Raw genomic sequence first — 107954 nt, forward strand, 5'->3', positions numbered from 1 at the left:
TGGACACTGTGTATGTCCAAAGAACAGAAAATTGTAGAAGTGATTTACAGAAATGCTCACGTGTAACCAGTTCAACCAGACTTTGTAAGCTGTCCAACCAACAAAACCAGTCAGAGGTTATTAGTTCAAAGGGTATTCTGCCTGAGGTTTGTGGGAAGTTCTTAGATGTGATTCTGCAACTTCTCTTGCAGGTTGACATGAGTAATGCCATACATTTTTCTCAGGAAGTTAAGTTTCTCATTTGTGCCTCTATAATGCATTTACAATTCTAAAAGAGACGACAGGCAAAATTCCAAACCTAACGCCTTAATCCATTGCCGTTTGAATTAGTAATCCCAATAAATTCTGCCAACGTCTGGCTGTGGGTTAGAACACTCTTCTTGAACATGTTATTGGCTTGGTAGATGTAAATAAAGTTTAATAAAGATCCATGCCGAAGTAAGAGCATGGGACTCAGGCTCCACATCCCACATGTGAAAAGAGGAAACAAAAGGTGGGGAATGAGAAGGCGACGCCATAACGGAGAAAACCTCCTCAAAACTGGAGCTACGTTATGTTTCCGTCTCCCAGTCAATGACTGCTGCAGACAGGAACGTGCATGGACAAGCAGGGATTGTCAAGGGATGGATGCATCAATGCTATACATTATTATTACATCCTTCTCATTGGGTCTCCTGACAAAATCCTTCACTTCGAAACAAAAATCAACAAAATGTCACCCGGACACATATGAAACGTTCAGGCATTGTTTAGAGTTATTTTCGTCTTAAAAGTATACCAGGAAGCATAATCTGACAGACATCATGCTGTGGTGAAGCAGGGACACAAGCACATCAGAGTTGGTATTAAGATGGGCAAAGCTAAATTACAGGATTATGTTTCTCAGTTTCAACTAATTTTAATCTGCAGTGTAAAGTAGTTGCACTGTCGTCTCTGTGGATACACAGGTTTCTTAAGCAAGAGACTATGTGCATATAAATGAATAGGTAAATAAATACAAGAGTTTTTGCACAAGCAGGTCGAACAACATAGAGATATATTGCTTTAATTAGTTTACTGCTGGTAGTAGAACTTCTTAGCAAAATAAATACAGCTAGCTTTACGTCTTCTATCTGAAAGTCATTATGTTATGCTATCTAACTAGCAGTTTTACTGTTGCTGTTTGCCATATATTTTCTTGATTTCATGTGCCTTCATATGTTGGAACTGCCATTTGTGTTCAGTTTTGTAAAATCAATTGTCAGCAGAACTTTTATTGTGTGAACGGATTTTAGAAGTTTATGAATCATTCCTGCCAGAGTTGATTTGATCACTGAAGTTTAATCACTGATTTAATTACAGCAGTAATTACCTTTGAGACTACAGGGAGTGGAGCAGTATTATCGCATTCACATGTCAACAGCCGACTTTTTGTACTGGCTCAAGTTAAGTTCTCACATTAAGCCTGGGAAATCTGACTTTTTGGTATAAACATCCAGTGTCAATAAGCCTAATGAGAGTAGGTTTCTCCAACTCCAGGCCTCAAGGGTTTATGTTTCGCAACTTTTAAATCTGTCCCTGATCCCTACAAATAAAGAAAGGATTTTTATTGAGGGTTAGGTTGCCTTTTGAAACAACTGACTGGTAAACTGTGAAGGAATAAACTGTCGATGAGGTCCTGATTGGTCACTTGATTGACCGTTTGCACTCAGCTTACATGGTGTTGATGCAGCAGCAGCATTAACATCAGCACCACCTCAATCGGTTGATCAACAAGACATCAGCTACATTACAAGCTCCTGACCATCACATGCAAGGAAATCAGAGATACGACAGTCAATCTCCAAAGGCTCGACACCAGGCCAGATGTACTGTAGCTCTTAAGGGGAAAAGGTCCTAGCTGGGCCAGAATGTATGGGGCAGTATGGCAAGCCGCTTGAGTAAATATTCAGTTCCTCTATCTTTATTTCTGTGTATTAGTCTGTATAGCTACACCAAGACATTTAGTCAAACTAGTTCAATATTTTTCCATGCCAGTTCAAAAACTCTTAATTGTCCTTAGCAAAGGTTTGCACTTTTGTCCAGACTTTCTATGAGTTAAAATGTGAAACTAGTAAACTTCTAGATGCCTCATCCTCTTGCTATGTAATATGAGTCAAACTTGTTTAATTTTTGTAGCAGGAGTAGCAAACTGGTGAGACCAAAACTGGTTCAACTATTACAGTTTTACTCAGTTGAAAGTAGAAGCACAAATGACATAATAATAGTCATGACAGATACTTCTGTGAGTTAGTTCTCTTTTTTTATAGCCTTAACTTTGCATTTTTTTAAAGTTGTTTGTGGCAAATGTAAGTCAGTTGGAAGCAATTTAGCAGTGGAGGAAAACGTCTATTGTAACACGTTGGATCTTGTCTGTTTAGCCTGTACGCAGATGCGTGTTGTGGATTTACAGAGAGGTTGGTGTGAGAACGTTTCTGGCTAAACAAGCGGCTCCTCCCAATAAACACAACTCTGGAGCCACGCATGATTTCTGTAATGATTACACAGGAACTGTTGCTGCTTTTCAATCAGAGGTTTGTCTCTAAAGCTCCCAGGCTGAACTGAAGCACGGAGAGCAAGAAAAACACTAAGACAGAAATGTGTTTATGGTAACTTTAATACTTAAATTATCAGAAGAAAAGACCCATTTGACAGATGTATCCAGATTATTTTTAACAAAACATTCCTAAATGTACTTTTTTAGGTTCTTTTGGTTGGTTTTAGACTTGGACATACGTTACACCTAAATCAGAAGACATTTGATTTTCCCTTTAAAAATATCAAATTTTACTTGTCTTACACTCAATCTCAAGCTTTTTATTCATATTTTGATGGATTATAAAACTAATACATTACGAGACCAACATGTAATCCACCATTTTGCTGTTATGTATTATGCGATTAGCATTATAGGTCAGGTTAGCATTCAGGCTAGCCTGACTGTTGCCCACAGTTCCTCTCCCTTCACTAATCCATTTGGGATTGTTTCTTCACTGTTTTGGAATTATAGTCTTCTTATTGTTGTAGTTTCAGCAACTGTTTAAAACATTATTTTTTTTTTTTTGCTGGTAATGTGTCATAGCACTACACAGGAGTTGGGTTATTAACAGCACACACAATTTCCTGTTAGTTTCATAGCGTAGCTTCCTTCACCACTGTCACAGCCAAACATTAGCAAAATCAGCTCCTGTCGTCGAAAACTTCAGCGGAATCCACGCCTTCAGCAGCAATCCAGTCATTTCTCTGTTTTGCACAAAAGAATAGAACAAGGTGCTGGTTTTTACCAGGCTACAGTCGGGCTGACAACAGTGTTTTCACTAAAGAGGTATTTTTCATGAATATGCAACTCTGGACCTTCCTCTGGAACACATTTAAAAGAAAGAAAAGAAACAAACAAAAAAAACTTACACTGCCCCGAAATGCTGTTATGACGCGGTTGCGACAAACAAAGAATTAAAAGTCATGCAAAAAATACAGCTGTCAATACAATTTTGATCTCATCTCATGCAGAAAAAGTTGTAAGACACAGACCCGTCGCTCTGACGGTATGCCTGCTTTCTTGTAAAATCATTCGCTTAATGATCAGCCGGTAATGTTTACTGACTATGTATGATTTATTTTAAGAAAACATATTAATCAAAATCAATCCAAATAAAGTCTATGGAGATTCTTACACCAATTTCATTGTTTAATTTCATTCCCTAAATGAAGTTTTATTGGTGCTGTCAGCCCCAGGACAGCACCAGGTCAAGGACAAACAACCAAACGTCTGCTCACGGGCGAGGCTGACAGATGGGTTTCAGCAGAGAGAAGAAGCTCCTGCCTCTGGAGAGGAATACTGCAGAAGAAGAGACAAAAGACAAGCAGGGGACGAAGACGGGAGGCCGGAGTTTTGTTGGGGGTTAGTGAAAGGGAGATGGAGTAGGAGGAGGTTAATGTTAATAGAGTGAAATGAGGAATCTTAAAAAGGGTCGTGGGTGTGTTTTATAAAAGACGCAGTGAAGAAACAAGGGAAAATGAGCATTTTATCACTTTTCAATGAAGATGACGTTGTTTTCTTCAATAAATGCGCGGCAAAATTTTAACAGGGAATGAACACAATCTTCCAGTTTCTGGGTCTTTCTTGTACAAAACAATAAAACAGATCAAAATGCGACACAATTTTTAAGCAATGCAGTTGTGCATTATTTTCGTTGCCATCTCTGTTGTTGAAAGAGGTCACAGTTTCAAACACGTGAACACAATCTAATCTCCTCTGAAGGGTAAACAAACAGAAACCGCTTTCAGTCTCACGGGGCAGTAAGTTTACAACCGTGGGGCAGGGCCTGGTGCGTTTGTGCTAATGTGTTGATTGGTGATTGAAGCTGAAAGCCCACTCAGTGGTTTAAAAGCCTTACATAAGCATTTCTTTATCTATGCAGAATGCAGGTGACTCAGGCTCTGAGTCTCCAGCTCTCTTATTTCTGAGAGCCACCGTGGCAGACTTTCTAGATGTTTGTGTCTTTTTCTACTAAATATGAAGAACAAAACGGTTGCAGTCAAAAGTTAAAACGCATTTTCATTGCACAGAATGTTTATTTTGGACTTTTAGTGACGTGTTTTTTTTGTTTGTTTCTCAGCAGATTTATGAAACAAGAATTTGGGTCCTGAAGAATTCATTTTAGATCTTCTCTAATCAGAACAATTCAATTCAAAAACACTTTATTGAAGGGAAATTGCATGTTGTTGTAACTTATATTAGTTCAAAATTCTTCAGAGTTATTATTAGTATTTGAACAGGTTCAAAATTGTGAGTTGTACAGTCAGTGGTCTAAATTATTAGCCCCCCCTGATGAAATCACACAAAACTCTGAATATTTCCATGGATCAAATCATAATGAAAACTGTTTTTACTTGTACTGTTTCCAAAAGTACAAAGATAAAAATCTCCACAAAGTTGTTTTGGTAGATTTTTATTGACGTTCTTAATTGTAACTAGAAAACTGAAGAATGACAAGGCCAAAACTATCACACTGCTTCATATTTAATGGTCAATAGTGTCACTAATGGTTATTTATTTCAGAATTTACAATGCAAGTCACATAGTATGCCAGAATTAGTTATACATGTAATTTTCATCTGTAGTCCCTCAAAGTACAGTATAAATACGATATGTTACAAAGCAATACAGACAAATTAACAATAATAATGATACATTTTTATTGACAAGAAAATATCAAGTCAAAAATTTAAAAAGAATAAAGGTTGCCACAATACAAACAATAAAAAAAACAAAAAAAACAAACAAAAAAAACAAACAGAACTACAACTAACCATAGTCTCTCCGTAGTTTTTCACTAGGTTGGCAGATGTCTCTGGAGGAACACAAGCAAATCTAAATTGTTCCATTTCATCTAGATCAGTGTTTCTCAACCTTTTTGGGGCCAGCATCCTCTTCTGAAGAAAGGAATCTGTTTGATCGATTGAATAACGTTTTGAATTGTATTTCTGAATGAACAGGGCTTGTTACTTTGTGTTTAATAGTTTCTACTTGTTACACATAATAGAAGTATTTATAGTTTTATTTTGTGTGTTTTTCTTTGGAACAGTTTATCAAGTCTTTAAGTCAGTACAATATTCATCTATTTGTACTTTGTATGTGTAAAAGTGCACTTTTGCACACGATATACACTTTTCAGTACAGAACCACACTCTTCATGTATGCACACAGCTTACCATGGGATTTTTTTACTACCTAATGTGGATTTGAGACCAACTGAATATATATTTACTACTTTTAGAATATTTTCTGATGAAGAGCAGCTGGATCCAAGAGAGAGAACTAGAAGAGGCAGAGTTTCAGTGGATGCTGGAGGTCCTGCCAAGACCGCAGTAACATTTTCTTCCTAATTTCTAGTAAAAAAAATAGTAAAACAGACGGAATCTTTTGAGGCGTAGCTGTTTAAACACAGCTTTTTCAGATTGTTATTGTTATTGTCCAGATAGTTCTCTCTTTTTTTTCACCACAGTCAAAAGTCATGACTGTTTGGTTAATTTCATCAAGTTTAAAGTCCTACGTAAGAGAAATTACTATTTCTTTTTCCAACACTGCCCCCACGTGGACGAAATATTACACACAGTAATGTATTGTAAAACACACCAGGGCAAACACAATTATTATTATTATTATATTAAACCACCGATTAAATGAATTTATTTCCAGTCATGAATTAAGACTGAATTATGTTTATGTTCTTACACATTTCTATTTTTTGTTTTGATTCGTGGGCTTTTATAAATTTAAGTTTGTTGCCATTTCAAAAAAAAATTTTCATTGCAAGAAAATGCGTAGTAAAGTCGGACTACCAGCAGGTGGCAGCATGTTGCAACTCAATGCATTCCATTGCAACTCGCCATTTTTAGCTCGAGCTCCGATTCAAAGGTAGGAAATACACAGTTTATTTGTTTTTTTCTTAATTTTCTGAACCTAATTTTTAATAACTAAATATCTCCAGATGCAGAATGCCAGACGGATCTAACCGTGGTCGACCTCACAAAGCTGTGAAAGGCTACAGCAACCTTAAGGAGAAAGTCTTGATTTAATGTGTCAACAGCCACTGTGTCTCGAATTTGTCTTAGGATGATTCATGTTCTTCATGAAAGACTAAAATTCTTAGTAGAGTGGCCCGAGCGAAAAGTAATTCAATCAACTATGCCCATGTCATTCAGAAAGGCCTCTGTTTCACCGGGGCTGATCATCTGGCAGAATTCATATCATTTTCACTCCATACTACAAAATCGCAATATTGCACATCCACAATGTGAATGAGAGAGAAATGCCTAGAGTGAAGCCAGAAAACAAGAGACTAGGCCAAGACAACTTGGCTTTGAAGAAATACATTTCTCTGATTAATAAGTTGGCAGAAATTGGCAGATACCTTCAACAAGAAGTCCAGAAACTGAAACAGACTAAGGATGCAAGAAAGAAGCTGAAGCAGGACGCGTCTTCAAGGAGAAAGGAACTTTCTAAAATCCTGAGTGAGGTTGACATGCTCCTTAAATCAGAGGAGGAGAACCTGACAAAGGTAGAGGAGACAAAAACTGGGGAGATCCCTGTCAACAAAGAGAGCCTGGAACAAACTAGTCACAGAGTTGGACACATTTTTATAGCAATGTAGAAGAGACTAACGCGGGAGCGGGGGGCGAGTAACGTAAGAGAGGGTATATACTACCATAAGATCGGGGAGGGAGAGAGACTAACGGGAGGTGGGGGTGGCAGCGCAAGTAACATGGAGGCGGTAGGGGGCACAATATGGGATATTTCCAGGAAATTATTAATACGGGAGCACGGCGGGAGAGGGGGGTAAAAGAAAAACGTTAGCTTCCCGGCCAAAATGGGAAACTTGACAGGTATTGAAATATATGAACTTCATACAGCCAACTAGTGATAAACTTGCACTTAGCCTTGATAGAAAAAAAAAAAAAGCTAGCTAGCAAAATAATATTAGCAGCTAGCTTGCAATAGCCTCAACCGCCTCAATTCACAGAATAAAGATTTCTGCATTCGACTCAAACTTGCCTGAAGCGCCACAAAATAAATAAATAAATAATCAATAATTGAACATACGAGAACAAATAGTCCAGTTTTGGCCTACTGTTCATATTCAGCCACACAGAAAGTTGTTGAGCATGATCTGCCTATTGAAGGTCACAGCATCTCTTGAATACATTAATTCATCTCTATTCCACACAGGCACACTCATAAAGTTTCTAGAAATCCCCTTTTCTGGTCAAAACTTTAATTTTGGTCCAAACACATTAGAAATTCTCAAAACCTCATATTGAAACCAAGTTTGTTAAAACACACAGAACAAGTAAGAGGTACAAGAAAAAAAAACAGGAGTGAATATATGTTAAAAAAATGACAACTGTAAATTATGTTAAAGTTCATGAGCAGATGGTTGCTTCAAAGTTATTTTTATATATTATATATGTTAGAATAAAAGTTGAAAACAAAGCAAAACAAAAAAAATGAAATGTGAGATCATTATATCGCATTAGCTACCTGTTTCATTAGCTGAAACAAAAATGTAGAGTCCATTTTGATGTTGTTCAGGTTGAGATCTCGACGCCTAATTTATGCACCGTATGAAAAACACATCACATTTTTTAAATTTTTTGGCACTCAAGACCATTCAACACTTTTAGAAATACTGGTAAGCCCTCACATTCTAAGCAATATGACAAGAAGATCTACTGAAACCCTATAAACAATGTGACTGGTTCACTTTCGCTCTCCTTGTTCTTTTCTCTATTCTTCAACTGCAGGTCAGTCCCTTCCACCATGACAGCTGTATCATATCAGTCCAAAATAAAAAAAATATAAACCCTGAAAATAATCTACAGGACATGAGTTAAAGTAAAAAGTGATATATAAGATAAGACTGACACCTTCCCACTGTAGGCATGTCATAACAGAGAAAGCACTGGTGTGATTTATAAGCTTATAACCAAAAGAGAGGTTGAAGCTCTCGCTTTCACCCAGAAACCATCCGTTGTGGGCATTAGGAATGCAGTTGTTGATAAAATTATGTGTAACATTAATATTAATACGGTTTAAAGCCTCGTCAAATCAAATCAATTTTTATTTATATAGCACATTTCAGCAGCAAGGCATTTCAAAGTCATGTAACATAGAATCAACAATCAAAACATTGCATTAAGTCAAGTGCCATCACTAAATTCGTAATTGATTACGTTTCAAATACAACTCTACTGTGTCGGGGATGAACTGTTTAAACTGTGCGGCACCCACAGCTTCATACTTTGACTTCAGCGTTTCATTACACTGGAGTTCAATCAGCTCCATTTGGAGGCTGGTTGGTGCGTTTTCCACGTCAAAGTCGGCAAATCGCCGGCTAAACTCAGCGCAGAGTACATTGAGTTTTTCAGCAAACTGTGCAGGAGAACACAGCGTTAGAGAGCCGCGTTTTTATGGCTTGGCAGCAGGGAATATGGCCAAGGTTTCCGTGTTGCATCTGATTTTCCCACAGGTGCAGTTTAGTTTTAAAAACTCTCACTGCAGAGTACGTGTCTCTGTGATGATGCGTCTCCGCCCCCGAAGCTGCATGTTCAGCAGATTGAGATGGCTTGAGATGTCACACAGAAAGACCAGCTCACACGAAAACTTCTGCTCCCGGAGCTCTGCTGTGGTCTTCATTTTGTTTTCCAGAAACTAACATATTTCCTCCCGCAGCTCGACAAACCTGTCCAGAACTTTTCCTCGGCTTAACCATCTCACCTCGGTGTGATCCGACATGTCTGCGTGTTCCAACCCACACTCCTCCAGAAAAGACTTAAACTGGCAGTGACTCAGACCTTTGGCTCTTATAAAGTTCACTACTTGTGTCACTGTGTCCCCTGCTTAGTTTGCTTATGCCTTGGGCCAGCCCTGTTGGAACAATTTCCATAGATACAGTTGTAATGAGCTAAGAAATACTGAGGCATCCGTTAAAATTTTTATCACTTAAAGGGACAGTAGTATTTGTTTTCCAGACACATGGGGTCATTTTAGAGCATAATCAAGTAACTATGTTAACTTTGGATTCTATTTAAAAATGCTATAAATATCAAATATGACTAAAGAAATTTGACTTCCCACTGTAACGCCTTGAAATTGAGTGTCTGTCTCTTTAAAAACTCCCAATATTTCTGAAACTCCACCTTCAGGAAGTCATCATAACAGCAATCCTCTAATAACCCCTATATGTTTTTTTTTATCAGCCTAGCATTTTGGAGGTGGAGCTAGGTCATACCAGGCGTTTGGCACAGCTGAATGGTTGCCATGAGAGATTAAAGGGTTTCTCAGACAAGCTCGAAAGAATCAAGACAACACTCCGGGTATGTTTTTGATGAGGAAATAACATTATAACATAAAGTAAATCTCAACAAAGTCAATTTTACATAATACTGCCCCTTTAAATTGCTCCACCAGATGGCAGCGGTCAGTCATTCACCTGGTCTGGGGTCTCCCTACCAGCCTGTGTGTGGTCTTGTTTGAAGCGTCAGCCGAGCTCTCGTAAACACACTAAATTAACCATTGTGTCCCTCTCTCTTTGCATAGCTTAAAAGACAGGAAAGTGAGGTGTAATGTGCCTTTAGATGGGCTGCCCACGCTAATTATTGCACTCAGTCCATCATAGTCCACAAAGTCAGCATATGTGTCTTTGTTTGGCATTTCTCCAGGGAGACGGCCGCTTTGATCTGCCCTCATTGTCGTCCGTGTCAGATTCACGCAGGCAGATGCAAATCGCCACAGCCGCGCCGGGCCACTGTAAACCAGCGGTCCTGGAGCGCTGTCGTTACATGGCTGAATGGAGGCCGGAACACAGACTTCAAAGCTGCGTGAACATGAACATACAATGTGGACAATTAAGAAACAAATTTTAAGTCAATAAATTAAAAAAGAACTTGCTGGTGTATTTCCATGAGACAGAAAACACAGGAGTGAAATACGTAAAAGAAATAAACATTTGATTCAACGCTGGTTTTGTATGTTTTCCCAGTTGCAAACAATAACAACGATTTTTAGATTTGAAAGTGGAGACAGAGAGAGAGAGAAAGGATCTCACCCGAAAGTCCAGAAACAAAACGTATTGTAAAATTTAAATTGTGTAATCCATCAACATTTAAAAAAGTATCTGGCTCCCTAGCCATACGCACAATAGCGGACTTTCATTGACAAATATTTCTTGTAAATGTTGCAAAAATGTTTGTGACTTCTTTGCTGCAGGTTGGCAAAATACAAAGCCAAAGAGTTTGGTTTTTAGTCCAACATCTTCACTAAATCATTTAAGTGTGCTCTTCTTTTCTTTTCTCTTCTTTTCATTTTCAAAACAAAGCAAAAAAATAACATAAACTGTTGGGACTTTCTTAACAAGCGTCTTTCTGATGGTCTTGGGTTGACTGGGTGTCTATTGGGTACAATCGATCGTTCCTCCCGTTTATTCTTGCTGTGGGTCCAGTTCTTTCTGTCGAACCTCTGGCAGTGTAGGCCTGGTCTTTCCTACGTTACATTCAGGGGTAGAAGGGTCAAATAGGCTCCAAGACCTTTAGCAGGAAACTTTGTGGGAAGGAAACAGCATCAGCCTTCTGCTCAATACCACTCGATTCTCATCTCCCTTCAATATTCCGTCAGTTTCGGAGAAAAGTCTTACTTTCATTAGCCAAAACACTAAAGATAGGTTGAGGAAATGTCTTCCTACCCAAGGCAATCAAGAAGACACTCACGTTGAATCCCATTGAGGTCATGGTATGGCCTAGCCTGTCTTCAGATTTTAATCCCACAAAATCCTACAAAAAGTCTGTAGGCAAGCGCGAGGATTTAGTTCCCAAGAGGCAACCAAGACACCAGAAGGATCTAGAGTTTCTATACAGAAGACCGGTCCAGATTTCATTATTAAAATACCAAACCCCATAACTAACATCAAGAAAGGTCAGACTTAGCAATAAAAGTTTCTATCCCAAGTATTATTCCTTTGTTCTTATGACATATAAATCACTTTTACATGTTATGGCCGAATCTAAGTTGTTGTATTTTTGGCTGACATCTCGTCCTTCCAAATTGAAGTCAAAATACCATAAAATGAATAGGAATGTCTAACCTTACGAGCAATACCTTTCTATGAACTTTTTCTCTCTTTCTCTCACTGTGAAAATTCAACTCAAAAGTCATCATACATTCTGTGCATATGAGTTTACGGAGACCACAGGCCGCTTGAAGAGAACTTTCTCGGCTCATGTCCAAACATGACTGGTTGTTATAATGATCAGAAGTACACAGTATATGTATATATGTCCATACTAGGGAAGAGACGACCTTTTGTAGCCTGCAAGTCCAAGCATGCAACCCTGTCACCTAAGAATCACATTCCTGCCTGAGCCTGTGTCCTCTGAAGCAGCTCATTATGCCTCCATGCAGCTTCTTTATTATGCTGTGAGAAAGACACTGCAGACGGCTGCAGCTGCACAACTCCATCGCAGAGATGCAATAAAAATATAAAACCACTGCTATTTATTTAACCAGGGATTTCCAACTGAGACAAAATATATATTTAACTACTGAGTACCTGCCATAAGAAGCATCAACAAGTACACAGGGTGGAAAAAGCTACAGAAAAATTCAATAATCACTAGTACTGCCTCTTGTAGCCGTGACTTTTTACAAACAGGAAATGATTTCCAGATTAGGATGACAACATTTTACCTGAATACTGTTCTACCTAGAACACAGATAATTTTCTTAATCAAAATAAAAATCTTTTCAACAGGATTATTTCAAATTGATGTGTGGTTTCTTAGCAACCAAGAAAAGGCTACTGCTAAGCACATTAGCTACCAAAATCCACTCCTCTGTAAACCATCGGTCTAAAACTGGTAAGTTCTTGTCTGCATTTTGTAATTTTTTTTTGTGGATTAACTATAGTAAATTTCCACAAAATCGAAACTAAAAGAACCAGTAATATATTTTTTTTCTGTTTTTTTGTTGTTGGAAAACTTCCATTTTCAGAAAAAGAAATCAGCTTCATAGGACAACATTGTGTGTCCAGACAAAGGTTTTGACTTTGATTTCCAGGGCTCACACAGTACAGACAAAAACATAAATAAACTTGAATTAAAATAAAATATAAAAATTTTTTAATAGCATTTCTCACAAATATCAACATAACATAGAAGAAAACCTACTTATCTATTCATTTTATTTTAAAAAATGTTTTGAATTTTAACATTTTAAAATCTGAAAGCAGAGATTAAATGACTGGTTCCTTACACATAATACATTTTCTTCAGCAGATATTTATCAAAAAATATTTTTTTTTCAAAAGATTATGTAAAGTTTGCAGCTCTAAACAATTTTTATTTAACTGGACTGAGGGAGAAAATGGCTCTTTGAATTATAAACGTGGCAGCTGCCTTGACGTTACAAATGTTTAAATGTGAGATTGGGGAAAAAAAAAAAAGTTCAAAATAAGTTTCTGAAATCAGATTCTCAGTTCCTTTATTTGTGAAAACAAGTGCTTATAAGATCCATTAAAGCCCAGTTAAAACCAGACAGAACCTCTGGTCTGCTCCAGTAAAAGGCCTGGGGGGTCGAGGAAGTGTGGCCGCAATATAAGCAAACAGTGAATGTGAAGAGAGGAAATGGCCTCTTCCAGTAACCAGAGGCCAGGAGCGGCGGTGCATTCAGCGCTCAGCGCTGGGTTGCTGCGCCACTCTCTGTCTCCTTTCAACACGGCCGAGCCTCACGAGCGGCGCTTTATGGACAAAAAGCTCCGACACCCACAGGAAGTGTAAACAGAGGTCAAGTGTTAAAGTCCAACCCGCCAATTCTCACCTCCATTAAACAGAGGAAAACGGGGTGGAGGGGGGTCTCCACAGAGGCCTCAAAGCACCTGGGAAGGGGCCCTCCTGTAGGGGCCCGCTTTACAGGACTGCAACCTCAAAATCTTCTACGTTTTTTCAAAACAAAAAGATTTTTTTGTTTGGTTCCTTTTCTCGAGGATCCATAAAATCTTTCAGGGTTCAAAATTCTCAGCGCAGCAGGAGTGCAAAAATATTCAAACTCCTTGAATTTGTCTTTGTTTATCATGTTTAAAGCTCATTTTATGTGTGTGCAACACACAGAGTACATGGACGCAAAACGATCTGTTGTTTGCCAAACGTTTTTACAGTAAATATCTGAAAAGTGTGGCCGGTGTCTGTATCAGCACTAACTTAAGTTTTGAGAACGGTTCTTGTCCCTATAGCAGGTTCAGGCATCTGGACACTGAAGCATGAATTCAAACATGCACACTGAAAAAAAACAGACTAAAGCACTTAAAAAATGGAACTAATTTGTTACTTGTAATGGAATTAACTTTGTCAAACTTAATTTTACTATATTTTTTTAACATGATCACTTCATAAACTTGACATATTCACTTGGATAAACGTAATTTGATTAATAAATTAACTAACTTTCTTTAAAAGGTTGGATCACCTGTTATTTTTTTGTCAGTGCATTTTTCATTGCATTGAATGAGTCTAAATTTATTCAGCCTCTCCATTGCATACTTTAATCTGAACCATCATTGGACGTAGTTCTGCTTTTATGCCTCGTTGTCTGTTTTTATGCATCTCTAAAAATTCCCCGTCATCATCAACCACTGAAACATTGCATAAAGACCAAGTAAACACTGCAAAAACAAAATCTAGCCAAATATTGTTTTGCCTAATTTCTAATGCAAACGTCTTAATAGACTTAAAATAAGGCAAAACTAACTTATAAGTAACTCTTCATCAAGATATATTAGCTTGTTTTTAGTCAATAATTTCTTAATATCGATGTAAAAAAAAAAGTACCAGTTTCATTGGTAGATTATTTCACTTATAATGTTGGAAAAATATGTGTTTGCTAATTGTTGCTGGCTAGTCTGAAGGAGCCGATTGGGGGCGTCGTGGCGGAGAGCTGCTCTGTGAGGAGGAAGCTTAGAGGATTGGAAACTGCAGCTCGGAGGAGGAGCTTCGTCCTCAAAGGCGGAGCTAGGTCCACCCAGGCACTTTGCAAAGCTGCATGGTTGCCATGGGAGATTAAAAACTTTCTCAAACATCCATGAAAGAATCAAGGCGACACTCCAGGTATGTTTTTGACAAATTAATTACATGATAGCATGACATAAAGCTCAAAGAAGTCGATTTTATATAATACCGCCCCTTTAAAAAATGTGTTACGCAATTTCAGACTCCCATTTTCCACTCTTTATTTATTTTTCCGCTATGGAATAGTTGATAAAATTGTTCCACTTTTATTGTTTGTGACTAAGCTTTTTCTTCTGCACAGTGCTTTTTCTTCGGCTGAAGTGTCAGACAACTTGAATACGCTCCAGCAGCGTTCCCAGGACAGACCCACCTCCCGCTCACTGAGAAAGCTAATCCCTCATTAAGTTGGTATCGTTGTGGTCAGTTGTCAATGCAAACAGTCGGAGGACGCAGTGGTCACCCAGCTCACACAGTAGCCTAAAGGGTCAGGTACAGTGCTGGGAGGGGGCGGAGCTTTACATTAAAATGAAAATAGCACTCAATCTGCTCAGTGATATGCAAAACAGGCTAGTTTCAGTCAAGAAATTAGTTGATTTATTTATCTCTTCAATCCACGTATCTGAAACCTGGAATCTTGTTATTCCAGATCACAACAGCTAAGCAATCAATATCTGTCCGCTTTTATAAACAACTCTTTCCTCAGATCTCTAGAACTAAGGAAAGAGCCTTAGCCTTTCTACTATTCAGTAAGAAAGGAGCCCTGAAAAGAAAGCCAGCATTCGAATGCGACTTTTTTCCAATCCTACAATTAAGCCTCACAATCAGTAGATGAAAAGACATCACAGTGATTAAATCACAACAGCAAGCGTTAAAATATCTGATAGATCTTCACTGGCATGCTGATTGCCTATAAAGACTTGTTTTCACTTAGACTTGGCTTCTCCGGACATGTTTTAACAAATCCTGAGGAGTTCCTTTTGTTGTAAAGCTCAGATGTTTCTAACAAAACTTTCAAGAAAAAAAGATGCAATGGTGGTATTTAATGATTTGACAGTTTGAATTCATAGAAACAGTGTCAAGTGCAAAACATGAGGAACAAAAACATAAAAAATGTGCTTTGTTATGAAAAATTGCAAAGCTTTACTTTGAAGGGCAGTTGCACTCAGTCACGTTTTCAGTTTGTGTTAGCATCTGCTGGACAACTGGACGATTCAATAACTAAAAAGTAGAGTTTATTTTTTAAAGAAATTTTACATACATCTAAAACAGTTAAAAACAAAACAAGCAGACACTGGAAAATGATAAATTACATAAAATGAGAAAAACGTGAGTAAGAACTAACATAAGTAAAAAGTGGGTTTGTTTCCATCTCCCGTTTAGCTCATTAACTCTTTTTTAGAAAAGGCAAAAATTAACTCAAGTGAGCGTGAAAAACGTTTTTGCGAAATTAAGGCAAGTTGTTTTGAATTTCACCATTTCCGTCAACCTTTTCTTATTCAGAAATTCGAAATGCACATAAGAAATTTGATTTACACGGTTTCTTAAGATCTGGTGACCTACAATGTGCATAGCTTCATAGTTTGTATCTAAAATAAATCTGACTTAACAGAAGCTGTGTTTCCTTTGACCATGTAATTGTGCAAATTGGAAATATGAAAGTAAATTAATTCAATGGAAACACGGCAATTTGAAAATAACTCATGTTTTTGAATAAAAAGTTGTTGCGCTACAATGAGGTGGTTTTTCAGCCCTATCGAAATTAGTGCATTTCACAAAACTGCAATGAAAACACTTTTTCGCATCACATGATTAACAACAGGATGTTGCTACTGGAGGAAATATTGAAGAAGACGATGACAGGAAGTGGTAGCAGGATCACGCCACGGTATATTTTTTAATGACTTATTGCGTGAGCAAACTTTCTCACGTGTGATTTTCATTATTTTAACAGAAACACCGCAATGGTAAAATTGTGTTATTTCAGCATTAGCTGAATATTGACGAAGTTTTGCGCACATTTGTAACAGAAGCCCAGCTACATATACGAGGCACAACAAACAAAGACTCATATGCATAACAGTAGGGAAAGTTGTAAACAACACAAGCTAAAATATCAAAAACTTAAATAAGAAAATGAGGTGAATTAAAGATTAGATTTAACTTTTGATGAAGTTTCAAAATGTGGGAAAAGTTTATTTACTTATGTTTTGTTTTATGTTTACTTACTTTATGTTTTGAGGAAACAAATTCAGACGCAGGCAGACGAGGAATGCTTCACACGCTGTATCTTTCGGACTTGTTTTAAAAAAAGTCAGATTTGCTTAGACGTCAAATATATTTTGCTTTAAGACGTTCTGATTCCAACTTGAGGACAAAGCGGGAACCACACGAGCATTACGCCAGCTGAGGTATCTGGATGCGTACTGCAGCCAGACGGAGGATATGTGGCTTTCTGCCGGACTCCCATTCAGAGCGGATGTGGAGGCCGAGGCCCAGCAGGAACCTGAAGCGACCCACTCAGGCCCAGAGGCCAGGTCGCTCTGGATTCATGTAAATGAGCTTAAAAAAAAGAAAAACCCTCATTAGTGATGGATGTGTGGGGACAGGAAAAGCTCAGCACTGTGATAGCTGAATGTGTCGGCCGGGTGAGAAAAGGGCCAGCGATAATAATGATGACGGCGTTTCTTTATGCCTTTGTTCCAATCAATCACCTGTGAACTGCGACCGAGTTTCTCCTCACTGCAGCTGTCACTCCTCTGTCATCCCACAGGGAGAACGTTCTCAAATCCTCCACTGTTATCATGTGTGTTAAATGATACATCGTAGAAATGTTGCGTGAAAATCCACAAATATCTATTCTTATTTTCAGATACGCAAGAGAGTTTAAAGAAAGAAACTCGCAAGGCCTCAGGGTTTTTATGTTTGTTTGTTTGTTTTTTTTTAACAACTTGTCTTTCATTTTATTGGGATGATGTTATGAGGATTTGCTTTCAACACCATTTGCACAACCTTTTGTGGAAGTTTTTTTTTTTTTGAGTCAGCCATTGCCTTGTACGTCCTTGTGAAATATCTCAAGCTCAGACTGGATTCCAGTTGTGCCACAAACTTTAACTTGGATGTATGTCTGACTTTGACTACGTCATTTTAGCTTACAAATATATATAGTTTATATCATCGACTGTCTTTATTTATTTGTGCTGAGATTTAAAGAACTGACTGCGGCAGGGGACTGTTTACAGTGAAACACCAGGAAGTGGAGAAATCCACAGTTAATCCAAAAGCACAACGCACTTTCCAGATTTCCATGAGTAAAAATCAGAACGAAAACTATTTATCAAGCATGAATTTATTTTTGAACATTTTTAAAGCTGGAAATTCTACATTAGTTGATTTTGAAAAAACGTGATCGGTGATTTTTTTTTAATGTTTAAAACAAACACAGTTAGGAGGCAGAATGTGTCTCAGCTTAGCATGTAGGAACCTGAATGGATGCTGATGATTTTTCAGGCCCAAGGTGAGAGCCTTGTTAGGAAAAAGGACAGCCCATCGAGCCATTAGTGAGCGTCCTGTGGCTCCATTTCTCCTCTCAGCCATGACTATGAAAGGAAGGCCTTCTGGGGCAATGCGCGTATTCCTTGTCTGGCTCCAATACACAACAGCAGCTAAATGAAAGCTCTCTCATTGCAGGACACAAAACTGCAACTTTGACTGAATAAAAGAAAAAAAAATGATCAAAGATCAAATTCTAATAGATTGGCTTACTTCCCGTCTGAATTCTTACATGTTTAAGATGATTTCAGATTATGATTTTTTTTACATAGTTTTTCTACTAGAAAATAAACTACAAAATAACAAATATTGCCTGGTGTAACAAAAGTCAATATAGAACTGAATACTTGGAACCTCACTCATTTATTTGTGTAAGATATTTTTTTTTTATTACAAAAGTACCATAAGAAAAAAATTTGAATTTAACTGGCTTTTATTGAGTAAAGCATTTGAAAAATGGGCTAGAATTTAAAGAAATGCATTGGAGTATCCATTAAGGGTTAAACTTAATAATTTCTTATGAAAAACGGATTACAAATGACCCCAAAAATGTTTGCACCTTATAACGGTTTTATTTGTTAAATTTCAACAACTTGCTTCATCATTGTAGCCCAAAGTAACAGAGAATACTTGAAGCATAATGGATTTTTTGAGTAATTTAGAGGGTTTTTTTTTATATGTACGTATGTATGTACCCAGCTTGCTGAGGGAGCAAATTTTTTAAATTCTGCATTAAACTTTATAGGTTCTGTTCAGAACTATTGATCTAAACAGATTATTAAGAGGGTTTCATTAACTTAGTTTTAACAGTGCAAGGCAACAGAAAACAAAATCTTTGGAATATAATTATCTGTACATATGAATAGTAGAAGGAGAAAAAGACCTTAAAAATCTTTCTAATTTTGTTGCATTTACTCACAGGAGTTGCACTAATTTATGGAAGGGCCTTTCAGCTGTTAAACTTACAGATTTCTACTCTTAAATCAGCATTTAAGAACAGTGGATGTAAACTGTAGTACCAATCTTATTGGTTAAGAGCAATTTTTGTGAAATAAATAAATATAATAAAAATATAATATACAACGTTTATACTATTTTTTTTTATTTTGTTTGACGATTTCGCTTTGTTGTTTGTGCAAACAAATTTTGTTCTTTAATTAAATACTCTTTAGAAATAAATCCACCCATTAAAGGTGATTTGACCTACAAACTAGCAGCTCTGTTTCAAGATTCATTGTGAATTAAAGGGGACGTTTTGGAGGCTGAGGGCAGCTCAGCTCAGCTCGGCTCGGTAAACAGCAGTGCTGGGGGTGGGTGGTCCGGGACTTGGGGCATCAGAAGACGCACGGTCATTGTTGAGCTACCGGTGGAGAGCGTCTGTGTTTGCCCTCTTCATTAGACATTCTAGTGTCATGTCGGCAGAATAAATAAGAAGGAGCGGAGGTCAAAGGGAACGAGCGGTGTTTAAATGTGTTTTAACAGTCACTTAAAGCTGCGGACGCTCTCTGTCGCTTTCCAAATGATGGAAATGAGCCTGGAAAGTTTGCAGAGCTGGAAGTAATCCCGAGTTAAAAGAGGGGGAGACTCTCCGGATAGTGTAAGTAAGCAACCATAGGCCAGATTTTACTACTTAATCCAAGATACCATCTTAATTCACCGATATATTCTGTTTTTTAAGACATTTTAGACTAGCTTAGCTTTATTTGTCACGTGCACGTTATGCACAGTACAGTGAAATGCCAAAGAGAAAGGAGAGAAAAAAAGAGAGAAACACTACAGCAACAACTAAAACAAGAGTAATAAGAAATAAGAAAAAAGATAAGAAGTATTCATATTAAAAAGATAAGAATTTAAGGCTCAAAATTGAACAAACGAATGGCTTGTGGCTTGTTGCCGAGCAACGACCAAGGTGGACGCATTGTGAGGATGAGATGTATCAACCTGTGGATTAATGTAGTGAAGTGGGATTAGTGGAGCCGCTCCGTGAGCCCACCACACCCCCGCTGAAACTGACGCCTCGGTTACAGCAGGCAGCAGGTCTCAAACGCCACACTGCTGCTGCTGCTGCTGCTAAAAAGCACACTTTGCTAACAGAACACGGTCATGTTAGGACTGAATGAAAGGTTAACAAGACAATAATCCACAAACCAACCAAGAATCTGTGATTTGGACGGCCCACGGTGAGTTGTTATGCTGCTTAAAGCATCTGTTGGCCAGGCGGGACATAAAAGGCCACCAAATAAGATGATTTAGGAACATCAAGGCTTTCCCCAGCGGTAATGATTACATTTGGACTTAAGATCCATGCAAGAATTTGTTGCGCAGTAAATCTCCTTGAGTCGCCCCCCCCCCCTCCCCCCGGCTCCCAGCCCCCAGCTCCCAGCCCCCAGCGCTCTTCAAAAGCCTTGTTATTCAAAGGGTTAGGATGTTTGACAATCCCAGCTTGTACAACTCCACCAATTAATTGGATACGTTGTAGTAGGGATGTTGGGTCTCTCTCATCTGTTGCTTAGAAAGACAAAGGCTTAGCGGGGGGGTTGTTCGCACCTCCCCGTGCTGCCGGGGTATAAATCGGGGCTCTTCAGGTCGGTCCGGCATTCATTCTAAAAGTGGACCTCGGAGCAGCAACTTTGTTTTATTTATTTTTTTAAATTTTATTTCCCCCTCAGAGAGCAAATTTGAAACATGCAGATACCGAACAGACCAATGGAAACTGGCGGATACTCCGTGCGTAATTACGCACAGGCCTCACTATGCGCTCAGAGCGACGGGAGCCGCTGCGCTCCGGCCGCGAAGGCTCCAAGCGGGAAGTCTTTCACCATCGAGGCTCTGCTCGCCAAGCCAGAGGAGGCGGCACCGAGACACAGGAGCGGACTAACCCAGTGCGAGGTAAAATACCCGCAAAACGCGCCTCCTCCGCACCTGGCAGGGTTAACGTTTCCACCGGCACAATACCTCTATTCACCTAACGCGTTGCACCCCAGCATTCACCCGCAGCCTGGATATTCCGTCTACTGCTACCCGCCGTTCACCTACGCACCATCCTGCCGGGGAGCGTTTTACGCACAAGGTAAAAAAATAAAAAATAAAAATGGAGCGACGTCGGACACGTGGAAGATCACGACTTCACGTTACAGTGTCGGTAAACATTTCCTTTCTCTTCTTTCGCAGCTCCCATGTCCAAAGCGAACGCAGCGATGCACCAGTTCAAGACGAAAGGCGGAAAGTCGAAACGCATGCGCACCAGCTTCACCAGCGAGCAGCTGTCCCGGCTGGAGAAGGAGTTCGCCCGGCAGCAGTACATGGTGGGATCCGAGAGGTTCCTCCTGGCCTCCGCTCTGCAGCTCACAGAGGCTCAGGTGAGAACTTGCACGAGGAAATTAGAACCAGTTTTATAAACAAAACAATAATAATATAAAAAACCCTAACTATTGTTTCTAAAAAGAAATAATTAAATGTTAAAAGACTTAAAGAAAACGTGCAGATTTTCAAGATTTTTTATTTCTATGTTAACATCTAATTTATTCCTCAAATCAATTAAATCAGTTCTAAAAGCTGTTTAATGTCGACTTAATGCTTTAGAAACATTAAGCAGCATTTATGTTATTAATCAATTTGGCAAAGCATTTTCACAAGCATAAGCTCATGAAAAAAAGGATCAAGTGTTTAAAAATTCTCAATTCAGAGTTATCTCTCAGAATATATAATTATGCAAAACTGACGTATATCAATTGACAAATATCAAACACGCAAAACATTAATGTTACATAAATAGTAAGGCAATAATTGAATCGAAAGCGGCAAACTTTGTAAACCCTGCCTCATGGTTTTAAGAAACTCAGTCTTACTAGTTAGCGCTACAACCATGAGCAAATCTTACTGGTTTTTTGGATGTCCAGCTAGATAATGCTCCATTTACTGGATTTCCTACTTCTGAGACAACTGCATGAAGTATCAACACCTCCCCTTGCTAGCAGGTTTTTAGCATTAGAATCACTAAGCTAACCAAAACTTTATACAAAGTTACAGTCTTGCTCTAAATCACAAATTCTATGATAGTTTTGTAGCTTTTACAAAAACTGATATATTCATTCAAAATATAACTTTCATAAACATATTAGTATTCCTGTTCTCTGCACAACACACAACCGGTGAGGCTAACGGCTAGCTACCTTTAGTCTATTCAAAATGTTCACTAAGACAAATCTGCTAATTTAAATAGCATTTCGAATGTTGAAATCCTTATAAATATTCTTCTCTCCGTCTCTCTCCAGGTCAAAGTCTGGTTCCAGAACAGACGCATCAAGTGGCGCAAACAGAGTCTGGAGCAGCAGCAGGCCAAGCTGGCCAAACTGGGACTGGCCGCTCCGCCGAAGAGTCCTGGATCTCAGGGCCATGGAGACGAAGGTGACGAAGACGAGGACTTCTCCGACTCGGATGTGGATATCGATGTATCCGATGACTCCGTGGACCACTGCTGACCGTTTCGGAACAAAGACTTCCCTGTACATAGCGCTGAGAAAGGAGACGGCTGCCTCCGACTATGACTATTTAATAGATTTATACTTTTATATTTAATTTTCTACGTTTATTCCTCGGAAATGAGAACGTATCCTGTATCGCTTTATATCCGACATATTTTAAAATATATTTTAGGACTTTAATGCCAATTCAGTTGTGTTTCTTTCTTTCTCCTCTGCCTTTCACATCAGAAGCTTTCAAAGGAAAACATAAAAGACATCATTTAAAAGTTCAAATAACACATTTTGTGAAAGTCACATACAGCATCTTGAGATTCTGCCTCTCCTCAGTAAAGATACACTCATCAGGGGTCTGAATATCATGCTAACTTGAGAATTTAAATAATTTATTTGAACTCTTCGATTTTGGGAGTGGATTAATTTTACAACGCAGCTTGAGTCATTTTTGCAAGCTAATATTGTATGGATACATGTGAATATACTGTGGGTTTTCTCTAATCTACAGCTCTGGGAAAAATTAAGAGACCACTTAAAATGATCAGTTTCTCTGATTTTACGTTTTATAGGTATCTGAGTAAAATGAATGTTGTTCTTTAATTCTATGAACTTCTGACAATATGTCTCCGAAATTCCAAGTGAAAATGTAGTATTTATTTGAAGAAAATGAGTAATTTGATCAAAATCAGACCTCAAATAATACAAAGAAAACAAGTTCATATTCATTTAGAAACAACAATAACAATGTTTTAGCTGAGGAAGAGTTCAGAGATCAATATTCGGTAGAATAACCACAAGGTTTTCAGTGGGCTCTTCATTTTCCCAGAGCTGTACAAGGAATAAAACTTTATTTACAACCTTAAGTTTACACATAAAATATATCCAAGAATAAACATTTGCTAAGAAACCACATGCTTTTTGTATCCGTCAACAATTTTCTGGCATAATTCTTGAGTTATATGAGCAAACGCTTTGACTTTGATCGTTTTGACATTAATTAGTTGGTTTCTTTGCGTGGAAGTTTTGAGATTGTCTATTTCAGAATCAAGATCCCAAACACAACAAAACTCAGCTATGAATGACAAAAGTAGGCCAACTTTGAGATCTTGAATTCAGCCCTGAGGAGGATTGTCAGGATAAACTTGAAAGTCGGGTCTGTGATCACCAAATGAAATGATCTCTGAGAAGAGAGGTGGTCAAATATCCAGAGTAAATTATTTCCAAAGCTTGTTAAAGATTTTACAAAAGACGTTTAAAGTTGAGTTGTATAAATTCAAATGCAAATTTATAAATTACTAGTTTTGCGAACCTTGAATTTGTTTCTGAAGTTCATTGTGCCATTTAATAGCACAATCAAATAAGTATGTTACTTTCAGTTGTTATAAAAATGCATTATCTAACTTCAAAAAATTAAACAATTGGGCCTCTGTCTCTTTAAAAACTCCTTTTCCTTCTGAAACGCCACGCTCAGGAAGTCATCACAACATGGCTCCTCTATTAACCCTTTAACAATGTTTCTACCAGCGTTTTACTGAGAAGTAGCTCCAGTATTGAGCTCAGCAGAGCCACAGTTCCACCAGCTGTTACCTAATTGCTGCTGGCTAGTCTGAAGGAGCCAGCAGCTCCTTCAGGGGAGGAGTGTTTGGAAACTGCATCTCCTTCCTAGAAGGTGCAGCTAGGTCGACCCACGTGTTTTGCTCACCTGAATGATTGCCATAAGAGATTCAAAGGTTCTCAAACATGCATGAAAGAATCAAGGCAACACTCTAGATATATTTATGATGAGGGAATGACATTGTAACATAATGTAAAGCTCAAAAGCGTCCATTTTACATAACACCGCTTTGTAAAATACAGTAAACGGACAGTGATGACTGCAGGTAAACTTTTGACCAAAACCTTCCAGACGCTGAACGTTTGTGCTGCTAAATGCGATAAATTACACTTCCTCATTACCTCGGCTTCTTTTATAATCGAACCCCTCTTCGGTCCGACGATCACGCTGGCCTCCAACATTTGCTGGTAGATCATCTCACCTCCCTCTGCACATGTCCTCCCGGGGCTGCTCTCAGATAAAGTTGGGGACAGACTCAGGTTCCCCTCCGATCTGTGCAAAGCAAATAAATACCCAGCTGAGGGGATTAGCTAGGATATCTGTAACCCCCAGGGTGGCAGGGGTCACTCTGTCTCAGCGCCACAGAGCCAAGCTCTCGCTGCTTAATCTGTTTAAACCGCCAGCATGGCTGTTCTCACTGCCAGTCGGTGGACACGGTTCCCACAGGCCTGTCCAACCACAGGCAGGTGTCCGCTCTCTGCTCCACTAGATGGAGCGTTTCCTCCCAGGTGGAAGAGTGTCTGCCTGGCAGACAGAAGGACGTCGAAGTTGGAGTCTTGTCAGAGTGGCTTATGGCAAACGCTGGACACAGCGTCATTATTTTGTGTTAACAGATATATATTCTAACATATTTTCAGGTTTCATGGAAATGTGTTTGCACAGGAAAGCTGCAGCTGAGGAGTAAAGAATGAAGGAATTGTAGCTTCCTATGCAGGTTAGACGTCAAGTAACGCTCCACTTCTGATTGGTGGAAATGGAAGCATGATAAGAAACAACTGTTTGTCTTTTCTTACTATTATTTTCCCTGTCATTTAAAAATGTATACAAGCACTTAATTTTGACACTATGAGGTGTTTTTTTATAATCCTTTGTAATATATATCTTTTGCTTTTATGATTTGGCCAGATTCAGATATTATCAATGTAATACATTGTCCAGGATTTACAGAAATGCTAATTGGAATTTTGTGACGGCATGCAAAGAGATGAAGTCAGACATTTTCTATAGACTTTAGAATAAAGTCATAAAATTATTATTTTCTTAATACTATATTCTTATATTATTTCAACTTTATTCTTGTACTTTTATTATATCTTCTTAGCGTGGCCTTTTTGTTTTCAGTCCAGCCAAATAAAATTTCCTTATAGCCAGAAGAGCAACGCGGCTCCTCAAAACAAAATAGCTTGTTTTATAACATATGCAGTAGGAAATTTGGTTAGATTTCTAATTTACAAAAGAAAAAAACTACATTTTGCTTTGAAATATTATTGATTTATTTTATTCCCCTTTGGGATTAATAAAGTAGTTTTGAATTTGAATTGAAATATAATAAATTTCCTTCAATGGGACATGGATTTTTTTCTATAAATTTATATAAAACGAAAGCAGATAGTTTGCATCACAATGAACACAAGTTGCAGACCAACTTAACTACATGTCTTCCCACCTTGTCTCTCTATCGTCCATTTTCTGTCTAATCTACGGCAAATAAAGACCACCAGTGCCAGAAAACCCTTTAAAAATGTGTAAATCTTCAAGGGAAAGGAAAAATGAGCTAAATCAACTAAAAACTGCAGTGGAAAGTGGTGAAAAATAAGACGTGTACTGGAAAGTAAAACAAATTATAGGTAAATCTTAATAAACAGCAGACATGATCTCCTCTGTCTCCCCACCTGGTTCTCATGATCACTTTGATTAACGGTGAAGTGGATCTGAAGACGGATAGAATTTGTGTAAAAACCCATGGCCAGCTTTGTCTGACGCGATCAGCCTGGAACAGGAAACCAAACGGCTCCCCTCCCTCCTCTCAGTGGCCTGGCGTAATCCCACGAAAGAAGCACACTGAAGCAGACTGAATCCTTGGGAAAAAAAACACTAAGAGCGTCCAGAGGTGGGGAATCAGGGGGGGTCATCGCCTCAATTAGCACGAGGCACCTTAACGGCTGGAAACACGCTGGGACTGGCTCTGTTCCTTAAGATTCTCTGCAGGGTCTGAGGGAAAAGCTCCTTATGAGAGTCAACTGGTCCATCTTCATCTGTTTCTATAGCTGCTGCTCTCATCGGAGGAGTCAGGTTAGCACCCTGCAGAGTCAGAGAGGATGTGGCTCTTTAGTCCGTGTACTTATACTGACGGAGGGTCTGTTTGTAAAATGTTGGCAGCTTTTTTAGGAGGAAAATCATCTTTTATAAGTCTGCCTCCATAATGGGAACGTACATGGGTTACACTGGAACAGGGATTACTATGAAGCATTTTTTAGGGTGTTTTCACACCTGCTGGTCCCATAGACTCGGTTCAATTAGGGACCAAAGTTGCGACATTTGTTACATTTTAGGTTGGTGTGGAAAAACCTGTTCCTCTCCTCGCCTGTGGTGTCGCTGCTCCAAGAACCACTGAAGAAAACGACATAAACATCTCTGAAGAAGACATGAACGCAACTTCATCCTTCAAGAAACGTAAACAAACATAGAGTCGTGTCGGATTTTTGAGGTTGTAGGATTTCTCCTTCGTGTTTGGCAAAAGACCAGAAGCCATTTCTCCCGCTAGATCCAGACACAAGCGTTTGTTTTGACTGTATTTACCCAGAATGCCCTGCACTACAGTCCGCTTTCTGCTTTCATGGATTTATAAAATAAAAGACGTTTATTATTTCATATAATGTGGCTCAATCAAAAACAAATAAAACAAATTATATATTGTATAATAATATGATGAAACGTAACAGCAGCACTCAGCACTCAACACATTTTCTGTTGTGGAAATGTGAAATTATGATGATGGAGCGGACATCATGATATCTTGCTCTGTTATTACACAAACAGCTGTTAAACACAGAAAATGGCGACTAGAAATAATTTTTCTGTCATTACTTTGGCGCCCCCTCTGGCAGCGCCCCTTGTACGAACAACAACAATGATAATATTCACACTAACAATGCTACAACAGAACATATCAAGATAATTTATTATAATTAGTATAGTCCATGTCCCTTATACGGTAGTTTGAATTGTTTAATCTTCAGAAGCTAGAAGCAGTGAAGCACTGTCTCCCGTGGTTGCGTCAGTCAGAGGTAACCACAAGACGCAGTACCAGTTCCAGTATTTGACCGTCAGATTGTAATGCAGCTGTGAGAAGGTGTGAAAGTTCTCTGGAGAGCAACAACCCGCTGCTCCAGCAGGGAGACACAGGACTGTGACAAAGGAGGCGATTGTTCCAAATAGAACCCCCCCCCCCTTTTTTCTCTCTCTCTCTTTTTTTTTTTTTTTTTTGCATTTTATTTGCAGAGGTGAAGAACCACTTTACTCCATCTAATAGTCATTAGCTTTCATTACCAGCGTTTGAAGTGGAAGCAGCTCTTTGTTAGGTCGTGAAAAGGGAACAAAAAAAAAAGACAAGAGGGGCTCCTCCGCAATATCACCGCCGCAGGCTCCTGGAAAGCAGCGGGAGTCAGTGAGTCAGAAAACAGGAAGTGGATACGGTTCGATGAATTCAAAATGCAACATTATTGAAATAATAATTTTAAAAATAAAAACATATCCGGAGAGGGTATACTTCTCTTTTTTGCCGACATTTTCAGACACCGACCCCTCAGACCTTCCTTCGCCGGTGTTCTCGTTAGTAGTCGGGTGTTTGTTTATTCGGAGGAGCCGGGGGCCGCAGGTGGCTCCTGGAGGACCCCACTTCTCACGCAGGTGGCACAAACGCAGCGACGTGCTACTTTTCCCATCTCGTTATAACGGGGTGAAATTTTCCAAGTATTTAATTGGAACAGATTAGCTGAGCACACATCGCTAATGCGGGACAAAACGGCAAATTAGCTTATTAATGAAGAGGGCAGAGCGAAGGCCTTTAAATGCAACAACGGACCGGGAAGGATGACCCAGATATCACAAGCATAAATAATAAGTTCGTCTAAATATACATAACAACCGATGTTGCTAATTGTTTAGAATTTAAATCGGTTTGTAGCTTGATTTTAATTACAGTAACTGTGAAATAAGCATGTTTATAGATGTATCTGTCGCTTTACTCTCGGAGTTGAGTATGTAATTAGAATCTCTGAAGTCACGGCTGTGAATTTTGTGCTAAATTCACCACTAGATGGCAGCATCTCCACGAGAGTCCATACTTTTCAGCCGACTCTTGGGTTTCAGATTCTTCTGCTGCATCTCAAGTCATATACATGGTTTCATATTAATGTTAAATTATACATTTTTTCGGAAGAAATTTTGAACTAACAAGACACGCCTAAGTTTGCTTTGTGTTTGATAGCTGTCGCCTCGAAAACAATAATTATATAATGCAACGCGAGTGACCGCTTAGAGAATTTATACTGTATTGTAAGAAAACTACACATTACATCATTATGATGATGGCCTAAGAAAATAGGAAATGTTATATTGGTCTGAGAAAACTTTATATAAATATTACATATAGCCAGCCGTATTTTTATGTCACTATCTCCAAAACATTTTGAATCCGAGTCACAGCAGCTGAGCCATTTCAAATCGTTATTTATTGTAGTGGAAATGTTTGGGTCTAGTTCCACTAGAGGGCAGCACTTACATTATGTTGAGGTTCCATATGTTTCTTACTATATTTGGACCCTCGAAACAACTTTGTATTTAATTGTTCATATGTTTTTCTACGTCTCATCAGTAAACATGGCGCAAATATTTAGGTCAAATTAGTGCACAGTTTGAGACACATTGAAAGATGGTGAAACTTGGTAATACACTGTGAAGAGTTGCTATTTTTTGTACTTCAGTTGTTTACATTTTTATTAGAACTGCAAACAGAGATGGTCCAAGACTTTATAGAGCCCTGAGCAGAATTTAATATGAGGCCCCATCACTAATTCAGCCAGGCGCCTACCAGTTACTACAGTTTTATAACATCTGGATTAAGTTGTCTAAGATTGACCCAGACATTTTTTTTACTCCACATTATTTGTGAAATAAATAGCAGTTAATAAATGTTAAATATTTAATATTAATTTTTTTCCTGACAGGAAAAGGAAACACGTTTTTCCTTCCGTATTTATTTACTCTTTACACATAAAGACAAACTGCAGTTTTCAACAATCTGTGCTGAGGAGAGAAAGAAAAAACCCAGAGCACCCTAAACACATCATGGTAAAACATGGTGGTGGCAGCATAATGAAGTGGGATTGGGATTGCTCATCTTCAGCAGGAAGAAGGATTCTGGGGATAGAACTATTACATGGCAAACCTGGAGGAAAACTTGCTTGAGTCTGCAAAGACTCAATGCTGGGGCAGAAGTTCAAAAGTCCTAAACATACAGTCTAAGCCATACAGTGGTTTAGATGCAAGTGTTAAATTGCTCCAGTTAAAGTCCACAGCTAAATCCGCTCAAGATCTTTCAGTACTTGAAAATGTACAAAGTCAGTTTCCAGAACAGTGCAGGTGGTAGAGAAAAAAGAAAAACAACAACAAGCAAACAAAAATGCAGCTAATCGTAGCAAGAAATATTGATTCAGGGCAAGTTGCAATCAAATGTATGCCACACTTTTCAGATTTTAATTAGTAACAATTTCGACCTAATTTTACTTCTACTTCCACTTCAGACAGGCCCGACTCAATGTTGGTCTGTCAAGGAAAACCGGTTTGTGGTTTCACAGTAAGAAAAGAGTAGTAAGAAAAGAGTAAAGGTTTAAGAGCATAAATCATTTACTTTATTAAAGTTTCAGTAACTTTTATAAAGAATCTGTTTTTACATATTTGTTAAAACTGCCACTGTGTTGTGAGACAGACAATCTGTGAAAAGATCGATCTACGCCTCCTTCCTGAGCTCCTATTGCCCTCTAAAGAAATGTACAGCTCCCGACAAAAACAACCAATCAGAGCCAGGAGGAGGGTCTTAGCACTGTCAATCAATCTTATGTACTCGCTGCTAAATGTGTTAATGTTGGGGAAACCACTTACGGAAAACCGTTCATCCACTGTTATTAGTTGCTATACTAACTAGCCTTAGCATTCACAACAAGCTATGCTAGCTGCTGTGGAGCACAGAGCAAGGAGGGGAGAGGAACGGAGGACCATCACCACCACATGGCGAGTGATTGACAGCATTAAGACCCGCCTCTTGACTCTGATTGGTTGTTTTTAATTAGTACTGGGAGAAGGCAGAGGTGTTTGATTTTTTTCACATATTGTCTATCTCATCCTGCCTCGACATAATGACAGTTTCAAGACATAGGTGAAAAACTTTTTTTTTTTAAATAAAAGTTACATGCTGCAGGTTTAATACTGTGTGTAACTGAATATTTAAAATAAAAAAAAGTTGGACTTTTTCCTCTTAAATTAACGCCCTTTGTTTTCCTGGGACATCAAACGAGGTCGCATTATGCCTGACTTTTAACAAGAAATATTTAGTAAGGAAAGCAGCATTAAATCTACCTCCCCCTGAAGGGACTGAACTATAAACGCGTCCAGATATTTCCACAGAGGAGCCGCCGAGCTCAGTGAAACCCCCTGTGGTCAGACCGACCGACTCTCCCGGAGCCTCGGGCTGGGAAATCAACAACGGGAGGAGGGGACGGAGGGCCACTGCATGCTCCGCTTAGTTGTTTTTTTTCCCCTCTAAAAGCCTCCGCGATCCGATCATGTATTAACCAGCAGCAGCAGGAGCGACGGGGGTCAGTGCGCACAGGCCCGCCGGGGGTTCATCATTAAACTCGGTCAAGCCACAAGTTCCTGCTGCTGGAAGGTGAAGCAAGGAGACGGTTGATGCATGATACCAGAAATGAGAGCGATCTCTGGAGATCCGATAGCAAAATTTGGGATGTTTTGTGTATTTATTAAGGCAGAGGGTGGGGGGGGAGGCAGATGTGCGAGGCGCGTTTGATTTAAACGTCAGAACAGCTGAATGCAAATATTTCCATGAACTTCATTCTCTCCAGTTGTAGTTTTCAAACTAATAGTCTACTTTTCATAAAAACGATCTGGTTATTAGCAGTTTCCCTCGAGTAAAGAGAAAAATAACCTTTATTTTCTACTTCTTGTTTTCTACGCAGTCAGATCGTTATCTTTAAACAGAATCGCTTAACATTTAAAAGAAATGAAAGCGCGGTCCCTTTCACAGAACCTACTGCCTTCTTTAGTAGCCTTTAGCTCTAAACGCCTAATCAACAACTTGTTTTACCTCATAATTTCCATCGGTAATGATTTTCTAATGCAACCTGCACGCAAACGAGCGCATTAAAGCGGATAATAATTAACTGGTGTGGCGCACAAAAGGGAAGCAGGGCGGCGTTTTCCCGCAGGTCCGTTCCCATTCACAGAGGACAGAAACTGCGGCGACGTCCAGACGCTGTCAGGGCAAATTTAAATGACTTTTTTTGGTTAAAAATCCAGAAATGAAGTTTGCGTGCAAACAAATCAGCGCTGGTTTGATTTGAGCCAAAGCTAAATCAATGTCAGGATGGAAAAACGAGCCTTATCTTTACTGCAGTTCGCTGCAGATGAAAGCTGGGAGACTTGCTACTTTATAAATGACCTTTGGGAACAACGTACTCCCGCTGAGTTATATCCACACTGATGAAATCAAACTGTAAAAAATAGAAATTGTTTTTGTTTGATTTCAGTAGATTCAACTATTTATTTATTTTTTTTTTTACAAATGGACTCAATAAACTAAATTCTAATTAAAATAACTTTTACTCACCTGGTTTATCCTCACACGTTAAAAAGAAATAAAACAACTTGTAAATAAATGTTACTGAAATAGTTCTAATTTTAATTCCAACAAATCTATTTTTTGAGAACCACAGCTAAGAGCTCTTCATTAGCAACGTTTTCTGCTAATGTGTAAAGACGTTTGTTAGCACTGTTGCTAAGCTATCTAAACTGGACTTAAACTTAACTTCTTGCGCCAAAAAATAAACATTATCAATCATGACAGACCCTCAAACATAAAAGACATGAATATTTACTAAGTTGACACACTGAGTGATAATTCAACACATTATATCGGCCTTAATGTTTTCAACGTACATAAAGAACGAGAATAATGCTAGCCGGAATTCAAACCAAAATCTGCAGACAGGATTCATCAGCAAAACAAATCGATGCATACAAATGTTTATATTTTAAATAATATTTATTACAATCTAAAGTACTTTTTTGCAAAGGTTTGGTTCAAGCTCCAAAATTAAATACATTTTCAAAGTAATAAATAAAAAAGCTCATGAAGCAAATGGAAAAACGTACAATCCCATCTATAACCCATAGTACTTTGGTCAAACATATCTAGCTCTAGTTTTCGCTAACTTTTTGAGGTTAAAGGTTAAAGTTGTCTTCTTGTAGTCTCTTTAACCCAACAAATACAACACAATGTTTTAGTTTAAACTAACTTAACTCTTACACAGTTTTATCAACTCAGCATTTGGGTTAAAAAATGTACAGTTGAAGTACTTTTCTGTAAATTAAAGCTAAGATACACAGGTGTTACTGCTACTTTGCTTTTTAAATTTGCTTTAGGTTCAATAAAAATCTGACCTCATGGAACTTCTTCCACAGGATGGAAAGCAAAAATGGTTAGACATAAGCTCAAACTAGAGAATGACTATATTAATTTAACAATAGCCTTTTATCCGCTAAGCAGCTAATAGAAGCTTACCAATGATTAGCATCCACACATTGACCAATAGGAAGATTCTCAGAAGCTATGTTTGTTTCTAGTTTATGGTTTCATAATTATGGTTCAATATTAACAGTGTTAGCGGCATACATTCAATAATTAGTTCAGTTTTGGAGTTTTAAACAAAGATGCACTGTAAAAACTTAATTTTGATGGTAATAACTAGCCATTGAATAATGCAAATCTCAATCAATGGATTTTTTTGTGACACAAATCATGTAAAGCTATTTTTTTAAATTATTTTGTTCATCAATGAATGAATATCAAGAACTTAGTAAGAGTTCAGAACTGATCTGAGCAAAGAATCCTGCTATGGCCAGTTCTGGATAAATCAAACCTCTAACAGATTTTGTGAGAATAAACAGTCTTGATATATATTTTTTAGATTTAAAAAACTTATATAAGTACATTTAAAACATTGCTGAAATGTAGCTAATTTACTGAAGTCATCAAACAGTTAATTACTGTATTTGTTCTTTGAAATATGTATTGAAATCTAAAATGCAGAGTTTCATAATTTGGTTCAGTTTTAGCTGTTATTTTTATTACAGTGCACAGAGAATAAAATACATTTCTTATGAATCAAGTAGTAATAGTGTTATCCAAATGTAGCAGCATTTTCATATAACCTAAAAACACGACTTGCTTAGAAATCAAGGTTATGTTCTTTTTTTTTTACTTTTTCATTTCCATCCACTCTTTATCAGTCTCATTATAGTCATTTGCCTTTGAAAACTTATTCTAGTATGAGTCAAACCTATAATCCGCCTACGTCCTGGATTACTTCATATTGATGGATATGCACAATAAAACAACTGGGGTTGCTTTAACCTACACAGTAAAAACTGCTGGGTTAAAAATAACCCAATACGTAACCCAGCGCTGGGTCAAATATGGACCGACCCAACGCTGGGTTGTTTTAACCCAACTGGGTTGGGTTGAGGGTTTGACCCAGCACATTGGGTCATGGCAACTAACCAAACGTTGGGTTAAATTGACTTGTTTAAATTGGTTAAACTGACCCAAAATTGGGTTGAAATTCATAACCCAACACAAGGGTTATTATACCACTATAGTTGGATTAAAAAAAAATTATTTGAAATTTCACTATATAAAAAAAGGATTAAAAGGCATATGAATTTAAAGCTTCTTTTATTTTCACATGATACATATATAGAGCCAGCAATTTCATTTACAAAAGTTATAAAACATAAGTAGTTAAATCACTTCAATTCATTTGGCTACAACTCCAGAAGTATCTGTTACTCCATATTAGAAAACATTTAATGAAAAAAAGTCTGTTTTAAAGCAAACTACAAGTAAACCTTTCAGCCATTAAACAAGGAGCATTTTTAACGACACTTTAGCATTTTGCCAGTCTCCCTGCATGAGGACATACAGGTTGTCACATTTTGTAGATGCACCACCAGGTTTGTCCCAACCTGATGGAGAGAGAAGACAGAAAAAACAGGCCATTAGTGATGAACTTATATAAACAGCAAACAATTTTAGCATAATTCAGAGATGAATGTTGACTTACAGGCTGGATATCAATGAAACCTTCTGAACTTCCAGGTTGATGGGTCTGAAACTCTACTCCCAAATGTGTAAGTAGGGAGGAGTACTGGCAGCAGCGTCAGGGCTACATCATCTTGTCTGTCTGGCAAACATAAGCTTGTGTTAAAATGTTAAATGTTAACAGTTTATAAACATCTCTTCAGCTTTCAATACCTTAAGGGAGAAAATTCATGTTGTTGAGAAGACGGCCGCTCCTTTCTCTTCTTGGCCATACAAAAGATCTTTGTTGAGAACAAGAGAGAGAAGACACAAAAACAGGCCATTAGTGAATTTAAAGGTAAAGGGATACATTCTCAAAAACTAATTTCTGACTGATTCTAGTTTAACACAAAACCTCACTATTGAATGTAATGCAATTATTTAAACGATCTGAGCATGATTCAGAGATTAAGGTTGACTTACAGGCTGGATATCAATGAAAACATCTGAATTTCCAGGTTGATGGATCTGAAACTTCTCCCAAATTAGTAAGGTGGAGCAGGAAGGGGTACTGGCAGCAGCTGCAGGACTACATCATCTTCTGTATCAAACATAAGTTAGTGTTAAAATGTTGCAGTAACTAGAAAGCATGAAAACATTTTAGAGAACATTTCTTCTGAGCTTCAATACCTTGAGGGAGCAGACTCATGTTCTTGGTCATGCAGAATGTCTTCCTTGAGAACGAGGAGTTTCGCTTAATTCTCCTGAAGATCCTGGATGTAAAATTACAAAATCTATCAGAAAAGAAAATCACAAATCAAACTTTAAGAATGACTGAATTAAATCTTATAGCTGTCTCCACTGCAAATAACTTGTAATTAGCCAGCAATTTCAAATGTTCAGAGTAATTTTATGTTCCTAAAAATAAATATAGCTCTTAATAAAATAAAATGACACATATAATTTAATTTAGAAGTAAAACTTAACACAAACTTAGTGCTGAATAACTTTCAGCACCAACTTTAAATAAATGTATTTGTAATTAATAGTAACAATAATAATAAAATGAGCAAACATTAACATTAGATATTGTCTTAGTTTTGCTTTTAATTCGTTGCCGAAAACCAGCGGGAGTTTGAAAGCAATGTGCCGGGAGACGGTCGTTCTCTTTCGGCTTAACGAGCCGCTCCGCCCGGTCAACTGACTGAGCGGGAGAGACGAGCAGGCGGCTGGAGGGAAGCGATAAGTCCGAACACGTCCGAGCATGTTTGTAATTAAGCTATATGTTAATAAACCGAGCGCATAATTCAGGTTTACACAACTAATTTATCGCCTAATAACTTTGCAAAAGTTATTTTATTTTCAACAAGCATAATATACCCACATTATTAAAGCTCTGCTCGCTCTCCTCCGCCATTACTGCTGGTGTTCGAACACGTAGCCTCAGCCCGCTGACGATGCGCGCGCATATTGCAAAAATCAGGGGACAAACCGTCAACTACCTTTTCTTTTAAAACTAAATCGATTTTTAAAAATTTGACTATGTTAAGTTATGAACAAATATGATTGAGGTTATATTAAAAACTGAATTTAATTTACTTGACAAATTGTGCCCTTCCCCTTCATCTATTTTTCCCCCCAACATCCGTGTTGTAGCAACACCGAAGCTCTTTGTCAGAGCAACCTGCCATAATAAACATTTCAAATAACCATAAAAATAAATATCAAACATGTTTGAAATAAATTCAATTTATGTATAAAATTCTATTAACGTTGAAACTTTATCTTCTTTTTACTTACCATGTCTTATTTCAACGTAGAGAAGTCCGATATGCAACGTTCACAGTCATGTTGAAAATGGAGGCTTGTGAAGAGGGGCGTGGCTTCTTCCAAGTTTCATCTTTAACCCAACCGTTTGGGTAAATCTACCCACCCAACTCCTGGCCCAACAGAAGTGTGCAAGATGTAGACTTCCGATAAATTTCTGACCCAACTCATGAGTTATGAATTTTGACCCAATATTTGGTCAAACTAACCCAACCTATGACCCAACAGCTTTAACCCAGAAATTGGGTTATGAAAATAACCCAGCATTTTTTACTGTGTAGCAGTTTCACAGTGTAATGAAGCCACACACTCTAAATTTGCAAAAGTAAAATGAAAGCAGAGGAGTAGGCAAAACATTTACTGAAAGCCAAATAAAAAAGAAATACATTCATTTTGTCCTGGGGTAAAAATAGAGAGAGAGAAAAAAAATATTTGAATGTCACTTTAAAGAAAAATGACTCTGATTTAATGTTTAAGCTGCTCTACTGAGTCACCTTTCATTTCTCCTCAGTCAACCTTCTAAATAGTGGCTCCTAACTTCCACCGAAACAGCTTTCACACGGCAGACTGCCTCCACGAACAGAAAAAAAAACACACGATATATTAAGCCTGAATGTGCGCCCCAATGAGCGCCTAATTGACTGGACACATGTGCTGCCTGTAACTAAGCTGGTCCCGGGCTCCTGTGATCTGTGGAGCAGGTACTCCGGGAGACCAATTGGCAGGAGCTCCGGTCCAATCAGCTCCCTTCCTGCGCAGCGTAAAGCCACTTGGGGGGTAGCGTGGAGGGCCGCTTGCTCTCGGTGCGCATTTGTGAACAGACGCCCTCTGGGAGCGCACAGACTTGCGGCACTGTTGAGTTTTCTAGCAGCATCTTCAGAGGGTTAGACTGTGCAGGCAGCCCTCCTCCTCCTCCTCCTCCTCCCCGCCCCACCTCTTCCTCTACCCGCGGACACCCCACCATCCTTCGGTCAAGATGCAACTTTAAGGAGCGAGAGGAAGTTAAGAACGACGATCCAGCTTTGTTCTTCCTGCCTAGAGATGATGTTCTCTTCCGCCGGGAAGCGCTGCTTCACGATAGAGTCTCTGGTCGCCAAAGAGAGCCCCCTGCCAGCCGAGGACCCCATTCGGCCGACGGCGTTGAGTTACTCCAACCCGACCACAGATGCCTTAATGAACGGCTACCAGGCTCCGGCGGCCAGGCCTCTCTACCAGAGCCCGGAGCTGGTGTTCCCGGAGACGGTGAACCACCCGTCCCTCACCGTGGCCCCGCACCAGCTCGGAGGCTCCCACCTACAGCATCCGCACTTCTTCGGCACGCAACACCGGGACCCGCTCAACTTCTACCCCTGGGTGTTACGGAACAGATTTTTTGGACACAGATTTCAAGGTACGGAAAAGAAGAGGAGATGGAGAGAGATCGCGCTGAGGTGAAAGATGTACGATCAGCAGTAGTCTGCCGGAAGTTTGTTGCGTAAATGTATTGACTTGAGAGTGAATATTTTCTTTAGATAGCTTCTTAAGACTTTTTTTTGTTTCAAAGGTAAGAGATTCTTGTTTGCAAAGTGAAACAGCAGAGACTGGGAACAGATGAGCATTGGTAATATCCGGAAGCCGCTGTCAATTTTTTCCCTCTTTTTCTTAAAAATCACAACAGAAGAAGAGAAAAACAAACTGGTTGTCGTATAACGCTTTTCCTGTCGTAGACATTTTTATAATAATAATAATAATAATAATAATAATAATAATAAATATGTACCACTCAAGTATAGGCGAAACATTAATAGTAATATAAATAATTCTGCGTCTGTGCATAATTATCTATTGCATCTGTTATAATTAATGTGAAAAAAATAACATTCTACGCATGTGACAAATTTCTTGAAGAATTTCATAATGATAATTTTCTATTTTGCAATTTCTTGAAATGTTATCAGAAACAAAACAAAAAAAGAGAAAGAAATCCCGATCAAATTTAAAACACTGCTTCCAAATTGTGGAAACTTTCAGTCATCCAAAGGCGTCCTGATTTCACATTAAAGTTCACATTTCACATTAAAAATAGGTTTTTACTGTGTTTTACTATTCTTAATAGGTTAAAGCAAAAGAAAAACTATAAATATTAAAAAGTTCTGATAAAAGCATGTATGCAAAAAAATAAAATAAACGGAAGTGTGCAGTGTTTAGTGGATTTAAATGAAAATCCTGAAAAAAATAAAGGAAAAAAGTAAAATAAAGATAAAAGAGAAATGTAGCATTTCGAAATGCGGTTTTTCTATTAAATTATATTCTTATTACATCAAATGTTTTAGATAACTTTTTTGTCCTCTAAAACGACAAAATAACTATTACAATTTACTTGCGTCATACTTGGAATGTGACAATTAACTGCTATAGTTGACTTTATGTTCCGCTAACTGCGTAGTTTATTCCGAAATTAGAATCTAAATGCTGGTGTTAAATAGGGCTGAAAAGGAAAGGAAAACATTGAGCGTTTGAAGAGTAAGTAAAGAGTAAAATGTGATGTAAAAAGTAAAATTCGCCAACACTTCAAAACAAACTAGTTGCTCCAAGTACAAAAAGATCATTGCGTTTTTACGCCGCTGTCAAGTGGCTATTTAGGGTTGGATAATGATGGTCCGGTTAATTGTGGAAAAATAGAACTTTCATAGGCAAGTACGTTGAGTTCACAGACTTCAGCTTTAACAAAGTCGCTGAACGTAAGACCTGGTTTGCTCAACTGGATCACATTCTGAATAAATATCTTATTTGGACGTTTTCTCAGTTACAGTTCAGACTCTAGACATGTTCCTCTTTTCTCTGTTTACCCAACGACACTTTGCTCGAACTGGGAGAGTAAAATACCAAATTGTAACAATGCTTACTTTTTAAAACCAGACCACTAGTGACGGGTGCCATGAGAAACATACGAATTCACATAGCTGATGGTCCGCTAACAAGCCAGAAAAGGTGGTTTAGAAACCAAATATTACTCCCGTTTGCAAAAAGAAAAGTGGTGGATAAATGGTCCAGAATGTCACAATATTTTTGATAAAATATTATATGTAAAACAAAACGTTTACACAGAAGTAATAGAATTTGTGCGAGGTAGTCATAGGAGTTAAATTTTTATTTAATTATATATTTTTTTGATCAGGCTTATTCTGATGCCACAAAAAATGCGTCAACGTGAACAGAAGTCTCTCAATAGTGTCTAAATAATAATAATAAAAAGGCTTACTAACCGAGAGACAACACAAGGGATATTTAGCTCAAGTGTTTTGACTTTACCTCCAGGTAACGAGGTGTCCCAGGACAGCCTGCTCCTGCACGGCCCCTTCGCCCGGAAGCCCAAGCGCATCCGGACGGCCTTCTCTCCGTCGCAGCTGCTTCGCCTGGAGAGAGCCTTCGAGAAGAACCACTACGTGGTCGGAGCCGAGAGGAAGCAGCTGGCCAACAGCCTGAGTCTGAGCGAAACCCAAGTAAGTTGAGTTCACACTTAGCTCTCGCCTGTCCTGCTTTTGTTTTTGTTTTTGTTGTTGTTTGTTTATTTTAAATTAAACTTAATTTTGAGTCTCAATTTTTTTTTACGTCTTACAATTCAACACTTATTTAGTTTATGAAAGAGCCATAATTAAAGAAATTCATGTTTTTAAGAGTTCATTTTACTGCTGAAATGAGTGCTATAAAAATTAATAATAATAAAAAACAATTTAAGAAATTAGTGTTAAATGCTTATCGACAAGACGGTTAACCTCTACTTCTTTACTGAGAGCGCAAAGGACTTAAATAACAAAGTGAAGGCTATTTCTGTAAAAAAAAAATGTAGAGGAGATGCTCACACACAATAAACATTTTTTTACTACATATGTCACACCTGTCAACTAAGAAATATATATAAATATTTTAGTCATCCTGGGCAACACAGCTATCTTGCGTGATATAAAAGTGAAATTGTACCGTTTAGCATTTTAATATGAAGCTGTTAAGCTAAAAGCTGGAATGTTGTGCATTTAGTCAGCATGAAAAGCATAGATGTAATCTGAACAAGAGGTGAATCTTGGTGAAAACCAATTAAATCAGTGCAGACCACACACATTCATTACAAGCAGATTTGACTCAAGTTTTGAAATACATTTCTCATCTTGGTTGGAAAATAAATGGCAGGTAAAATGTTACGAGTTTTAGCAGCAGGTCAAATTTTGGATTTGACCTGCTGAAACTAAACATGTCATAAATGGTGTCTGAGTATCAAATTCTGTAAATACAGCTCCTCCAACAGCCATATAGGTATTTAGGAAGATATTTTAAAAACCTGTAGAAAAACACAATATTCAAACAAAATATTGATATTTTAAAAACCTGTAGAAAAATACAATATTCAAACAAAAAACCCAGGAGCAAATGACAGCTAATATCTTAAATACAAGTATTTCAAAACAAAAATAAGAATAGTAAATGGCACAGAAAAATCCTGCAAAAACAAAATAGCATTTATTTTTCAAACCTAAGGTTTTGGATGGACGGATGGATGGATGGATAAACCTAAAATACAATAAAAAATGTTTAATACACCCACATACTTTGCTGGTGTTAATTAGAACTTGATGTATTTAGTTAGTGATTATAGGTTTAGTCTGAGTTTTCCAGAATATTTATTTAGTTAAAGAAGAGAAAAACTATCAGTGACAATGGTGCATTTGAAAAGACAACTCTCAAAAATCAAAATATGAAAACAAATGACAATAATAAATGACAATATTGACAATAAAAACAAAGACAACACAGATAAAAAAAGAAATGAAAAGATGATTAAAAAAGATCAAACTGAAAACAAAACACTCAAATATAAAATCAATAACAAACAAGAAAAACAAGAGGAGCAAAAATAGAAACAAAAACATTAAAGATAAAAAAGAGAATTTCTCAAATCCAAATGTAAAATCAGCTAAAGCATAAAAAACAAGGTGAAAATAATGATATAAATTAAAATCAAAAGCAAAGTAAAAAATACTGAGAAACCAAAATTAAACATAATAAAAATGAAAATAATCAAATTTACACTTAAAAGAAAACACAGTAAAAGTATGACAGAGTCAAATCACTGACAAAAATTAGTTTGATCATAAAAATAATCAAATCAACATTAAACCAATTAAACCTCAGATTCCTGTGCAGAACTGATTCTGTATGCCATCATAGTCCTGAACCCTAGATACATGCATATGTGTGAAAACATTAATACGATCTTAAGGAGGAAAACTGAGCTAAGCAGTAAAAAAAAAAAAGTCTGCAGCAATTACCTGAAAGAGAAAAGTTCATATAGAAAATAAAACTGATTTAAAAATCAAGATGTGTATCCAGTTTGGTGAATTTGCTAAACAGAAATAAAATTGTTTGCTGCTTTTTATGTATTTTCTTTCCCCCACGAAAAGTCAGAATCAGAGTTTCTCTGAAGCTTACCGTAACAATCCAATTCCTGTTTTTCCTCGTTAGGTGAAGGTTTGGTTCCAGAACAGACGGACGAAGTACAAGCGCCAGAAGCTGGAGGAGGAGGGTCCGGACAGCCAGCAGAAGAAGAAGGGGAACCACCACATCAACAGGTGGCGCATCGCCACCAAGCAGGCCAGCTCCGAGGACATCGACGTGACCTCAGAGGACTGAACCCGCACACGGGCCTGAGCGTCAGAGGACCAACACTATTTATTATGTAAGATTATTAAAAGCGTTGTTAGACTCATTAGAGGAAGACTCAAGGATTCCATGTGCGATCACTCCACGTCTTCATCGAGGAGTTTGGACGTCGAGCGCCACCGCCACGACAGCGGAGCATCATTTCATGATGGCTGAAGAGAAAAGTCGTACCCTACAGTACCATGGTGCTCGCTTTTTCTTTTTCTCTTTTCCTTTTTTGTACATAGGCCAGTAGTGAAGGTTAACAAAAAGCTAATTGTTTGATCACTTTCACCTTACTTCACTCGCTTTCACCTGTGCACCACATTAAGTCGAACTCATCCTCGAAAGGAAGCTGTGGTCAGTCAGTGAACATGTTGGTGAAACGGAACGAAACGGAAAACTTCTCAGACTCCTCACCACTTTTATTTTTAGAGACGGTCTTCATTGTCCTGCTAATGAAGGTTTCCCACCAGCAGGAGGCGACCTGTGACCCCGGGAAGCAAGTTGAGTCGCAATCACGAAATTGTCGTCTTTCGCCACCGTGGAACCATCGCCATAGGCGATGCACAAGACAACACGTCCCCGTTTGTTGCAGATTTTACGAAGCGCCGCGTGTAGAGCGAGACGTGTGGGGAAGCGTGTTTTTCGAGCGCGAAATGTATTTACAGACAGACGGCTTTGGAAATAAAAACTTTGAGACGTGCTCCTGTTGCATGGGAGATTGCTGCGTGTTGTTTTAATTGAGGCAGCAGTTTGTTCCCAGCAGCTACAGCAGCTGCAGATTTCACTCATTAGGTTGATGCTCTCCATCTGAGCTAGTGGATGTGCAGACTGCTGTGAAACGCGCTGCTGCAGGGGCTGATAAGACAAACCCCCAAACATTTAAGGCTCAGTGGTGACTGGGATACAGCGACAAAATCATTCATTTTGTCACATTGCAAACACAAATCCCTGTGTATTTTATGCAACTGACTTATACAAATTAGCGTATGGTTGTAAAATGGAGGGAAATGAATCCATGGATTTCAAATATTGTTTCAAATAAACAGAAAAGAGTGATGAGCGTTTGTATTCACACCCCTTTACTCTGATAGCACTAGATGAAATCTCTCATCTCATCATACAGTCACCTAATTAGTAAACTGGCTATAATATAATTGTTCCATTTGGAGAAAGAAGTGAAGGACGATTATAAGCTGAAGTATTGGGCTGACAGAATGGGAATTAGCTAAAGCTACAGTTCCAGATTCTGATCAGACTGAAAGAATGTCTCCTAAATGTATAAAATTCACTAAATGTATTTTTATTTCAAAGCAGTATATCATCCGTCTCTGTTTTAATAGTAAAACCAGCACTGTTTGGTAATAAATTCAAACTTCTGGCTAAATAAACTGTTAAAAGTCAATAACTAACATTTATCTAACCACTTAACAGGCATGCAGAGCTTTCCAAACATTGCAACTGAATTATTTTGATCTTCACACACGATCCTGGTGTCCTTTGACAGACATTTCAAACTGGTCAGATTTGTGCTGCATTGAAAAGAACAAGGAATCCACAAAGTTTGATTGGTAAATTTTACTGACTTTTATTGAATTGTAACAAGAAAATTGAGAAAAATAACAAGGCCCAAAGCTATTAGAGTTCCAGATTTTATTTTATTAGGTTGCCACGTCTGATGAGGCACAAACCAACTCTTCCAGGGCAAATCGAGAGGAGAGGATGGATGGGTGTAAACACCTACAACTGGGCGATATGGACTTATGTTTTATCACAATACTTTGTGGTACTATTGTGATAATAAAAGTGAAGATAACTATTTATTACATACTTTTTACGTCACCATGTGACTGTGTCACAGCAACAAATAACGCTCTTGAAAAACATTTCCATAATACAATTCTTTATGAAACCAATCAAAGAAATGTGATTTACATCATTAAACTGCACTTTCAATGTATTGGTATCTATCAATGCTTTTCTTGAACAGACAGTGGAGAAAATACTCAAACCTTTCAAAGTTTTAAACAAAATGAATTGGAATTTATCGGGACTACGATGAATCAAAATTCTTATAAATCTAAAAAATGTATCAATAAATGATAAACGATATGATAAACGCACTCCTTGATCAGGAAGTGTAAGAAGTGTCAGGTGTGTTACCTGTTGGTCAGTACGGATGTGCGAAAAACCTTGTTAATATTCTGTTAATGTTGAAAAAACGCAATTTCACAATTTAAAAATCACATGTGAATAAGTCCATAGAAAAACATAGCGCGACATCATCCTCCAACTACTTCCTGTCGGCTTCTTCTTTGTCGTTTTTGCCAGTAGCAACATCGTGTTATTGATCATGTGACCAATGTGATGGGAAAAAAAGTGTCTCCATTGCAGTTTTAGGAAAAATAAAACAATTTTGATGCGACCGGCAATACTTTTCAATCATAGAAATTAGTTGTTTTTTTTATAAATTTCCGTGTTCCCATTAAGCAATTTTATTCTCGAATTGTCAAACAGCACAAATAGTCAATGGAAACACAGCTAATGTTTCTGAAATTTCAGCGAAACAGACATTTATTGAGCTGCAATAGCTCTCAAAGAGGCGGGACCTGGTTTGGATATTGCTGGAATCTTTTTTAGCAGCAGCTCAAAGCTGCCTGGAAGAAACCACTGCCTAGTGACCCCACGACCTCAGAGGAGAGCTGATGTCTGACCCAGGTGTCTTATTTTGTCAGCGAGAAAGAGGAGGGACAAAAGAGGCAGTAGGTAGAGGTAAAACACACTGCGAAACGCACCCAAAGGGGGTCACACACGGCTTGTTTTGAGTTTTCTCAAGATATCCTATACTCACTGCAGGTGCAGAAACGTGCTGAAAGGAGGCGCAGGGTTATCTAAACAAACATGTTCTGTCGCTCGCCCTGACAGCCGTGACTCTACTACCTCCTCTTGTCAGGAAGGTTTTCTGGAACAGGTTGCGTTCTGGTTTGGTAAAAGATTAGCGCAATTAAAGGGCCTCTTTGTTGTGTGGCCAAGGTAAGAATTAGGTGGAACATCACCTTGGCCTCCCTAAACGCCGCGTCTCCTGTCAGCCAAGTCAGCAGGAAGGGGACCGAGCGGTGTTCCAGGGTGAGAAACGAGAAACTCTCCAGAGGAACAGAGAGGTGCAAAAACAAAAAAAAAAGGAGATAGGGTGGAGGAGGGGCCTGCTGTTGTTGCAGAAACAGCAATTAGCTTAAGCAAACAATTCTTTCGAATTTCTTACGATCTACAAATGAGCCTAAAAATCTCCCTTTTAGGCTGATGGGTTTGAAAACGCATCAGTTGGCATCCCGACACGACTCGGTGTTAATCTCTGATGCGTTACCAGATGCATTTCTTTGACACTGACTGATTCAAAGGCGTTTCTGTTGATCTGGGCGTCGCCGTCAATGCAACTGCGTCTTGTCGGCGGCAACCCGCTGTGCACTGTTCCCAAGGCAACCGCTCAAACATGCCGATTACACAGATCACAACAAAAGATGGAGCGTTTATATAAGCCAAGGGATTAAATAAACACGACGATACGGATCTATAAACTGGCTGAAAAAGTTACTCCAGCACTAATGGCAGCGACTTAGACACATGAGATAAGATGCTGACAAGTCTGTGGAAGTGTTTGCTGAAATGTGTTGATCATGATCTCGTTTGACCTGATTTTGTGGTTAATAGACACGGCTTTGCATATAAACTCAACCAGACTTATGACTTGATTAACTGCATCTTTATAAAAAAAATAATAATAAAAACATCTTTCAAGTTTGTTTTCTCATAAGGTGTTTTTGATTTCTTGTTGCCCTCGCTGACGTTTCATCAAATAAATGTTAATATAAGACAAAGATCACCAGATTAAACAGAGCGGTTTTAAAAATGAGCAGAAAAAATAGCAATGTAAATCAAACTATTAGGGGGGAGAATTTATCGTATCGTTTATCACGATAAATTTCTTACAATTCTAAGAATTTTGATTTATTGTTGTCACGATATATTCCAATTAATGACATTTAAAACTGTCTTTATTGTTGCGTTTCATGGTTTTACTGAAACCCATAATGTTTTATTTAATGCTTTCAGTTCAAGCATCAATAAATGCCAATACATTTGAAAATGCCGTTACTCATTTAATCATGAAATAAGTATGACGTCAGTCTTAAAAAAGGCTACAAAACCCATTTCTAAAACTTTGGGATTCCACTTTTGTACCCTGAGGAATTACAGATGAAAACTAACCTATATGACTAACTCCGGCATGTTATATGATGCGTATTGTCCCTTTTGAAATATATAAACAACAAAACAGTGAGTTAATTACAGCTGGAGAAAACATGGACCAATGATGAACCTTCTGAGGAGTGGCCAGTCTACCACGATTACTCCAAGAGCACAGCAGCAGTAACGTTCTAAATCACAGCATGTCAAGTTTGGACGTTGCCTTCCTACAAAATACCGCTCAATTCTCATTTCCCTTCACAACTGCTTCGGGATTTCTCCCATTGAGTTCAGTTCCTCGAGTAGTATTTCAACAAATTGGCCAATCAACCAACAGAAGGAGAAGTTGTGAGTGATGACGTTGGTTTTCTGCACTGTTTTAAAATCGTAGCCTGTCTGTAGTTATAGCAATGGAAGCAGATAAGAAGTGAGCCATTCAGTCTGTGTTGGCCACACCTCCAAATACTGAATTTACATTACCAGTCATCTGGTTTGGCTCGGCACTTCTCTTTTTTGCAGTGGAGGATGGTTGTTTAGGAACAGGATTACAGCGTAGGATTTCCTGATTACATAAATCATGGCCAAACGGCAGCGTTTGGGTCAAACTTTAAACTTCAACAGAGTCCACGCCTCCAGGAAACAATCATTTCTCGATAGCAGAGGGGCCAAACCCTCAGTATGAAATGAAGTGTAGAACAAGGGACAGGGTTTTACCAGGCTACAGTCCACCCTACCAACCTCAGAACAATGCTGATTAATCAACAATAAGAAAAAGACTGGGTAAAACACAACATCTACAGGTGTTCAAGTCCAAACCTCTGGGAACCGAAAATGACACAAATCCCCACTTTCTTATTTGCAAAAACAAGCAACAACAACAACAACAAAAAATCATTGTGATGATACCGAAGATTTTTGGGAAAAAATTCTGTGGATGGACAAGACAAGGTGGTAGTTTGATGATCTGCGTTGCTTTGTTTTTACATCAGAGCTACTCAAACTGTGGTCCCCAGACTCCCCCAGTGGTCCGCAAGGTACTGCATGTAAAAAACCTTTCACTTGCCGAGACATGAGCTCAAAGTGCAACACGTTCAGCTAGCTTACTATGAGACCATGTTTAAAAATATTAATATATAAGTGGTGCTAGGCTGGTTCACTCAAAAGAAAAGTTGAAGACACCGGTGGAAAGAAAACAATGCAAAGACGAATCATATGATCGGAAGAATTTATGTCTGCAGGAATAGTTTTCAGATTCTCAGGGTGAATTGCAAAACTTGTTTGGATTATAGCAGCATGCCATGCAGATCTCCCCGTCATTCTCGCTCGACTTTCTCCTTCCACCGACTCGGCGTTGGAATACAAAGACGGGTCGTTCTGAAGAACACTTTCTATCGTATCGTCAACCCAGCTGTTTGTGCTTTCAGAGTAAAGCAAGTTCCAAAACAAAGATATCATCGTCTGAACGCAAATCAGGCCCGAATTACCAACGTGCATTAAAAAGAAACATGTTTTCAACTCGACAGTCTTAAGGTTGTACCGGGTCTAATTAATTATTGTTCATTTCAAAACCTTACTGAACACTAAACTAACATGAAAAGATAATTCACTTTAAAAAGCGTTACTTAACTTGCTTTTAAATAAGTATAACTTCGTAGTCAATAATCTTGGATCCAGAAACAGCGATGCTTAACGTTACACACTAAGTTTCAGTGAACAGAGGTAAAGGGGCAGACAATGAGGTATGCTCTTTATTGTGAGTATGTGGAATTGAAAAGTTACAAAGTCAGACATTTTCCACCAACCATTGGTTGGCTGTAGCTATAATCTCAGTGTTCTTGTGCTCAGATTGAAAGGCAAAGAGAAAAAGAGAAAACCCAAACATAAACATGTTTTTTCAAGTTTATTTTTCGTCCCTTCAGAAAATCCCTGAAACTTTCATTCTGAAAGTGACAACACAACTTTTTTGGTGGAGCAGCAGAGGAAAACGGAATAAAGTTTACTGCTGAGCTGTTAAGGCTTTTCTACATTCACTTTGTTCAAAAAGTTGTTTTTTTTTTTGTTTGTTTTTTTTTGTAAAAACCTGTAAAAATTTCAAACTATTCTAAAAGTCGACTTATTATCAGCATGGAGTTTTCTGCAAATGTTTTGAGTTGCTATTTATTTATTTTTTTAAAGCTGTTAACTTTCCTGTTTTGAACAGGTTGCGCAGCAGCCAGAATTAGCCTTTAAGGCTCGAGTGGTGCACCGCTTTTGGCATCAACTCTTAGGTAAGTCTTCGTGTTGTCGCGTCGCTAATACTTCGAAGGCGTTGTGATGTACATTTAGCTGTCGCTGTTGACCGTTATCTGCGCGTTGTCGTGCATTGTCGGGATCAGCTGCTGTTTTGTGAAAATGCGAGCTACCTCCTCCATGTTGGCAGCGTCGGACGGCGAGGGTCGACCCGCCGGTCGGGAGGGAACGCTCACAGCCCTTTGTTGTACGTCAAAATCTGACAATCTGTCGCCGCCGCGATCTCTGGCTCGAGCTGATTGGCGCTGATCTGTGGGAGTCAAAGAACAGAAAAAAAGAAAGAAAAAGGTCAGTCGCACGGGTGGAAATATTTCGCATGAGCAATTAGATGATGAGTTTACGTCATCTACATCCGATACATACTCGGATCTATACTTTGTAAGCGTAGCTTGTGAGCTTTGCAACTGTTTTTATTCCTTCTTTTTTTTTTTTATCGCAAGCAAATATTCTTTAAAGCTTTTAAATGTTCTCCATTTGCCGCTAATGTGCAAAAAGAGCCAATTTGGCAGATTAAAGTCTAATTTGAGGTTTACGTCTCCTAATATTTGAACCAGAGACAGATGGCTGTCGGAGTTGGAGGCAGAATCCTTAATCAGACATCTTGCTAGGTGTGAAGTGGGGAAGTGGGACAAATTGAGTAGGCGGGGGGTCCCGGGGAGCAGGGCATTCTTGTTGCTTATTGGGGAGATTTTCCTCCTTCTTTTTCATCTGCTATTCCTGCGAAAGTGCAAAAAAAAGGGAGAGAAAAACAGGCTTTTCACAGGACCGTTGGCGGCACATATGTCTGAAGTTTTCTCCTTTTTTTTCTGCCATATGGCTGTCTGAGCTATTTCCAGTGGGTAATTAAATCCTAAACATTTTAAAGCCAGAGCTGGCTGGCTCATGTCAGCAAGTCACTTGGCAAGAGAGACAACACAAAGACGGAGCAAAATCGGGCGAAAAACAAAATTTTTATTTATTTTTTGCGCCGTTGCCGATTAATGAGCAGGATGGCGGCGTTCTGAGCCAACGGGGGCTAAAGTTAGATCTCAGCCCGCTTGGCCTGGATGGCACTGGTGGCAGTGAACAACGGGACAACACGAGTCGAGTCTCAGAGGGCTACGCCTCATTACAGAAACACTGAGGAAGTCGAGAAAAAGGCTTCAGTCGGAAACTGAAACCCAGTCAGGAGCACATAGTCGATACAGGTACAATTTAAAAAACATATTAGAATAATAATAATAAAAGAAATCACTCTCAGTCACCAGGTCACTGAGAAAATGTCCTCTTGGTTTTGATCATTTGTTTTAATGCCACTGGTTTCCACAGAACACCACTCGGTTGGGAAACTCCTGAACATTTGATACGTCTGTTATGCGGGTGCGACCTTTACCCCGCCTGCGAACATGCTCACATTTGCTCTTTGGTGTCTGAGAGCTCTCCCAACGACGGGAACAAACAACTATTCAGCAGGTTCAGCTAAACACGCTGGAAACAACATGTTACATTTAGGAAGCGCAGTCAGGAGTAGTTCAGGAAAAGTTCAACTTAAAAGTTACAAATGAAAAATTCACAAGTTGTTGCTTATGTCCCATCGTTTCTGTTACACAAGTAACGAATTTATGTAGTTGTATTTTGATTATTGATGTTTTATGAGTCCTCAATGCAAAAACACAAAATCGCCACAAGTATTTTTAGTGTAATTTCTCGTGCAAATGTCTTGGTGCTCTTGAAATAAGGCAAAGTTAACTGATGAGTAAATTTTCCTTGTTTTAACTCAATAATTTCTTAACACTCATGTAAACGTTCTAGTTCCACTGACAAATTTTTTCACTTATAACATGGAAAGAAGTCTTGTTATACGTGAAATAATCTCAGTGGAACTAGTAGTTTTATGTCAATATTAATTATTTACTTAAAACAAGCTCCTACATGTTGCTGAAAAGTTTCTTGGAAGTCAGTTTTGTCTTACCTCAAGCGTACTAAGATATTTGCGCGAGAAACTAGACATAAAAAAACTGAACGACTTTGTGTTTTTGCAGTGCAGGAATGGGACCCTGTAATAAGAGGCTCTGCTGAAGAAAAAATTTTAACTATGAGGGGCCATTTTATAGGCTATGGTAGGGCTAAAAAAATGAATAAAAGTTGTTGTAGAGTGTAGCAGCGTAGCTGTGAGGTACCTGAGACATCTGTGGGAAGAGGCTGATGGCGAGCGGCAGAGCGAGGCCGAAGGCAGCCAGACACACCAGGCTGTGGACGGGCAGGACGAGCCGCCGCCGCCGCTGCAGCAGAGCGAGCCTGGAGAAGAGGACACAGTCAGGATCCGTCTGTTTTTATCGAATTTGCATTTGGATACGGCTCCTCAAAGACATACATTTAGAAAATAAGACCCTTAAGGCAGGTGTTAGACATACGTTTCATTAAGGTCATAGATCAGCATGAAAACTGTTTTTTGTTTGTCTAAAGTAATATTTTCATGTCAGGTATGGTGTTTTCATTAACTGTAAGTGGAAATTTGACCTAATTATAAAATGACAAACCAAAAATGAACTGACACCGAAATTTATGACGATGACCTTCTACCCATGTTGGCATTTACAGTGTTTTAAGAAAAATGAAAGGAAAAGTCGATTTTGTCTTAGTTTTGGCCGTGTGTAGCTAAGCTATTCACGGCCTTTTACGACTTAGCATTACGTGTGCCGTCTGTAGTCGCATGACTCCACCCCATTTCAGTCTGTAACAGGAAGTGAAAGAGACAGTGAGGTTGAGGAAACGGAGGAAATTTCAAATGTTGAAGCGGTGGCGGTAGAGCTGGTCAAGGAGGAAGAGGAGCAGCGCGTTGCCCCCTCTCGAAAAAAGAAGTGATGTAAATCATTTGGCAACATTTTGGGTTCAGCAAAGACGTTAGAAGTTATTTTATACTTCTAAACTTGTTCCATTGAGCAATAAGTCTGAAATGGGCTGTATTGTTTCCCAGACACATGGTGCCCTTTTACAGCACAATCAAATAACCATGTTGCCCTCAGTTGTAAAAATCCTTTTTATATCAAATATGACTTAAAAATATTGACTCTGTAATTTAACGCCTTGAAATTGGGCCTCTGTCTCTTTAAGAAGCTCCTGCTCTTTCAGAAACTCCGCCTTCAGACAGTCATCACAACATGGCTCCTCTATTAACCCTTTAAAAACGTTTTTACCAACATTACATTGAGAAGTAGCTCCTATAATGAGCTCAGCAGATGCTCTGCTCCACCACCTGTTTGCTAATTGCTGCTGGCTAGTCTGAAGGAGCTGAGTGGGGGAGACACAGAAGTCGTGTGTAAACAGCAGCTCCAAAGAGGAGCTGTGTCCTGAACGCTGAGCTAGGTCCACCCAGGTGTTTTGCTCAGATGAATGGTTGCCACGGAGATTAAAGGATTTCTCAAAATTTCATGAAAGTATCAAAGCAAGAATCCAGGTTTGTTTTTGATGACGGAAAAATGTTATAGCAGCTCAAAAAAGGTGGTTTAATGTAATACTGCCCCTTTAACAACTAAACACATATTTTTTTCATGTATTTGCAGACACTGTAGCTTAAAAGTTAATTAAAGAAATAAGTAAAATGGAAAAATATAATTGCGGTCCTGGGGAATATAAATATTCGTGAAGTATTTATGCTGACATTCTTAATTTTTGGGTGGATTAGTGTTATTCAATTTATCGTTAGAGAGATTAATTGCTCAATATATCATGATATTGATTTCAGAACACATTGTCCAGCCCTAATCATCATCAATAAAGACTTAAAGACATCCACTTGTATGTAATTAATATACATGATATTTCACTTTGTCATTTTACAAATGAGGAACCGGTTATTGAATTATTATACAGACATTGAATTACTACACTTTATAAATAGTGCCTGGAAGAACGCATTATTTTCTGCATTCGTCTTGTGAAGCACAGTTTCTGCTCTGCTCCCCCTGCCTGCCTGCCACAGGATAATCTCCTGTTCAGTGTGTGGGACAGCGAACTCAGCAGGAGCTTGAGAAGGAGCCGCTCCTCTCTCCTCCACCAGCGACGCTCCCCTCCCCTCATAGCGAGGAAAGCTACTGCCTAATGAGGGAGCTCATTAACACATATGGCTGCCATGGTTTAATTAGGCTGCATACACACACCAGCATAGATGCACATCTTGCAGAAGTGCATTAGGAAGAGAAAAGTTGCTGCACGTTATTAAACGCAAGTGGTAAAGGTAAAGTAGGCTGTCCTTAATAAAGGGGAAGAGATAAGATGTCATAAAGACATTATTGACAAATGAATGTGATTCTGGCTGTATTTAAATGCTCTTATGCAACCCACGCACTGGGCATGCTCAGGTTGACTTTGGACAACAGGAGATGCAGGGACTCGCTGGCCGCCCGTGAGGCCATGTTAACTTTAACGTGTTCTAATGGCTGCGTGCGTCATCCAACCAGATTTTCCGTCACGTTGAAGCCAAATCGGATCCAGTAGATCTCAGCCTTAAACGAAAAAAACTGTGGGATGCTAGATTGTAATTGATCCTTGTGGCTGTTGGTTATTCAAAGATTACAAATTATGCATTCCCTGAGCTCTAGACTTGGAAACCTGGAACCTTATTTTGAATTTACCCACTAGCTTCTCAACTATCTTCCCAGTTCAGACCTAACAACACTGCTGTAGTCCCAGTGTCTTCTTGACCTAAACTGCTAACCTGGTCATTGTTTCATCACATCTCTAAAGCCACGAAGTCTCTTAACCCCAACATCAGTAAGGCTTTGTTACCGGGGTGATGGTGGTAGGTGTCCCATAGTCGGAGGGTTGCCTGTTCAAATCCCTGTTCACTCTGTATCTGACACTTCACTCAACTGCACACTTTACTCGACCTTCTGACTGCTGTTTTTGATGGTGGTCAGAAGGTCCAATGGCGCTGGTGTATGACAGTCTCACCTCGATCAGACTGCCCCAGAGCAGTTGTGGCTACTATCCAGTAGCTTTCCACCTTCAGCGTGTGAATGTGTTCTTGAACACTGAGTGGCACTTTGAGGTCCTCTGGACTTGATAGAGTGCTGTACAAGCACAGGTCATTCACCATTTGTAGGGCTTTGATGATTACGTTTGGTGGCTCACAGATGAAAAAGCGGTGGGCCAACTACACTCACTTGCATATTGTGATTATACCTTTTACATAAGCTATAAACACATCATCCACTAGCCAACTCCCTCTGTCTAATTCTGGTCTCTTGCTACAGAGTGTTCCCAATCTGAGGCACAGATAACCATTCAACCAAGTCATCATTACCACTATTCAGTTTTCTCAGTAAACCTTTTCTTAAACCTGTACTCGTGCGTGCAAGTCACAGTAACAAACCATCAAAGATCACAGATAAAAAAACACATTGAGATTGAGATGGAGATTATGATTGGATGCTTTGTGCCATTCCTATAAGATATTAAATTATTTTAATATAACTGCTAATGCATGTTTCTTAAAAATAAAGGGTCAGGGTGTTTCTTTCACTTGTGACAGTAACTCATATTTTCACGCTGCTGTTAATATTTAATAGCATTTGTTATGGAGGGTTTTTTTTTTAAGGTAATGCGTCCAACCATTGAAAAGTATGAAGCCCTCGAATAGCAACGAAAACAGTGACGCTGTAATATTGCTGCATTACAACATCACCTTGTTCCTGAATCATAAAACGTCACTTTTGCCTAAATTTGGGAACTTTCTTCTGAATGAACGTTGCCTAATACACTCATGGTTGTGCATGAGAACAGATCCTGCTGTCAGTCCAGTGAACATGTTCTCAGCAGAGCAATCCATCACTGAGGGGCCGCCTGGGGGACCTGTCTCTGTCCCCTTGTTCTCGCCCCATTGAGAGCCAGTGAAGGCAAGCTGACATAAAGGAGAGTTGAGAACTACACACAAGGAAGGCTCAGTCGATCTCACAGCTCCCCACCGACACGTTTACGCACCAACACCCCCCACATGCACACTCCTTCTGTCTTTCTCTACCTCCCCGTTCAGTTACTCAGGTGCCAGGAATCCCAAACACACCTGGAGAGCAGGCCGCGCCGTCTGAGCCCGCCCACTCAGAGCGGTCGGGACAAGTGCTGTCAGGGATTCCCAGAGATCTCTGCATTCCTCTCCTACACGCCGCTGATCCGAGGACGACCAACTAAACGCGTCACGTCATAAACACGTCATCACCATAGTCCTTAACAATGCCGTGTCTCACTGCAGAGGAAGAGTCTGATGGAAGAGGTTTATGAAACCATATATTTTGTTGAGAGGTATCCATGTTTTTACTAGTGCATCATTCATTGTATGTGATGGAGAAAAAAAGTTATTGCTCTTATAACCGCACTTAGAGTAAAACTAATTTCTGCTCAATTCAGTGATTAGCGACATTTTTTGTAACTTTTTTGAACCACAGACCTGGACTGACCTGATGCAGCTTATTTTACAGTTCTGTCATTTCATAACTCTGTAGTTTTGTCATGACTTTGCCAATTTGTAGCTACCAAGAGGATGTACCATACCTCCTCTGACAACTTTAATGTTTTATTCAACTATTTATTCCTATTATAAACAAACAGGAAGAACCTAAATGCATCTAAAGGTTTGATGGATTTGAACAAAGAAAAACCAAAAAAGATAATGATTCTTTTCAATCCAGTCATGGGGGATTTTTTTCAATTCAATCCCAATATCATCCAAACTAAGATTTTATAACAAATTTATTTATTTTTTTTTTTTTAAACAAGCTCAAATTAATTTCAGATTATTTGATGCATGCGACGGCAACATTATCCAAATTTAAATCCAGTATTCAGTTTCCAGATAGATTAGAAATTTTCAACAGAGTCGAAATTAGTGGAAGAGATTTTCTTACTTTTCCAGAACGGCCATGACCATGGGAGGAAGCACCATGATGGGCATGGGCATGACGACTCTGGTCAGGGCCGTCTCTAAAAGTGCCTGTCACAAAAAGAGCATACTCTTAAAATGTATACAACAATACAGTGACATTTTTGTTTTACTCAATAACAGGTAAGAAAATATGTGAAGGAAAGTATAAAACCAGACAGCTGTTGCAGAAATGGGGCAGCAAGGTGCTGCCAATGAAGCCTTTAATTGATGAAACACAATTAAAGCAGAAGCTTAGGCAGCTGGACTTTGTAAATATTCAGGTGTGTGTATGTGTGTGTGTGTGTGTGTGTGTGTGTGTGTGTGTGTGATCACAATGTCAGAGTGAAAACATATCAGCTATAATTTAACAGAAAGATTACTGGGCCTGTTGGGAATGAGTTATATATATAAAAAAAACACACAAAAATACTAATAGTGATAAATATTGACATTCGTTTAGCATTTTTAGCCTTTTAGGTCATATTTTTCTCAAATTATAACCTAAAATGCCAAACATTAGAACTGGAACAGAGCATTTATTTATTTTGTTTTCTTTTTCACAACTGCATGTAGAGTCCTAATAAATAATAATAGAAATAAACAGAATAAGATCTTTGGGACTTACATGCCTCGCGGCTATCTTAGACGTTCCCACCACCTTCCCGCTGTCGTCAAGCACATCGATGCCGTCAGACAGCTCGGTGTGCCTCATCAGCACCACGTTGCAGATGTTTGCACTCGCTGCGAAAAGAAATTACATAAGTAAAAGAAAGTCTTTGTTGTTTGAAGTGGCCTACTAAGATGTTCATGTTTCCCCTTTTTCAAACAACCATGCAGGCTCAAAGGTTGACTCAATCATTCAGATTCCCGTCAGGTTGTTGTTGTTGTTGTTTTTTTTTTACGTTTCTCTAAATTCCTGACAACAAATGTGAAAGTCTATCTTTGATAAAGTTGAACAAAATGTCTATTATGGCTAATTTCATTTTTATTTTGAAATCCAGAATTTATTGTCACTTTCTCCAACTTCAGCTGTGAGAAAAGCTCTTTTTTCCAGTCTCTCATCTGTTTATTATTCTGTGTAAAGTTGGGCATAAAATATTATTTAAAAGAGCGACAACAGGGTTTCTGCAGGTTTCACAACTCAAATTCATTATGAATGAAATTTCAGACTTGTACTGCGACAGAAACATTTTAGATCTACTTAAAATGTTCAACTTAAATGTTTCTGCGCTACACAAAAGATAAACTGACATTAATAAGTTGTGTTGACTTTTTATTAATTTTGCTTTAACGCCAATAATTGAGTAATTGATGGTTTTTTTAAAGTTAGGATTTTTAAAAAAAGCAGAAGAGGAGACTACTTCCCAGGGTGCTTAGCAGCAAGGTTTTTGCATCTTGTGTTGCTCCGTGAGTCAGATGGAAATGTATAATATTGGTTGCAAAAGTCGAAGACAATGTCTAATTATTAACATTATTTATCTTTTCTAGATAAATGTTTCTGAGCAGAATTCAGTGTGATGTTTAATAATGTGCATCATCAGATCAGATATTTTATTCAGGCTGTTCATGTTAAAGTTATTCTAGATGAAAACAAGTCATTGTTTCAACCTGAACATAACACAGAAACATGTGCTTGTTCAACCAGCTCAGGACTGTTATCTTGAAAAATGTTAAAGATTTGGTTTAAATTACAGGATTAATTTATATAAAAAAGTCACAATTCAATATTAATAAGCTTTTAAAAAAATGTGTAACACTGTGTTTCTTGTTAAATCCACTTGATGAATTTTAATTTCCGAGTTAAACGTTTTCTAGTTGACTTTACCTGCATGAGCCTTCGTTTTCAAGTTAAACCATCTTTAAATGTTTATTAATAAGCCAAATAATGTACAAATACTGAACCCGACTGAGACTTTGAAACAAACAAAAGAGTCAAATCAGCAACACAACACAAAACACAGGCGAGCCGACAAACAGCGGCCTTATTTATTCACGCTTGCCAAAATGAACACAAATGTATGTTAATGTAGATAGACCTTTCTTCTTGACTCTAATAGGAATGAGGAAAACTCATTTTAGAGAGTTTAGTGCTCTCGCCCCGAGCCTTTTTAATTTAAGACAACGGCGTCCGGAGTTATCTCTGCTGCGCCCCGGAGGGACAGCAGGTTGCCTTGTGAGGGGAATTTAATTAACTGAGACCATTTAATCCAGGATAATTATATATATATATATATATATATATATATATATATATATATATATATATATATATATATATATATATGTGTGTGTGTGTACATAAAAGACAGATATAATGATTTTGGCAAGGAATGACAAAAAAAACAAAAGAAAAACAAAGCCGAAAGATCAAATTCTCAAAAACATGTTTTGTAATTACCTTCATAAAAGCAATAAAGTAATTGGGGGAAATCGTACTGATAATTACGAATCCTGGACGGCTCAGTGCTGACATTCCCCGTTGTAATTATTTTAAATAATTACATTTATGTGCATTCTAAACATATCTGGTAGCTAGTGGGAAATGCAACCAATTGTGACCTAAACAACACAAATACTTTCTAAAGAAAACAAATTATTTGCCAAATTTATTTTTATTTTTTTTAAGCCAGCATGAATTTAGCTCCAGGTATAGTCCAATTTATTTGAATGACAGGCAATTCCTTGATGAGCTTATTACAGGATAAATCTGGCCTTAAGTAACCAAACACAATCAAATGGGTGAAAATTCAAACAGCACTTTGGTTTCCCGGGCTCCAATTAGTCCGTTTAATTACCTTTTTATACGGGCCTGCAAACACAACAACTGCAACAACAATGCCCAGACCGAAATCAGGTAAATGGGGCCTTGACATAGACGCCACTTTAGGGGTAATTATCCAATTTGTTTGCAGCAGTAGAGTTCCAGCGAGCAGCCAATTACCAGGCAAAGGCTGCACTGCAGAAACCTGTTGATTTAATTAGAAGAGCTGCCACGGCATGGAGGGGCGGGGTGGGGGGTGGGGGGACGGGCGGCAGGCAAACAATTTAATTACGCGCCAGCAGCCCCGGGGCATTGTGGGACACGGGTCTATACCCCTGGGTGTGATTGTAACGCGGGGAGGTGGCATCAAAATCAGCTTTGTGGCTCGGCGCGCATCTGACAAAAGCGAGCTCTCAGCACGTCTCTAACCCCACGGAGACGAAAACGGACAAATAAAAAACACACACAAAAAAAACAAAAGGAAAAAAAAAAATCACTCGTTTTTGGGCTTTCACACAGAGAAGTGATGGGATCTAAGAAAAGAAACAGAACTATACGAGCTCCAAGGGTAAAACAGAGCGTGGTTTTTAGAGGAAAGAAGAAAAAAAACAGTCTGCATGTCGTTTAATTAATGCTGCAGTGGTCGCTGTTGGTAATTATGGACTCAAACCTGAAGCAAAGGAAATTCAAATAAAGTGCAACTCTTTCTGGACTCACCCACTGCAGGGAAAGGGACGAACCTCTGCACCAAGAGCTTGGTGGTTGGACTTAATCGGTCTGCTTTCTGGATTAAAACATTCAGGCCAACCTGAAGATAAAACACGTGGCAAATCACACGGTTAAGTGTGCAACAAGCAAAAGAACTTAGGAACTTTTAAATAAATATTTCAAAGTCCCAAAGCGTTCTAATGAAAAACTAGAACGCCGGCGCAAAAAATAAGTTAAAAAAATAAAAAAAACTTCAGTCTCCAGCCCAGCATGGGGCTGTCACAAGAACGGACGTATAATTGGAGGGCTCTTGCCCCCCTCCCAGCGTGTCGTTCCTCCCTTCAGACTCCCTGGGATTTTTTTTTTTTTTACCGTGGTTGTCAGGCCTGAGGCCATCAGCCGGAATATGCCCAGCAGGACCAGTAATTGGCTCAGTTTGAGGTCTTTGTCCCCGATGGAGGCCGTCTCATCCAGGCACACAGGAAGACATTATACTTCTACACGATTAAAGCGGTGACATGGAGGTAGGACAAATGAAAACGGTATTTTGAGAGCTGAGTGCGAGGCTTACGCTGATATTTAAGTTTCTTTAAATGACAAACGAGTCAACGAGATTAATGTGTCGCAGAGAAGGAAGCTTGTAAGTAATGTCTCAGGAAAATCTTCCTTCTAATAAGTGGATATTAAAGATTTACTAGTAAAGAAATAAAGTAGACTCTTGTCAAATCTTGGTTTTTCACATAATATCTGATGTCTAGTTAAATCTAAATAGAGATGGAGCAAGACGCTGTCCAATAACTGGAATGGTTTTCCAGTTATTTTCTGATTTTCACCATGACTGGACCTAATCAGCGACTGGTTGTTTGGAAACTTAAAACAATCCAATCGATTTTTAGTCAGTGAATGCACCATGCCAAGCTTTACAGCAAAACTCTCCAGCAAAGTTAAAAAATAGAATTTTATGAATATGAGTTAATGTAGCTAGGTAGGGTTAGGGTTACTACACACTCATAGGTGTCAGAATGCACCTTGAAGTTCCTTGCCAGCCACCATATAGAGAAGAAGAAGAAATTCTCCAGAGTGGAAAAAATATTCAAAGTTAGCTTTAACTCTAAGACATGCTGCGTCATGCGTTACCTTTTCTAACCTCATTATATGCAGGCTTGGGACATTTGGAGCTCTTAAGGAAAAGGTTTTCTCCAGGTGGCCTAAGTAATGCTGGCAGCGCTAACAGCTAATATAAGAAGCTAAAGCCGGATGAGAATGTCAACTAAAGAATTCAAATGAAATGAAATTTGAAATGAAATGAAATGAAATTCAAATGAAAAAATATTTCAAACTATTTACCTTCACCTCTGCTCCAAATAGAAAAAAATAGGAATTCTCAAAGTGGGAAGGGAAGGAAAAAGTTTTTTGAACACTGTTAGCTATGTTTCTGAACTGGGTAAAAATCATTTCGACAAAGTAAAACCAAAGCAGATTGGAACTAAACAATTTGTGATTTTTATGCAATTTGAAATAAATTAAATAACAAAAATTGAGAAACATTTTTTTAAAATAAATGTACTACTAAATACGGTTGTTATTTCTTAAAATAAACTTAAAATCTACAGGACCAATTAAAAGAACTACCCCAATTATTGATGCAATATGGTCTGTAAGTTACATTTTCTTAAATAATAACAGTTTGATATGAAATCCTTATAGTCGCTTAACCTTTTTAGATGATTATTAACTTCATTATTTAAAATATTATTATCTATACCACTACAACTACTAACAAAAACAACAACAAGAACGCAATAAAGTCAAACACCTTGAACAAGTTGAAATGGATTCATATTTCATTGCATTAGCCTAATCTCACACTCAACACTTTAGTTTTGGTAAAAGGAGAAAAGCATTTGGAGAAAGCCACCAGCTCCATAACTGATGGCAATGGTGTGGAAATACTTTGTACAAACTGCTTAAATTAAAAAAAAAAAAAAAAAAAAAGAACAGGATATATCTTGATATTATTTCACAAGATACGCTGGTGCTAATAATTGTGCCACCAGTGATGTTTTTTTTTAAATTCCCGACATCATCTTCCCCCCCCAACACAGATTAAATGCATCTAAAAATAAAGGCTGGATTTTTAAAATTAAACCATTCAGAGTGCAAATAAATATGTCTGGGACTGTAAATAGGTATGTGCTATAATTGATCAACAACAACAGAAGTAAAACATGAACTCACAGCGATGGAGACCGCACTGGTCACCGCCCCCAAATAGCCCTGGAAGAATTTGGAGAATGGAGCGGGCTGACGAAAGAGCAGAAGACAAGTTGGAAAAACAACAGCAAAATAATAATAAAAAAAAAGGTTCAGTTCTTATCTCCGGTCAAGTACCTTTGTTGCGTTACGGTTGCTGTAGTTGACACAGGCGTTATGGCTCTGGTTTAACCACTGGAAAGGTGAACAGGTGAAATGAAGGAGAAGCTGATGGTAGACGCAATGCTGACTTCTCAGGGTTCAACACATCTTCTGATTTCTGGCACATTTATGTTTTATTACATATTTGCCTAGTTAAAGTAAAATGTATTGTTTTTAAACTGAGGAAACCATGCTTGATGTGCATCTGAATATAAGTGATAAAATGATGTTCGTTTTGAGAAAAGTACCTGCCAGAAGATGGTTGTCGCCATTGTTTGATTAGGGAGAAGGAGGCCAATAACCTGCAAAAAACATATTTAATTTGTTAAATAAAAAAATACCCAAGCACAACTTCTTTATTTAAGCAAAAAAGTTTATTTAAATTTGTTTATTTAAACAAAACATAAAAAAGGTTACTTTTTGATGACTAAAAAACATGTAAACCAAGACTTACCACTGGAGTGCCAAATGGGACAAAACCTATGAAAGACAATCAGTATTATGGCTCTAAAAACTGCATTTATCAAACTTACTGAAACTAATTTCTTCTCACCAATTAGTAAAACATTTAAAAATATTTAATGTCTTATTGATTAGAAATGCAAGTCACATTTTCTAGAATTTCAGGCGCCATTGGGAACATCTGGTTGTTGATCATGTGACTTGTGTGACGTAAAAAAAAATTGTTTCATTAAAGTTTATCAAGGTAAACCGATTCTGATACGACTGAAACAACCACCTCATCCTAGCATTAAAACTTTTTATTGAAAAACGAGAGTTCTTTCGAAAGTGACGTGTTTCCATTAAGCGAATTTATTTTCAATATGGTCAATGGAAACTCAGATTAAATGAAGAAAACTATAAAAATGGAGTCAGAGAACTCAACACTAAAATGTTAAGTTTCTGCTAACTGTGTTGTTATCATGCAGAGCACTGGCCTGTTTTACAGCTGATTACTTTATCTTCTTCAACCACCCAGCTCTCCATCTCTCACTTACACCCACCTTCGGACTTACAGCAGTCGCCGCACAAAAAATAGATGGGCTTATTTTCACAACCAAAATACTCCTTTTCACTTCTTGAAAAATCCGGAGACACTCTCCGCCACCGCAGGAGAGAGGTTTTAATCAGCCCCCAGCTGAGTGTGACCTTTCCAGGGCCCGAGACAACCCGAAGAGCCCCATTGAGCCCTGACAGGTCCCAGGGGGAACGACGCCTCCATGTTGGACCACATAACAAGCCCCCCAGATCCCACGTCCCCCACGTCGACTTCATGCCGAGGCGTTCTACCTGACATCCGAAAGGGCATGAGGATCTTCTCCCCCGTGTCGGGGTGGATGATGGCCTGTAATGAAAGCACAATCAGACGATAATGAGGACAAAATGATTCAGACCACTGTAATTCACAAGAATTACTTCCCAGAAGGGGGAATAATACCACCTTTATTACAGTAGAAACGGTGCCTCCCATGTGCTACAGAGACGCTGCTTGTCATTATCTGCTAACCTGAGATGAACCATTTAGAAAACGTTCTGACCAAATCACCTCACAATCGTAACGTGGGTACAGACGTATCTTTATGACTTTTATTTGATCCGGTTCAGTAGTTAGGATGTGTTCACGCCTGATAGTTCAGTAGACTTGTTTGGATTGGGGAACAAAGTTGAACATTTTGCTATATTTTCTGCGGCTGTCGTTCGCTTTCACACTACACTCAGTCAAACCATTTGAAAAAGCTGTTCACCTCCTCGCCTGTGGTGGTGCTGCACCAATAATTGTTGAAGGAAACGACACATAACTTCTGAACACAACTTCCTTTTTCCACATAATGTAAACAAAAATGGACTAGCATCAGATTTTAGCTGTTGTGGGATTTTTCTTTTGTCTTCGGCAAAATGGCCTGTTTCTTTAGCCAGCGCCAGGCTCACGCTTTGTTTTGGTTGTATTTACCCAGAATGCCCATTTCCTGCTTTTGCAGTGGTCTCATTCATTTGAACAGCAACAGAGTTCACTTCAACTGAACTGAACTGAGGTTTTTAGGTGCACCAGTTAGCTGTTTTGGTCCACATCAGAGTACAATCATGCATTCACACCTCCCCAAACAAACCAGAATAGAAGCAATCAAACTAGAGTTCAATTAAAGCCAAAATTGACTAAATAGGGCTTGTGTGGCTTTGCTGTCACTTCTTTGTATACTTCTGAATAATATTAGCAAATGGCAACTTCAACCAAAATCTCCAGAATTATTTGCTATCTTTCAAAACCTGCTCGTTCTGCCCTGACCAAACGGCACATCAATCTGAATAAAATGTTTTCGTTAACGATTAACCAATCTGAGGCTTTGTGGCAGATTTCCAGTCACCGATTTGGAAAAGCCTCCTTTTCAACTCCCCTTTGATGTGGGGTCGTAGGTCAGGTGTTATTTGAACTTTAAAGGTGCTAATCGTTAGCGTTTAGACACGTCGTTCTTGCCCAATGGAGAAAAAGAGGAGATTTTAGATTCAAACGGGCAAATCGCTCATCCAGCCCAGTCGAGTGTAAAATCATCAAGTCTTGATCACCAGTCAGTTTTCTGACTTATTACTCTGAGCCTAATATGATGGGATCATGTAACAAATAAAACTTTGTTCCAGTGTTGTTCCTCTGATATCTGTACAGCACTTCAGAATGCCATGTATACAACACAGTGTAAAAGTGAGCCAAAAATAAAAAATCAATTCTTACCTGCTTTATTTTCTGGGCTTCCCATAGCTGTTGAAATCAGAGATGAAAATTAAAATTGTCCTCTGGTGTAAACTTTCAAAAGCTGGTTTATGGCTGTCGCTAAAGCTAATAGTTACGGTTCATCATCCACCAAAAGTAAAACTTGAGTTTGTTTTTACACAAATTTTCACACATTATGTTTTCATTTATAGCCATATAGAAATATTTGATAAAAAGACAAGATCTGTGTTTACCTCGGCGTCTGTGACTCCTGGAGGCAGAGTTCCTTGTCTGAAGCTATCGAGCAGCTTAATGCACTCCTGCAGCCGCTTCTGGTGTGACAGAAGGGAGATAAAACGGAAAGCTACACTTACTCAACAAGTTTCATCAAAATCTTTGAGCAGATTTTCAGATTATAAATATTTTCTATTGAATGGTAATTAGCTTTTTTTGTTGTTGTGTTACAATCTAATGATATGCAAACACAAACCTAGAAGTTGCTACCATCAACCTTGGTATATGTTAGCATACAGCATCTGGCAAAACTAATTCATACACCTTCAACTTTCAAACATTTTTGACACTTTAAAAGCAAAAATGTCTGGGCTTTGAGTGGAACAGTGTGAGATGTGGATACAGGACAATAAATACAAATGAGTATCGATTACATTAAGATTATTTTTGACAACCCTAGTGCTGATAAAGCTGTCTGTGGCAGATGAGCTGACGTTCATGTGAATCACAGCCGTCACTCATCACAGCAGCCGGGCTGAGGCTGCCTCCTGCAGGGCTCCAGAGTGAAAGCTCACACTTTTTTATGTACTTTTAGGAGCATTTTTACTAGAATGTACTTTTGACTTTTACTTGAGTATTTTTATTATGAAGTATCCGAGTAATATTTCTGGATTTTCTACCCACTGAATGAAAAACAAACATATTTTAACCAAAAATTCACCAGACACAGACACACACCTGTTAAACTTCCACAAGTTTAATATTGAGAGAAACATATATGGAAAATATATTTTGCTTGATTTAGTTATTTCTTATTACTTCTATGAATTATTGTCAATGTTGTCCTTTTCCACTTACCCTGAATATTTTGATCCACCTGATGATGTCATTTTTAAATATTAAATGATAATTTCATCAGTTCCTAGGTACTTGAGTAAACTTTCTACCAAATACTTTTTTACTCTCACTTGAGTAATTTCTTGGACAGCTACTTTTTACTTTTACTTGAGCAAAAACATACTGACGTAGTGCTACTTTTATGTGAGTATAAGTAAGTGAGTGGGGACTGTGAGTTTTCATGGGCGGCAAATGATAAATGAATAAAACGACGACAAAAAAAGATTTCATTTCACAATATTTCATTGTGGAAGTTAAAAGAGCAACACCTCAATTTTTAATTCATTGTTAATGTAAAATTGTGAATGTAAAAAATGAAATATGTCTAAAGGACAACTGGCTATGGTTTCTGGGCCAGTGGATGTAGAGACCAGTGAAACTAGTGAAGACTTATTATACAGGTTCATAAAAAAAAAAAACAACAAAAAAAAAACAATTGGAATATGCAGACTTTTTATCACTCAGAAAGCAGAGCTCATATTTCACATTTATTCATTGCTGAGTGAAATATTTCAAGCCTTTAGTTAAATAATAAAAACCCAAAATGAAGTGTCTTAAAAAAAGTAATATTGTGAAAAAAGGATTGGAAACAAACGATTGATTGTTCAGAGGTTGATTTTTGTAAATTGGATCGGCATAGGTCGATACTTACGAAGCCCCCCAGGGGACATGGGGAATTTTTTTTCACTGAGGCTCTATAAGAGCAATATGAATGAAATAAGTAATTATTGATATGACAGGAGCAGCGGCTTTGACACCTGGTGGTGGGCGTGTCGATGTGGGAGTGACGTCATCAAATATGAATGGGAAGGTGACGCTGCTGGCTGTGTGTGTATGTGTGTATGAGGAAGTGGGTGAGCTGGGTGGTCAGTCCTCGCAAAGTTTGGAGCATGATAATAAAAATTCAAAAAAATCAATAATTGTGACAGAACAAAGAAGAGGTTAGGAGTTGATTGATACACGGACAGATGAGATTCCCCGAGTTAATCCAGTGCGGCCCTCTACCACCATTAGTTTGCTGTGTTTTATAATAATAAAACGTGTTTATTATTATTAACGCTTTGGTGCAAAAAATTGATTGAAAATCGATTTATTTACTGCATGTTTATGTCTGTTAAGGCTCAGATGGAACGGCACAGAAAGCAGCCCTTTAAACCATTCAGACTACGAACACAATGGAGACCCAATCAGACGACTTATTACCCCGCGATAATAACTCAATAGTCCATGGAAAAACCTTATAAGCTTGTATTAAAGCAGAAAGTACGGCGGCCACCGTAAAAAAGGCTTACCTATAGTATTAATTATGCCGCATGAACTGATCAGTAGATTATTGCGAGGGAACGCAAAAGTTTTGCGAGGGAACGCAAAAGAAAAAAAATTCCCCATGTCCCCTGGGGGGCTCCGTAGAAACTAAACCTCAGGTATTGGAAGAGAAAAAGTGGATCGGTGCCGACAGTGCCCACACCTGTACACAAAGTCAGGCTTCAGTTTAGCACCAGACCGAGAGACGTTTGGACTTTTACAAATGTGGACAGACTCTCATAAAGTTAATTTTTACAGGTCAGAATTTATAATCAACTTCCCCCTGAAAACACCGAGTCCTATGAAGCCGAGTACCTCTGACACGAAGAGTGTGCTGGGGTCGATCACATCCAGGAAGTGACGGAATCTCCCACGAAACGTGTCCTAAGAGAAAGAAAAATCATAAATTGTTTTCATAGCATTTTTTATAGCTTAAATAGAATTTAAATTGTTTCCTAAAAGATGTGTAATTCAACATGAATTACACAAAACCTATTCTTTCACAAGTTAGCAAGAGAACAAAAAAATCTAGAACTTTCCAAAGACTTTACATATTTTTCGCTGAAACGCAGGCAGCCGAACAGATTCCGGATTGTTTCTCTCGACAAAACAGCCAGAGATTTTCCAGCTGTCTCTTCCCTCCGGTAAACAGCGACATTACGGCTCGCCAGCTGTTTGAACGCTCCAGGTGGAGCCTCCTCATTACAGCCGCTGGCAAACTGTTTCCCATCTTCGTCTTTTAGAGGCCCAAATCCGCATCGCGCCGAACGCAATTAAGCCCTTTAATGACGGTGCCAGGAATACCTTTCAATCATTAATTCATAGGCGAGCAGAAGGAATCACTCCTTCCCCCCATCCCTCCGCCTCCTTCACTTGGGTTTAATTACACTAACTGTTAATTTGGACAGAAATCTGCTATTTGACTCATCGCTACGTCTCGTCACTTAATGAACATATGGATGGTTGTCAAAAACATGGCACGAGGGGGGGACGACTTTTTCAAATCTGTTCAATTAGATTATTCACCGATTATTTAAATGGCTCAGTTTGAGCCGACTCTCAGAGTTAGTTTTAAAAAAAAAGAAGACTTTTTTTTTCTTTATTCCAAAGGTGTTGCGCTGTCATGTTGAATCCCACCAATCACCTAATACTTCCTGCGCTTCAAAGTGCTGAAGCTAATGCTAATTTATGCACATTAGCCAAAACAGTACAACATGTTGGTCATTTTTATCTATTTATTTTAATATGTAGCGTGCCTATGTATGAACATTTTTAAGAAATGTTAACATTTTTGCGTTAAATCTTTTACAAGTCAGTACAATAGAGTTTAAAAAGGTTTTTTTGTTGCCCTTATGTAATATTCTAATATTAAATATCTGCTGTGAGAAGAAAAACATAAATAAAACTTGAACACAGTTACTGCTTTTGAAATAAATAACAATAATAATAAACGTTTTAAATGTCAGTCTTTATTGCATATGATTATACAATGGTTAAGATGATCAAATTTTGGAAACAATTCAGCCATTTAATCTCTCTTTTTTTATTTTGCAAGCTCGTGCTTGTAAGCTGCCCATCCGGTTTGTACAGCAAGATATCAAATAGCACCCCGAGGGATGCCTCGCGCTGAAATAAAATCAGCAATTAATTATTTAGATGACGTCACGTCCTCTCGCGCTCTATTTAAAGCCGTTTTCTTCTTTAACCATATACACCTTACTTTTAAAAAGAGACATTTGTCTTTCAACACATTTAGACTCCCTGTTCCTGTTTTGGACTGGGTTTTCTTCAGCCTTGCCAACGCGGTAAGCAGGAGCTAAACTGTTCCGCGCAGCAACACGCTCCAAATATTAATCATGGCCATTTAAAAGCAGCTTCTTTAAATAAATAAATAAATAAATAAATACAAGCGTCTGCACCCGAATCGAGTTGAGACCTTAATGTGTGCGTCTACAGAGTCCTGAGCTCAGCATGAAAGTTTGTGCTGCGTTTAGAATCACGGCTAAAATAAATAAATGTACCTGGTTGAAACGAGACTTTCCGTACTGGAACGGTGGGTAGTCAGACATGCTGCCGGACTACACAACTCTCCTCCTTATTGCTCAAGTTTAGCAACTTCTTCTTTTTTGTTTTTTTTTTTCTCTCCCCGACCACTTTTGCCGTCTTGCGCTGCACTGCAAAAACACTCAGCTGTCTTCCCACGTTGCATTGTGGGCAATGTAGTAATGCCAAGCTGGCGTACGCATGTAGGCCGTGAAATGCTTTCTATATGTGACTACATTTCCCAGGAAGCTGTGCTTTGTTTTATAGTTTTACAAAAAAAAAAGTTTATAGCAAGACAGTGACCTTGAACATTGTGAAAGATGGTCTTTACTATCAGTAATTCAAACATTTTATCACGTAAAGTACTTTGAACTGCTTTATGTGCTAAATATGTCAAATAAACTTGACATATTTAAGAGGCAACAAAATATTTGCCCATTGTTCAGAATTTAAATTGAATCTAAAATAGGGCTAAAACAATCAATCATTTTAATTGTGATGAAAAGATTTTTGAAAAAAAAAGTCTACTAATTTAGTAACAATTAATCGTTAACTACAGTATACAGATTCAAAAAGGGATATTTTCTGAAAATAAAACACATTCAGAGCAGTAATTAAGCCAAAACTGTACAAAATAAATATACACTTTGGACTTAAGATTAAAAAAAAACTCCTCAAGTAGCACAGTTTTATCTTCACCCAGAACAAAGGAATGACATGTTATTGCATTTTAGGCAATAAAATGTTTATTTTTCTTGTTTCAAAATGGAGTTGAATTGTTTATCTGCATCTTTTAGTGTATTTTCAATATTGTATAAAAATGTCTTAAATGGTTAAATGAGGAATCTGTATCATTTTACTCGATTAAGTGATTAATCGTCAGATATGTTTTATCACTGTGTTGCTGAAACAAATGACTTTACCCACTGGGAAATGATTGCAAAAGTCCAATCCATCTACCAACAAAAGATAAAATACTAGTTACCTCTTTAACATCTCTGTCACTTTGATTAAAAAACAAACTTTTGATGAACTGGAATGACAGGCAGGACTCTGGTCTGATTTTAAAGAGGAAATGTAGCCCTCTAGTGGAGATTTAGCATGTTTTGAGCTCATGAGAAAATATAATGGCATCTGTCTTCAATGTGGCCTTTTAATGTGACATGAAAAAATCCTTCTTGGGTTGATTATAACTGTAACCTGGACTCATAAATGTGCACAGCCTTTAATTCTTTCTGAATGCATCTTCTGATTCAAAACCATAAATCCATCTTCTCTGGGAAATTATCAAATATTCAATCAATACTTTGAAAATAAACTCCTAATCTGAGAACATATTTCATCTGTATCTCGTAGTCGCAAGTCTTCAATTGTTCTCTAATAGCTTTAAAAACAAAAACCCAGAAAATGTTTATATTCTGGCTTATTTTAAAGTTTGATTACAAATGCAAGTCTCAGAATTTTTTTCCAAGGAGCAATTACACTGAGTAATATTCTTCGAGATCATTTTTATTTTATTTACATTGGGAAATGTGTGTTTCTTGTTTTTTTGTTTTTTATCATTTTTCAAAGGGGAAAAAATATCCAAGTCTTTTTGGGCAAAAGGTTTATGTTTTCCTTCAATTTAAAATCCAAAAACTGAAGTAAAGTAATGTGATGCTATATATATATATATATATATATATATATATATATATATATATATATATATATATATATATATATATATATATATATATATATCATGTATTAGACAGTAGGTATCAGCTAAAGGACATAAATCAGCAAATGTCAGGAACTAATTAAACTGAATCGAAACATTATATAAACTTATGCAATATAGTTAATGCTCCATTATTTACGTCATCGATTTTCCATGTAACATAAGGGTGTCCACAATGTGGCCCAGGGCTCATTTGAGGCCGACTGAGTCACAGTGGACACTTTTTTAAAAAGAAAAAGGTTTTTCTCTTTTATTGACCATGATTTTGGTTACATTTTAACTTCGCAGTAAATAGACTCATCCGCCCTCTACATTCATTAAACTTGGCCAAATACAGCAAGAGGAGAGCCACATCCTGTTCTTCAGTCTAAAGAATGTTTCTAGTCCAAACATGAAAACAACCGACCTGGGAATTGTTTGCCTTTCTTTTGATAAGATAATCACAAGACACTTTTGTATGTTTTGGATCAACAACAATTTACAGGTTTTCTTTCTACTACGATTGACGTAGATTTAAAGTCTTTCATTTCTAGTATATGATCAAACAGATACATGTGACAAGAAACACGTTTTTCCATTTTTATTTCCTGAAAACAAGGTTGCAATTAGTGGCCAGCCGATAAACTGGCCTCGTTTTCATCATGTCAGCGTTTTTTAAAGATCGGTGATCGGCCCCAAAACGGCAATTGGTGCAGCCGAGTTTTACATTTTTCTAAATTTGACCACTTTGGCTCTCGTGGCAAAAAAAATGGATACCTAATACATCTGAATAATACACGTCACATTCAGAGTGACATTGACACCAGTGGTTCCAAACTGGTGAGGAGTGGAGCAGGAACGATCCCGACTCCATCGACACCAAAAGGAAATGACCACAAAAGACACGGTGGGCAGGAAACACAAAATACTCTTTATTAAATATACAAAATTTGTGAAACAGAATTGCATCACGGATTGTAAACGTTCCAGTCTTACACTGAGCACATTCTGCCAGCTTCACACCCGAGGACAAAACACAGTCGATTCAAAAGGTAAATAAAAACCTCGCCAAATGGAAGACATGAAAGAGAATGCTTATTCCCGCTCTCTGCGAGCGCCGAATCACCTCTTCTATGTTTCTATAGTCATCTGCACTCTTCATATTGCGACCGCCCAGCTGAACGGATGTGACGATATACGTGTAATTTTTTTTTCTTTTTTTAAATGTTTGATGCTTTGAGCTCGATGGCGAATCATCGTCAAGGTGTGGATGGAAGGTCTAGTGCTTAACCACAGAGCGATTAGAAAAGTGCAATACGGCGTGAAGTCGATCTAACTATACCGATATCACAAAGACGGGTACAGCAGAGTTATTCTTCTGAAGATTAAGTAGTGCAAGAACATCCACGAATGCTGTTTGAGGTGGCATCATATCAGAATACTTTATGGTGCATCAATCAGCTCTATATGTTAAGTTTCAAGGCTGTGTGTTAATGATTTTGTTTCCTTATGTTTTTTTGTTGTTTTTGGCATGTCACAGTAAATCGCTGCTAATACTCATTTTCTATTTGTATGCATACAGTTGATTCTTGTGCTAAATGATATCACAAAGCGCAATAATTAGAGATTCGATAACTTTCTTTCAGCAAACGGATGGCTTTGAGTCCGCCCGAACGCAAAATAAAATTAAGTGCTAGCCTAATGAACATCGAAGGAAAACAAACTCAAAAAACAAAAGTAAGGCAGCGTTTGGCAATTTAATACGCATACACGCTGAAAAATGCGGTCCCTTTGTGGCAACTCGTGTCAGCAACACACGCATGTGAGGAAGCAAGACGGAAGATACCGATACTGTCGCCACCTGAATCGGTTAGCTTATAACGCTGAGCGTCGGAGGGGAAGGGAGCTAGCTAGCTAAAAACAAACAGCACTTATCCTGTGTTCGAAACATGAAACCTATATTCATACACCTGTTGGTTTTATTAAGAACACTTGAACATTCAGGTCCGTTCTCAATGATGTGAAAGAGTCAAATGCTAACCCCGTCTCATTTGGTTTGCACGTTTTAAAGAAGAAAAAAAAACAACGAGTATTAGCATTTGCTGCTAACAGGCAACATTTCGCAGCATCTGGGAAAAAAAATGAGGGAGTCAAACGAAAGAAGCAATTTTTCTTACACTGATGAACTTATTTAGCATGAATTCTGAAAATACACTCAGACATACAGAACTTTATCATATTTTTGTCAAATTTCAATACCAAACTTCGCTGCATTTCTCTGGGATTTAACAGACAGGAAGGCATCCTCGACGAGGAGTGGAAAAGAAAATGATGCATGGTTTTTAAAATTGTATCCCAATTTTTAAAAATAATCTACAATGTGTGGCACACATTTACTTCAGCCCCTCAGAACTCGGTTACCTGTAAATAAAATCCAGTGCTATCGACATTAAGCTAACTGAACCAAAAACAAGAAAGCTGATCAAGGTCATGCTAAATAAACTACAATCCTTGTATACAAATGCATGCCACACTTTTTATGCATATTAAAACATAAACCATGTTTCATTTTCCTCTCCCCTCACAGTTGTGGACTATTTTGCATTGTTCTCTCATACAATACAACGAAGTTTGCATTTGCAACGTGACAAACAGAAAAAGTTCAAGGCTTATGAATGTATCTGTAAAGCTCTGTATTTGGCTGATTTCTCTTCCCTTCCTTCCATTCTTGCCTGTAGTTGACATATTTGTCGGTCAAGCCTTGACTTGCAGGGTGACTGTGACTTTCCCGCCGTGCTGCGTTATCCCTCAGTTACAATTTGCTGCTGTGCGAGTGCAGTGAAGGCGGGAGGATTCTCTTCAAGTGCATTCCAACCATCTTATAGAAAGGTTGGATAAACAGTCGATTTATGAAAATAAAACCCAAAACCTGCTGATGCCTCATGTCAGAAATGTCAGAAATCCTCTCTCCTGTTCTCTTCCGCATGACAAACACAACACCTTCCAGTTTTAAGCGTTAAAACGTTGTAAGAAATGTGCAAGCACTTTCTAGGCACACGAGGAAACAGACATCTTCCGCCCTTAAGATGAGGAGATCAGTCTGAAAGCCATGAAAATGCCCCCGCGCTGATCTGACAGTTTGTAACTGGACAAAAGGAAAAAAAAATTAATAAATAAACACTTTAAATTCCCACTTTAGGAACATTTTGTGACAACAGAGGCGCTAAGCGCGGTGAAGAAAGAGGATTCGGATCAGGATGCCAGACTGGCAGCGCCTGGGTTTGGAACCCTCCACCAGGCTCTGGGAGCCTGACGACAACCTGAGGACGCGCTACATTCAGAACCACTGGAGACAAACCCGCCACCGCCACTGCCGAGGAAACAGAACGGAGAGGGGGCCGAGGGGGAAGCATGCCAGCTAGAAAACATCACCTCGACACCTCTGGGTGCCTAAATATCTGTATCAAAAAGGACAGCATAGCAGTGACTAAAACAGAGAGCTGTTGTGGAGGTTTTCGAGTGAACACGTGAACTAGAAGGTCAGTCATTTGTTGATTTTTTTTTTTTTTTGTCTGTTTTCATTTGAACTTGGGGCGCACTTGTAGCAGCGTTGGCTTCTGCTCCATGATTCGCACCAGGAGAGTGTCGATGTAGTCCTCCAGGTCTCGGACCTGAGGCTTCAGCTTCTTCAGCTCCACCTCCCGCTTGGCCAGCAACAGTTTCTGACGCTCGAACTCGGCCCTCTGCCCCTCCAGCTCGGCCTCGCGCTGCACCAGCAGGGCCACCAGCTCGCTGTGGGTCAGGTGGTAGTACGAGCCCGCTCCTTCCGTCAGAGACTGAGGACAGACAGACACAGAGCGAGGCCGCTTTTTAAACTGACCTAAAAATGAATAACTGAGGCAAAAAAAAAAAGGAGCTCAGGTTCAGATGAGTAGTTCAGTATTAAATTGGAAAAGAAAAGAGAACCAAGTACTATTTTTATTCCATTTTATGTACATGAGCTACTTTGCGTTGGGCTATCATATAAAATAAATTAAAGTCTGCAGTTTAAACGGACAAATTGTGAAGGGATGTGGACAACAGAGATGCACCGATAACTTGGCAGACCAAGAAGTTGACCTGATTTTGGAAGTTTGGCTGATATGAGAAAATAAAATGTTTGCGTTTAAATGTGACAAAAGGTGAAGGGTTATGAACAGTAGGGCTGAGCCGATAAATTGGACAGCCAAGAAATCAACCCGATTTCCTTAGTTTTGGGAGACTGGCTGATCAGTTACATGAGAAACTGATCTGATCCACCCATTTTACCTACCTCCACTAAGTTCATTAAAATTAGCCACTTTTGCTCTGACAGAGGACTGACTGACAGATCCGCCCACCAGGTATGGTCAGGACAATAGTCACCCCACTGTTGCCAACTTAGCGACTTTGTCCCAATATTTAGCAACATTTCACACAAAAAGAAAAATCTGTATCGACCAAAATCGGAACTGGTAGGCCAGGCATTTGAAGAACTACAATTGGTGCATCTCTAGTAAATACTTTGTCAAGGTTTGTATTGATTGTTGCAGCAGCAGCAGAAGTGCAAAGAAATCCAAATTTGCAAGGCCATCAACCACATTGGATAATGGCCTCTTATCCATTCATTTTTTCCTACCTTCTTCCTCTGTCTGCCTCCTGCTCGATCTGGCTGCTCCTCCCCGGATGGATGGTGGACTTCAGCTTCTCCAGGCCGGTGGCCAGCACTGACCGCTTCTCCTCAGCCAGCATGGCAGTGGTCAGGGGCTTCACTGGGTGGGGGCTTCAACAACAACAACAAAAAAAAACAAACACATAGTGAGCCATTCACATTGTTCCAACACCGACCTGACTCCCAACCTGGAGCCTGATGAGCTGCCCAGCTACAACTCTGGTGGTCATAGTGGAGGTCTTATATTTATAACAACAGGTGAAAGAAAAGAAATTTTAATCTTAGCTTTTATTGTGAAATGTACATAACTTCCTTTGGAACAATATCTTCCTCTGGAAACAATGGCCGTGTTTGGAAACTGTGGCTTCCTTTCTGAGCACAAACAAACACATACCGGCTCTCCAATATCGTAGTATGAAGAAACATATGAGACAATGTCTTCATAAAAGCACAGGAAGACAGTTTCCTGTGTCAATGACCTACATGCAGCAAACCATCACTATTTGACGGCCTTTAGTGCAATCGATGCAAGATTAATCCTTATTAAAGCCCAGTTAAATTCTTTTTTTTTTGCCCTCCAATATGACACCAGACATTAAGGAATCCAAACCAACATTATACTTCATTCTGATTAAGATCAATGTAGGGTAAACAGGTGTAAAAGTGGTGAAAATTAATCCTGAAATGAATGATGTAATTGTATGCATAGATGTAATCATGAAGAAGAATTGTGTTAAGAGTGTTATTACCCCAAGCTGAAAAGGAAATGACAAAACAACACCTTTTCCTCATGTAAAAAGCTTGATTTCTGGTTGATGTATTGGCTGTGTGAGAACACTGGTTGTCCCCGAGGAGAGGGAGGTGTTCTGCATGTGTGTGTGTGTGTGTGTGTGTGTGTGTGTGTGTGTGTGTGTGTGTGTGTATTGGGACGGAGAATAAGCGTGGTAGGCCTGAAGGTAAAATAATAACTGCTAATTGGCCCGAGGCTTTAGTTTCTCCCTCTCCTGTTACCACAGGACACGCAGATTAAATCTGCAGAAGAGTCCTGTTAACACCAGTGGAAGTCTACGCGTTTCAACAAAAGCGACAAAACGCGGAGGATCACACCACAAAGAAGAAGAAGACCCCCCCCCCCCCCAGAGTCAGCACAGGAAAGAAGCAAGGCAGAAGCAGAGGAGGAAGTACGAGAAGACAAGGAAGAAATCCCTTTTCCACCTTTTCACCCAGCACTGAGCACGTGCGACCTCACCTGCTCGTCTGATCGGCCACTTGCTGCCGCTCGGTCGCGTTCGGCTCTGGCGTGGTGCCGGGCTCTGAGCCGGGTGGCTCTGTCGCCGAAATGGTTGCGAGGGAAGAGAGGGCAGAGAACGCTACATGGAAGCTACTGCTTTCAGGAATTAGAGAAGGAGCAAATGTGTTAGGGAAAGGGAAGACAGGGTCTAGCTGAGCGAAGGAGGATTCCTGTAGTGCGCAGGGATCGCTCCCGAAAGAGGACGGGAGAAGTTGGTCAAAGGCAGGTGCTAGCGTGCCCTCGGAAAGAGAGCGCTGCAACGCAGCATGCTGCCCCTGTGGAGACTGTAAGAAGATGTCATCCTGATTTCCCTCCCCTATATCACTGTGGATCTTTGGAGTAGAGCTGTTGTCTGGAGGAGGAGCAGGCAGAACCTGTAATCCATCGCCCCCTGTGAGGCCTGTCTCCAGGTTCACCAAGTTGCCTTGATCCCCCTGGAGGAAGTCTCCAAATATTTCATTGTGGTTGACCTCAAAGTTTGATGACTGGGATAGATTTGTATGACCCATTGTCAAAAGATCATCAGGGACGGCCTGAATGTCGCTCATCTCACCACGGAGAGTTGAGTTAGCCGAGAATAGCGTTTCATTCAGCTCTGACCCGTTGGAGAATGAGTGAGAATCACAGGTTAGGTAGTCCTGCGAGTCAGCGCTGAAATAATGGCTCTGGCGTGAAGTGCTGCTACTCTGTTCAGGCGTCTGTATGTTCAACCAAGTGCTGTCAAAGTCCTGACCAGGACTGCTTGCAAGGTGACTGACATTGAGGTATTCATCAAAAATCCCAAATTCCACATGAGAATAAGGGCGAACTTTCTGCTCCTCTGAACCAGTGTTCTCATTGGTCACATCCAACAAATCCTGCTTGACCTCGGGGGAAGAGGTTATGACAGGTACCGGTGGTAGTGTGGAAGAGAATTCATCGTCTGAAGAAGCAGGCATCAATTCTTCTGTGGCACTGTTCTTAGAACGAGCATTAAAATCCTCCGAAGGATCGACAGCGCAATTTTTGCTTTCTTCTTCACCATCATTGCTTGATTGCTGAGACACAACAGGCGTCGGCTGTAGTGTCGGCAACAGATCAGGGTTCAGATCAGGAGTTTTAGGTGTTTGACTACCTCCAGGATCACTTTCTGTTTCCTTTTCCGATGTCGTTAGAGAAAGAGGCTGAAACGAATCCTCAAAAAAGTTCCAACCAACCATTTCGACATGACTATCCTCTCGTTGATCGACAGTTTTATGTGAATCATCAATCAAAAACTGATCAACGGACTTGTCAGCGATGCCGTTTCCAGACTCTGAGGTCTTTACGGTTTTTCCAGCAGTCGAGTCGGAGGAATTCTTGAAGCGAAGGACGGTGCTTTCCACTTCCTCAGAGGACGACACAGAGAATTTCTCAGATTGAGATGAAAAACAGGAGAGCCCGTCTTCTTCTGTCGAACTACCGAGGCCCGACGAGCTGGGGTCTGGAGAGCTGCTGCTGTTGTTGTTGTTGAGTTGTGCAGATGAGGTGTGAAAAGGAGCAGTATTGATATTAGTGTGCGTAAAATCATTAGTAGTGTTGCTGTCCCGTTCGGTCACAATGAAGTCAGTTGGTTCAGGGGAGTTAGTAGGAGTGTTTAACGTCGAGTCATCGCTGTCAAAGCTTCTGTGTTCTGGGATTGTTTCAAGGAATTGTGGAAAGGCGTCGAAGTGAAGTGCGTTGTTGTTCCTCATCTGAATAGGAACTGAAAGTTCACTGGATAAAAATCTGCCCCCAGGCTGATCATAGAGAACGTCATTAACATTCGTTTGCTCGTTTGCATCTGGGACTCTTTGTAATTCACCTTTACTGCGGTCGTGTTCCAGTGGATGGTCATCGACTGTGTTTTGTTGTGTTCTGCTTTCCATGGCGAGCTCCTCGGGAGACTGCAGTCTGCCAGCTGCAAACGCCTCAAATGACTCGTCCCACTCCAAGTCCAGGTTACGCTCCTCACCAGACAGAAAGGGGTTTGACGACTTCTTGGTTAAATGTTCTTTATTTTCTAAGGGAACTGGAAGGAGAGGTCTCTCAACAGGTTGGTCTTTGGCATCAGCCGTCTCCTCTACTGTCGGGTCGTCTTGCATCAAGTCAGAATTACTTGACTGTGGAAAGAGGTCAGTTATTGGGGGCCGGGAGCTGGAAAGATAAGGCAAAGGAGGCAGCGGTGACTTCAGTGTCTGGTTAGTTAACATATCTGTAAAGAAGGGGTTGTGCTGTAAGCGGGAGTAGAAAGGGTTGCACTGGGATATGGGAGGCGGTGCGGTCTGTGAACGGGAAAAGGGGTTAGTGTGGTGCAGTGCGGAAACCAAAGAGGTAGGATCAACGGGGAAACCCGGGGGGTGGTGACTAAGTGGAAGAGGTGGTGGGTGGGGGTCAGTGCTTGGCTCTAACTTAGTGGAGACCACCAGGCTGTGAAAAGAAGGACACACAGTCCTCTCAATTAGTCAGGCTTGTTCACATTGCTCAACGTAAGCTTACAAAAAGCATTTGGCTCAAGTCACATTTTAAAGGCATACTATGCAGAGTCTGACCCATTGGCAAAAACCAGATTGTTTATTAGAGGATAAAAGATGTTATTTCAGTGGTTTACCTTAGATCTGATGGTTTGTTCTGAAATCGATTTCATTAAATAAATAAAAAAACAAAGCAAGCTGCCATAGTGCCACATTCAAAGACAATAGAAACTCAGTGGATGATGTAAAATGTTTCTCTAAAAAAGAAAACTACAAAAGTGGACACATTATAGAGCTCCTCAAAAGCTACTCTTAACCTTTGAACTATTTCATGCCCCAACCAGAAACTCTAACACTTTTCATTGGGATTATATCAGACAGGCTAATGTAATCTAGTTATAGATGAAGTGGGATGAAAATGACAGTTTTCACACAAAAAATGATAAAAATCTAAAATGAACTTGTAAATACAGTAAAAATAGTCCACCTTTGTGCCATTTAGTCTTAGTATACAACACATCCAGTTGTTCTGTGAAGGCCTTAGTGGTTTATTAAAGTGTACAAACTGCATCAAGAAGAAAAAAAGTAAGAATGCAGTTGTGAATAAACAGGATTATGTCATGAAATCAATCGACATGGTCATCCATCTGAAGCGTGAGGAGACGGGAACCTCTCAAAATAATTAAAAAATTTCTATTCGTATTTTATTAAAATCAATAAATAAATGTGCCCTTCTTAGTAATAAGTGGAATTAATAAAAAACAAATGGAGCAAACCTTTTCCTAACACCACATTTCTCCACCCTGTTTGGAGAACCAAGACTCCAAACATAACACCACAGTTTCAATGACATGATTGAGATCAAGGTATTTTTATGCGCTAAAATGGTCCAGTCAAAGTTCAGACTCAAATTGAATTGATGATTTGTGGCAGTAGTTGGTAATTGAGTTTACTGAATGCAACTGAGTTCAAATTGTCTCTAAAACAGAGACATATTCAAAAAGACTTGAAGGCATTATTTTAGTAAAAGGTGGTTTTAAAAAGTATTACTACAATGAGGCCAAAATATAAATGCAGGCCACACTAGTCAGATTTTAAATTGTTAAAATTTTTAAAAACAACATCTCTTATGGGTTTTTTTCCCCTACATTGTATTAGATTATGTCATATGAAATCCCAATAGATTTCACAAAAGTTTCTAGTTGTAAGAAAATAAAATGTAAATTTAATCAAGGGTGTGAATACTTTTCCCAAACACTTAAAATATTACAGCTAACAAAATAGGCTGTAAATATAAAATAATTTCTGCACCACGGACAGTGAACTTCATGACCTCTGAGCCACATCAATATTCTTATTTACAGTGTAAATGAAACCAGAGAAAAACGATCTGTTTCATGCCAACACCGTTAACCTCTGAAATTCCTAGAATGGCTCAGAGATAAAAGCCGCTTTTTTTTTTTTTTAAATGTCATTTATCCCCATTTTAAGAAATTCTTCAGTTTTTGGTTCATTGAATGCAGCATTAGGTGGCAGCAAAGCAGAGAAAAAGCCATGTGTAAAATCATAGTTGATATTCTGCATGGTATGCCTTTACACATTCGTTTTTGTTTTTTACAGAGTTGTTTGCAACATATATTGCTTATAGAAAGAAAAATAAAATCACATTTGATCAAATAATGATTAATAAAAACCATCTAAAATCTTGATAATTTCTTTTTATAAATATAAAACCACCAACTAATACCTCGTTAGAGTAAAACATTACTAAACTTTGTCATATATGAAAAGATTTTAGCTCTTTCACCAACGAACGCTACATGATGTTTTTTTTTTTTGGCTAGCTGTTATTAGCCATCTGTCACTTGTTGCTCAGCAGTCATGCATAAAGCTGATTTATCAGGTATATTTTTCAACAGAAATAAATGGCAGCTGCCATTAAACACAGAGGAAAATTTTTAATTTTTTTTTTTTTTTTTTACAAATGTAACAAGAAAATAATCTCTTCTTTACATTTTAGCGGCAGCAGAAGCACAAAAGCAAACAGGACGGCGCAGTCGATTAGCAGCAGACACAAGAGGCTTATGGAATAAGATCAGCTTGTAAGCTAAATGGTTTTTTTCCTTCATCCTAAACCTCACAAAGTAATTGCAAAAATGTATTCAGCTACAAAACAGTTTGCATCGCTGTTAAATTCACAGTGAGTAAAAAACACATCAAAAAGGCGTAAATATGTTGGACTCCAGCTCATGTTCAACTTTTCAATCTGTTCCTTTCATTAAAGCTTGAGGTTGTAGCATGACAAAACAGACAAAAAGTGAGCGGGTATAAAAAGTTTTTCTAGGGTTAGATGAGAGTTATCTGAATAAAAGACCAACAGAACGAATGAAAAGCTTCAGTGCTGATGCATTTCATCACATTACAGTGGTACAAAACACCACAAATGATAAAATGACCCACTTAACAGTGTGACCGGTGGAAAGGTCCACATCTCGGCCCTTTCTGGCTGCTCACACAAGAGTGACCGACCTGCACACACACGCGCCGGGATAAAAACGAGAGCAACGATATTATCTCCAGATCACGTTTCCAAAGAAACGGACCGTTTATTCCGTTGCAGCGTTATGCTCTGCACACGGTTAGCATTATAAAAGCAGCTCCACTCCTCCATCTGCATTGCAGACTTCTCCTGTAACCAGAGACTTGGAGCAGCAGGGACGTGTTCAGAGCCGGAGGCTCATCTGTAATGCTGGAACGGAGCGCTGTGCTCATTTTGTTTTCACATCAGGTGTTTGTCCCACTTCTATCTGGGGAAACCATTTACGCAGCGATGTATGTCACTGGGATTTAATGTGAGAGAGCAACACAAAGCACCAGGAGATTGGCGAATGGCTCATTAACTCTGCTGTAAATAAGAAATCTGAAAAGTGTGGTGTGCTTCCCCCCCTCCCCAGGATTAAGTTGAGTTTAGATCACAAAGTGATTCAAAAATTTAAAACATTTAAAACAATAAAAAAAATTATTTAGTTTCTTTAAAGACAGATGAAAGAAGCTGCTTGTGTTCAGCTTTATATAGGTTTGTCAGAGTAAATGTGATGAGATACAGTTGCACTCCACACATTTCAGATGCTAGTTTGTCAAATACTTCAAACTCCATTTTCAACTTCGTTTTCCTTCCACTTCACAGTTATGCTCTTCTTTCCATCAATCCGTCACGAAAAATCCCACATAGATACTTAAAACGGGAAGAAAAAGTGGTGTTCACACTTTCCCTCGCACTAAATATAGCACAACCACAAAGCAGAGTGGCGCTGAAAGGCAACTCCAGCTGGTTGGAGAACAGGTTCAGCATTCTTCCACAGGGTTAGGAATGTAGGTGTCTGCATTCAGCAGATCAGGTAATTAGTCCAACACAAAGAAAACAGGTCTGACAAGTCCTGCTCTGTCAAAAGGCCACTGAACACACCGATGGACTTGTTTAGTATGAAAGCAAACAAACTAAAGTTTATGTGGGTTTTCTTGCAGGTTTGGAAGAACCGAGTCACATTAAAGTAGAGGTAAAGTTACAGGTTAGAGGAATAAATCAGTTTATTAAAAATAAAAAGATATTAAGTCAAGTATGCAGCTTCAATATAAGTGTTCTACCTTCTAATTTTTCTGTTTTAATACTTGAGTTGTTTTAATTTCAGCCGCCACAAAATGAAACAATCATCTCTCACATTAGTAACTGTTTTTTTTTTTGTTGTTGTAATATGTAAGAGAATGAATCAATTTTTTTTATGTTAAAGCAAAAAGTTGTTGACCTAAATTTAAAAACTCATTACATCCAAAAACCAGAATTCCACAAGTTTATTTTTTGAAGCTGAAGATGTTCTGACATGTGGTGTGTCGGCTGCGTGTCTCACCTGGGTTTGTTGTGCGAGTCCTTGGATCCGAACCACGCTCTGTGTTTCTCCTCGGTGGCGGCGGCGCTTTGCTCAGACTCGCCCTTGGACTGGCTCTGACCCTTCCCTGCAGACTCACTCCGCCCATGCGAGAACAAGTTCCTCCTCTGCTTTTTCACCTGACTCTCCAGCTCCGCCTGGGAGGCATCTGGCAGTGGTGCTGGTGCCGGCCGCTCCTCCTCTCCAGCTCCGCTTTGCCCCAGGGCCGCCGCGATGGCCGCCCTCTCCTCCTCGCCGGCCCTGTCGAAGGACCAGCGCCGGCCGTCCCCCGCGGGGCCCTTGGGCAGGTCGGCGGTGGGCCGCGTGCTGAGGTTCTGCAGGGAAACGGAGTGGGCCACGGACCGCTGCAGCAGCAGTCCTGGCCCTAAAGAACCTGACGGTTTTCCTGAGCCTCGATCCTGGGCCTGGACTTTGGACACATGGCTTCCGTTTACACAAACGATCGGGGGAGGCACTGCGATGGTGATTTCGCCGGCCTCGTCGCCGAACTCGCATCTGAGAGAGGACGACTTGGGCGAAGTGTTTGCTGTGTGTTCTGTGATGAGAGAAGGCAGAAATGAAGAGGACTGAAGAGAGAAATGCAGGAAAATGGTACAGAGAGTCGGTCATCTTTCTTTTTTGCTGAAACAATCAGCAGCTTTATAGTAATAAATACAAAATGCTTCTCAAGAGGACACTGAGCATTTCTTTAGCTGGCTAACTCAAGCCAAGCCTCCAATAATAACATAACTACAGATGTACACAGCAGTGGTGACCCCAAGAGGGGGTCATGGGAGGCCATGGGCCCCTCTTGAAAAATGTTGGATAAAGAATCATGTTTAGATCAGACAAAGAGCAGTCATCTTCTTCAATCAAGACATAAATATAAAACACAAACAATAAATAAATAAATTTATAGGATATATATATACTGCTCAAAAAAATAAAGGGAACATTTCACTTTAATTTTGTGTGTGGCTCCAAATCCAGGCCTCCATTGGTTAATAAATTTGATTTCCATTGATGATTTTTGTGTGATTTTGTTGTCAGCACATTCAACTTTGTACAGAACAAAGTATTCAATGAGAATATTTCATTCATTCAGATCTAGGATGTGTTATTTGAGTGTTCCCTTTATTTTTTGAGCAGTGTGTATATATATATATATATATATATATATATATATATATATATATATATATATATATATATATAGCATACTACATTTTAGAAAATCTACCAAAATTGCTGAAGTAAAATGCATCAATGTCAGGCTAGTAGGTTTGATTCAGAGTTTATCCTTTACTTGTGAAGGATAACCATGTGAAAATGGTTAGACACTTGTCACTAAGTAATAACGATAAATCGTCTCCCTGCCGGACTCACCTGGACTGTTGTCTGCGGTGAAGTTGCTGCTGTTGCTGGGGGAGTTGGACAGGTCAGACACCACCACGCTGATGCCAGCTGTCGGACTCAGGCTGCCGCCGCGCGACGAAGACTCACTGCTCTCGGAACCCAGGGAGGTGCTGGAGCGAGTGTCAGACGACTTCCGCAGCTTCCCCCGCAGAAAGAAGGTCCTCATCTTGCTCCGCCGGACCTCCCCGCCCTCGTCGTCCTCATAGTCTTCCTCCCCTCCTCCGTCACTCGGCAGTCTCTGTCGCATGCGCTGCAGGGAGCTATACCCGCCCGGCACCACGGCGGAGGACGACTCCTCATCACTGGACCTCCTCTTGCCCTTCATGCGCTCCTTGAGTTTGCTGAAGGTGGAGGCGCCCTTGTCCTTCATGACCAGGTCGTACATGCTGGCTGTCAGGTTGTTTCGGGTGAACAAGATGGTGACCTGAATGTCCCCCCTCTCCTTCTCCTTCTTCCCCGTCTTGGAGTTGAGTCTATACCACCTGCAACAAAAGTTGAATCACATGAGATCCGACGACATGCTGTTTTCATGAATTACAAAGATAGATCAAGAGTCTCACAGGAAGGTTTTTTAAAAAAAAGATTCTAAGATGTTGTAATGATAGAGGCTCGTCCAAGATGGATGAATACCAGAGCAGAACTCTACCATTAAAAACCCCCAAAACAAACGTGGATGTCAAAAACATTTTACGGGAAACCATTAAACCACCACATTTGCATTTACCAGTTGTTCACAGAGAAGTTGAAGATTATTTACACAGGAAATGAACATTGGAGGTGGTGCGTTGCCAATGATCTTCCTGTGTGAAACACACAGTAAATTAAAGTAAAACTAAATATTTTAAGTGTCAGAGCAACTACCTCAAAAAGTAAGGCAGCGTAAAAATTAAATTAGCGTTAAATTAAACTGCCACAATATTTTTTGCTTTTTAAATATTTTTATTTCTCAATTTCACACAGGAACATTATTGGTGTTCTGACTACATAATAGCTAAACTTGATAGTCTAACCATTAGCTTAGGCCTTTTGAAATAACTATTATTGATTTTTACCAAGTTAAGATGCCAAGAGACGTATCTATGGTAACCGTTATAATCTTCCTATATACATAAGCCAATTGAGCATATTTTCCAAACCTAACTCAGAACTTTAACCAAAAGTTTGTTGATGGGTGTAACTTCAGTCTAAATGTAGAATTATGAAACCTCTTTAAATCTTAAAGGGAAACATCAATCTGCAGCGCTAGACATCCATCAAAAATTTTATTTCTATGAAACATTGGAACCATTTGGGTTGGTGGCCGACTTGGCAATCCTTTTTGAACCTGTTCTACCCAGCAGCTTTGGTGCTCATCCACAGAAAATCCTAGTAATCTCCTCTGTTTTGACACATGTCAGTAGGACATGTTCAATGCGTGCTAAACACTGGACTAGCTCTGTTGACCAGCACTGGCTTTGGGAGGCAATCTGCTAAGCTACCATAAATGTGTTCCTGTTCAGAAAGTAGAGAAACATGAAGTAAGTGTGACAATTATTAACCCCCCACATTAAACTGGCCTGATATCATCATCTTCAAGTTGCTTCAAGACTGATTTGTGCAGCATGAAAAGAAGCCAAAACTTTATCATTAGCTTCCTGCTAGCATACTTTCAGGCTAACTTATCGAGGAATCAGATTTGGACTTATGAACCTGCAACATTTTTGTTTGCCATACAAACAATCTCAATATGTCACTTGCTGTCACTCAGGACTTTAGTAATCTATAAAACGTTTTCAAACGCAGACACTGAGGACAGTTCCCCCCACCCCCAATTCATTTGTTGGAAAAATTCAGATTCTTTTGCAGCTCAGCTAAGATTCAACCTTTTTATATCCTTTTCTTTTGCGCTAAATACCAAATCTTATTGCATCTTCTGTTTTAACAACATGTAAAATAAATGTCTATTTACCAAAATTAGTAAACCTGGACAGTCAAAACTTTGGTTCTTGATGTCAGAGTTAACACCACTTTCCCAAACATCCACTGTGTTTCAAACAATGTAGATTTTCTAATAGGACTACCACATGGATTGAAATGCCTGTTTTTAATTTGTCCATATCCTTGTTCTTTTATATGAAATACCAAACAGAACAATCCACATTTTATCCGCATCGCTCAACACTGTCTTACATAACTTGTTTTCAATGCAAAGCTGTCCCAGTCTGTTTTTCTGTGCTCTAGTAAAACACAGCCACGCCCCTGCTTTCCCTATGAACAAGTTTTCAGGCATCCTTCCTCATTTGCCAGTTTAACAATTGTGTTTACTGCAGTCCTTCAACTGGATGACACAGCACCGAATCCGAGGAATGTTTGGGAAAAGCACGGCTAAGTTCATGCTGGCAGTCGTCCTAACATCCTGCAACACTGCAAGCAAGATAAATCAGGATTTAAGAGCTGATAATGGTTGATAAGAAGTTTGAAAATGATTAATGCTGTACGTTAAAATGTACAAATACTAAGACAGGACTGCACTGGTCTGAATTTTTGAGATTCTGTGTATTTAGGCACCTTGAAGGATGCAGGGTCACAGTGTGTGTACTCCTCTAAAGCAGTTCATCCCTGCTGAGTGTGACCAAGCATGCAACAATACCTCAGTGAGGCTTCATTCATTCATTCATTCTGTCTGTCCCTATAAGCATGAACAATGAAGTGAAACAATCCTTTCTTCTAATTTAATAAACGAGCGTCCTATATAAAGGCGTTTAGCTGACTGTAAACTCTGTAAAGGGTGGGCAGAGAGGTGCACTTCTTGAAACGCCAACAAAGTAACCACACCATGACTCACGGGAAAGTTGCATCTATTCTGCTGTTCAAAAAAACAACAACAGCAGCAGCAAAGAAAAGATGAGATGACTGAACAAAACTTCCCCCGGCTAACGCCTGCCTCTGCTAACCAACAGAAAGCTACCGGTGCTACCAGGAAGACGCAAACCAAAATCTGCTTTTAGATTTTTCATTTCCTGTGCTGCTGGGCTATTTTCATGCCACACGTCAGCTGTGTGGGTCCTCTAGCATTCAGAGCAGTTTCAGACACAGATCTTACCTAGACCTCGAGATCACAGTTGCACCCATTTCCTAAGTCAGTGGAGCTCAAAGTCGGTCCTGGAGGGCCGGCATCCTGCATGTTTTAGTTCTGTCCCTGGTGGTAGTAACGACCTTTTCAGCATTTCAGTGTTCTCCTTAGCCCTCTAATGAGCCATCATTTGATCCCGGTTCGCTAAACCAGGGAGAAACACTAAAACAAGCAGGATGCCGGCCCTCCAGGACCGACTCTGGACAATACTGTGCCAAGTACAAGCTAATATCTCAATAACTGGTTAAAGATGTCTTCACACTTAAAATGAAAAGGATTGTATGGCTGAAATATGAATATACAACTTCAGAAATACCATACACTTAAAGTACCTTGTGAAAGTATTCACATTTCTGGTGCCTTCAAAAGCGAACGGAGTCGATCTGTTTGTTTAATCTTCAGAGGTTCCTTTAGGGCCTAAAAGGTTTGTTTGAGAACATTAGGCAACAAAAACTGTAATAAAGACCAAAAAATAGAAGTAATATGTATATTCATGTTTTTAAATGGTTCAGTCAAAACCCAGGCCAGAACTCAATTTGAGAATTAGTTGGACTATCCAGTCGGACTCAGCTTGAGAAATCGAATTGGCTAAAATGTCAGCATCTGGTTGTGTAAAGCTGATAGAGACACACCCAGAAAAACGTCCAAATTTAATGCAACAACAGTATTAACTTCTTTCTGTTCTGCTTTATAATTATGTAATGGGCAACTTTTTGCTGGTCTATCACCAGATAACGCACACAGAAGTTTGCATAACCTTCAATGGGTGTGAAAGCTTTTGCAAGTCACTGTGTCTCAACCAAACATGATTCATTGTGGAGGAAGACTTCTGTCATTTCTAAATAAGTCGTTGCAGCGGTAACTTTATGAAAACAGGATGCTCAGCCTTTCAAAACCTACTGCAACAGCTGAGCTTTTCTGTTGAGACATAAAGGAAATCTAAATGTCACCCTACAGAATGAAACCACATTTCTACATCAAGGATGAAGCCTTAAAAAACCCCGGCGACATGAAAGAAAATCAGAGACTACCGTAAATTTTCTTATCTACAGAGTGTGATGTGAGAAAGGAACCTCACACCTCCGCTATCCGAGACGCCCAATATCTCTTTCACTGGGTCTCTTCCTCTTTTACTCTCTTTTCCTTTTATGATTCTACAGTAAGATTATGCAAAACAGCAAGAGACTATAAAAGTTTTCAGGTTATGACACTCTCCAGACAACAACTAACTGGTAGTAGAGCTTAATAGTATAATAAGCAGTGAAAATGCCTCAGTGTTGCTGTATTTACATAGGGACAACTTACAATGGATCAGTATTCACGGGTTCACTACTTTGCTGTAAGCCCATTAGTGGAAATAAGGAAAATTGTCGATAGTAGCTCCTGTGACAAAGCTAAGACACTTTGCATTGAGCGTACTAAAGTATATTAATGTATATTTGATGTTTGAAGTATTAAAATAGGCAGTTATAAGTGTTCTTAGACAAGGTTTGAAGTCGGGATACACCGATATGAAAATTTGGGCCGATATAGGCATCTTATGTCAACACTGCTGTTACAGTCAATTACCGACATTTACAGATATTTTAAATTTTTTTCAACATTGTTTCCACACCTTTGGAGAAAAATGAAAAGACAATAGACAGCAACAAGACGAAAATAAATATTGGTTGTTCATATCAGCCCATATTTATTTATCAGACTGATACCAATATGTTAAAAATGATAAAAATCGGCCAATATCAATGTTAGTACTGTAGCTTGAAGTTTATAAACAGAAAAGTAACGTAACTTTAGCTTAAATCAACAGAAATAGCGATTTGTTCCATTTCGCTGCTCTCTAGCACAATGGAAAAATTAGGAGAAGTACGACAGACATTTTTATGGTTCTAAAAACTTTCAAAACCACAGGATTCCTTCAGAACATTAACCGGCCCATAATCTGATACATTCACTTTGGAAAATTTGCCACTCACTGATCTCTTGAGTTTTACCGAAAGGTAAAAATTCTGCATTGGAAAACTTTTCTTCTGTTGTTAAAACTTATTTTTTATAGCAGATTTTTAATGAAACAAGTACATTTCTCAAACGAGTTTATACCTCATCTTCACCTTATCATAACCATTCATTACTCTATAAATATTACTTTGTAATATTTTTATACATGTATAAGTGCATGAAAACAAATGTTTTCTTCATTATAAGCAAGTTCAATAACCCTATTGAACTCTGCGTGGAGAAGAGATAAAAAGAAGAAAACATATTTTTTCCCCTAATGTTCTAGAATTTAAGTCTAATTTGATGGTGGCTACAGACCAACACGAGTCGTTGGCTAAATAACATAAATCAGCCACACAGGCCATCTTATTTACAGGCCCTGTTCTGTTTTAATGTGATTACAGGCAGAGTTCCTGCTACAGCAAAAACACCGGCCCCCAATCGAAAGGCTGCAGGGAAGAGAGGGAAAAAAGAAGGTCACATCATTGACTGCATAGACTGTTATGCAATTATCATCATCCTGCCACTGACCTCAAGCTCGGCCCTAAAAAACACGGCAACACCCACGAAGCGCGCCAGAGAAAACACGCAGAGAACAATCCCACCCCGCAATCAGACGGTGAGGATCACGGTGGAGCCGAGTGTGGAGCGTCGGATTTTTACAGCTTGCACAGCGACAACAAGGCCACAAACACATCCAGACCATTAAATGCTTTAAGAAGTGACACTCCCAAAAAGCAAGTACACAGAGTCCTAAATCAACCTGGCCCAGAGTGAGTTTCACAAATCCAGATAAAGAGTATTTATTATGTAGCGTTTCATTCAAATAAGTCATTGGACTATAAAGCTACATTATCTCCGGGTTTGAATTTTTCAGTTTTGTTTTGTTTTGTTTTGTTTTTTACATTTGGAGGCATTCGAGCCAGATTTCTGTGCAGGCGCTCAAAGAAACTCAAAGATCCGCTTCTGAGAAAGGACTCGAGTTTCACATCAGCGTTCCAACAATAGCATCAGCCCTCCTGACACACCAGCCGGCTCCCTGCAGCCGAGGTGGGGCAGACGCTCCAAATTCAGCCTGGAGGAGCTGTGGACGGGAATTCCCTCGTATGCGACTAAATACACAAAAATCCACTCACTGGCACTGTAATTACACCGCTGTCTAATTTGGAAAAACGATTTGTCAAGAATGCTCATCTCTACTTTCTGGTGTTACATAAAAGAAGAGCTTAAATTTTGTTTTTTTTGTTTAAAAAAAGTATTCCCGTCAAGAGTTGTTTCAGTCCACTGTCGCCATGTGTTTGTTGAGGATGGGAACCATGTTAAAGTGAAGCTAAATGCTATAATGTTTGAGTTTTCTTTCTGGGTCTGGATCATTATGAATGAACTTGAATTTTAACCACAGTTAAAACTAGCGGTGGGACTCAATTAACATTTTTTAATTGTGTTAATTACAGGGTCTGTAATTGATTAATTGTAAATAATGGCATTTTAATCAAAAACTATCAACAAACAAAGCAACATTTTCCATTCAAAAACCCTTTTTGCTGCTAAGCTATTTAATAAATGGACATATGAGATCATCAAAGATTTTATGTAGAGCTTCGGTGATAGGCCAACTCCTTTTAGCACAACTTGAACACAATAATAGTATTTTCCAGTTTTCCATTAAATTGTTCTTAGAAGAAAAAATGAACCCCAACTGCGCTAAGGGAAGCAGCTTCTTCGTTCATTGCCGTTGTTTGGGCGTCAGATTTGTGTACATACCAGAAATGCATATGAAGGTTCCCACTGGAGCCTTTCTATGTAAAAAAATAAAAAATTAAAATATGATGAATTGCTTTAAAAATACTGTGACTGACAAGGCATTAAAAGTTGACATATGCTTCAAGGCTTCCAATCTGCACTAAATGGCAACTGTACAACATATAATTTAGTGATGTGCCGATATGACAACTGGTCGATATCTGATTTCATTATCGCTCTCAAAACTGATGCATCGTCATCACTCTTACATTTTCAAACACCACATTGTCACCTGGCTATATTGGCCCAGTTTTACTTATCAGACCGATACCGATACATTACAAAAATCGGTCAATTCCAATGTTAGTGCCGATATATTGTGTACTCCTTACTATCAATCGTTAATAAAACTCAACCGAACTGAAGTTTGCAGCATAAATGTGAAAAAAGAAAAATGACACTGACTTGAAACCGTGGCCTAAAAATGTTCTAGTGACTAACTATGTTCTCCTTTCTGAGAGGATGCACTCAAGTTAAAGGTCTATTTACAGCTGTACATCTGTGGGTCAGGTGACGCCTGAGTGAGTCTGAGAAAAACAGAATGTGAACATAAGATAACAGACGAGCCTGAATAAAGCTTCTTCTTTAACAGGGACCAAAGCAGCAGCCCACATACAGAGCAGCCTGTTTCCAAAAAGGAGCCATAAAGCAGCATCCCACACAGAAACTGTAGCCCTACAACTCAACACTGAACAGGCGCACAGTATTAAAGGTTGTAAACACAAGATTTAATGCTTGGATATATGTGTGCTGACTTTTTTTTTTTTTTGGAACTTGTGGAAGTCGGTTTGAACGGGCGCATTTAGTAATTAGCAATCCCATTCCAGAGAGTAGCACACCGTGACGCCATTATCTCCTCATCTTTAAAAAAAACAAAAAACAAAAAAAAACAGGAAGTCACAAAACTCCACCCAAATCCAGCATGTCACCCCCACCCCATCTTCTCTTCTCCATGATCCACAGAGGAGATATTTGGACGACAGTATAACAGAAAGCCAGACTGATATCATATCTGGCCAGTTTCTGATGTAGAGATTTGAGCTGGTCTTTAGGACTAAAAATACCTTTAGAATGGGTTTTACTTTCTGAAAAAGACCAATATTAGGACACCAACTCTTTTACATTTTTACAAACATCATGGTGAAGAACTGTTCCAAATCACATGATGTTAGCTTCGCCCCCGCCCCCCATAAGGTCTGTTCAAAACAAATGAAAGCTTTGTCCAACTTAATTTTTCAGAGCACAAAGAACTGATTTAATATCAGATGTTTTAAAATCTTAACCCATTTGTTGATTTATTCTAACTGTTCAGGTGCTATTTTATGGTGAAATGAAACTCTTACTGTACAAAATTTTGTTCTTTATCCTGTTTTTCACGACCAGAGGTGATGTCACACTGAGTGAGAGAGAGAGCAGCTAAACAGGATTTCAATATTATGTTTGACAAACAAAACAATATGATGACAGACGTTTATCCTGTCTTTGCCATCTTATACGAGTAATAAACTAAATCGGCATCAATGTGTCCAAAAGCCGAATTACTTTTGATATGAATAAATACAGCTTGTGCTGAAAATCCTGGTTTATTAAGAAATATTAATGAGAATGAGATGTTAAGAAGTCTGTGTGAAATATACAAGTTGTAGAAGGATAAGTTATTTTACCAATTAGAACTGTCACGATGACAAATTTTGTCAAACGATAAAGTGTTCCCAGAAATTATTGCGATAAACAATATTTTGAGTTAATTTTCATATCATATATATTGATAACGGCATAATGATCCAATGAACTTTAATTTTGTACAAAGTCACTTCACACTGGAGCTGGAAGATATTCTAAACATCTAAAATAAAACATGACAACCGAAAACAATAAATAAAAAGGAAAATTGTAAATAAAACCAATCATGTAGTGTCTGTAAACAAAATTGGCCTTCCAAAAATATTAATAATCAGAATGGAACTTATTGAGCTCATTTTAATTTAATGTGTGATTAATTAATTGCTTATCACATTTACAGACAGGTTATGGAAAATGTACCTAATACACCAATTCAACAAAATGCAACAAAAACAGCAGCCAAACCTCTTAGCAGAAGGCTGTTACCCAGATGTGAGAAGAATATCTTGCTCCTTAAAAAAGAACCAAGGTAATTAAATCAGCCTACTTTATTAGTGTTACCAGCTGCATACTTTCAATTACATTTTTTAGGCCAACCGGCCCACAAGGAGGACTGTGGGTCGGACTCGGAACGTGGGTTTGGACCGTCCGCCCTGAGCAGAAACGACAGACAGACACATTCCACATCTGGATGTGATGAGCTCTGACCTCAGCTCCAACTTTCCTCCTACAATCTCACACGCACCAACACAATCAGCGTTATTTAAAGGGCTCACAGTGAGACCAGCGTTCAGGATCACAGCGCTGTTCCTTTAAATGGTTATCTTTTCTGGAACTAGCGTCGATATGGACAGAAAATCAGCTACAGAAAGGTCAAGAATTTTCTTCCACACTGATTTCTGCTCAAGATAGTCTGTCTTTTTAATGCTCAAATACTCATTTTGTATATTTTTAAATTACCCTAAGGCACATTCCCTTAGACTAGAGTATACCATTATTAATGACTACATTGTTTTATGTAAGGTACTCTTACTGTACAGAATTTTGTTCTTTATTCTGTTTTCATAAACTGCATATTCCTATCTTCATGTAAATCGACTTGCTTTTCCTGTCACTTTGCTGCTGTTGCACAGAAACTTTCCCACCGTGGGACAATTTCTATTCTACTAATATTGTATTTCTCTTAACAACAGATACTTTGTTCCAAACAGGATAGCTGCAGGACAGCCTTAAGGTTAAATAGGTTAAGGAAGCCAACTCTTAATCCATTCAATCCATCCATTTTCTATCAACATCTGACAACATGACATTCAAAGCTTGTTTATAAAGTTATCTGACTCCACATATATCTACAGCTGCACTCTTCAAAACTCTCTGCACCAGAACCGGAAAATATTTTAAAATGTCCAAAAAGAAAAAAAAAACACCATCAAAAACAACAAATACAAATTAAATACAAACAAAAACCATAAGTAAAGTGGATTATGAAGTCATATTGAACATATTGATCACCAGAATGAAACTTATAGAGCTCGTTTTAATTTATCATATGATTAATTGGTTACTGGGACAGCTAAAGAAATCTTGCTAAGATATTGATTGTTTATTCATTTTTAACAAAGCCAACAGTTAAAAATAAGATAATACTTAACGGCAAAAATCTGAATAAAGTAAAACTACTGTATGTGCATACAGAGGTCGCAATAAATAAACCGCTATCAGCTGAAAGGATCTACTTGGAATCATACGAGATCCCGTCTTCTGGAAAACTTTGCAAACATCAAGTTCACACGAATTATCAGTAAAGTATCACATTTGTTCAGCCTACTGAAATAAACCGTAACAAAGTAGACGCAAAATGATACAAAAGCAGCAACAAGGTTCAGGAGTGAAATGAATTTTTGGAGTTTAGTTCAAAATGCATGAACACCTGTGGCAATTTGTTGCTAATGACAACATATGTAAAAGTGTTTAACAAATATAGTTTGTAAATGAGGTATCAGATTCAATAGCATGCAGAAATTTCTTTGTGGATTCGTTGTTCAAGACTGATTAGTTTTGTTAAAAATAAACAAATAAAAAACTAAAAAGATTTATGTGACGATAACCAGAGAAGCACAACAGGGTTATTCCTTTCAAGCATTATTTACGGGATTATCAGGAGGCTATTAAAGAGGTTCGACTGAAGAAAGATTATTCTTCTATTTTTCTGCTGGGCAGTGCACAGAAACCTGGAAAATGTGAGTATTAGTCACATAAATAAAAGAAAGTAGTAAAAATGTACACACCCCATATTACATTAATTTACAAGTAGGCCATTTTATTTAGTGTGTCTGCAAGAAGAGGTGCTAATGTTTTTCATATGTTAAAATGTGCTACAGGACTCCATGCTGCTACTGACAAGTTACTGCTGCGCTCCTGTCTCTTTAAGACCAACGTGGCCCAAACGTTATGAATCATTCCTAAAAAATACTTTAGAAAATTCTGATTATGGTTGGGAATTCTTCTCAAACAATAATAGCCAATTTGTTATTTTTAACTTTTAAAAAAATAAAACTATCAAAATAGTACAAATGAAAATAGTAAAAAATAAATAAATAAATAAAAAAATAAAAAAGCTTACTGCTGGCTGGAAGGAGAACAAAACGACACAAACTGTTTGATGGGGTTTCCAAAGTGATATCTGCACAAACGTTAAGAAGGTTAAACTGATCTAGTCTCTCTAAAGTCAGAGGTTTTTATGTTCATGTGGATTCTAGAGGTGAAATGGCTCAAAATGACCTAGGCTAGGGTAGTTTGGTTCAGTTAAAACTTTGACACTTTTCTTCAAGGTAAAGTCTCTTCTGAGAAGCCTCATCCAGTAGCATTAGCATAACATTCAGTGTCTTACCAAAGGGACACAGTTAAGTTTTTCTCTCTTTATCAGACAAAAAATCTGTTACACAAATTCTAATATTTCATTCAAAAATGCTGTAATGATTATGCTGACCAGCAGGAGGCAATAACCTTAACATTGCTATCCTTCAAAAGAAGAAGATGCTGAGCACGGCTAAAACAGTGTCAGGCAATTTCTTCTGTATTGTCAAATTTGATTTCACTATTGGACTAAAATGAATGAATGAATGAATGAATAAGACTCCCCACCAAAATTGGAATTCCACCTGAAAAAGTCAGAAATTTCCGGGCAGCCCAATTCAGTATCCATCATGGCTGACACTTTATTCGTATAAATGCACCACTTTCCAAATGAAACAATGCTGCTGCTGTTATGTCTTCACTCTGAAACAAGAGATTTGATTGTTTTTTCCTTTTTTCTGAACTATTACACTCATAATGAAAATTACTTAAGAGTTAATAACTTGGCCTACTTAATCAATGCTCTCAAAACTGAAAGTATTGATTAAATATTTTAGGCTCTAGATTATTTTCCAATTTCTTATTTAATCCAAAGGAGCTGGAAAAAAAAAAAAGATTTGTGATCCAAAACATCCACTTTTGGTTTCAGGAATACAACTTAGCGGGACTGAGAGGAACGCTGAGATGCTTTCTATCTAATGACTGCTAGAGTTAATCTTATACTTATAAAGGTTTTATAAATTCAGACTAGGCTTGTCACGATAAACGATAAATCAATTAATCGCACGATAAATTAAACCTATGGACCTCATTTTAATTATCGGCTTTATCATCTTTTCCTGCCTTTTATTCTTTCTGTTGCTGAGACTGAATGAAAAACGGCTCAAAAAAGCTCTTGACTTACCCTCCCTTCCTCATTTCCTTAGTGTAATGTCCAGCTCACACTACACGAGTTGTCGTCCGACTGTCGGCCCATTTTCAAAACCTGAGCGACCACACATTAGCCGACAGAAATCCTAGGTATAACGGTTCGATCGGGTTCGTCGTGCCGTGTGGTGTCCAGCTACAAGTCCAGTTAACTAATTTTAAAATCAGGCATTAATCAATGCTTTACTAGAATTTACCTGCAATGAATGTGGCTAGAGTCAGCGTAAATGAAAATCATTGTAACCTATTTATGTAACGTTAACGAAGAACAACTGAAAACTTACCGGGTTTATCAATTGCGGTAGCAATTTGGCTCCAACTCCTCCCCTTTTAATCTCTATATTCTTTGCACGAAAAGTTGAATAAATATTAATGTTGTTTCCACATATCATTTCCGATGTCCGCTGGACTTCGTGTTGCGCCGTGTCAGCTGTTTGGGATTCCCTCCGTAATTTCCCCTCAGAAAGCTCAGAGGAGAATCCACGCTTTCTGATTGGCTGCCTGTCACGTTCAACAGGCTGCGTTAAGCTCCCAGTCGGGGAAAACCCCTGATTTAGATAGGAGCGGCCACGACGATCCACCGTAACACACCATACACTGCAGGATTATCGGTTACGAAATCACCAGCGAGAATCTTAGATCGGCCAATGATCTAAGATTGTCATAAGGGGAAAATGGGGGCAAAAAAATCGTGTAGTGTGAACTATTGCATTAGGTAGTCGGATATGCCCATCTTCTCTATTTAAATCTAGTGATTACTGAAGGGCATTATAGTATACAGACTTCATAATCTGCACTCTTTTGGTTGAATGCAGTATTTATTTCTACTTTGGCTTTATGTTGTTTAGTTTTTATTCAAGTACGTTTTTTGTTAATGGAGACTGAGAATCCATTTTATTTTTGTTTTGGTTGTTTATCAGTTCCAGTGTTATGTGTTCTTTTGAAAATAAAGTGTATATATCTATGGCAGGAAATCGCATGCATTATTACGTCATTTCCATTAAATCAGTGTCAAAAGGTCTTGAAACAATATTATCGTTTATCGTAATAATTTTTTAGATAATTAATCGCTCAGCAAAATTTGTTATCGTGACAGGCCTAATTCAGACATACATTTGATGTTTTAGGTCACATGCTTATATAACCTATATTGTCTATTAGGATGTATTCCCCACCCACCCCCTCAAGGTCAGAGGTACTGAAAGGCTCTCAGTCGTTGGCAGGGGATTTATCTGGATGCACATAACACACAGACACACGTTCTGCATTGCTCAGCAAACAGATGTTCACTTCTAAGGCCTTACGCAACATCACGGGTGTGCTTACTACGACAGAGCAGGGCAACTGGGACAGAGATCCAATGGGAACAAAGCTTCAGTCATGGCTACATCTAAATCCCACAGAGCTGGACGATGTGGCTGAAAAACGGACCACGATGTACAAGTCGATATCGATAATTATTGCTTTTGTTTGTTTGTTTTAAATATCTAAAATACTGCCAAACTGATGAAGAGACCTTTACAGTTTTCACTCCATGCCTTTTCATTTTTAAGCAGTTATGAGGCAAGGTGGGAAAACATGAAACTACTGCTGCTCAAGATATGCAACAAGTTGTTGCTAGGTAACCAAAGAGAGAGTGAGTAGCTGATGCCACCCACCTTGCTTAGCTAGCCATGAGAGGTTGAGCGGCTAATGCCTTTCTTCTGCCTCCCAGAATGCTGTGCGGTTCTGAACCGGAGGTCAGTCAATATTCTATAAATAGAAAATTCTATCAAACGCATAATTTATCGATACTGATCAGATGTCTATCGCGATATATATTATTAAGGATTTATTGTCCAGCCCAGTCAGACTATTTCATAATGTGACAACCACAAACAGGTGGAAGAATCAGTTGTTAGGAAAACACTGACTCATGTACTCTGTACTGGAAGACTGTGAGAAGAAAAAAACCTTTTTTAACTGAAAGTCAAAAAAAGCAAAGGACACAACAGAAACATGGTGACTTTTTGAGCCTACTTCCTAAACTAACCTCACCAATTTTCCCTGAACACATCATCCCTTCAGTCAAACATGGTGATGGCAGCATCATGTCTGTGAGAAGAATTTCTTCAGCACTGACAGGGAAGATAGTTAAAGTTGATGATAGGAAGATGGATGGAGCTAAATATCGGGCAATCCTCAAAGGAAAATCTGCTAGAAAGCCTGGAACAGCTGCTTCCCTTCTGGTGGTTTTGTATTTGCACCGTCTTTCTTTCTTTTCACAATTATTACACACTTCTTTGTGGTGATGCGAAATTTGTTGTTGTGTCGCAATATGTGAGAATATTCTGTAGCATTGTGTGGTACATATACTTTCTATGGTTCACTTTTTACCAGAATTAATAACTTTAGTTCCTAATGTGACACACATAAAGATGATATGTGAAATTCTATTTTTGGAAATAAGGATAAGGAAAAGTAGCTGGACTTATTTTCAATCTGGTTGAGTCTTGGTAACTTCCTCTTAGTGCACCCTGCAGGGGAATTCACCCAACGCCCACCTTTCCAGTAATCTGTTCTACATCAGTAAGCTCAACCCAAACATATTTCTTGTCACAGCCACCCATCTGTTGTTCTGTTTATAATTATTTACTTCAATTGGGGGGGAATTATGCAGTTTTTTTGGCTTTTGTTTTCACACAGAAAGCTGCAGGCTGATTTGCATGAAAACTCTATCAGAGATAAGCCTAGTGAACCATCTGTACAAGGCATGGAAAAAAAGAATATTTTGAATAATATGCCTTTAAAATCTATATTTACCCTTATGTTATCTTATTAAAAAGTCTTTTTTGGTCTCAAATTATAATTTTTTGCCCCTTGTTTATTGAGAAACAATGTTTATTGAGAAATGTTTTTCCATCGTTTCTGTTTATCATTATAATATTTTTAAAGTTTATTATGGACACCTATAAAACTTTATCCAAATTCTATAATAGGTTTTACCAAAATAACTCAAAAGAGAGAAGCACAAAAACACCAAAAAGATCAGAAGTTTGATGATATATCAAAATCAAATAATAATAAGAGGAATCGGTGTTGGTATCAGCGATGCTGGCCCTCTATTTACTTGGTGTTGGATCAATATCAAAATATGCGGCATCACACATCTCTAATAGATAAGTCTAAACCCAAATCTAATTGTTAAAGATAAGCAAGTTATCCTCAACAATATTCCTGATACATTTTATAAAGAGTTTCAAGCTGTCCTGATACTGATATTGGATATTGCTATGATGTCTGCCAGAAACCTGGAAAATGTGAGTATTAGTCAGATTATATCAGCTTGCATCTTAAAATCTCAGATATAAGCACTGCACTCCAAGATTTAGAGACCAAAGCATTTTCTACTATTCCACGCTACAAAATAAGTGGCATAAGTATGTATCATTTGTGCTGATATCACACTGGATCCATATTGGTATCGGCTAATACTCAAAGTTCCAATATCTGTATCGTATCAGAAGTGAAAACGTTTTATTGGGACACCCCTAAAAGAACCAATCACAGCTCCTGGATCAGCTTCTGTTCAATGTTTTTTCACCAACCCTGATTTTTTTTTTTTGTTTGGTCTTAGTTGTAGTTAACATGGATAAACTGGCTGTGAGGAGTGTTGCTAATGATCGGCTCATTCATTGAGATACTGACTGTACCAAGACAGCAAACCTGCTGACACACCATCGTCGCCGACTGTGTCTATCTGACCTTGAAGCGACCGGTGACCACTGGGTCACCAGGAGGAGAGCGGTTGGTTCCCCTTTCGTCTCAAATTTGTGGCTGTAATTGAGGGAAAGGGTGAAAGCAGGGTGTTGGTTGGTATAAAAAAGATTTGTATTCACCTTTACCACTATAAATTTCAGTGTATTTTACAGACTTCTCTGTCAATGGTGAGGAAATGCATCGCCACAGCATGACGGTGCCACTGCCATGTTTCACCATAGGGATGGTGAAATGTGGTGATGGGTTTTCATCATTCAAGCTCAGTTTGTTAACCAAACCAGGGTTTTCAACTCTTCCAGTTTCATCCCTGACCTTGGTGTTCATGAATGTTCTCCAACAAACCTTTGAGACCTTTGCAGAACCAACTACGAATTCACTCACAAGTTTTCCGCAAATCTGACCAATCACCTTAAAGTTAATCTGTATTTCCTTCTTTTCTGACCAATCACTGCAACTCGGCTGAATTTTCAGTCGATTCCCAGCAGCCACCTTCTAATTTAACTTCCAGTTTCACGCCGTTCCTTTTTTTAGATCTTCTGTAGGATTTACTGTGTTTACAGTTCATGTTAGCTCGACTGACCAAGATGAAATTCTTCTTTTGCACTTTGACAACTCCTCAGGACATGATTTTATTTGTATGATTTTAAGAAGGTACTTGAAAATGTTACTTAACACATAAAATGTTAAAATACTCTTTTTTTTGGAAGTAATTCCAACTTTTTTGTAAGACAATGTTATGGCAAAAACTAAACCTTTAAAAAAATTGCAACTTTAACAGCAATTTTTTTTAAGTTGCCACAAAATCAGTCATTTTTAAGTCACAACAATCAAACAAACAAACAAAAAAAAAAACATGGCAATATCCTGGAAGGATTGCTTAGGCACTACTTTATCTATCATACAAAGTCCAAATTAAATACTGTAAAAATATGTTGTATGCTCTTGGAAGGGACTGCACACCAACTGTCCAGCCATCCCTCCTTTATAAGATAACATGTTATGTTATGATAAAAATACCTTGTAGCTTTGGGATCATGAAACTCTGAGTTAATCCCTGGATTTGGGACAAGCATTAATCCCCTTCCTGCATGCTCTCCACATGGCTTGGCTATTGGGAGGCAAACATTTTGAAGAACCCTCCAGTATCTTACTGGAAGTGGGTGATGTTTCTAGAAGTTTTTGGGTGTATGTATGTGTGGGGGGATTGCCTTGGGCCTGAGTGAGGAAGTGGTGGACGTCCTCAGAGTTGGTTTTGTGTATCTGAGAGGAGGGAGGGTGTGTCTGCAGGGCCCTGATGCAGCATCGGGAGATTTGACAGCTGTGTTTATGTCCCACAACAAACTATTGCAGCCAGTAAAAAAAGAGCAGAGTGGGAAAGAAACAAACACCCCGATAGGCTCAGTGAGCAGAAAAACAGATGAAGAAGAAGAAGACGAAGCACATTAGCTACACACAGACAACTATTACATACTTCGCAGTTGAACTTACTCGTTTTTGACGTATCTACTCTCGTGAAATAGTTTATCCAGATGAATCACAGCCTGACCGAGGAACACGTCCAGTCCTATCAGTGCCCGGTGCATCACGGTCAGGACTAGCTCGTTGCTCCCGGCCGGGTATCCGCTCCGCTCGGCGTTCTCCAGCACGCCGGGCTGCAGCTCGAACGAGCACTCCTCCCTCCACTCGGGCTCGGTGGTCTTCTCCGCCACGCCGGTGGAGTACTTCTCCTTCCCCAGCTGGATGATGGTGTACACATCGCTGGTGCCGTGTTTGCCCTTGCCCCGCAAGCCCCTGCCTTTGAGCACCGTCACCTGGACGTGCGTCGGTACCCACCTCTGGTCCTCCTCTACGGTTAGTGAGGACATGTCCCCCACCTTTCCAGACAGAGACCGAGCGCGCGCACCGCGGTAGTAGAGGAGGTGGTGGCGTCCGTCCGCCGCTTCCTCCCAGCTGCTCCGAGCGGGCACGCGGTCACATCAGCGCCGGGGTCCGCGGGCGGTGCCGCATTGTTACTATTGTTGTTATGGCCGCCTTCACCGTCCCCCCTCCCCGTGAAGTTGCCTCGGTTTGTTTTGAGCCTCGGCCGCTGCTCCGTCTGCTCTGCGGCAGCATGCAGCGTCCCTCTCCGCCTCGCTCCCCTTTGCTGTATGGGCCTGTCTGCGGACAGCGACGTCACGCCTCCTCCATCCTCCGTCTGCAGGACGAGGAAGTTCAAGCAGCTTCTCAGCACATGGCTGCAAGCGCACACGCAGACCACAACAACACGCCTGTGTGCTGGAACGCCGGATGTGAGATTTCCTTTCGCTCTATTATTTAACAAAATTAGCACTTTGAAAGTAAAAACGTGTCACGCACCCGGAAAAAAGAGAAACCCTCTGTTAAAAAAAGAAAAAAAAACCTTCGAGATGCAAAGGCAACCAGAACTAGCTGACTAAATTTAAAGTGAACACAAATTTTCTGTATTGTATAATGTTTCAAAAATAAGGCTGTAACTAATGTTTGCTTTTGTAATCTATTGTTCTATCTGATAACAAAAATGACCACATTCTAAAGATTTTTTATTTTACCATTTTTTGCAAAAGTATATTAGATGCAAACAAACAATACAATTCCCTTTTTAAACAAGAAAAGTAAGCATTTAATTGTTAAAACTATGTCACTTGAGGAGCTTTGAATAAAACATATTTACAGACAAAGGTGTTTTTATCTTATATGCAAATTTTTTGTTTATTTTGTACAGTTGTGGCTTAGTTACTGCACTGAATAGTTTTTCAGAAAACTCCCTTGTTTGAGTTTGTAATTGATACTGCAATTAGCGATTAATCAATTACTAAATTAGTTGACGATTCATCACAAGTCATAAAAGTTAATTTGATTAGTTGTTTCAGCTCTAGTTCAAAACGAAACTTATCACAACACTTTTAAGTAGGGTTGTGCTATACTGGGAATTTCAATCATCAATCTGATACCAAGTCAATACAGGACTATTATCACCAATACCAATACCAATACCGATATTTATACTTTTTTATTTGAATGTCATTATTATGGAATAATTTGGTGGTTTGAATTAATTTAGTTGATTTTAATCAAATACAAGACAAAGATTTTAGACAAATAAGTGTTTTTTTATTAACTAACTACAACATAAAACAATGTAGCATTATAGAAAATTACTTTATTAGCTTCTACTACACACATTTGTACCACACCCAACACATTAGAATGAGACGTTAAGATACCCATGATGGCGGGATAATTTTCAGCTGAAAGCTATGGAGATACAAATAACCCATTGACCTCATGTCTTAAGGGGCAGCATTATGTAAAATCATCTTTTTTGGGCTTTACATCATGTTATAATGTTATTTCCTCATCAAAAACATACATGGAGTGTTGTCTTGATTATTTTATGCATGTTTGAGAAATCCTTTAATATTCGGTGGCTCCTTCAGACTAGCCAGCAGCAGTTAGCAAACACCTGGCGGAACGCATCAGCAGAGCTCATTATACAAGCTACTTTTCAGTGCAACGCTGGTAAAAAGGTGCAAGGGTTAATAGAGGAGCCATGTTGTGGTGATTTCCTGAAGGCGGCATTTCTTAAAGAGACAGAGGCCCAATTTCAAGGCGTTAAATTACAAATTCCAATTTCTTTCAACTCGTACTTGATATATATGTAAAACTGAAGTTAACAATTAGTTAATTGTGCTATAAATGTGTCTGGAAAATACAATACTGCCCCCTTAAAGCAATAGAAAACATTTTCAGGTTGCCACTGGATACCCCTGCCACCATCTGCCAATAGTGGCAACATCAATGCCACTACTGATGTTGCTTAATATCCTGTTTTCCTGAGATGTTGAATTCTGACTTTTTGTTGACTGTAATCAAATATGACCAAGTCTTAAAATATTTTCCTCTACTGTATGTTTAACAAATCTATGGAATACATGAGTGTCACTTTCTGACACCAGTGAGAAAAAAATATTGACCTTTTCAGCCGACTTTTTTAAATTTTTTTAGCTGTGCCTATATAATAACAGATTAGTTTAGCCACAGGAAATCTACCGGTGGATGATAAATGAACATTTCAGCTGCACAGAAAAAACTTCTAAGAATGATTGAGTTCCAAAAGGCTGCAGACAACAGTCAAAAATGTTTGCAGCCATATAAATTTTCTAATGTTTAAATCAATATTTTTGTTGTTTGTGTTGTCATTATATATGCATATGTTGTTTGTTGTGGTGGTTTCCCGGGGGGTGGGGGGTTTCTCTTTTCTGCAGGTTTAGAAGCAGATGTTTACCTTGTTGACTTATGTTCTCTCAATGCTTCTTTCTCTTCTTCGTTCCCTTTAAAGCTTTGCCCACCTTTCTCCCTTTCTTTTGTTTTTTTTCTTTTCCATCTCGGTGTCCATTTGAAATAAACCAAAGCAAAATTTCTAATAAAGTTTCAGACATAGATCAAGTGGAGCATATGGTAGAAACCAGCCCTGCACACAGTGAAAGGTAAGAAATCTTTTCGCACTTTACCAATAACATACCTAATGAAAATATTTAGTGTGTGTTGACAATAAAACCACAGCTCCATGACATCCTCCCGAGCTCTTAGAACCGTAGGACGGACTAGAACTTGCAAAATGATCCGTGTTTAGCCAACAAGTATTTATTTGTATGGGGATGTGTGTGCAGCTAATCTTCTTGGCCTCCTTCGAGGTTTTGTTTTTGTTCCTCCCCCGCCCCCCCACTCCTGCCCCCTTTCACCCCTGAGAGCCTGTTTGCCTCACACCAGCTGTCATGGAGAAGGAGTTCCCAGCTGACTTGGCAGCTTCAGTCTGTCTCCTCCTGCGGCAGAGCGAGGCCTCGTACGACGCAGGGCAACGCGAGGATTTGTGTCACCGAGTTGTTTCAGGATGAAGTCCCACTGATTGTTTTTCTAATAAGGTTAAAAGATCTTATTGTTGTGCCGATTTGAGCTGTCTAAATGCGCAGTCTTTTCCACTGGATAAACTGGTGCTTAGTTCATCCCCTACCTCCAGATTTTATGGAGCAACCTTATTCCAAAATGGATTAAATTCAGTTTCTTTCTGAAGAACTGAACACCAGTGGTGTCAAACAGTCAGTAGTCTAGAGACTCTCTGGTGAGGCCGGCTCCAACCCAAACCCTTGTCCAGTCAACCCATTGTAGCAAAGATGGATGCAGTCATATTGTACAAACATCTAAGATATAAATCCTGGAAACACGATCAACGTTATGGCCAAAGCTTTATGTTGATAATGTTTTAGTTTTTTTAGTTTTTTGTTTTATTATTTTACTTTCCAATTATGGAGGTCTGTGTGTAGAAGTTTCAGTGAAAAGGAATTTGACCTATTTTGGAATAAGGCTTTAATATAGCGTAGCTCTGTTGGTTCCCAGTTTGTTGCTCCAGACTATGGATCAACATTTACTTTCTATCAAAGCTGAAGGCAACATGTTTTAGTTTGTTGTCTTAAAAAAAACCCCCACAAAGCTCCTTTTGTTCTTATAACGACTTAAAACATTTAGGGCGTTTAGCTTAAGATAAGATAGCATCTGATTCAAGCTGAATGACTGCATGACTTCACTTACTGTCACATCATCCTACGATGTTGTGGCAGATTCTTTCTTACTTACACTTACTTATTTTTGTTGCATTCCTACCACAAACTTCAATGTAATTTATTGGGATTTTAGTGCCTGATTTTAAAGTGAAAGGGAAATTATACATGGTTTTAACATGGCCGCATCTTTATGTTTCTTTAGCTCCCTTCAGTCGATGCTGTAAAAATCACCTTTTTGTTGCAGTTCCAGCTACAGACCTATCGGGGGATGTCTCTACCACTTTCAATGTCGAGCCACAGATTCCCAGATCTGGACTTTGACTGGGCCAGTCCAACACGTTTTGATCTAAACGCCTAGAGTCAGGAATCTCACACAGCCTGGGACTTGATTTCTGAGTTTTCCAGGTCTGGATAACGATTGAAGTATAAAAGATTCTTTGTATTTTCAGTCTTTATTCTGTATCCCGTTATGCTCGCATTGTGTCCTTCCTTCTGTCATCTGTCCTTCATTTCTATCATCATCCATGTTCTTTTTTAATGAACATGAAGAACTGAGAACTCTGAGAAGGTATGATGTTTTTACTGAAAAACATAGCTCCGTTTGCATGTTTAGGGTTTTTTGTTCCCTGTATGAATGGCTAAACTTGTTTGGTTTCATAAGGTTAACATTACGGATGATTTCAAGCTCAAAAATGTCACATTAAGGAACATGCAGGAAAAGCAGTTTTACATACACGACCCACCTTCTGGCTACTGACCGTCCTGCTGAGTCGAATTGGGAGTAACAGTTCTTATGACAATGAAAGTAACACAAGATTACTGATGCTTATCTCGTATCTGAAGAGTAAGCTGATGATCACTATGTTCAGGAGTGGCTTCTGGTATTTTTGTCTGTTTGGACTCATCAACACCTGTGTTGATAGTCTGGCTTCTACAGAAACAGTGTGCTGGACGGCCATGTCTTCAGTAGGTTTTCCACTCGTTTGCCGGTGGACATTTTCTGCATGAATAATGCCCTGGGTGACTTCCTCTTTCTCCAACCAATTAAAATTCAGGAAATTACAAGAGATTCCAGGGTGGGATAAATCCAGAGTATTCCAAACAGGGGGCTGCTACCCGACACACAGTGCGTCACCTCCCTGCTGTTGTTTCCAGTTAGCACTGGGAGAACATTTTTCAAGATTATCTGTTTCATACCATACTGTCCAAGACTGACATTTGTAAAGTATGTCAAAAAAATACATACTTTTTTTTTTAAAGAAAAGTTATATACTACAGTTTTAGGTGAATTTGGAAGGCATTTGGTTGCAATGGATTTTATTTAGGGAGTTCAGAGAAATAGATGCTAAATATATTTTTAAGAGAAACACCTTACTTTTCTGACTTTAATACAAGAAAAGGTTGAAAAACATGAATCATTTTCTATTCCTTTTAAAATTAAGCCCTGCTTTTTTTGTGCGATGCTGCAAATTTCACCATCGATCCAATACACCGCCCATATCGCCGATACCAATACTGATACCGACACTTCTTTGTCAAGTTTGATAAAGAAGTTTTAGGTGTTTTTATCCTTTTTTTTTTCTTGGACAAGGTTTATAAGTATCTGAAAAGTACTTTAATAACATATTAACATGATTTGTGTTTGTTTTTATAAACAAAGCGTAAAAACAATTATATTTTGAGAGTAAATGAAAACTAAATATTTTTTGAGGAAGAGTTGAGAAACTGCAACAGCAAAAACAAAATATAATTTCAAAACGGAACAAAACATTAAGTATCAAAACGATACTGAAACCGACGTGGTATCGATATTCTGCTGTCACAAAATGTCCTAATAAAAACACAGTGTTTGAGGTTGCAACGTGGCAAAACGTGACATTTATAACTTCTACCCACATGCAGATTATTACACTGATTTAAGGTTGACAGGAAAGTTTTTGTTCCTCTAAAGGGATTTCTTGGTGATGTTTTGACGGAGCCACTTGAGTTTTTCCACTCAGATAAAATCTGGATAAACAAAGTCAGTCACAAAAACAGAGGCTGATGGTCCACTTAAGACATCTCAGTGACATCTGAAGTTAAAAAAGAGGTTGAACATTTTTATTCTTTCTAAATGGCAAAACATAGTTTTGGATTCAAACTTAAACAAAAAAAAGTGGAATCCCAAAGTTTGGCTCCAGCAATTACATGTAAGGTGCTGAAAATAAGTAGAAA

At 38.8% G+C, this 107954-nt stretch overlaps 4 protein-coding genes and 1 long non-coding RNA gene across 7 annotated transcripts; 2 read left to right on the forward strand and 3 right to left on the reverse strand.

Annotated features, from left to right (window-relative positions):
- The first annotated feature begins 20746 nt into the window (after positions 1–20746).
- noto (notochord homeobox) lies at positions 20747–22793 on the forward strand. Its single transcript, XM_014989083.2, has 3 exons — positions 20747–21193; positions 21295–21482; positions 22398–22793. Exons 1-3 carry the CDS (start codon positions 20809–20811, stop codon positions 22602–22604), a joined length of 780 nt encoding a protein of 259 aa, XP_014844569.2. The 5' UTR covers positions 20747–20808; the 3' UTR covers positions 22605–22793.
- Positions 22794–34229: 11436 nt separating this feature from the next.
- Positions 34230–37447, reverse strand: LOC148152759 (uncharacterized). Of its 2 annotated transcripts, none has more exons than XR_015762024.1 (5): positions 35282–37447; positions 35075–35192; positions 34826–34893; positions 34635–34750; positions 34230–34536 (listed from the first exon to the last, which is right to left on the reverse strand). It is a non-coding gene; the product is annotated as an uncharacterized LOC148152759 (long non-coding RNA). The 2 variants fall into 2 exon arrangements; XR_015762023.1 differs by having other exon boundaries at positions 34635–34754.
- On the forward strand, positions 37441–42797 carry emx1 (empty spiracles homeobox 1). Its single transcript, XM_014989724.2, has 3 exons — positions 37441–37808; positions 39716–39900; positions 41915–42797. The coding sequence occupies exons 1-3, from the start codon at positions 37460–37462 to the stop codon at positions 42080–42082; spliced, it is 702 nt and encodes a 233-aa protein (XP_014845210.1). The 5' UTR covers positions 37441–37459; the 3' UTR covers positions 42083–42797.
- Positions 42798–47550: 4753 nt separating this feature from the next.
- sfxn5a (sideroflexin 5a) lies at positions 47551–68808 on the reverse strand. Its single transcript, XM_014989711.2, has 14 exons — positions 68572–68808; positions 66866–66934; positions 64369–64446; positions 64136–64162; positions 62701–62755; positions 61865–61890; positions 61659–61712; positions 61387–61443; positions 61234–61299; positions 59005–59095; positions 56152–56267; positions 55510–55595; positions 50788–50905; positions 47551–48878 (listed from the first exon to the last, which is right to left on the reverse strand). Exons 1-14 carry the CDS (start codon positions 68617–68619, stop codon positions 48801–48803), a joined length of 969 nt encoding a protein of 322 aa, XP_014845197.2. The 5' UTR covers positions 68620–68808; the 3' UTR covers positions 47551–48800.
- Positions 68809–71205: 2397 nt separating this feature from the next.
- On the reverse strand, positions 71206–102714 carry rab11fip5a (RAB11 family interacting protein 5a (class I)). Of its 2 annotated transcripts, XM_088002325.1 has the most exons (6): positions 101653–102699; positions 84057–84568; positions 82653–83226; positions 76235–78703; positions 74957–75096; positions 71206–74133 (listed from the first exon to the last, which is right to left on the reverse strand). In XM_088002325.1, the coding sequence occupies exons 1-6, from the start codon at positions 102027–102029 to the stop codon at positions 73874–73876; spliced, it is 4332 nt and encodes a 1443-aa protein (XP_087858451.1). In that variant the 5' UTR covers positions 102030–102699; the 3' UTR covers positions 71206–73873. The 2 variants fall into 2 exon arrangements, with proteins under 2 accessions (XP_087858451.1, XP_087858450.1); XM_088002324.1 differs by lacking the exon at positions 71206–74133 and having other exon boundaries at positions 74188–75096; positions 76235–78430; positions 101653–102714.
- Between the last annotated feature and the right edge of the window lie 5240 nt (positions 102715–107954).

The sequence above is a fragment of the Poecilia mexicana genome, unplaced genomic scaffold, assembly GCF_051168715.1.
Source record: "Poecilia mexicana isolate PSO_F unplaced genomic scaffold, ASM5116871v1 scaffold_22, whole genome shotgun sequence".
NCBI classification, from domain to species: domain Eukaryota; kingdom Metazoa; phylum Chordata; class Actinopteri; order Cyprinodontiformes; family Poeciliidae; genus Poecilia; species Poecilia mexicana.

Bases quoted from the DNA above. Each gene is read 5' to 3' on its own strand.
- rab11fip5a (XM_088002325.1), bottom strand. From the start codon at position 102,029: ATGTCCTCACTAACCGTAGAGGAGGACCAGAGGTGGGTACCGACGCAC. The intron at 84,569-101,652 runs GTAAGTTCAACT...CTTTTGTTGCAG, and splicing joins AGTAGATACGTCAAAAACGA to GTGGTATAGACTCAACTCCA. The intron at 83,227-84,056 runs GTGAGTCCGGCA...CTCTCATCACAG, and splicing joins CACCGCAGACAACAGTCCAG to AACACACAGCAAACACTTCG.
- emx1 (XM_014989724.2), top strand. From the start codon at position 37,460: ATGATGTTCTCTTCCGCCGGGAAGCGCTGCTTCACGATAGAGTCTCTG. The intron at 37,809-39,715 runs GTACGGAAAAGA...CTTTACCTCCAG, and splicing joins TTTTGGACACAGATTTCAAG to GTAACGAGGTGTCCCAGGAC. The intron at 39,901-41,914 runs GTAAGTTGAGTT...TTTCCTCGTTAG, and splicing joins TGAGTCTGAGCGAAACCCAA to GTGAAGGTTTGGTTCCAGAA.
- sfxn5a (XM_014989711.2), bottom strand. From the start codon at position 68,619: ATGTCTGACTACCCACCGTTCCAGTACGGAAAGTCTCGTTTCAACCAG. The intron at 64,447-66,865 runs GTACTCGGCTTC...CTGTCACACCAG, and splicing joins GCACACTCTTCGTGTCAGAG to AAGCGGCTGCAGGAGTGCAT. The intron at 59,096-61,233 runs GTGAGTTCATGT...TTTTATCTTCAG, and splicing joins CCAGTGCGGTCTCCATCGCT to GTTGGCCTGAATGTTTTAAT.
- noto (XM_014989083.2), top strand. From the start codon at position 20,809: ATGCAGATACCGAACAGACCAATGGAAACTGGCGGATACTCCGTGCGT. The intron at 21,194-21,294 runs GTAAAAAAATAA...CTTCTTTCGCAG, and splicing joins GGGAGCGTTTTACGCACAAG to CTCCCATGTCCAAAGCGAAC. The intron at 21,483-22,397 runs GTGAGAACTTGC...GTCTCTCTCCAG, and splicing joins TGCAGCTCACAGAGGCTCAG to GTCAAAGTCTGGTTCCAGAA.